The sequence below is a fragment of the Furipterus horrens genome, unplaced genomic scaffold (assembly GCF_987537825.1).
Source record: "Furipterus horrens unplaced genomic scaffold, mFurHor1.1.pri manual_scaffold_1, whole genome shotgun sequence".
Taxonomy (NCBI): Eukaryota; Metazoa; Chordata; class Mammalia; order Chiroptera; family Furipteridae; genus Furipterus; species Furipterus horrens.
In genome coordinates this window covers 170,530,668-170,674,846 of record NW_028327171.1, presented here as the reverse complement: position 1 = coordinate 170,674,846, position 144,179 = coordinate 170,530,668, and the positions used below count along the sequence as shown (strand labels likewise).

Here is a 144,179-nt window from a genome sequence, read left to right as displayed (position 1 = left end):
AAAAATAGCACCTTGGATAGCTCAGAAGCCCTCCTTGCGCAGTGATCCACTTTTACAGGTGGGGAAACTGAGGTTCTAAAGAGGTTATGGAACTAGCCAGGATTATTCTTAGTAGACCTAGGACTGCAACCCACACTCCCAGAACCCAGACCTAACCAGGGCTTTCTGCCCAACTACGGCTGCCTCCTGTCAGCCCCTAACATCTCTGCTAAGTTTTGAATGGATGTTGCAGTGGGTGGAGGTCACAGAAAGATAACATCCTACTCATCAGTTTTCCCAACTCAAGCAGACCAGGTGGCCACTACCTGCCTCTGCACAAGGCTGGTTTGAATTGTATGATCCTAACCTGACTACTCAGAATGTAATTACTTTTCTGTTTTTGAAAAACTATAACGTATTTCATGCAAAGCTGAGCGCGGGGTACTAGGTTCAAGACAGTTACAATCCTGAATATCATATGGTAGAGTTGGAGGCTCTGTGAAGACAGTATGTATCTTTATGTAAATTTCACTGCATCCAAGTCCAACCAAAGGGCTGCACCATGACTCTCCTGGAGGTAACTCCCTGGGGTACCTCTTGGCACTTTGGGGTGAGACAGGGCCCTGAAGGAAACTCAGAGTTACGTGATGTTTTCTGAGACATGGAGTCAAACCCAGAAGCTAAATCCTCTATATACCAGCACGATTCTTGGCAGCTGAATTCATGCATGAAAGGGTTTTCTCTGGGCTGACAGAATTCCTGTAGTTCACACAGTCACAGGGCATGTTTTCTGCCGGCACACGCCATGAGCCTGCAGAGCCCTGGGAGGTGTCACAAAGCCAGGTGGCAGCAGGGCTCAGCAGATCGTGGGAGCTCTAGTGAGTTCCGGTTTGCCTGAGTGCCAGCTGAAATAGTGGTCCTCCTTGCTGGGGTTTCAGCTGCCCAGCTGTCTACAAGGGAACCAGAAGCACCTGCCCCACTTCCCAGCTGTCCCAGGAAGCCATCATGTGCAATAATTTTTAGTAATGGCTGAGCACAGCTGCCTTTGAACTAATGGCTTGGTAATCTGCACTAGAAAGGTCCGGATCTCCTTACAAATCCCCCAAGCCTCACCATTTGTTTGACTTGTTGCTCTTAAAGTTTCACGTAATTTTCAACATATTAAGCCACCACTTCAAGTGCACTATTGAGTCTGAGGGAGAAGGCAGCCCCTGAGCATGTTTCCTTTGCCACTTTGCTCTCTTCCTTTTCTTTCACTGCTTACCCACTAGAGCAAGCTGGCCTATCACTAGTTTTGAGATTCAATGCTGCTTTGCTTGTGTGAAGGACCCATCTGCTGAGTATCTGCAGAGAAACAGCACTTGAAGAAATGCTTTAGAGAACACCTGCATGCCAATGCAGACAAAGTCTTCATGAAAACAGTGACAGAGCCTCTGACAAGATCTCACAAATATACAGATGGCTGCTCCAGGATAATCAAGCATTTGTCAGGAATGTTAGACAAAGAAAGTTTTATGTCCACAACACTATCACTGCTGCCAGCAACACTAATACAGAACTGGCAAACAGAAAAAAAAAATCATCTTACTTTTGCTTCATGAGTGATATTACACTCAGTGCATGCTCCCGAAAATTGATACAAGAAAGAACCCCTGCCCCTCCCCGCCAAAAAAATTGTCTTCTGAAGGGCGGGCCCCTTGTAGTAAAGGCTTCCCCCACTAGGTGAGTGTTCTAGGAACCCAGTTGTATCAGTGTACCAGTTGGTGTTGTTGTGAGAGGCTGCATTCAGCTTCAGTGATTTTTTTTTTAAGACTTTCAACATGGCTGCCCATTTCACCACAGGTGACTTACCAGTGCACCTGCCCACACCACGCTGAGTGTTCAGCAGTTTTTGATTAAAGCAAAACAAAACATGGCCCCCATGTTTGTTTGTTTCCCTGGATGAAAAGCATCCCTAAGGGAAACATTTTGGTGATGTGAAAGAAGTGAAACAAACAAACAAAACAAAACAAGAATGTCAGAAGCACTAAAAGGTATCAAAATTGACAACTTCAAAAACTGATTTCAGCAGTGGAAAAAAAAAATCTCTATAGGTACATTGCATCAAATGTACTTTGAAGGTGACTGAAGTTTAAACATGTAAAAGTAAATAGAATGGAAAGGCAGATAAAGAGCTTCCCAGACAAGAAAAACTAAAGTTAATCACCACCAAACCATTATTATATGAAATGGTAAAGGGACTTATTTGAGAAAAAGAAGAAGATCAAAAGTACGAACAATAAAATGGCAAAATACATATTGTCAACAATTGAATCTAAAAAAACAAACTAAAGAAAACAAGAAGAACAGAGACAGAATCATGGATACGGAGAGCATTTTGATGGTTGCCTGATGGAAAAAGGGGTGTGGGGGAATGGGTAAAGAGATGAGGGGATTAAGAAATACAAATAGGTAGTTACAGAATAGCCATGGGGATGTAAAGAACGGTACAGGAAATGGAGTAGCCAAAGAACTTATACGCATGACCCATGGACATGATCAATGGTGGGGTATTGCCTGAGGGAGTGAGGGGTGCTGGGTGGAGGGGGGCAGAGGGGGAAAAACTGGGATAACTGTAATAGCATAATCAAAAAATAATTAAAAATAAAAACAACAAAACATCTAAAATCTGATGCAATTAAAAACATGTGGAATATGACAGAATTGTAGGGGGATTTTTTTTAATGGTTATATTTTTGGCACTTCCTGGGCTTTATGGTCTAAAGCATTAAAATCTTTTATATTCTATCAAAACTGACAACTCACTTTGTGCCTCAGTATAACTCTGCTTGAGGAATTCTCTGGTGGCGAGTATTTGGCAGCATTGTTTTTTACCTTATGTGCTGATATTTATGACAAGACTGAGAAATGTGCAGGGTATCCAAACTCCTTCCTTAGTCCATACACACATTTTACTCCTAAAGAAAAGTGATGTTTTTGCTCATGCTGTTTTGCAAAAGACCTAAAATAAGAAACATGCAAGATGTCTTCATATTCCTTTGAGTTTTGGGGAAGAGGTATAAGGGCTGTAATAAATAGCTTTCAACTAAACTATTAAATAATATGTGCTTTCTAGTAGCATCTTAAATTTGAAAGTTCCAGATTGAAAGATAATCCTCCAAAGCATCTTTTTCCCAAAAAAACACTTGTCATGGTCCCTCCCTGTGGGATCCTGGGAGAAATGAGACAATTTCCCTGATCCCCTTATAATTCCTAGAGCTTGCTTTCCAAAGCCCATGTTCTAAAAGTATATTTGTCTTTTTCTGTTTTAATTTATCGCACCAGATATTGAAAAACAGAAATTTTCCTCCAAGTAGACCACATTAAACTAAAATGGCTTAACTGCTGACCATGCCACAGGCCAGCTGGTAAGCCAGAACTCCCTGCCCTTTTTACCGTGCCATTAGGACTCCATCCAGAACCCTGTCTAAAGGCACAGAAAGTCAGGAGGATGGTCAGATTTACTTTAATTACTGTATTTGTCCTGGTGATTGAAAGCATAAGCAAAAATGAGGAAATATTTCTGGACCCCTTAGCAGAGAAATTCAGATTGAACTTCCTGTGAAGGGAAACATGTTATACAAAGGACGCACTACATCCTGAACTGGACAACCCCTTTTGCTAATGGCTTTATGCTAAACAAATATTTGGTAAAGAATCCTTTACTGACCAAAGAGATTTTTCAAGTATCAGTATTCTCAGAACTCACACTTATGCTGTATGAACCAGCTCGGGCTGCCATAACAAAATATCACAGACTGGGGGCCTAAAATAACAGATACTTATATTTGCCCAGTTATGGGGACTGTAAGTCCAAGATCAAGGTCTCCCCAGGTTTGATCTCCTCTGAGGCCTCTTTCCTTGACTTGCTGATGACTACCTTCTCCTGTGCCTTGCACAGTTGTCCCTCTGTCTGTGTTCCTTGTGTCTTAATCTCTTCTTCTTATAAGGACACAGTCATATTGAATTACAGCCTGCCAATATGATCTTGTTTTACCTTAATTACTCCTCTGAAGTCCCTCTCTCCAAATATGGTCACATTCTGATGTGCTGGGGGCTAGGACTTCAGCATATGAACTTGAGGAAGTTACACAATTCATTCCATAACATACGCTTATGAGAAAAAATAAGGTAATTCTTTTTTTAAAAAGTTTATTTATTGAATTTAGAGAGAGAAGAAGGGTGAGACAGTAAGAGGGAGGGAGGGAGGGACAGAAAGAGAGAGAAAGACATTTGTTGTTCCACTTAGTTATGCATTCGTTCTTTGCTTCTCATATGTGCCCTGACTGGAGATCAAACCTGCAACCTTGGTGTATCCAGACGACCCTCTAACCAACTGACCTACCCAACCAGGGCATAAGGTAACTCTTAAGTGGCAATGTTTGTTTGGGCTATTCATATTGTTCTTACATTTTCATTAATGTAATAACAACACTAAATTATTTATCTGCCCATGTGGTGCTGAAAGATGGAGACTTAAAATATAGGAAAACTTCAGAAGATTTTCCTGAGGCTATTAGAAGTACTTACTTTCCTATAGCTATGAGGTGAAACATACTCCTACTGATAACAGTAAGGGGTCCAAAAGAAATTGCAATTTATCTGACATGTTTATATGTAGCCTGGTGAGGTAGAAAGAATATTGTGATAGAAATCAAGAGAGCTGATTTTTACCCTTACTGGAGAGAAGTGACTTGCCTCAGGGCACTTGTGGCTTATTTCCCCAGTAAAGGGTAGATTTGAGAATAGACTCCTTAGGTCAGACTACCTAGGCTCAAATCTATCCCCTAATAGCTGTGTGATCTCAACTTCTCTGTCATTCTGGTTCCTTATCAATAATAGCAACAATAATAATAACCTATCTAAAAAGCAGTGAGATTAAATGAGGCTGTAACTTCAAAGCACTGTAACAGTGTCTGTCATGATATAATAGCTTGGGTATTTACCATTTTTATTGTCTATAAAATGCAAGGATTAAATGAGATACTTCCTAAAGTCTCTTAGACTCTAGAGCTAAGGTAGTAATGTCATTTTGATTATAAAATTGCTGTTTGGCACTTGCATTTCAACATGTATAGACATTGTAGCACCTAAGGAGTCAATTTCCTTTGTACTCTTTGAATAAGTTATATACTCTAGAGAATCAAATGCCCTGTCCATCACATTACCAAAAGTTCCTGAAATTATTCTGTATAAATTCTTCAGCATAACACAATTTGCCCTAAAACACAAATAAGGTGGTATTATATTGCTTTCTGCTGTATTTCTCTCTTATACTGTAATTTCCTTTCTTTTGCTCTCATAATATTCAATATTTTATTCTGGGTAGGAGAAAGGAATAGCACTTTTTTGGTGCTCATATTGAGGACACTAAAGCATTCTATGATTAATAAATATACCAGACCACTACAAAGGTCTCTTTCATCTAGAAAGTCAAGTATTCAGAAACACTTTACTCTCAGTTACAAATCTTTTATGGATGTAGTTGGCAACTTAATTGATAATTAAGTAACATGAAAAGTGAACCATGGGTTTCAGAGATAAGAAATTGTAACTAGTAGAAGGCAATAACCTGACCATTGAAATCATATGGAATGCTTGTTAAAAATATAGATTCCCAGGTCTTTCTTTGGAGCTCTTGGATGGGGCTAAGGACTCTGTACTTTAATGAGTGATCCAGGCTATCATTATGGTGTTACTTGGAATGATCAGAATGACAAATATAATTTCAACAGATATAAATCTGGATGGAGGACATCTTAGGTAGAGACAAAATGCATGAAGAAAACCCAGAGGAAGAAAGACAGAGTGTGGGCAAAATATTAAAGGGTTCTATGACCCAATTCCAGCCTGGCGGAGGGGTTCCCATGTCACCAAATAATTCTTGAACACCAGCATGGTGACTGCAATTCAACTCACTTCTGATACTATTTACTTGGGGATATTGCCAGATCCTACAAGTTAAGGGCTCAGTCCCCAAGACTGCACTCTCCCCACTTCAGATGCCACAGCTGGGCTTCTGACCCAACAGCTATAGATCGAAGATTCTAACAATCCCCTCTTTGGGTTCCATTAATTTGCTAGAGTAGTTCACAGAACTCAGAGAAACATGTTACTCATGAGACCACCAGTTTATTGTAATAAAATATAAGGCAGGAACAGCCAGAGGGAAGAGGCGCATAGAACAAGGTATGAGCAAGTGTATGGAGCTCCACTCTCCCCACATCTCCACAGGAAGCTCTCTGGACCCTCTCCTTTTTGGGTTTTCACACAGGCTTTCATACTTATGCATGATTGATTAAATCATTGGCCATTAGTAATTTAATCAACTCCAGCCCTTCTTCCCTCCCTGAAGATCAAGCTGATAGAACTGAAACTTCCAACCCTCCAATCACATGGTTGGTAAATTGGGTTACTGGTTTGAGACCTTTCACTTCTCTGACCTAAACATGTTTACCTCTCAGTATTGCCCCAAGAAACTAGAAAAAAAAAAATCAAAGTAAATCCAAAGCAAGAAGAAGAAAATAAATAATAAAGAAAAGGAAAAAAATCAGTGAAATCGACATAATGAAAACAATAGAGAAAGTCAATAAAGAACAAGTTCTTTTTTAAATCAAAGCAATAAAGTTAATAAACTAGTAAGGCTGATGAAGACAAAAAGAAAGAAGACACAAATTACTAATATTGGGAATGAAATAGATTTCAATGCAGAGGCTACAGTCATAAAATGACAATAAGTGGTACTACAAATAATTTTACTCTCATGAATTTGATAACATGGAAGTAATGGACCAATCACATTATAAAATCACAAATTACCAAATCTTAAGTAAGATAGATCATCTGAATAGTCCTATAACCATTTAAGAAATTAAAATCATAATTTAGAAATTCTCCCCCACCCAAAAACTTCCTGGATCTACATAGTTTCATTGGAGAATTCAACCGGACAGTTGAAGAAGAATTAACACTAATTTTTCACACTCTTTTTCAGAGAAAAGAACAGGAGGGAAAAATTCTTTTTATGAGGCCAGTATTACCCAAATAACAAAATCAGACAAATAGCACAAAAAAAGGAACCTACAAACAAATCTCTCTCATGAACTTACACACAAAAATCCCCCAACAAATTGTTAGCAAAGTGAATCCAGTTATATATATATAAAGAATTATATTCCACACCCACATGAGATTTATCCCAGGTATTTAAAGCTGATCCATTATTCAAAAAGCAAACAATGTTATCTAACAAATCAACAGGCTAAAGAAGAAAGATTGTATGATCATATCAATTGCTGAAGAAAACACACTTGACAAAATGCAACACTCATTCATGATTTTTTTTAAAAAACACAGCAAACTAGAAATAGAGGGGAACTTTCTCAACTTGACAAGAGTAACTACAAAAAAATCTATAGCTAACATTATTCTTAATGGTGAAAGATTGAATGCCTTTTCCCCCAAGACTGGGAACAAGATAAAGATGTCTCATGTCACTGCTCTTATTCAACATAGTTAACACAAAAAGATCACAGTCTTAGATGGAAAAATCATAAAACTTTTAGAAAAAAAATGAAGAGGAAGTTTTTGGGAACTAGAGCTAGGAGAAGAGTTCCTAAACTTGGTACCAAAAGCACAATTCATAAAAAGAGAATATGGTAAATTGCACTTTACCATAATTTTACATTTTTGCTGCAAAAGGCCCTGTTAAGAGGATAAAAAGATAAGCTACGGACTGGGTGAAAATATTTACAAATCCTATATCTGAAGGACTCTTAAAACCCAACCATAAAAATCAAACAATCCAATAGAAAATAGGCAAAAGATATGAACTAACATTTCACCAGGAAGAATATACAGATGATATATAGGCACATAAAAAGATGTCCAAAGTCACTTACTATTAGGAAGATTCAGAATAAAACTATAGTAAGATATCACTACACCCCTATCAGAATAGATGGCTAAATGAAAACAGGGGCCAAAAACTGGATTACTCAGACATTGCTGGCATGAATATAAAATGACACAAACATTCTGAAAATAGTTTGGAGTCTAAAAAAAACTAAATATGCAACTACAAATGACCCAGTAATTGTATTTTTGGGTGCTTATCCCAGAGAAATAAAAACTTGTGTTCACATAGAAACCTGTACAAGAATGTTTATAACAATATTATTCATAATTGTCAGAACTTGGTAGCTATGAAATGTCCTTCCATGAGTGAATGGTTAGACCAACTGTGGGACATCCTTCCCATGGAATGCTACTTAGCCGTAAAAAGGAACAAACTATTGATTCATGCAATAACCTGGGTGAATCTCAGAGAACCATACCAAGTTTTTTTTTTAAAGCAATCCCAAAAGGTTATACACTGTATGGTTTTATTTTTATAACAAATGAACTTATTACTAAGAATAAAATGAAAATAAAGTTATAGGGATGAAAAACAGATTAGTGGTTGCTAGTGGTTAAAAATGGGGAGTAGAGGAAGAAGGGCGGATGTAGCTAAAGAGATAACACAAGGGAGCTGTGTGGCGATGGAATCAGTTCTGTGTCCTGATTATTATGGTGATTACACAAATCTATGCATGTAATGACGTCACACAGAGCTACTCACACACACACATACACACACACACACACACACACAACTGAGTGTGAGTAAAACTGGTGAAACCTGAATAAGCTTTGTGGATTGTGCCAATGTCCGTTCCCTGGGTTCGACATTGTATTCTAGTTTTACAAGAGTTTAGCATTTGGAGAAACTGAGTGAAGGGTACCTAGTACCTCCCTGTATGCAACTTCCTGTGGATCTATGATTATTTCAAAATAAAAAAATTAAAGAAAATAAACCCAACTATTTTTATAAAAGGTGAGGCACTCGGGAGAGTTAGGCTGGGGTCGGGGTAAGGTGGGGTGGGGCCTTTCACTTCTTACTTTATAAACTTTTGTAATTGGTTGTAGTGAATATGTAAAAAAAGATGCAGACCTCAGTGGGGGTTGGGATTGAATAAGTCTGGAGGAGAACTGAAGAATTTGCATTTCTAATCAGTTCCAAGGTGAACTGATGCTGCTGGTCTGCAGCCGACCCTTTGAGAACCACATATTAAAGGAACTGCTAAACCAATTCAGTCCTTGCCTGCTTAGTCTGATCTAGAAGGGCTCCACAATCAAATGGTTAGATCATTGCAAAAGCTAACCTGAGCTAATTTCACAGAGACCATTTCTCTCAAATATGCAAATACAGACAAACAATTCATACAAAATGTCTTTCCACTCAAACAAATGGCTAGTCATCCTGGTCCTGGAAAATTAATTAATTAATTAATTTAAATTTAAATTAAATATAAACCGTTTGTAAAGGAAGATATCCCCACCAAATCTGTATCATAAAATGAATCAATCCTCTGAAACTCTAGACAAAGCAGCCTTAGTGAAAATCTCCTGCTGGCCTCGAGCTCGGTAATCCAGAGCCTGATATTTTTATATCTACTACCCAAAGGAAGGACACCCCCCCATCTCACAGAGAGAGAAGCCTAGTGTGGCTCAATAAGTACAATGTTACTCTCTTCTTCAGTTCCTTTCTTAGTCACATTTCAGGCCCTTTTCTCAGAATGTTTATCACTACCAAGAGTCATATTTCTGTTTGAGTACCTGGCAAGTGACTCCCTGCTGACCAGGCAGGTGAGAAGCCCCACTCATCAGAGTCCTGCAATCCACATGCTGTCTTCCCAGCCAGTAGGAAACCCTCGAGTATTCTTCAAAGCTAAGTACTTCAGAGCAGCACTCTGGAAAATAAAGATCCAATTACTCAGAGCTGGATGGCATTAGAAATACCCCCAATTCCCAAGTTAGAGGAACCCTGAGTGGCTGTGAATAGTTCTTTTGGCTTTCAAGAGCCCTGATCAGCGCTGACCCCGTGACTTTAAGGAAAACATACCTGTCTGTGATGCTGGTCTTCCCAGACGTAAGAACAAGGTACCCACTGGGACACCAGGAGATGCAAATAAATGACAAAATCATGGGTTTGTAATTATCAGTAAGAGATCATGACAATTCAACATAAGAAAGTTCAGCATGGAGGAAAAGGAAGGCACTCTTACTCTTAAAAATAACACAACTTGGAGCATGAACAAAGTCTTATGAATATTCCTACCTTCTTACAACTCAAAGTGTGTTCCTCAGAGGAGCAGCATTGGCATCAGCTGGGAGCTTCTGCAAACGGAGACTATCGGGCCTTGACCCACCCAATCAGAATCTGCATGGTAACAAAATCCCTGCTGATTCGTGGGCACATTGAAGTTTGAGCAGCTCTGAGGCCCAGCACACTCCTGTTAATAACAGTGGGGAAGCTGCTGGGGAAGTGGGACAGGGATACAGAGGCAGGGATCTCAGGATGGATTGGGTCACCAGCACAAACACTGCAAGACCGCGCTGGAGAATTAAGCAGCGTGGAGTCCAAGCCTAAAGAATCGGGAACATCACTGTAACCCGTGACACCCCACCCTCCTAAAGTGCCCAAGAAGTCTAGAAAACTCTGAGGCTCAGGCTTAAATTCAAACCTCATATATCCCCAGGAAAGCACTATTTCAATCCCACTTAGCATTTCCTAACTGAACTGCTTATTTCCCAAATAACTGGGAACTTGATAGTTTGCAGAGGTTTATCATTGGGGAAATTTTGGAATAACTGAATTGAAATGCCAGGTGAAGTATTCTGGAGAAGTGGTAAAATTCATCAGAGAGTCGCTATGATTGTTGCTTTTTCTTTCTTTGCTTTCAAACCTCTTGTATTATTGATGAAATCAGAGGTGTTCACCAGGAAGAGGGGCTGATTTCAAAGCTCATAGTCATAAAATTTCAGAGCTCTGGAAACAATGAGGAAATCCTGGAAATTTCATGTAAGGCCACATACAAAGGATGGCATAGAAAATCTTAAGGGCAAAATTGGACCTAAAAGACAGTTGGAACACTGCTTTCAAAACACTGAGGGAAAATTATTTGCATACTAGAATTCTATCTTCAGCCAAACTATTGGTCAAATGTAAGTATAGAACAAAAAACATTTTTGGAAATGCAAAGACAAAAATGATCTCCTCTGCATTTTTTTTTACTAGGGAGCTAATACAGTAGACACTTCCCAAAGGGGTGATAAAACAAGAAAGCACAAGATTTGGGGTCCAGGAAACAAGGAATCCAGCACAGAGAAAGGCAAAGAGACTCTACAAGATGATGACAAAGGGAGCTCCTAGGGCAGCAGCCATGAGCCAGTCTGGACTGCAGCCAGGGGAAAAGGGGACTCTGGAGAGATGTGTCTAAGAAAAAAGCTATCTGATTTGTTTGATTGTCATCAGAGAAAATCCACCCCTTTGTCCAAGATTTGGGACTAAACTAGAACAGAAATAGAAAACGAAGCAAACAAAAAAGACAAAGGGTTATTAATTTCAGGGGAAATAATGAAGAAGACAATAAAGGAAATGCTATCGTATCATATGGCTCAGCTGTGAAAGAGATGTACTAAGTCATAAAGTTTGAATATTGATCTAACCAAAGTGAGTGGAGGTGTCAAGAGAGAGGAAAGGTGTAAAAGCCAAATCTCGTCATTAAAGCTAGGAAACTAATAGGTAATACATAAAGTTGGGAAAAAAATTAATGACAGTATAAGGATGTGATTCAGAAACACGGTCACAAATACTAGAAGAAGAAGTTAGGAGACTGAAAAGTGGTTGCACTCAAGAGGACTCAAGAGGGAAAGCTTGAGTCAGGGCCTGCTGTTTTTAATTTTAAGACTTGAAAAGAATTTGTCTTTTAAAACTGTATCTATGTACACCTTTATAAAAGTTTAAGAAATAAAGGAACAAAAATAAGTAGAATCTAGATATCAAAATAAATCCATAGTTTAGAATCAGATGCATTTGATAGTGAATGCATATTTCATTCAACCTTAATGGCAAAACTTCTTAAACAATCAAGTTTTACAATTTCAAGTTAATAAACTTTTTAAGGAAGAAAAATGAGAGAACCATAAGTGAATTATATTGCCACAGTATTAAAAAGTGCTTCTTAAGACATTTTCATTCATTAGGTCAATTTTAAAATCTTAATTATTTTGTGTTTTTTAATAACATATATCAGTCACTCTCTCCCAAGTGTGTAGTCACTGAGAAACAATTCTGGGTAGATAATGTAGCACAAACTCTCCAGTACTCAGAGGTTTAAAATTTTTATTTCCCATGTTTTCCAGATGTCTATGTGGTAGAATTCTCCATTGATTTTTTTTTTTCAATTCACTATTTGAATAGCTGTCCCATTTGTAACTACAAGTATCCAAACAGTGGCTCACAACACATTTCAACTTACACACATAAACATTTTGGCGGGACAGAAAACCACACTTTATTCAAACAATAGATTAAGGATGAAATAGTGGTTTCGAGGTTGCTTCTGACATTTAAAAAGGGCTGAAGTATTTTTATCCCTTTGCTGCCTGTTGTATCTCCAGATACCTAATAACTTCGAAGAGAAGATCCCAGCATGTTATATACACTGAAAGCCCTTCCAATGCAAAGTGATATTTTCCTTTCTATTTTTCATTTCTGGATGCTGGCTGCAGTGAACAATATAATCGTGTTCTCTTATTGATTTTCTTATAAAAATGTATCCTTGTTAGATTCATTGATGACTATACATTACTGAGGCACCTGATAAAATTTCATTGTGTTACTACCACCACACAGGAAATGCTCTTGGTTGAATGAAAATAACTTCTCTCAAGGTGAAGATGAAACTGGGTTTAATGCAGAATTCCAGAGAGTGGCATCCTTATTTGAAAACTAATCATTAAGAACTCCCACCCTCAAATCAATTCAGCATTATTCTCTGTTGAGACGATACACTGTATCAATTCTAACTGGACCTCAGTTTTCCAATTTTAAAAAAGATTAATTTCCCACTTTAAACGCTTAACAATTTAAAGCTTTAGCTCTTCAAAAGAATTCTGATTTTCTCAGAACTGCCCTTGCAATGCACCTCCTAAATCACTCTAGATGGTTTTTGGTCGCCTGTGTCTGATTAACTCAAATTGATTTGGGTTAGACGACTTGTTAGAACAACTCAAGTCAAATAGTGACTTTGTATTTGCAGGGCTGTATAAATGAATAACTCATAGTTATTTTTCCTTTTTTATTTGAAGGATTATAATAATAAGTCCTCCTTTTTACTACGAAATACTAAAATATTCTTCCATGTTACCAGAATTATAGGCTTCTTGAAATTCCTAAAAAGCCACACTGACAAAGATAACAGAGAATACATTCTTTAAAATTTATTCAAAGGTTATGAATTATTCCTAGAGAGTCCAACTAAAAAGAAAAGAGAATGTTAACACTGTCACTTAAAAAAAATTTTTAAGATTTTATTCATTTTTAGAGAGAGGAGAAGGAAGAGAGAAAAGAGAGGGAGAGAAACATCAATGTGTGGTTTCCTCTCACACACCCCCAGCTGGGGACCAGGCCCACAACCCAGCCATGTGCCCTGACTGGGAATCTAACCAGTGACACTTTGGTTCGCAGGCCAGCCCTCAATCCACTGAGCCACATCAGCCAGGGCTATCACTTAAAAATTTGATATGACATACTCCTACAAAATCATTTACTTTTCAGTTAAATTCCTTCTCAGCTTGTGTTGTTCCTAATGGAGTGGATTGTGGAGATACAGCTTAAAAAAAAACAAAGTTAAATTTTCTTCTTGTTGAAAAAGTAATTTTATAAAAAGCAACTTTTCGTTTAAAATTAGAGTAATTGTTAATTTTAAATAATAACATTATTTAGAATTCCACATAGATGACAGCAAATTTAACAATAAACTTAATTTTAAAAATAAGACACAAATATTGTAACAATATAATCAATAAAATACATTTAAAAAAATGATGATATAGATGCCAGGAAGTGGCACGGGAGGCAGTGAAGAAAGACCAGTGTATTCATTATTCAAATTTATTCTTGTTTAACCTCAGAAGTAATAAAAAGAAATTCAATATTTCTGGAAAAAAAAATAGGACACAAAGCTAGTGCTTTGCTATATAAAAGATACCATAAGATACCGTAACACTTCCTAGTTCAGTCTAATCTGAATTAGAGACTATTTTAAATCAATCTTTTTATTTCTTTAAATCACACATGATAACTCATACAGCTCACAAAACACTGCCAAGAAGAGATTATTTAGGGAACTGATTAACAAATAAAGATATAATTCATAATTAGCATGCCAATTGCACATGACTGGCTGTTTCCCCAGACTTAAAATAACATGTACACTAAACTATGCATTGTAGATTATTAATTTGTTTAGCAAGTCATTTCTTCATTCGAGAAGTAAGAGCCCAATTCTTGTCTTGATCATCAGAGCTCTTCTGACTAAAGAGGTTTCCTCATAGCTTATAGGCAGCATATTGGCTAGGTTTACAGATAACCTGACTTGGCTCCTGATTACCCCACGTCTGGCTCAAACTGGAGTAAGTTATTTGTATATCTGCAAGCCTTAAGTGTCCCCACTTGAAAAATGGGGACAAGGGTCTGCGCGTGTTCAAGTGAATCAAGAGTTCAAATCAAATTTTGCTGAAAAAGATGACAAGCAGATAGTAATTTTCTCTGTAGGGAGTTCTGACCATAGTAACATCCACTTGGCCATTGTATTAAATGTGTGTAAAAAAGCTACTCTTTTAGGCTAGTCATAAAACATATTCACTGAGAAGCTTATAAACAGCGTATTTTTATTCATTAAATTATTTTTAAAATAGGCTGTGAATGAGAACTTAAAAGTGCCTAAGAAAATATTACTCATTCTGCAGAAGTTATTATGGCCTAGGATGCAAACTAGTCACTTGGGACTGTTTTAAAACTACAAGCAGAAGGAGGCAGAGGTCATTGCCCGCCTCCCCAAACCTCCTCAGACTTGGCCTGTCCACTCCGGAGTCAAGTGGGGCCACCCACTGGGGATTTTGCAGCCTGAACATGACCGAGATACTTGGCTTGAACAAGACAGAAAATTACAAAACTAAAAACAAATTTGCTATAAAGAGAAAAAAATGTGCTTTGCTTTCCAGATTTTATTTTAAAACATTTATTCAGGCTTCTCTATGATTTCAAGCCCCACAGCCCAAAGGCATTAAACAGTATTGAAGCTTAATGGCCTGAAAAGTTGCCTTTTGAATTAAAGCACACCGAGTTACAAAGGGGGGAGGGGAGGGCATCTGCAACTAATCTGAAAATTCCATCTGATCCTGGACTTTGAGGACACACAAATAGCCAGCAGAATACAGTGCTTTCAAATCACATAGGGGTGCATGTGATTTCTGAAAGCTGGGTTTCTATACCAATGCCTAGATAAGGGAATTTTCCAGTAGTGAAAAATAACCTATAATATAGAAAGGTTTAGACAGACATCAAGAAGAAAAAAATAAGCGTGTCCAGATTCTTTTCTCACCAAGTTATTCCCTTATTGTAGAGACAAATTTTACACCCTTTCATTTTATACGTAAATGCAGCATTTTTCCCAGACCAGTGGGCTCCAAAATAGGAATGATAGACTGGGTACAGGTAGAAAATTTAAAATTTTAATTTACGTGTACGACTTTGATCATCTTTTTAAATTTTATATTTGGTATATGTAAAATACATGTGACATCTCCTAAATAAATAAAGGTACTTATATTGGGGTACTTAATTAAGTAAATCCAGAGACAATGTTTCTAAACACTGTACCTGAGGCACAATGAAGTTGTTCTAAATCTTAGTCCATAAAGAATTCCCTTGAATGATGCAGGTGCGGCCCCCACAGTTCAAAGACCTGATTAACAAGAGCTCCACCAATTGGATTTTCTGTTATTTCATCCTGCTCTTTTTCCTTTTGTTTAAAATAAATAAATAAATAAATGGTGCTATTGTGCATTGTTTAACAATGGAACTGTAACAGAAGTACAAATAGTTGAGTCCTGTGCAAACCTTTATTATCAACTGTCACTGTAAAATATGTATACGTGTGTTAGTGCAAAAAAGAGCAACTCTGACATAATTGCGTTCCACTGGATATCCTAGTTACTACAGTAGCAGAGATTATCTCAGGAATAGAGGGAGATATGCTCACTATCAAAGTGGACATTTTCAATATCAACTTCAATCTGCTATTTTTAAAGAGCTATTTTTGTCTCTGTATAAACAGGATATCAAGTACAACTTTCTTTTGTTGATTAAGTGTCAGTATTTCCTTTTTTGAGCATAAGTTGCTTGAATGGTTATTTAGAGGTAAGAGAAACAATGCAGGGAAAAGAAAACTTCTAAAAAACTACAATTAAAATCCTCCATGGGAAAAGAGAAAATATTGCCTCCAAGAAATAAGAAGAAGCTACAAAAACAGAATAAGTAATAAGGATGAGTTTTTAGGGGAAAAAAATATGACAGCTTAAAGAAAAAGTCCAGTAAGTGGACTGGAAGATAAAGTTAATAAAATCCCCTACAGAAATAGACAAAGAAAAATATAAGAAAATCCAAACATTAGTGTAGAATATTGAACACCTGATAAATGAAGATGACAAAAAGAAAATGGTTGGGAGAAAATTCTCAAGTAAATAATATAAGAAACATTCCCAGAACTAAAGTTTATAAGTCTGAGAAATGAAAGATCCTCTGAGGATCAAGTATAATCAATGAAAGATGTCCACATCAGGAAATTTTAGACCACTCAGGATAAAGAGAAAATCCTAATAGTTTCCAAATGGGAAGCTGGTTGCCCCTGTACATACAAAGGATCAGGAATAAGAATGGCATCAGACTTCTCAAAAGCTACATTGGAACCTAGAGGACAATGAAACAATGAAGATCATATTCAATTAGAACTGCTTAGCCAAACTATCATTCCAATATGAAAGGAAAATAAAGATATTTGAAGAGATGCAACATATAAAAATAATTACCTCTCCTACTCTTTTTTGAGCAAAACAAGGAAGAATAAGCACTTAAAATATATATATATAGGGAATCCAATGTAGAAAAAAGTCATGGAAAATCCCAAGACCACAGCTTTCCACAGCGACTGGCTCAGATTAGAGCAAGCAGACCCAGGATTCAAGGGAGATGTTCCCAGGAAGAAAAAAAAAAATCAAGAGGGAAGGTTTAGGGGGAACCTGATAGAGTATCAGATAGTTTAAACTTGAGGGAAATTGGACTGACAGACTTAAGAGAGTATGGAAAAACATATTATTGGGTACAAAGAAAATAAATCCAATGAAAATCAAGAAAGTAACTCCAGGGAAAGTGAAGACTTGTTTGAGAGAAAAAGAAATGTAATCATGGTACACTCTTTGGCTCAGACAACAATATTACTAGTCATAATTTTATAAACTCTGAAATACTAATTTAACCAAAACCAGTGGGGAAAGAGTGGAGGGTTGTGTCAGAGAACTAAGCCCCCTCTGCCAGGTGGTGAGTAAAACTGATGGCTCAGAAGAGAGCAGCACAAACTTACTTAGAAATTGTGGAAGTCATACCAAAAGAAACCACTAAAGGAGCTAAAAGCAGCCAAAGGGCGGGTTACATATATAGTATATATGGCTCAGTGGATTGAGCGTCGGCCTACGAGCTAAGTGTCGCTGGTTCGATCTTCCAGTCAGGGCACATCAGAAAAGGAAAACTCTGATTCCAAAAAACCTCCGCTGCCTTGCGGCATACCCCTTCAGGGGAAGGCTAAGGGAGTAAACCCCGACAGAAAATCCGGAGCCGGAGTCCCTAAGGCGGTTTGACGTTGTAGTCAACACCGGCAACTCCTGCGGCGCACCTGAAGCCAAGCTGTATTGACTCCGTCTTTCCCTTGGATCCTTCAGCTGCGAAGAGAGGGGGGGTCTGCTGCATGGGCAACAGCAGACCCTCCATATCACCCTGCCCAGGCTCTGTAGCTTCATCGCAAGATGTCGATTCAACACGGGAGGAGACAGATACCGTGTCACTCCCGAGTCGGACTGCACAGCCATTCTCGGCGGTGCAGATAGACTCTTAAGAAGCTACACCATCGTCTCTCGAGACAGACGGCTGCCGACGACGACATGTTAATACTGAGAAAGTAAGTAAAGTCTCAAAATTCGCTCCAAAAAGCAATATTTTCCTACTGTTTCTTGATCGTTCCTCTTTTGAGCATATTCTTTTCCACAGTGTCTCTCTAATTCTCTTGAGTTGCTTACTTTCATTCTAAAAATGTCTCTAGATGCCTCGAATACAAAACAGGTTTTAGCCCAGAAAGATTTGATCTAAACCATACTCTCCACACCTCACATATCACACACACTCATCCCACATATACCTGACAGTTCTGTAGTCCTGAGACCTGAAGTTCATGGTCATACATTAGAGCCAAGGCTTAATATGGGCTCATTCAGAGAAAAATATACTAACCCTACAGTTATAACTTTGCCAGGGGCTGGGACTGCAGGCAGGTGATAGGTAACTGATTCCTGGTCCCCAAACACACAAACCCATCCCCCAGAATAGCAATGTTATAGAAAAAGGCAAAGAAGTTAGAGGGAAGGTCGAAGAGGAAACATTTCTTATTATTTGAGAAACACTTAGATAGCACTTACTCTTTGTCAGATCTATTCTAAGTTCTTTACAAATATTAACCTGTGAGTTATTTACTATTATTCACATTGAAAGATGAAAAGATAGAGAACAGAGAGGTTAAGTAACTTGTCTAGATCACACAGCTACAAAATGATGAATTTGATCCAAGCTGTCTGACTCCAGTCTGAGCTCTTAATTATGACTCTCTGCAACTTCCTTGAGCCAGAAATACAAAGCCTACCCTCTACCTTTCTAATTTCTGGAATAATTAATAAGCTGTTTTCATTATCAGAAGGAAGAGGGAGCGTAGGTGGAGAAAGCGCTTGGAATAAGCCCAGAGGCTCCCTTTCCAGGCAACCAGAGGGTCAGAAGCTACAACAAGGAAGTCAGGAAAGGAGGGTCTGGGGCCTAGATCTTTAGACAGTGAGAATTTGTGCTCCTTGGCCAGAACATGCTTGGGATGGATAGTGCTGGTAGCCAATGTAGGGGGAGATAGCTCCAGGCCTGGAGGCCATGCATAAGAAGGAAATAAGCCAGCACTAGAGGTTAAAGTCTGCCTGAACTGGTAAGAGGATTCTCTGGCTACCTGTGGATGTAGCACAATTGAAAATGAACCAAATCACTCTCATCAGAGAAGCATATAAATAGTATTTACAGACCTTGGCCTCCTTTCTCATTCAACTCAGTTATGTTCATAAAAGACCTGCTATGAGGAAAGGATCACATTCAACAGAATAAAATGAGGAATATGGCCCAGATTTTTCTCATGTCAATGGAGTCTTTACATTGAACTTGACTGCGGGCTTAGCACGCTGAGATGTTTGGTGGGGTCCTCAGCCACCAAGGGCCTGAGAGCGCCTGACAGCACCATCTGCAAAACAGAGCAGCGGGGCTTCTCCGAAGTTCCACCAGTTGGAGGGAAAAATAAATGGGAGCGGGGAGTGGGGGGCGTGGGGAGCAGAGGAGCCAACATTATTCAAGAAAAAAAGAAATCCACAATAGGAAGGTCAGCCACTCTAAGAATAACTGTCCTGCAAAAGCAAAACCAGGCCAAATATAACGTCTCTTACCTCAGCCAAAATCATCTGCTTTTTGAAGTCAGTGTTATGTTCCGGTTTTTTGTTTTTTTTTGGGGGGGGGGGTGTCTTTTTTTCTCATTTATTCCCTATAGGTTTTTCTCAGGTAGGCCATTCTCTGTGAGAAGATGTATGTGAACAAGGTTTCATTTGACAACTGTTTTCCAACTATTAAATTTACAGTGGTTATTTTTAGAACAAAAGATTGTTTAAGAAATAATTAGGTGCTTATATATGATACAGACTGGATGTTTTTAAATGTTGTTAGGATTATGTCTAAAAAATTCAAACTGATTGGAAAGTAGGGGGAAATAATGTGGATTTGAAGTTTATTAAAATGACCAAATATTTAAAATTCAGCCATCTAATGTATCCTGTGTACCTCAATTTCCCTATTTGCATACTGCACTGGTGTTAGCAGAAATGACTCCCTTGACCCTCCCAGCCCGCAGCCTGTGAGGCCAACATGATCAGCTGGGTTTCGGGTAGTGGTGATGGATTTGCTGCGATCCACCCTCACCCTTTCTCCCGTTTCCACCCATGATGAATGGGCACCGTTACAAGATGGCGACTGGGGTTAGCAGCACGACCTGGGAGAGCTCCCTCCCCGGGGAGAAAGGAGCGCTGGACCTTGGCCTCTTTTGTGTGGTGTTTTAACCTACTGAACCAATCGGCCACAGAAAAATAAGGACGCTTATCACTGACTTGCCAAATGGAAGTGCTGTGAGAATTTTTTTTTTTTTTTAAGATGAAGAAGGACAAAGGAAGATGCTAGAAGTTTTGCTTTCACATGAAACAGCTATTTAAATACTAATATTATTATAAATCAGGAACTGAGGCAGTAGTAATAAATGTTGTTTCTTTAAGTCAACAACTGGCTAGAGACTACATGTGTCTACAAAGAAAGGTTTCTTAAGATCATGCTTATTTTAGAAACATCAATACTAAAACAGCAGTAACAGACAGTGTTTTTCCCCTTAGTTTAAGCACTGCTTGAATATGCATTATATCCAGCCAAGCAATAACTGAACAAATTCCTCTCTTAAATTTCCCCAAGTTCAAGTATATGGCTTTGAGCACACCACAAGCTTTATAAAACAGCCTAGCTTTAAGTGTGCAATAATCACTCATTTCCTGGCCATTAATTCAGACATCATGCAATCACTCAAAGGCATCCATTTTCCTCTGCTGCTATTTTGGGGACTGCTGCCCTATTGTCATCCCTCTCTTAGACCCCTGACTTAGTGGTCTTTTAATTAGAGCCACGGAGAATGACAGCCAGAGTCAGCCTGCTGAGGGTGATCCATCACATGGATCCGTCTGCTCCCTGGCCTCCTAGATGACAGTGTATAAACAGGACATCTTGGGTATCAAGAAAGCTGCTTAAGGAAACAGAAGAACAAATGGTGACCACCTTGTAAGCTGCTTCCCTGAGATTAGAAATTCTAGTCTAGGGCTGTATTTACTGATACTGTATTTTGATTAAACATCCAAATAAACTCTACTAATGATGATTCTGTGAAAGATGTTCTCCCTGAGCTTGCCCTCAAACAAACTGATGTCATAACCTAACAGTTGTCCAAGGCGTTAATTCATATACTTACAACTGAGCAATTGGGCCTATTTTTAATGGATCTGCTTTTTAGCTAAATCTTTTCACATGGGTCAACAGCTATAGTCCCAGTCCTGGAAAAGAAAAAAAAAAATCAACTCAATACTGATAGGCTCTTTCATTGTCATTACAGAAAGCACTACATATTCGCCTACAGAATGTTACTATTCAATCCTACTTTTCAGGTAAAAATAAAGAAGTTATTTACGCCTGACCAAATATAACCCTATTATTCCACAGAGAAGACATATAAGACCCAAAGTCATATTATGCTGGAAGGCAACTCTCCAACTATGTGGTGAGCTGGTGCATGTGCTAGGTGCTGAGTTACAGACACTCATCCCTGAACTGGAGAAGCTCATGATTAGAGGGAATGGTGCTGGGCAGGCTGAGGAAGGCAGCGTGACACATGCAAAACCAGAGTGTATGCCACAGAAGATGCTAGCGCTAGAGCTCCTCTTCCTAGACTTGACTCTCAGCTCCATCATTTAGTGTAGAGTGCAATCTTGGGGAGTTTGCTTAAACCGGCTGTATCTCAGGTTCATTATTATTTTGATATGTTTCCTTCTACTCCTCCTCTGAATGTGTCTGTTTGTGGCATACACACACCACAACAACAAAGTTGAAATTATATTTTTGCATATTTATATTGTTTTTCATACACTTAAGAGTACATCAGAAGCACTTTCCATGTCAATATTATTTCTTAAGACTTTATAGGAATACAACATATAAACATTAACTTATTAAGCAAGTCCTTATTGTCAGATACTTACATTGCTTCCATTTTCACTATAAAATATTGTGATGAATATTTATCCCTATCTTCTAAAAGAGCTTAATAACTTTTCATTAAATATTACATGAAAGATTTTTAAATCTCAATAAAATTATCTAAAATCCAGTGGTTTAAGAGGTAATTATTCCATAACTCCTATTCTTCTTTTTTAAGTCGTTTATTTATTTATTTGTTTGTTTATTTGTTTATTTTATTTATTTATTTTTAGAGAGAGGGGAAAAGAGAAAGAGAAGGAGAGAAACATCACTGTGTGGTTGCCTCTCACTCGCGCCCCCAACAGGGGACATGACATGCAACCTAGTCAGTGCCCTGACTGGGAATATGAACCAGCGACACTTGGCTCACAGGCTAACGCTCAATCCACTGAGCCACAGCAGCCAGGGCTCATAACTCTTATTCTTGTTTGGATATGTCCTATTCTGTTTCTGGTTTTGTTGTGTTTTTTTTTTTTTTTTTTTTTTAATAATGCAGACTTTACAAATAGTCTACAATAGAAACTAAATTCAATATTGAACAATGAATATCAACTGACTTCCTAGTCTATTGCCAGGAACTGATCTAGGTACCAAGGACGAGCTGAACAAGACAGACCAACCTCAGCTTTCATGGAGTTTACCATCTAGAGAGGGAGACAGAAAAACAAATGCACAAATCCATGTGTAACACATCAGAAAGTGATGAAATCTCTAGAAGCAAAGGTTGAGAGGGAGACAGGTAATGCCTGAGAGGGTGGGGGAGATGCCATTTTTCACAGTGTAACCATGGAAGAACTCACTAAGAAGGTGACATTTGAGCAGAGATTGAAGGAAAAGAGGTGGGAAAGTGGCCCAGGCTGAGTGAACACAAAAGAGCACAGAGGCCCATTTGGCTAGAGCCAAGTGGGTGAAGAGAATGTGGTAAGAGATGCCTTCAGAGAAGAAGCAAGCGCCAGATCATGCCAGGCCTAATAGGCATTTGTAAGGACTTTGAATTGAGTTGGTATATGTGAGTTAAAAATGGATGCTTGTATACACATTCTGAAAGTATCCACTTCTTTCTAAAGTATGGTTCCCAAAATAACATTTGGTATGAGTTCTATTCATACCAAATGTATTTTTATAGACCCTCTTACTATTCTAAGCCCCCAGTACATGTCCTATTGGAATTATTCTTATCCAAATGGCTATTCATAAATTTCAGAGCTCTGTTCTTAGAAGCCTCACTGTTTTGTCAAGGAGAAAGGAGTATAAAGGCTAAAAACAAAAGGCTAGTAGAAGTAAACATTTTTCCAGGTTAAAAAAAATGAGCTTCCATAGAGATTAGAATTGGGACCACCTGATGTATTATAAATGTCTTCTAAGAGAACATAAGAGAAAGTTCCCAGATTATAGATGATATTAAGAGAGCTAAAATATGAAATGCCATTAGAAACAAAATACTAGAAGAATCTCTCAAAACTCTGTGATTTCATATAAAATTGAGAGATGAGTGTTTACCCTTTAGGAGAAGTCACGCAAATGTACCTATGAAACTCCAGAATCTGGGCTTTCAGTTCTGTACAGAGTTCAACGGCTTTCTCTACAGACACTACTCCTCTGTCATTGAAGTGAGAAGTTTTAAAAAGTGAATAAATATAGGATGGCATCACAAAATCTAACAAATAAATATTCTTTCTTTCAATAACTATATACTGAACACAGATTATGTGCCAAGTGCTATGCTTTTTGTTGGAAACACAAAGCTGTGGTCTTACAGGGTCACAAATTGATGGAATATGGTGAGTTCTTTTTTAGACAACACAGCATGGTGCTATCTAAAAAGAGAACACATAGCCTAGTTGGCCAGGGTCAAGTAAGGTAAAAGAAGTAGGAGGTAGCTGGATGGAAACGGGCTGGAGTTATTCGTGGGTAACACAACTGACCCCACAAGTCACCAGCTTCATCAGTTTATGGAGACCATACAGGTCCAAGCAACAATATTTGACTGTGACTAGCTCAATATTCCAAGCACTTATGCAAAATGTTAGCCTTCTTCAAAATGTTACCTGTGGTTTCCCCAAGGAGTCTCAGGGAAACATGTTCATTCAAAGACTTCCTCTCAGGAATCATCATGGAAGCTTTCAATCCAGAGGCTACTCAAGGGAGTCACCCTCACCACATGGCAGCTGCAGCTCCTGGAGGCCTCCTGTGGCCTCCTCCAAATACTCTTCTCTAAAGCACTATTCCCTCCGTCAGATTTTCAGGACCATAATGGCTGCAGGGAGAGACTGGGGCTTGTGCTACATTCCCACCCCTGGCTTAACTTTTCCAGGACTGTGCTGCTCAAGGCAATCACCTACAAAGGCTTGATTTTTACCAGCTTGTCAAATATGGATTTTCATATCCATGACTCTCACTTTAGGTAGTATTCCCAACCACATAAAAGAGAGATTTTTAATTATTTTTATTTTTCAATTATAGTTAACATTCAATATTATTTTATGTTAGTTTTAGGTGTACAACATAGTGGTTAGACAATTATATCATTTACAAAGTGTTCCCCCTGATAATTTTGGTACCCATCTGGCACTATAAATAGTTATTACAATATTACTGACGATATCCCCTATGCTGCATTCTATACCCCCATGACTATTTTGTAACAGCCAATTTGTACTTCTTAATCCTTTCACCTTTTCACCCAGCCTCCTAACCTCCTGCCATCTGGCAACCCTCAGTTTGTTCTCTGTATCTATGAGTCAGTTTTGTTTGTTCATTTATTTTGTTATAAGAGAGAATTTAAAAAAAACGTATCTAGAGTAGAAATTGTTTTGTCAAATTTCAACTTGATGGCATTTGAAATATGGACTCCATAAAATGGTGGCACTTCTGCATCCTCTGAACCACTGGGAAAAGAGCACGCCTTTCCTGGTTTTTGCATAAACAGACAGCAAGTGGAAGACACGCACAGCTTAATGAATACAGTAAGGAGAGGCCTCTAAAACCTACTGGCATTTCAATAGTTTGTAATAAGTGAATATGTTCTAAAAGCTCAATTAACTAGAATCATAAACACAACTGCTTCACAAACCAAATCCAAAACTTGAAAGGTTTAGGATAAGCGTAAGATCTTCATTAGCTGAGTCAAATTTGACACCTTGTTTTTTGGTCATTTCACTGCTTGCTAACTCCTTCAACAAATGGCAGAGGAATGATCTCAAATCCATCAATGACAGATGATAATATACTGTATAGAGACGCCTCCAGTCTGAAAAGTCTGAAAGGGCCCCTTCCTGGATAATGTAAAAGACTAAAAGAAGTTTTTGCTGGGCAAAATTTTTCAACTGTATAAAGTTTACCAGTCAAGATCAGGATCAGCCTACTACAGCCAACTGACTTCTCAAGAGAATTATGTGAATTTCATGAAGGGAAGAGAAACCCTCACCAAACAGAGGCACTCCCATACTCAACCCATTATCTTAAAACACATATTGCCCTCACTTGACGAGTGTGTACGTCTTTGATAATGATAATTCTCCTTCTCAGATGCTTGCCAGGAATGTAATGCGCTCACTCTATCACTTCTGTTTCTCCATATAATTAGAGCCTGGCCACTTGTGATGTGGATCCTTATTTAGAAAAGGCAATAGTTCTCTAAAGATTTCAGCCCTGGTCAATAGGTACCTATCAATATCAACCCCTTTTCATTATTTAATATTTTGTACTATAAGACCCTTTTCAAAATAAACTATGAGACAATATATTTGTTCATCTGGTGTGTTTTGGGCCCTAGACACATCGATGTTATTCTCTTATTTCCCCTTCAATTCACTGGATAATAGATCTTAGTGCTGAAATGTTTCTTTCAATTAAACTTGCAGTAGATCTAAAGATTTAGGATTGTAAACTCATTACAATGGGAAAACAATACCATTGCTGGTGGCCCTGGATACCCAGATGTAAGAGGGGAATTCCTTATAACAAGTTTCAAATTTAATCTTTGTGTGAGAGGATACAATTCCAATGAAGAATACAGAGTCAGACATCAAAATCCAATAAAAGTCACTCTGGGTATGTAAAATCAGTAGTTGTGAAGTATTTAACAAAAGCCAAATAGTGAACTTAGACTTGGGAGAGAAAATTTTGTTCCTACTGTGACCTGTTGGAGGTGAAATGGAAACCCCAGTCTCGCAGGATCCAGACTACAGAAAGTGGCCACATAATCCAGCTCAGAGAGACTTTTAACTCCCTGTGGATCAGGGTGAGAGAAAGGCAAGCATGGCAGCAGGGGTGGAGGTGGAGGGACAGGGGATGGTCATTTCTAGAATATGCTACCTGATTATTTAAACACTCTAAAGATTCTAAATGCTCAAGAGGTAAGTTTTACCAGAGCTCCTGGCAGCATTTACATACAGATGTCTGTGAGAATGAACACACAAGTTTGGGCTTATTTTAGATGTGCTTCTGTGCTAAACATAGACCCATAAATATGAATAGTATAAGAATGTTTTTTTCAACTATGGTTGCCCTATTTAGTAAATAAAAATACTGAATACAAGTTACATTTAAATTTCAGATAAAACCTTATTTTAAGTGTAAGTGTGGCCCATACAATACTTGAGATATACTAAAAATATATTCCTTCTTTATCTGAAATTCAAATTTTCCTGGGCATCCTACATATTATCTGTTAACTCCACCAGCTCACTGCTGCAAAAGGAGACCACACTTGTGTCTACAAATAGAAAAGGAATTTGAATTAATTCACCTGGTTCAATATTACCTGAAGACCAGGAGTCCTAAGGCAGAAAGCAGAAATTTGGTACAAAGAAAAACCTCTTCTTCTTGCCTAAGAAGGACATTGCATGTTGTGATGATGCTCTTATTTTTGTTAAATTCCCTTGAGTTAATATAATACAAAATCATGATACTTTGCATTTTGTAGCTGCCTGTGAAAACAGGAATAATATCATCTCTACAGGAGTTTATGAGACAAGGGACTAAGTATACACCACAGTTGTATTTAACATAGGGAAAGAAAGGATTGTCGATGTGGCCCTTATGATTAGTGATGGGCAAACTTGAGGTGGGTTTATTTGTTGTCTGGGGTTTAAGGAATGGTGTGCCTGTGTAAATATGGGTGTTTGAGGGTCTCCCTCTTATATTAGGACAAATCTCAGAAAGGCATTGAATATTGCACTGATAAAAACAAACTATTTTTAAAGTCCATAATAAAAAATAATATATATTTTGGGCAATCAAAAAAGTATCTCTTTTTTTATAAATAGCTACCTGAAAAGGGCACAGAACATCTCTGATTAAGCATTAATTTAAATTAAAAAATTAACTTGTACTAAAAATACCAAGGTGACTCAAGATCAAAGATTATCATATATAATTCATTCCCAAATACATTGACTATCTCTGAGATGAAGGGAATTATTTAGCCATCTGCTATACTTCTTGGGTAGTCTGATGTTTCTTAGTACACATAAAATTCAATTATTTCTAATTAGGTATCAGGAAATTAGAAACTGATTCCAAAATAAAAGTGAGATTGAACTTCTTTATTACACACATGAGTCACCCTCTATTTAGCTAGAAACCTCTTAAGCACAAGAACGTCACTGTTTTTTATGTCCCTACAACCTGGCCATGCCTGACTCACCATAGATGCTCAAGAAGTAGTATTAAATGGATGAGTCAATGATTCAAACAAAATTTGTTTGGAAAATAATTCAGATACAACATGCAGTACTAAAAAGTGTTGACTGCTTTTTAGTGTAGGTTTTATTGGGTAAGATTTGAAATGAGATACTTTTTTTTTTTTAATCTCTATATATAGTTGGAATCTAAGAACAGTGGTGGCAAGCCCTAACTTGGCTTTACATTTTAGCTCTAATATCTCCAAAATGGCTCACTGGATTTCTCTGCATCCAGGGAGGATTTCATTTGCTTCTGTCAGAGAAAAGCAACAGAGATCTCTGGATTTATTCGTGTCTCCAAGGAAACTGCCTGTGAACATAGGAGCCAGTACTTTGCCAGTTTGTGTTACAAATACCGTTCTATCAAAAAAACAAATACATTATTTTCATTCTATAATAGTTTAACTCCAAATAAAATGAAATATAAGTTAAATGTGAATTTCTTCAACAACACAGTAGTAATATAGCCAAGATCACAACTTTAACTCCTGGATGTGACGATGGCACACTACGGAGGGGGAGCTCTCTACTCACACCTGCATTAATGATGCCATAGTAAATAAAAGACAAGGGAGAAGAAGAGAGTATTAGGCACTTTACATTTAATCAGCTCAGCCCCATATTGGAAAACATTATATGCTCATTTTACAAATGAAGAAATGGACTTCCCAAGTTCACAAAACTAGGAAGCAGCAGTGCTAAAATTTGAACCCAGGTCTGATTGATTCTAAAGGCCGTGCTTTTGCTAAGGCATCATGATGTCCTCCCTACACCAAGGGCAGATGGCTTGCAACAGGCCATCACTACTAGTGGCTGGTCAATTCAGTACACATATCTGACTATGAATGGATAAGGGGTGTCTTTTTCTATTAGAAAGGGCAGCAGACAAATTCTGTTCTTTTCTGGGATGAGAAGTGCCAAAGTTCAGACGAATCAGTTCTCACAAAACACTGCAATGGGTCACACAAGATCAGATTAGTACAAAAAGAATAAAATACATAATTTCTTTCATTGTTATTTTTAGTTTTTTGTTCTCTACATTTTTCATACTAACTTGTTAAAACATCAAGGTTAATGCCTCAGTTAGGTTCCAACTTCCCAGTTGACCTTTATCCTAATTATCCTTTCATGCAATGCCTGCTTCAGAAAATTAACCTTTGAAATGCTCCTGAAATGAAAATCCCGAAGATCTGTACTTCCTGAAAAATAAGTACCTCCCACTCATCTTCCACACACTTCTAGAGTTAAAAACATAAAACAGCTCAAGTCCATCACAGGTGAATGGATAAACTGTAGTACGTACATACAATTTATAAAATGGATTTCAAAACATGAACAAGTGATATATGTGACTTCACATAGATGAAATTCATATAGTGTTAATTGAAAGAAATCAGACACAGAAGGGAACATACATGGTTCCATTTATATGCAATTCTAGAATAGGAAAGATTAATCTATAGTGATAGAAAGCAAATTAATTATTACCTGGGACCAGGCATTGTGTAGGGAGTGAGAATTGACTACAAGGGTCACAAAAAAACCTTTGGGGGGACGATGGAACTGTTCTATATATTGCTTTTGGTGGTAGTCACACAGATGTACACATTTTTCTAAATTTGAATACTGTACACCTAAAGTTCACATTTACTATACAGTAGTCTTCCCTTATTCATGATTCTCCTTTCTGCAGTTCCAGTGAGGTCTGAATATATTAAATGGAGAATTCCATAAATAAACAATTCATATGTTTTCAATTGGACACCGGTCTGAGTAGTGTGATACGATCACTCACCATACCGCTCCATCCTGCCTGGGACATGAATCATCCTTTCGTCCAGCGTATCCTCACTGTATATGCTGCCTGCCTATTAAGTCATTTAGCAGCTGTCTTGGTTATCTGATTTACTGTTACAGTATCAGAGCGCTTGAGTTCAAGTAACTCTTATTTACTTAATAATGGTCCTAAAGTGTGAAGAAGTGATTCTGGCAATTCCAATATGCCAAAGAGAAGCTGTAAATTGCTTCCTGTAAGGGAAAAGGTAAGTACAATATAGTGAGATATTTTTAGGAAGAGAGAGAGACCACAATCATATAACTTTTATAACAGTATATTGTTACAATTTTCCATTTTATTACTGTTTATTGTTAATTTTTTCTGTGTCTAATTTATAAATTAAACTTTGTCATGGGTATACATGTTTGGGAAAAAACATGGGTTTGGTTGTTTCAGGCGTCCACTGGGGGGTCTTGGAATATATACCCCATGGATAAGAAGGGGCTGCTGTATGTAAATTATATCTCAATAAAGTTGATTTTTAAAATGAGACTGAAATACGTTTCTTATCAGATTAGTAAAATCAGAGTTAGAAAACAGACTTTGTTCATGAGGCTGTGAAGAGAACAGGGACTCTCATACATTCCTAGAAACAACGCAAAACTGGATCATCCATAGGAAATTTCCCTATAGCTACCAAAAGACCTATGCAGTTACTTTCGACCCATATATGTCACTTCTAGCAATCTATTCCAAAGATATATGAGCAAAAATATGAAAAAATATACACAGCTTTTCATTAAAACTTTGTTTATTCTTCAATAAGATGCAGAACAATGGAAAAACACCTAAGTACCTAGGGAATATGGTAATTTCAGGACAGATATACAAGCCAGACTTCTTTGAATATGCCTGTGTTTCATTTCTATGTATATGAATATTCTTATATTTACTAGTTCTTCTCACTGAAAATGCCTAAAACAAAGATCAACCACAGTAACAATGAGCATCTTGATTGTATTCTCTAAATACCATTTTCCATACAGCCTACCCCCACCCACCCCCCAAAAAAGCCAGAGTTTTTAAGCAAGATAGCTGATCCCAGGCCTGGGAAAGGAAATGTATAAATGGGTCACAATAAAAGCTAAGGAAGCTACCAAATACTACCCCAGTTAAAAGGTCTCAGAAACCAAAAGGGAAAACCTCCCACTGGCCAAAGATGGCACAATTTGATCATCACTAAAGGTGGTAAATGCATGAATTGAAAAAGCCGATTTTTAAAAATACATTTGTTCATAATGATACTAAAAAACCAAATACACTCATTGTACCAATTCATTAATTTTCAAACTGGTAAATAAAAAGAAAGAAAATACCATCAGCAAATCCAGACTGCAGAAAAGACTATAGGACAAGTATCTAGTTTCTTCAACAACAAATGCCAAGAAAAGATAAAGACATGGAGGAGTTCCCTAAAGATAATACAAGATTAAGTGACTCATTAACCTGATAGCAATATGTAGACCTTATTTAGATCTTTATTTGAACAAACATAATTTTAAAAATACATTTATGAGACAACCAAGGGGTAAAAACATTGACTGTATATTAGACAATAGTATGGTGTTATCGTTGATTTTGCTGAGTGTTATAATGATATTTAAAAAGGGTTCAAGAGAGCGCTTATCATTAAAAAATACATAACATTTTTCTTTTTTATATTTTGTTGAGTTTGTTGGGGTGACGTTGTTAATAAAATTATGTAGGTTTCAGGTGTACAATTCTATAATACATCATCTGTATATTATATTGTATTTACCACCTAAAGTCAAGTCTCCTACCATCACCATTTACTTCCTCTTCCCTTTACAATCTTCTTCCTCATGACTCTCCCTTCCCTCTGGTAATCACCATACTGTTGTCTGTGTCTATGAGTTTTTTGTTGGTGTCGGTGTTGGTCTTGGTGTTGTTTAATTCCTTCACCTTTTCACCCAGACCCCTAAACTCGCTCCCCTCTGACAGCTATCAGTGTGTTCTCTGTATCTATGAGTCTGTTTCTAGTTTGTTCATTAGTTTATTTTGTTCATTAGATTCCACATATAACTGAAGTCATATGGTATTTGTCTTTTCCTCTGACTGGTTTATTTCACTTAGCATAATCCTCTCCAGGTCCATCCATGTTATCTGCAAAAGTAAGCTATCCTTCTTTTTATGGCCAAGTACTATTCCATTGTGTAAATGCATCACATCTTTTATATCCACTCATCTACTGATGGGTATTTGGGCTACTTTCAAATCTTGGCTATTGTAAATAATGGTGCAATAAACATAGCACTGCATATATTTAAAGCTGATACAAGTCATCTAGAATCTGATTCAACTCAATGGCACACAGAAACAATGAGAATATATGTATACAAGGCCTGACTGAAAAAAGATCCAACCATTGTTAATATAAGGAGAACCGTTTGCACGACATCAGTGTAACCTGGCAGCCAAAGAGAGTGGAGTGGAATGAGCATGTGTGAACAATGACAACTTCATTGTACTAGTCAGTGGGGGCAGTAGACACTGCTGAGCGAGCATGTATACTGTGTGGCCATCACACTCAAAATGACTAAGCAAGTAGAATAATGAATCTGCAGCCAATTTTGCATTTTGCTTGCACATTCCTCCATGGAAACTGTTCGAATGGTTCAGAAGGCCACAGTTATGGGCAACTGGTGATTGGCATCTTCATTATGACAATGTGTCCATTCATCCATCACGTCTCGTGCAGAGATTTTGGCAAAACATCAAATCACCCAAGTGACTCACACTCCCTATAGCCCAGATTTGGTGCTCTGTGACTTTGGCTTTTCCCAAAATTAAAATCACCTTTGAAAGGGAAGTGATTTCAGACCGCCAATGAGATTCAGGAAAATACAACAGGGCAGCTGATGGTGATTGGGAGAACTGTGTGAGGTCCCAAGGTGCCTACTTTGAAGGGGACTGGGGGGGGGGGGGGTCACTGTCCTATATACAATGTTTCTTGTATCTTCTTCAATAAATGTCTCTAGCTTTCATATAGTGTGGCTGTATACTTTCTGGACAAATGTCATAGGTAAGATTGTTCATAAGTTCATTACTGTTTAAGCTGGGCAATGGATACAGGGAGTTCATTATATTATTCTTTCTAGATTTTTGTATGTTTAAAATTTGGCATAATAAGTTTTAAGTACCATATGTAAATAATTGAAAGTAAAAGAGAAATCAAGATCTGTCTGTGTGAGCTAAAAATAGATGTCACGTTCAAGAGTGAGCAGACTTGGTAAAAGCTAAACTCAGCATAAAGGACAAAGTTAGTAATAAAACAATATTTGATAAGTCATGTTTGATCAAACATAAATAACATAAACATCAAGCAATCAATCATATAATAATGCCATGAACTCCCTGAAAGAAGAAGAAAGCAGTACATGGAAGGAAAACTAGAGAAGAGGCAGAAACTGGAGACCTCAGTCTTGAGGGAATAGGTAGCAAAAAATAATAGAAGAACAACAAGAATCTGAAACCAGAAAACAGACAGTGGGATGAGATGATGGAATAAATTCTAGGGATAATTCATAAGAATAGTTGACAGTACTTGATGTTGAGATGAGAAAGAAAGAGGAACCAAGATGATTTAATTCAACTCAACAAATATTTACCAAGTAGGTGTGAGCCTGACTTGGTCTCAAAGACCTGGCAGTCTAATTGAAGAGATAATTAATTAAAATAATTAATTATACTATATACAAATGTTTTATAACAGACATTAGCATGAAAGTTGCAGGAGATCACAGATGAAGGAGCAACTCAATAGATGCTGATATTAACTGAGATGGGGAAAGTACTGGAAGAACAGCAGTTTAGAAAGGACTGTAGAATTTGAGATGCTTATGGGACATCCAGTGAATAGGTTCATTAGGAGGTTAGACATAGAGTTCATATATCAACATACAGGCAACAACTTCTAAAATAAATGGGTTAGTTAAGTTTGTTGGAAGACAATTTTTAAAATGCTATCTTTACAATTTGGTCCTATAAATATAATTTGATTTTATCAATACCTTCATCAAGTTTATTTTTTATTTAAATCTTTCCTGAATGCTAAGGAAAGAAAATTCTAATTTAATGTTACTATAAAGGCTTGCTGAAATCATCTGAACCTAGTGTCAAATTCCCTCATGCACCATTTTAGTGCATCATTTAAGATAAATTAAAACATTTCTTTGTAAGTGCTCGCCTCACTGCACTTATCAGTGTAGATATAAAAGAGCATAGTGATAATGGCTACCTTCAATGAGAAAAAAATGTTACTTCAAAAATGGAAATGTAATAAATCTTTGTTTTAAGGGCTATATAATGAGAGAAGACAGGTGCAGCTCTACTGATATACCTGAGTGGAAGTAAGTTTTCCAAATAAAAACAAATAATATTTCTCTTTAAGAATGTTTATACTCAATTTCTGAATACCGTTTTAGAATTTATTGTTTTCTTGGAAACTAGAAAATTGAGAAATAGTTTCTAAAGTTCTTTTATCAATTGGTCCAAATGTATACAATGGGGCAATGACTCCAAAGTGTCTACAACATTTGCTATGTACGGTTAACCTGTAACACACAGTTTTCAACATGAGTTGACATCAGGAACTCAGTAAGTAAAAAGTGCCATATAGCATTAAATTCATACTGTAGGAACAGGGAAAACACTGTCAATGACTTAATCACCATTTTTGGTCATTTTCTTAGGTTAAGAAAAAAATCTAATATTACCAATATACTCATACAGTATACAAAATTTAAGGTAGCTATGTGATATCTTGAATATTTGCATATTAACTTCTTAAATTTATTAGAAAACGTAAGAAAAAATCTTGGGACATGCCATTTTCATCTTATACCTGTCTATAGATCCTTATAGTGAGAAATGAAAGTTTATATTCTCAAAAATAACCTTAGCAATTTGAACAATGAACTAAAGTTGAGTAATGGTATAGATGGAAAGGTTTATTTAACCTCACAAAGATGTGGCATGGAAGACTGCCTCAAGATCCCCATCCCCTAGAATGCACGTTCTTATTTTTATCTAAGCAACGTGCATGATACAGTACATGCCTAAACATAATCTAATTTGATTTGTGTTGCCGTGGTTGTCCAAAGAACAAATCTGTAAAATGACAGCATATGAAAGCTTAACACAATGATGTAAAATGGCAGTGGCACGGTTCATATCTTAAACTGACAGACTGATGGTGATTATTGCAAGGACAATGCCCTGCATATGTCAAACGATTTGCAAATAATTTATGTCACCTTCGCCTCCATTATTGTTTTTGCAGAGGACATAAACTGTGTCACTGATATTAAACTGTCTGCAAAAAGAGCCGAGCTCAGCTTTCTCCTCTCTGAGAATGCAGAGCCATCTGCACCCAGACAAACATGCATATGGCCATCATTTGTCCAACATCTTACACAGTGTGAAGGTTTTTTACTTGAAATGCCAACCTGGGTGGCAGATGATGTATGTGTTTCCTCAGTCCTGTGATTACCAGGCCCGCGCCGCTGTGCCGCGCTCTCACCTCATCAGTTCCACAAGCTGCGCTCCAAGGTGTGTGAGGCATTTGCAGCAATATGGCTTCTGACACGCATGGAGGTGGAGGCGTCCTGGTGTGAATATCTGACTCCAGATTTTGCTCCAATCAGGGTCAAAGTCTGACCCGCAGAAATTGGTGTGGGTAGAGATTTAGGACTAAAAAACGGCAATTTGAAAACTGGAATGAATATATTTTGATAAAGGGGAAAGCAAAGGGCATTCCCAACCCCCAGCTGAACTGCTGTGCCAAATGCCTTAGAAACAGCCTGCATATTGTGCCTTTGGACAAGCATGCCAAGCAGGGCATGCTTGTTAGCATCAGTTGTAAATAGAAAAGGTTACACCTGCAACTAGAAGGTGTCATTAGTTTTAGAGACTTGCCTTAACTATAGACGAGAGTAGAGGGAATTGTCACCCTGCACAATGACATGACAAGGCAGCTCTCCTACAGACCTATATGAAGTTTCAGGAACCCTTAAATAGGATTTTCTTTTATGTGTATATGTATGGACACACACATACAGGATAAGACGGAGTTCTTAAAATATAATTTCTAAACTATTAAGATGTTTTTCTTTTCCTTTAAGAGCTCTCCAGAATTCAGACATGTGATTCAAGACAGAATACAGTATTTTTGTCTTAGTGTGATTCTCTGTTTTTATCAGGAAGGGAGAGGGAGCAATAGAGGAGAACTAAGTTTAAAGATTGTCCCAAAGGGATCTGTTTAGACCTCAAATAGCTTTTACAAAACCACACATTTTGATGAGTTACATGTAAATTCATCAGAAACATATGGATTTATTTTTCTATAAGATTTACATGGACATAAAATATCTCCCCAACCTCCCTTTTTCAATGATGGACAGGTGGTTAAGAAGACTAAAAGAAGACATGATATTTAGTTCCTGTGCTCTATCATTACCATATTTGGACATAATCAGAAGTTTTCAAACATGGACTTTGAAATTCAACCTTACTTCATCCAAAAATACCTGATTTCAATTAAAAGAAATCATTGCTCAAAATCAAGTTATTAAAAAAAAAAGTCTATGTACTTACCAAATGAAAACATATCCCACCTAGGACCGGTTATGCTTATGGGAATAAGTCAAATAGAAGTCATCAAGACCATCTTCTTAGTGACTCAATATGATATGATTTCCAGAAATTGAATTCTCTCAACTGAAAATAACAGGAGTTAACAGTGTTTCCATCAATATTTGCCATTTCTGATACCTGGAATTCTTTTGATTAATGACAAGAGAGAAGAAAATGGAAACATACATATATTAATAATAAAATTATAGAAAAATAAGCATGATGGATTTTGTAAATTTACATCTGGGGGCATTGTAAGATGTGGCCAACAGCCCCTCAGGAGTTTATCCTGATGAGGTTAATGTACAGGTATTTAAGTGAGCATTGTCAAGGTTGACAGAGCTAAATTGCACCCAGTTTACCCTCTCCTCCAGGCTTTTTGTTCTCCTACACCTTAAATATACAAAGGATGTAGTTATTAAACCTTTCTCTTATGTACAGAAGATGTTTGGAGAAATTAATTAAATTAGAATTGTGAAAATTTAATGACTTTTTAAACTTCCTACTGGATATTTCCATTTGGATGTCCAAGTCAGCATGTTCATACTGGCCTTCAACTTTTCAATGTCTCATGAATTTGCTTTTCTATCAACTGTTCCTTTTCTGTCAATGAGACTCAAACTACTTGATGCTACCTTTTTTTACCACATCTGATTAGCTATCAGCCCTGTAAGCTTTACCTTCAAGTTTTTGTGGATTTTTTTTTTTAAATAAATCAGGTCTGCCCTTCTATTTCCTTTTTCTTGGCAGCTTCCTAATCTAAGTCCTCATTACCTCAACTTAAATTAATGAAATGGCCTTTCATTTTTGTTTCCTAGTTACAGGAGGAAATTGTGCTCAGTGGCCAATTTAATTATATCTTATTCTTCTCTCCAATAAAAATAATATTTTGGAATTGTGGAATATTTCAAAAGCCATATTAACACACTTGTTTGACCTTCACACCAAGCTTGTGAGATGGGCAGAACAGGTGTTGACATTTCTGTCTTGTAGATGAGGAAGCTAAAACTTGGGAGAGAGGGACTTGTCTGAGGCCATACACAGCTACCAACAGAAGCAGGAGTCCAGCTGAAGGCTTGGACTCCAATCCCAGGGAAATTTCCATTACATAGTTCTGTCTAGGGTAACTGCACATAGCCTAAATATGGAAATTGCTAAAGTGCACTCAAGGCCTTTTGTAATCAAGTCCAAATTTATACTTATAAGTTTATTTTTCATGGCTACCATACAGAAATCTTCTGTATTGATTTATCTACTCTCCATTAACTTTCTGGGCACTCTTTACTCATACTATGACCTTTTGATAAAAAGTCTTCCCCTATTCAAAATCTACTTACCTACCCTTTAAAATCCAATTTAGTTTACCTTCTCCAACCACTCCATTCCATTCTGCAAGCATTCCATTAGCTGTCAACTTTTTTTAGATGTTTAAACTCAATGTAATTATTTTGAATACTAATTTAAGCCTAATGCCTTTCTGAGGACTCCATTTGATGCCCACATGTATCAGTTGATCTTTACACTCTAACTGGTGGGAACATAAATGATTTTCAGCCCTTTGTGAACTCTTAAGATTGTTCTGTTTGTTCTTTTCCAATTGCAGTTCTTCTCCCCATCCTACAGCCCCTCCCCTTCCCTCACCCTCTTCTTCTCCTCCCCCTCCCTCTTCCCTTTCCATCCTCCTCCCCTTTTTTCTTCTTCTTGTATTTAAAAGTCATTCTTTTTGTTTATGTGATGAATCACATTTATTGATTTGCAAATGTTGTACTAGCCTTGCATTCCCGGAATAAGTCCCACTTGATCATGGTGTATGATATGTTTGATGCATTGCTGTATTTAGTTGCCTAATATTTTGTTGAGGATTTTAACATCTATGTTCATTAGGAATATTGGCCTATAATTTTCTTTCTTTGTAGTGTTTTTATCTGGTTTTTGAATTAGAATGATGCTGGCCTTATAAAATAAGTTAGGGATTCTTTCCTCCTCTTGAATTTTATGAAACAGCTTGAGAAGGAGAGGTGTTAGTTCTTCTCAGAAAGTTTGGTACAATTCACCTGTGAAGCCATCTGATCCAGGACTTTTGTTTGTTGGGAGTTCTTTGATTACTGCTTCAATTACACTAGGTATAATCTGTCTACTTGATCATACCAATAGATGCAGAAAAAGCAATTAATAAAATCCAGCACCCATTTATGATAAAAGTTCTCAGCCAAGTGGGAATAGAAGGAATATACCTGAACACAATATGGGCCACTTATGACAAACTCACTGCCAGCATCATACTCAATGGGCAAAAACTACAAGTTTTTCCCTTAAGATTGGAAACGAACAGGGATGTCCACTTTCATCTCTCTTATTCAACATAGCACTGGAAGTCCTAGCCACAGTAATCAGACAAGAAGAAATAAAAGGTATCCAAATTGGAAAGGAAGAAATTAAATTATCATTATTTGCAGATGACATGATACTGTTCATAGAGAAGCCCAAAGGTTCCACCAAGAAGCTACTAGAACTGATAGGTAAATTCAGCAAAGTAGCAGGATACAAAATTAATATCCAAAAACCAATTGCATTTTATATGCAAATAATGAACTAACAGAAAGGGAAATTAAGAAAACAATCCTATTCACAATTGCTACAAAAAACATAAAATAGTTAAGAAAAAACCTAACCAAGGATGTAAAAGACTTGTACTCAGAGAATTATAAGACACTTAAGAAAGAAATTGAAGAAGATATAAATAAGTGGAAACACATATTGTGTTCATAAATAGGAAGAATTAATGTCATTGAAGTGTCCATACTACCCAAAGCAATCTATAGATTCAATGCAATTCCTACCAAGATTCTAATGACATATTTCAAAGAACTAAAACAAATATTTCAAAAATTTATATGGAACCACAAAAGGCCCCATATAGCAACAGCAATCCTGAGGAAGAAGAACAAAGTTGGGGGATTTATATTACCTAATATCAAACTATACTACAGGGCCATAGTAACCAAAACAGCATGGTACTTGCATAAAAAGAGACACATAGATGAATGGAACAGAATACAGAGTCCAGAAATAAACCCTCACTTTTATAGTCAATTAATATTTGACAGAGGAAGCAAACACATACAATGGACTAAAGATAATTTATTCAATAAAAGGTGTTTGGAGAATTGGATGGATACATGCAGAAAAAAATGAAACTAGGCCACCTTCTTACACCACACAAAAAATAAATAAATAAATTCAAAATGGATCAAAGACTTAAATGTTAGACCTAAAACCATAAAAATCCTAGAAGAAAACATGGGCAGTGAAATCTCAGGCTTTGCTCATAGCAATATTTTATCGGATATATCTCCCCAGGTAAGAGAAACAAAAGAAAAAATAAGCAAATGGGACTACATCAAACTAAAAAGGTTTTGCACAGCAAAGGAAATCATCAACAAAATAGAAAGACAACCCACATAATGGGAGCAAATATTTGCCAATACATCTGATAAAAGGGTGACTATCCAAAATTTATAAAGAACTTACAAAACTCAACACCAAAAAAGCAAACAACTCAATTAAAAAATGGGCAAAGGATCTGAATAAACACTTCTCCAAAGAAGACACACAGATGACCAATAGACATGTGAAAAGATGTTTGACACCATTAATCATCAGAAAAATGCAAATTAAAACCACAATGAGTATACCATCTCACACCTGTCAGAATGGCTATCATCAATAAATCAACGAACAATAATTACTGGTAAGGATATGGAGAAAGGGAAGCCCTTCTGCACTGTTGATGGGAATGCAAATTGGTACAGCCACTGTGGAAAGCGATATGGAAATACCTCAAAAAATTTAAAATGGATCTGCCTTTTGACCCAGTGATCCCACTTCTAGGAATATATCCAAAGGAACCCAAAACACTAATTTGAAAGAACATAAGCACCCCTATGTTCATTGCAGTGTTATTTACAATTATCAAGATATGGAAGCAGCCCAAGTATCTGTCAGTAGATGAATGGAAAAAACAACTAGGAGACATTTATACAATGGAATACTACTCAGTCATATAAAAGAAGAAAACTTTACCCTTGCAACAATGTTGATGGATCTGGAGAACATTATACTAAGTGAAATAAACCAGTCAGAAACAAATACCATATGATTTCACTCATATGTGGAATCTAATGAACAAATTCAACTAAGAAGGAAAATGGGGACAGACTCATAGATGGAGAGCAGGATGACAGCTAGTAGTGGGGAGGTAAGCAGGTGGAGAGATCAGGCAAAAAGGAAAAAGGACTCATGGACATGGGCAACGGTGTGGTGATTGCTGAGGGGATGGGAACAAAAGGGGACTAAATGGTAATAGCAAAAATACAATAAAGATTAAATCAAAAAATTAATAAATAAATAAAAGGCATTCTTTATTCTCTTCTGGAGTGAGAACAACTCCACCAATAGTTGTTTCCTAAGTCTTGGTAGTTTTCTATGTATGTGATGATCAATATTAAGTTGAAATCTAGTAGTGGAGCCCTTTCCAGCTCTCTAGAGTGTTCTATGCAGTTATCTTACCTCCAGTGCTCTCTACTTGGTGAGTTCCAGCCACTGTGGCCTTCCTGAACTCTGAACTCCTGTCTGGTCAACTCAGGGAATCTTCTGGGCTCTGTTTGGTTCCCCCCTCCTGCGATAGAGCCTAGAAATGCTAAGGCGAAGTTGGAAGAATTGAAGGGCTCATTTTGTTTCTCTCCATGTCCTGAACTGACTACTGTCTCATATTAAAAAACCATTGTTTCATATATTTTGTCTGTTTTCTTTAGTTGTTTAAGGCAGAAAAATAAATCCAGTCCATTACTCTCATCATGACAGGAAATGGACATTCTTAGCATTCTGAATTGTAAAAGATAAGCTGTTCTTATTTGGAATTGTCAAAAAACTAAACAAAAAACAACAGAAATGAAAATTTACTCTTTCTAAAATAAGCCCTTAGCAACAGTATTTAGTTCAAAGTAGAAAAAATAACATGCATTGACTCTTTAGAGTGAAATCTTCAATTTATACACATATGAGAAGCTAATTCGACATTTTAAAGGTAATTTATGTGTCTAACCTCTTTCAAATTCATTTTAATTTCTTAAAGATTACAAAAAACATTGTTTCAAAAGCCAGAAATATTTTCTGATGTACTATGAAATAAAAAGGTATTTCTCCATTTGTGTTGTTTGGTCACAAAAGAAAAAACAAAACAAAACTGTGATTGGCAATACATTTGTTCCTAGCCAGAGAGAGAGACAGAGGGAGAACAGAAAAACTGGTCTGAGCAAGCTAGTACTTTTTCTTCCTTACATGCTCCACTTTGTATTGGTAAGACCAGATAATGAGTAGCACTTTTTCTTTGTAACAATTCATTAATCAGAGAAATGATCCTTGCTAGTGTTTAGATGTTTTACTTAATTTGGTACCTCTGGCCTGCTGCCCCACTAGTGCCAAAATTATTATTTCTCACCCAGCAGGTGATAAATAACAACTTCAGTCATGATTAATACTATGAATCCTTCAACCTGACTAATGCAAAACAAAAAACAAAAAATACTTGAGACCTACAGAACAAGTGGGTGATAATTGTTGTGAGAACTGTTGAAGCTCTGCTCAGTTTGTGAGGAAAGAAATCCACAGGAAATGGAGCGTTTGCTAGCAGTCCAGCTGATCCTAAGAGGCTTCATTAAGGCCATCTCAGCGACATTCGCCATTTGAATACCAGTGTTAGATTTTCTACCCCTGACCCCAGCACTAAGTTTTAAGTATCTCTAGAGAAAAGAAACCACTAACTCAGTTTTGCATACATTTAAATATTTATTGACTGGATGAATGAATAATAAATGAGAAAATAGAATTCTTGCCCAAGTACTTGTCATTGTTAATATGGGTCATTTGAGAGCTACGTATGGTTATCTCTTGGCATTTCTCTAATAATGCAATTGTGCACAAACGTAGTTTTGCTAAAGCCCCTAGCAAAATTAGCATTCTCTGATGGCAAAAAGAAAACTTTTAGAAATGGCCAGTAACTAAGGCCACATGGTGTCATCATCTTGATTTTATCATTTAGCAACAGATACTATGGTAGTATACTAGCAGTGATCAATTAGGCAGATGGTAAGAGGAATAAGTATTGTTGGAAAAGCTTCCCAGGATCTTCTTTGCCTCTTGAGAAACTTCTTTAAATGCACAATAGATTTTAAGTTACAAGTCAACGAATGGGGGTCAACCAGTTGAATATGGCTTACAGACATATTTCTTTGGCAAGAAAGTTGTTTTTTGTTGTTTTAATGCTTTAGGTGGAGGGATGTATTCTCCAGTTTGGCCCAGACCCACTATTCCCGTTGTCATAATATCAGAGTCTGTCTCACATATTCATCACATGCCTGGCTTCTGAATTGAGTTTGTGATCCCTGGCTAAATGGGAAGGTGTTAAATAATAACAGTCAAGGTGAGGGAACCAGGGAGACCAAGAAAATAGCTTGTATTGAGATATGTGGATAAATACAGGATGTGGCAAAAATAAGTTTACAGTTGTTGATGTAAACCTACTTTTGGACCGCCCTGGATATCCAGAGATGTTCAAGAATCACAAAGTAAGTATCGATTACTTCAGTTAAAAAATATTTTACTTCTGCCCTTCATCTAAACAAGCAATGCCTGGAATGAGATCAAAGTCAGTTGAAAATTGCAGTTATAAGTGATATGGAAAAAACAAAAGAGGGAAATGTAACACAGCCTAGATCTCAGGATAACTCTCAAGAATAGTCTTAACCAGGATTTGTAGTAGGTGGAGAAAGAAACAGAACTTCTTCCTTCATTAACCAAATATCTCAAAATTCTTAATACCAAGTGAAGAAAAGTTTCTTTTGTTTTGTTTTGCTTTTTTTTCTTTTAAATCCTCATCCAACGATATGTTTACTGATTTTAGAGAGAGAGTGAGAAACACTGATGGAAGAAGCATTGATTGGTTACTTCCGAACGTGCCCCACCCTGAGAGCAAACCCACAACCTAGCTATGGTCCTGATTCGGGATTGAATCCACAACACTTTGGTGTACAGGATGCCACTCCAGTCAACTGAGCCACCCAGGCAGGGCTGAAGGAAAGTTCTTAAATTGAAACTCTAGACTAGTGATTTAGAACTGATTCTCTCTTTAAGTTAAGAAGAAACAGAAATCATAAATAAATTAATGACAAAAATATATATTGAATTGGTAGTCAAAAATCTACTTTTCCCCAAAATCCAGTAAACTTTGAAGAATAATAATCCTAATCTTAGAGATTTCAGAGAACAGAAAGTGTCACCCAATTCATTTCTTCAAATCAAATTTATTAAAGTATAACTTTCATAGAATAAAATGCAGTTGGATGAGTTTTGACAAATGTATACATCTTATAAGTAAAACCAAAATAAAAACATAAACTTTTTCCATTCTCCAAAAAAAATTCACTTGTGCTCCTCTGCACTCAATTTTTTTTTTAATTCCCAAAACAATAGACCTCTTCTCTGGCAACCATTGATCTGCTGTCACCATAGATTAACTTTGCCTACTAGAATTTCATATACATGTACATATATATTTCACTTCTGGCCTCTTACCCTCAACATATGGAATAATGCAGGTTATTACCAGTAACAATAGTTTGTCCCTTATTATTATTTAGTATTCCATTGTTTGATTATACCATAGTTTATCTATTCATCTGTAAATGGACTTTTGGATTTTTTTCAAATTTCAGAGTAATACTAACTAAGCCGTTCCTAATATTCGTGTACAAATCTTTATATGGACATGGTTTCATCCCTCTAGAGAAAAATACTTAAGTGGATTTGCTCAGTCATTAGTAAACGTATGTTTCAGAAACTGCCAGTTTTCCAAGTGCTTGCACTAATTCATGCTCATACTAGCAATGCATGAGAATTTTAATCATTCCATATCTTTGCTAACACTTGGTAATGTCAAATTTCAATTTTATCCATTCTAATGATGTGTAGTGGTATCTCGTTGTGGTTTAATTACATTTACTTGATGACTAATGACAGTAAGCTTGTTTTCATGTATTTATCAGCCATTTATGTATTATTTTCTACAATATCCATGTGAATCTTTTGCTCACATTTTAGGCTGGTATGTCTGTCTTTTTAAGTTCTAAGAGTTCTATATCTGTTCTGGATACATAATTTTATCAGATATATTATTGCAAATATATTTCTCCCATTGTGTGGAAAGACTTTTTTATAAATTGTTTTGGGGAGAGCAGAAGTTTTGAATTTTCATGAAGTCCAAACATTATTTTGGAACATTGGCTTTGTTCATATGTGCTTTCTGTGTCATATCTATAAAATCTTTGCCTACCTTTAAGGTCACAAAGTTTTTCTCTAGTGTTTTATTCTAGAAGTTTTAGTTTTAACTTTTACACCAGATCAATAATACATTTTGAGTGCGTTTTGTGTATCTTCGAGGTTAAGATTTGTTTCTTCTCCATTTGACATTGAATTGTTTCAAAACCATCTGTCTAAAAAACCAGCCATTCCCTTCATTGAATTATTTAGGATTTTATTGGTCTTCTCTGTCTCTGTTGTCTGTCATTTTATTTTCTCTATTGTTTCTATAATTCCTATTTTGTTTATTACCATTCTTTATTATTTCCTTCATAGTATTTATCTAGGAGTTAATTGCTCTTCTCTTTCTGGATTCTAAAGGTGGAAGCTGAGATAATTGATTGTAAGCTTTTTTTTCCTTTTCTTTTCTAATATTAACATCTACAGCTACAGTTTTTCCCCTTAGGCCCTGCTTAAGTTAAATCCCACAAATTTGGGCATATTTTCATTACTCCTATATTCAAAATATTTTCTAATTTCTTTTGTGATTTCTTCTTTGACCCTGGGTCACTTTGAAGTGTGCCGTTAATTTCCAAATATTAGGGGATTATCCATAACCTAAATTCACTCAATAACTGTGTATTGAGCACCTACCACATGCTCAACAAGTAAGCTCCTGGAGATAAGGGGCTGAAAACTAGTCAGCAGATTTTTATCCAGACTATTTACCTTGCACAGTCCCTAGCAAACTAAAGGTGTTTATTGAACGACTGAAAATAAACACTTGGGGGATGTAAACATAAAATTTTATTAGAAATTGACCCTCAAGAATATTAATCTAGTGATGAAATAAGAATATGATACCAAGAGATAAAGACTGCATGAGTATTCAGAAACTTGACAAAATAATGCTTCTTGTTCTGTCCAATGAGAAATTCAACACTTCTAAATTCTCCAATGGAACAGATAACCTATGCCTAATCTATTTGTGTCTTTGGTCAGGAAACACCTTTAACATCATCTAATCAAATGACTGCCAGTAAATGATACACTGGGTTTCCTTATATGAACAATGTGTTAAAACAGTTTACATAATTATGGCCTTATATGTAGGAATATTATATCATAGATTAACAAATTTTTCAGTCTATTTAAAATGTCAACTATTTAGCATGATAAGACAATAATCTTTCCTATTTAAAAGCCTGAACATTTAAAATAACTATTAATTGCTTTAATTTCATTTTTAGTTTTGTATTTTCACTTTTAGACTCCATGTATGGTCAATCATGAGGCTCTCATGTGTTTTTCTTCATGACATTTTCATTTCATCTTTCAGTTTTTTTCTTTATAGTATACCTGAAATTAATATAATACTGTATGTCAATGACAACACTTAAATAATTTTTTTAAAAAACCAAGTTCTCAATAATATCCTTAAGTATATACCTTGCTTCTTTCTACAGAAAAAAAGTAAATGGAACCTGAAATAAAACTAAATGTGTACAACAAAAAAACTAGAAACTGCAATATCCTTATCGTTTTATTTTTAACTCTTTCTGGTTTTATAGGCATGAAACATTACACTGATGAGAGAATTATGTTAAGCTTGGTAAGCCAACATTTCTGATTTAAAGAAAAAAATCACCATAAAATTAGTCATCATTTTTACATTATTATTATTTTGTGGGGTTTTTATATATTATTATTTTTAAAACAACTTTGAATTAGTTTTAAAACCTAGCTAATCCCCAGGAACAACTTTATGCTTATGAAGGATCTTTCTTTTGAATGTATGATTAAGCTAAAATAAAATAATTACATATTCAAAATTAACAAAATACATGTTATATGGGAGCAGAGAGATTTAAGTATGCCCTCCCCTCAGGAACACAATATCAACTTAATAACTACTGAAAGTACTTATATTAAATATTTGGATGTGAAATTCATGAATGTACTAATACACCAAACTTAGGACATTGAGCTAATATTCATTGTAAATTAACTTAATCCATCACCTAAGATATTCACCTAGGTCATATTTGTAATATGACATATTTGATAAAGTTTTCAAAATACTTAGTACATGCAAAGTTTGTTTTTAAGATTTAGCCTTCTACTGTCTCTCACAATGGAAGATGGTAGGAGTCAGGAGGGAGAAATATTGTTTTTAAAATTTGTATCAACAATACGTTTTTACTTAATACAATCTGATCAATGAGTAAGTGAGGATAAAATGAATACTATACTTCTTTAGTGTTTAAATAGGATGTGAGTAAATTGAATAAACTTTCAGGACTTTATAAAAATTAATAATTATGACATAAACATATGTATTTAGGACTCTAGCAAATAAGTATAGCAATTAATTGGCACTGGAATTCTTCATTCTAATTATATCTGCTTTTAATAAAAATAACCCTGAAGTATTATAATATTCTAGAATACCTTCTAGTTCATTCTGAGAAATTAAAATTATGCCTGATGCAATTTCACTGTTAATTACATTCTACTGCATTTTAATTATTTAAAAACTCATAACCCGTGTAATAAGAAATACTGTAACTTACTATAATAAAGTTACTATAACATTTATGAAAATATTTTCAAATTGGAATTTAGTATGATAGATACAGCATTTTTAATCAGTGAATTTTCTGTCACTTATGTATTTCTTGATTTTGATAATTTTTAAAAGTATATATTGTCAAATTATCCTTCTAAAAATTGTGTTTATATTTGTTCAAACCTATAGAACGTGCAATACCAAGAGTGAACCATATGTAAACTATGGATGCTGATGTATAAAGATTGGGAAGGATGTTCTAAAGAAGGCACCAAAAACTCAAAACATAAAGGAAAAGGCTGATTATCACTTTGCCTATATAAACACAAATAGGACTCCTCTCAATCACTAAGAACAGGCAAACACCCTGTTTGCCACTATTAATAGTCATTTCACAAAAACAGGAAAAAAGGAAGAAGGAAATGGCCAATACACACACACACACACACACACACACATATATATTTCAGCTCACTAGTAATCTGGAAAACACAAATTAAAACCACACTGGAAAAAAATTTGTCTAATAATTTCAAATGTTGTCAAAGAGGTGGGTAAATATAAGTGCATAAACTGGTACATACATTTAGAAAACCAATTTGGAATTACCTAATAAAGTTAAATATACACATACCTGAAAACCCAGCAACTACACTCCCACATTTACAGCCTGGAAAAATTTTTGCATATTTATAACAGGAGATATAAACAAGACTGTTCATAAGCAGCACTTTCTATAACAGCGAAACTCCAGACACAACCGAAAATGTTCAGTGACAAGAGAACAGAGAAATAGTGTTGTATTTGCATATAAAAGAATATTATGTAGCCCTGGCTGGTGTAACTCAGTGGACTGAGCACTGGCCTGTGAACTGAAGGGTTGATGGTTTGATTCCTAGTCAGGGCATATGCCGGGTTGTGGGCCAGGTCACTGTTTGGGGGCTTGTAAGAGGCAACCAATCTCACACAACAATGTTTCTCTCCTTCTCTGTCTTCCTCCCTTCCCCTCTCTCTAAAAATAAATAAAATCTTAAATTAAAAAAATATATACGCTCTGTAATAGTAAAATTAACCACTGCTAGATACAACAAAAAGAATAGATAAAATTCAAAAATGTAATACTGTGTGAAAGAAGCAAAACAGAAAACTGCAAATGGTATGATACCATTTACATAAATATCAAAAACAAAAACAATAAATCATGGGAATGACTAACACAAAATTCAGAACAGGGCAACCTCCAGTGGTGGGGTATGGAGCTGGGATTAGATGAAAATGGTGAAGTGTCACATAGAGGTCTTCAAGATACTAGTAATATTCTATCTACTTCTTTAACCTAGGTATGGATATGACCTACATAACAAAATATTTCAAAAAAGAAAACGTTTGTATATTACATCTTAAAAAGCAGACTTATATGAACTTATTGCAACATGTATTAAGTAAACAAATTATATTTTTAAAAAATGGAAGTATAGACTGCCCTGAATTGATAACTGTGGAAGCCAAGTAGTGTGGTTCACAGGTACATGTTCTTTTTATTTTTTTCCTTTTATGTTTGAAACTTTTCATAATAAAACCTGTTTAAAAATTCAGCACCTTTAATTCTAAATGGACATTTATCTCAAAAATAAAAAGCAACCTCAATTTATAGATTTTCCACTTTCAAAATGTAGAAAGCTGACTTGCCAGTGAGAGATTCGAGGCCTGCTACATGAAGGAGATCATCCATTTTGACATCGATGGAATCACATAGCAGGACTGTGGGCATTCTCTAAGAACTTGGAGCCATGTCCAGCTGACAGCCAGCAAGGTAATAGAACCTCACGCCTACAGATGCAAGGAACTCAATTATGCCAGGAACCTACATGATCCTGGAAGCAGATTCTTTTCTCCAGACAAGAACTCAGTATAGTTGGCACTTAGATTTCAACCTTAGAAGACCCTGAAAAAAGGAATCAACTATGCCATGCCTGGCTTCTTACCTACAGAACTAAGAGATAATAAATGGGTGTTGTTTCAAATCACCAAATAATAACAATAATAATAATGTACAAAGCTGAAAATAATATTGCTTTCACTCTTAAAATAATAATGAACACTAGACAATCTGCAAATTCACCCAGTTTTTGAACCCAGGGGTTATAAAACCAACTAACCCGAAGTCTGAGAGAAAGAACATGAGCACTTGTTTACTGAAAATAGATACTAATTGACAATGGTAAGAAAAACATGGCTGAAATTTTTAATTATTAAAAGCTCAGTGTGGATTAGCAAAAAACTAATAAAACCCTGGGGCCACAGACAAAAGACGAATTTACACTCATTCATAGGTTCTTCTCCAAGGACAGGAAGTTCACCAAAAAATAAAATAAAACAAAGCAAAACTGGAGATGAGGGAATCTGAGAAGGTGTCTTCTGTGGTCTCTTGGAGAACAGCATTGGCCTGATTCCTCTTGATTCCTTCTCCCTTCTCTCTCACATGGAACATAATGTACCAAAGAACTTCAACTCTTACCTCAAGCCATACACTAAAATTAACTCAATATGGATCATATACTTTAATGGTATGAGAGCTAAAGCAATAACATTTCTAAAAGTAAAATTGAAAATCTTTAGAATTTTGGATTACACAAAGATTTTTTAGATATGACAACAAAATCATAATAAATAAAAGAAAGACTTGATAAACTGGACTTCAAAATTAAAACTTTCTGCTCTTCCAAAGACACCACTGAGAAAATGGAAAGACAAGCCATAAATTAGGAGTAAAACAGTATCAATTACTTGAACATAGGCTCTGATTAAATATATATATATATTATAAACTCTGGGTAACCACTATAAAAAATTTTCAAGGCATAAATAATAAACCAATAGTAGAGATAAAGTGGCCTCATTTAAAAACCTCAATTAATCCAAAAAAAAGGAAGAAAGAACAAGTAGTCCTGGCCAAGCAGTTCAGTTGGCTAGAGCATTGTCCTGTGCACAAAAAGGTAGCAGGTTTGATTCCTAGTCAGGGCACGTACCTAGGCTGCAGGTTCAATCCCCAGTCAGGGCACATATGCAATGCAACCAGTCAATGTTTCTCACTTTGATGTTTCTTTTTCTCTCTTTCTCCCCCTTTCCTCTCTCTATAAAATCAATTTTAAAAAACATTCTTGGGTGAGGACAGAAAAAAAAACAAACTAGAACAAGTGGAATAGAAAATACCTGGAAAAATATTTCAATCCAACTCTACCAATATTATATCAAATGTAAACATATTAAACACACTGATTAAAAGACAGAAATTGTAAGATAATCCAAGATCCAACTCTAAGTTGTTTATAAGAAAAATATTTTAAATAAAAGGATATAAGTAAGCTAAAAGTAAAATGATTAAAATACACAGACCTTGCAAACATTAATCTAAAGAAAGCTGAATAGTTATATCAGATAAATAAGTTAACTGAAATAACTAAATTAACATAGCTTCAGAGCAAGAAACATTACCAAAGATAAAGAAGGATACTTATCAATAAAGAAATCAATTTTCCAAGAAGAAATTATATTCCTAAGTATCTATATACCTAACAAGATCTTCAAACTGCATGAATCAAATTGTTAGAACGGGGGGAAAAAAAAAAAACCACAATTTTAACACTCCTTTCTCAGCAATGCAGAACACTTCTTTCTCAGTAATGAAGAAAAAGTAAGCAGAAAATTGGTAAGAATATAAAAGACTTGAACAACACTATTAACCAATTAAAACAACCTAACATTCATAGAATACTCCACCCAATAATAGGAAAATACAAACTCTTTTCCATTGCACATGGACTATCCATCAAGATAAACCATATTCTGGACCATAATGCAAACTTTAACAAACTTAAAAGAACTGAAATATAAAATATGTTCTAGAAATAAAAACAAACTAGAAATCATTAATAGAGTGGTATCTCAGAAACCCTCAAATATTTTCAAATTTAAAAATACTTATAAATAAGTATGGGACAAAGAAGAAATAACAAGGGAATTAGATAATATTTTGAACCAAATGAAAATAAAAGCATAACATCTCAAAATTCCCTCCAAAGCAGTGCTTAGAGGGCAATTTACAGTATTAAATCTTGTATTAGAAAAGAAAAAGTTTCAAATCAGTCTAAGCTCCCACATCAAGTAACTATAAATTGATGAGCAAGTTAAACCCAGAGCAAGTAGAAGGAGGGAGATAATGATAGGAGCAAAGGAGAATCTGAGAACAACAAAACTGCAAAGACATATCAATGAAACTAAAAGTTAGATTTTTGGAAAAATAATAAAATTGATAAACTTCTAACTAGACTGGCCAAGAAAAAGAGAAGACAAAAGGAAAGGGACATTACCAACAAAACACCTCCAGGCCCAGAGAGCTGCAGTGGTAAATTGTACCAAACACTCAAGGAAGAAACAATACCAAATCTAAACTTTTCCAGAATACAGAGGAGGAAGGAGTACTTCCTGACTCCTTTAGTGAGGACAGCATTCACCTAATAACAAAACCAAATAAAAGCATTACAAGAAAACTGGAGATCAATATCCATACAGCAATCCTTAACAAAATACTAGGAAATGAAATTTAACAATATATTTAAAAGATCATGACCATAAGGCATTTATCCCAGAATACTAAAAGCGATTCAATGTTTCAAAATCAATTAAAGTAATTCCCCATTTCTACAAACTAAAGAAAAAAAATATAATCATTTAAATAGATACAGAAAAACCTTTCATAAAGTACACCATCCATTCATAAATTAAACACACACATACATGCACACACTTAGCAAACCAGAAATAGAAAAGAACTATACGTAATGGTGAAAAACTGAATACTTTCCCCCTAAGATCACAAATAAGGCTAAGATGTCTATTCTCACTACTACTTCAACACTATACAGGAAGTCCTTATCAGTACAATAAAGTGAACCAAACAAACAAACAAAAACCATAAGCAAAAGGTGTACCAATTAGATTTTATTTTTTAAACTTTCTGTTCACAGAAAACAGGATTGCCCAAGAAAATGTCAGAGAATCTACTATAGAGTCTTACCACAAATTCAATTACCATAATTTGATAAAATGTTTTTAAAAATCAAAAATAGATATCTGATACATTTTTAGGAACTTAAAAATGAATTAGGAAAATATTTCTAGTATATCAGTCTAGATATAATCAACTTCTTAATTTTTTTAATTTAAAATATAAAATTTACAAATTATAAGAAGCAACCAGTTGTAATGCTTTTAAAAATTAAGATAAGTTCAGTTATTATATCATCTTAAATTTTACTTTAGAAATGTAGTGTCTCATTGTACAGCTACATATTACCCATTTTACTCATTAATAAAAATTATACAGTTAGAAAAATACTACTCCTTATCTGTTCATCAAAAAGTATCAAGACATATTATTCGTAAATCTCTCAAATTGACATCTCATAATTTCTAGTTTTCCTGGATTGATAGTACCAAATGAATTAATACAATATCTACTTGTTCAATATATAAACCAATTAAAAAGTAAGAAGTTGGACTTCTGAAGGACTTTATAGCAGGCAGTTATATTAAACTCAATAATGCACATCATTCAAAAGTTGTCAAATGACTCTGTAGACTGTACCTGTCTTGTTTTAAAGTTTCTCAGTACTTAAGACTGAAGCTTTCAGAAGATGGTGGAGGAGTGAGAGGAAGCTGCATTTTCTTGCTCCTGAGACCTGTCTGTAATTTAGGCTAACTGTAGAAAGAGCATCTCGGTTAACATCTGGATATTGGCAGGAGTTGAGCCTTGGCACTGCTGGATCAGAGAAGATGGTCTGGGAGTGACCTGTTTGGTGAGGATAGAGGAGGAGAAAGGGACAAGATGGGATTTCTGGCTGGCTTGGCTCCCTGAGCTGCAGCTGGCAGTGCACAAAGATTTTTTAGTGTCCCTAGGTTTGCCCTGAGAGGAGTCAGAGGTGAAGAGCAAAGCTCTGCCCACTAGCAGAGCCAGGAGTGGGCCAGGTGGCATCTGGCTCTGAGAGGCAAGGAGGAGTGTGTTTTTGTTTGTTTGTTTGTTTGTTTGTTTTGGTGTGTGTGTACTTTTTTTCCTTTTGGTTGTCCTTTGCAAACCAGTGAGGAAAGGCTAGTGGTGGGGCGAGATTCTTAAGGAGCTAAGGCACAGGAGTGCAGGAGTGCACTCACCCACTCCTCACGCCCACCCCGGGTTGCACACAAGCCCCGGGTCCACCTGCCCTGGCGCACAACCAGCCCACCCTGTCCGGTGTGCAGAAGCACCTGAGGTCCCCACACCCCCAGCCTGCACAAGGGAACATACTTGCCCCTGGCTGAGGCCAAAGGAGGGTGAAATGAACTAGAGGTGCCATTTAAAAGTTCTGAGCACTGGCTCTGGAGAAATAGCTGGGGGAGCAGTGGACTAGATCCCTGGGCAGAAACATTCCCAGTGCTACAGGAAAAATCTCTTAAGCAGACTACTACCCACCAAGTGGCATCAGCGGGAGATAGCAGCTCAACAACTGTATAACAGAAGGCCACACCACAAAGGCAGGAAATAAATGCAAGTCAATCTAAGAACAGAAACAAACAAGAAGAGCTACCTAAAATGGGGAGCAGAAACAACACCCCATCAAAAGGAAAAGAGGAATTCCCAAAAGGGGGGATAGATGAAATAGAGGCAAGCAAACTATCGGACATGGAATTCAAAACAATGGTAATGAGGAACCTCAGTGAACTCAAAAAACTCAGATAAAACTACAACAAACTGCAAGGGAACTACAAAGAACTCCAGGGAAACTACAAAGAACTCCAGGGAAACTACAAGGAACTTAATGAGAACTACACTTGCATGAAAAAGGGCATAGAAACTATCAATAAGAGCCAGGAAGAAATGAAGAATACAATTTCTGAACTGAAGAACACAGTAGAAGCAATCAAAAGCAGGATAAACGAAGCAGAGGATTGGATCAGTGAGCTAGAGGACACCGTAGAAAAAAGTTCCCAGACAGTGTAACAAAATGAAAAAAGACTAAAAAAGAATGAAGAAGATTTAAGATAGCTGCAGGACAACATAAAGCATAATAATATCGGTATCACATGGATACCATTAGGAGAAGAGGAGCAATGGATAGAAAACCTTATTTAAAAAGTAATGACAGAAAACTTCCCAAACATGAGAGGGAAAAAGTCTCACAAGTCCAGGAAGCACAGAGGGTCCCAATGAAGATGAACCCAAGGAACCTACCTCAAGACACATCATACTTAAAATGGCAATATTCAAAGACAAAGAGAGAATCCTAAAGGCAGCAAGAGAAAAACAGCAAATAACATACAAGGGAGCTCCAATAAGGCTATCAGGTGATTTCTCAACAGAAACACTACAAGCCAAAAGGGAATGACAAAAAATACTTCAGGCAATGAGAAACAAAAGCCTACAAACAAGACTACCCAGCAGCGCTCTCATTCAAAATGGAAGGTGAAATAAGGAGTTTCCAAGGCAAAGGAAGACTAAAAAAATACATCTCCACCAAACCAGCATTGCAATAGATGCTAAAGGGCCTGCTTTAAGATGAAGAAAAAGAGAGAGGGAGAGGAACACAGGTACAAAAGGAAATGAATTAATACCTGTCAATAATAACCTTAAATGTAAATGGATTAAGTTTCAATCAAAAGACATAGAGTAGCAGAATGGATATGAAAACATGACCCATATATATGCTGTCTACAAGAGATCCACTTCAAAACAAAAGATCTACACAGACTGAAAGTGAAGGGATGGAAAAAAGTATTCCAAGCAAATGGACATGAGAAAAAAGCTGGGGTAGCAATACTTATATCAGACAAAATGGATTTCACAGCAAAAGCCATACAAAGAGACAAAGGACATTTCATAATAATTAAGGGAACAATCCATCAAGAAGATATAACCCTGGTAAACATATACTCACCCAACATAGGAGAATCCAAATATATAAGGAAAATATTGGGAGACTACAAGAAGGATATCAACAGCAACACACTCATAACAGGGGACTTTAACACCCCATTGTCAACAATGGACAGATCTTCAAAATAAAGAAACACCAGGGATATTGAGACATTTAACAACACTCTAGATCAAATGGATTTAGTTGATATATATAGAACTTTTCACCCCAAAGAAGCAAAATATACATTCTTTTCGAGTGCACATGAACATTTTCAAAGATAGACCACATGATAGGACACAAAACAAGCCTCAACAAATTCAAGAAAATTGAAATTATATCAAGCATCTTCTCAGACCACAGTGGCTTGAAACTGGAAATTATCCTCAAGGAAAAAACTTAAAGACATTCAAACTCATGGAGAATGAATAACATGACATTAAATAATGAATGCATTAACAATGACATTAAGGAAGAAATCAAAAAGTTTCTGAAAACAAGTGATAATGAACACACAACAGTCCAAAACCTATGGAACACAGCGAAAGCAGTCCTGAGAGGAAAGTTCATAGCAATACAGGACTACCAAAAAAGGATAAAAGAATCTCAAATAAAAAAAACTTAACCCCACAGCTACAAGAACTAGAGGAACAACAATAAACAAAGCCCAGAGCTAGTAGAAGGAAGGAAATCATCAAGATCAGAGCAGAATTAAATGACATAGAGACTAAACAAACAATTCAAAAGATCAACAAAAGTAGGAACTGGTTCATTGAAAAGATAAACAAAATCGACAATCCTCCAGCCAGGCTCATCAAGAAAAAAAGAGAAGACCCAAATAAACAAAATCAGAAATAAAAGAGGAGAAATCACAACCGATACCACAGAAATACAAAGAATTGTAAGAAATTACTACAAACAACTGTATGGCAAGAAATTTGACAACCTAGATGAAATGGAAAAATTTCTGGAAACATATAATCTTCCAAAAACTGAATCAAGAAGAAGCAGAAAGCCTGAACAGACCATTAACAAAGAGTGAAATTGAAACAGTAATAAAAAAAACTCCTGGCACACAAAAGCCCTTGGACCAGAAGGCTTCACAGGAGAATTTTACAAAACACTGAGGGAAGAACTAATGCCTGCCCTTCTCAAACTATTCCAAAAAATCCAAGAAGAGGGAAGACTTTCAAACTCTTTCTATGAAGCCAGTATTACCTTAATTCCAAAACCAGGTCAAGACACAACAAAGAAGGAAAACTGCAGGCCAATATCGCTGATGAACACAGATGCTAAAATCCTCAACAAAATATTGGCGAACTGGATCCAGCAACACATTAAAAAAGATCATGCACCATGATCAAGTGGGATTCATCCTAGGGATGCAAGGATGGTTTAATATTTGCAAATTAATAAATGTAATACACCACATAAAATTAAAGACAAAAATCACATGGTCATATCAATAGATGCTGAAAAAGCATATGATAAAGTACAACACCCATTTATGATGAAAACATTCAGCAAAATGGGAATAGAGGAAGCATACCTCAATGTAATAATGGCCATATATGAGAAACCTGCAGCCAACCAACATTATACACAATGGGCAAAAACTAAAAACATTCCCCCTGAGATCAAGAACAAGACAAGGATGTCCACTCTCTCCACTCTTATTCAACATAGTCTTGGAAGTTCTAACCACAGCACTCAGACAAGAAAAAAGAAATAAAAGGCATCTAAATTGGAAAAGAGGACGTAAAACTGTCATTATTTGCAGATGACGTGATAGCGCACATAGAAAACCCTATAGACTCCACGAAATAAATGCTTAACCTAATAAAGAGAATTTGGCAAAATAGCAGGGTATAAAGTCAATACTCAGAAATCAAAGGCATTTCTGTGCACCAACAATAAAATATCAAAGATAGAAACTAGAAAAAATCCCATTTACTATAGCAACAAGAAGACTTCCAGCCAAGGTGGAAGCCTAGACAGACACACTGCATTTCCCTCCATAACTAAGAAGGAATACAACTACCTCAAAACTAGAGACAATCAGAAGTTCCAGAAAATCAAGCTGCATGGAAGTCAAACAAACAAAAATATAAAGAAGAAATACTCATCCAGAGAAGTAGGAGGGCGGAGCCAGGACAGAAAGAAAGCGGTGTGGTGGCGGCAGCAGTGGCAGCAGTGGTGGCAGCAGCAGGCCGGCAGAAAGTGCAAACATTTTAAAAAGTTGAAATGGACACCTGGGGAAGGCTCCCAGCACCAGACCAGACCACACAGCTCATGGTCACAGCGTCGGGGACAATAAAGCCTCATTGCTTCTGACTGTGCAAACCAGTGGGGGTTGGAGCAAAGGAAGAAACTGCCAGTCTCTCAGCAGAGTCTTCTTGTTTAAAGGGCCCCCGCAGTCCTAGAACATCCGCAGATCCACCCACTCTGGGAACCATGGCAGGGCAACAGCTAGAGAGGTGCCAGTTTCATACGGAAGTGGGAGAAGTGCCTGGAAAAGAGGTGAGTGCTGGGCAAGTGGCATTGTTCCCTCTCAGACCCCTCCCCCACATACAGTGCCACAAAGTAGTGAAACAGGTCACCCTGTACTGATAAATATCTAAGGCTCCACCCCTTACGACGTAACAGGTGCTATAGTTCTACCTAAGACACAGAGGCAAACAAACACAGGAGCCTATCAAGATGAGGAGACTGAGAAGTCGTCGGCAGCCGTCCGTCTCGAGAGACGATGGTGTAGCTTCTCAAGTGTCTATCTGCACCGCCGAGAATGGCTGTGCAGTCCGACACGGGAGTGACACGGCATCTGTCTCCTCCCGTGTTGAATTGACATCTTGCGATGACGCTGGAGTGTCCTCTCCAGTGGAGCTGAAGCTACAGAGCCTGGGCAGGGTGATATGGAGGGTCTGCTGTTGCCCGTGCAGCAGACCCCCCCTCTCTTCGCAGCTGAAGGGTCCAAGGGAAAGACGGAGTCGATACAGCTTGGCTTCAGGTGCGCCGCAGGAGTTGCCGGTGTTGACTACAACGTCAAACCGCCTTAGGGACTCCGGCTCCGGATTTTCTGTCGGGGTTTACTCCCTTAGCCTTTCCCCAGAAGAGGTATGCCGCAAGGCAGCGGAGGTTTTTTGGAGTCAGAGTTTTCCTTCTCTGATGTACCCTGACTGGAAGATCGAACCAGCGACACTTAGCTCGCAGGCCGACGCTCAATCCACTGAGCTAAACCAGCCAGGGCAAAGACTGAGAAGTATGGCCCAAAATAACCAATGGATTAACATTCCAGTGGGAGAGCTAAGTGATAGAGGAGATAGCCAACCTAACAAACAAGGAGATAGCCAACCGAACGGATTCAGAGTTCAAAACACTGGTAATAAAGATGCTCACAGACTTGACAGATATGCTTGAGTATGGCAAACGCATAAGGTAAAAAGTGAAGGCTATGCTAATTGAAACAAAGGAAAATCCACACAAAACCAATAGTGAAGAGAAGGAAACTGGGGTTCAAATCAATGATTTGGAACATAAGGAAGAAAAAAGCAGTCAACCAGTACAGAATGAGGAAACAAGAATTGAAATAAATGAGGAGAGGCTTAGGAACCTCTGGGACCACTTTAAACATGCCAACATCTGAATCATAGGCATGCCAGAAGGACAAGAAGTAGAGCAAGAAATTAAAAGCTTATGTGAAAAAATAGTGAAGGAAAACTTCCCAAATTTGGTGAAGGAAATAGACATACAAGTCGGGAAAGCACAGAAAATCCCAAACAAGCTAGATCCAAGGAAGACCACACCAAGACACATCATAATTAAAATGCCAAAGGTGAAAGATAAAGAGAGAATCTTAAATTCAACAAGAGAAAAGCAGAGTTACCTACAGAGCAGTGCCTATAAGACTATCAGCTGATTTCTCAAAAGAAACTTTGCAGGCAAGAAGGGACTGGCAAGAAGTATTCAATCCAATGAAAAGCAAGGACCTACAACCAAGACTACTCTATGCAGCAAAGCTATCATTTAGAATGGAAGGGCAGATAAAGTGCTTCCCAGACAAGGTAAAGCTAAAGGAGTTCATCATCACCAAGTCATTATTATATGAAATGTTAAAGGGACTTATTTAAGAAAAAGAAGATCAAAACTGTGAACATTAAAATGACAACAACCTCACAACTATCAACAACTAAATCTAAAAAATAAAAACAAAAACAAACTAAACAAACAACCAGAACAGGAACAGAATCATAGGTGTGGGGATCATTTGCAGGGTTATCAACTGGGGGGGGAAACGGGAGAAATGGGGAAATGGTACAGGGACTAAGAAGCATAACTGATTGGTACAAAATAGACAGGGGGAAGTTAAGAATAATATAGGAAAGGGTGGAGCCAAAGAACTTATATGCATGACCCATGGACATGAACCAAGAGGGGGTGGGATTGCTGGAGAGAAGGGGAGTACTGGGAAGAGGGGAGCAATGGGAAAAGGAATTGGGACAACTGTAACAACATAATCAATAAAATATACATACAAATAAAGAAGAATAAAGTACCGAGGAATAAACTCAACCAATGAGGTAAAAGACCTGTACTTGGAAAACTATATAACACTGAAGAAAGAAATTAAGGAAGACACAAATAAATGAAAGCACATACCATGTTCATGGATGATAAGAATCAACATCATTAAAATGTCCATACTACCCAAAGCAATTTATAGATTCAACACAATCCCTATTAAAATACCAGTGCTATTTCACAGACTTAGAACAAGTACTTCAAAAATTTATATGGAACCAAAAAAGACCCCGGATAGCCACAGCAATCTTGAGGAAGAACACAGTAGGAGGAATCACAATACCTAATGTCAAACTATACCACAGATCCACTGTAATCAAAACAATCTGGTACTGGCATACGAAGAAACATATAGATCAATGGAACAGAATAGAGAGCCCAGAAATAAACCCAGGTCTATATGGTCAATTAATATTTGACAAAGGGGGAAAGAACATAAAATGGAGTTAAAAGAGCCTCTTCAACAAATGGTGCTGGGAGAACTGGACAGGGACATGCAAAAAAATGAAACTAGACCACCAACTTACACCCTATACCAGAATAAATTCAAGATGGATCAAAGATTTAAATGTAAGCTGTGACACCATAGAAGTCCTAGAGGAAAACATAAACAGGAAAATTTCAGATATCCCACGTAGCAATATTTTTGCTGATCCATCTCCTAAGGCAAGGGAAATAAAGGAAAGAATAAACAAATGGTACTACATCAAACTAAAGAGTTTCTGCTCAGCAAAAGAAAACATCAGCAAGATGAAAAGGGAACCAACCATATGGGGAAAACATATTTGCCAACGATACCTCAGACAAGGGATTGATCTCCAAAATATATAAAGAACTTATATGACTCAACACCAAGACAGACAACCCAATTAAAAAATGGGCAAAGGAACTGAACAAACACTTCTTCAAAGAGGACATACAGAGGATCCATGGGCATATGAAGGAATGCTCAACATCAGTAGCCATCAGAGAGATGCAAATAAAAACCACAATGAGATACCATTTCACACCAGTCAAAATGGCCATCATCAACAAATCAGCAAACAACAAGTGCTGGCGAGGATGCAGAGAAAAGGGAACCCTAGTGCACTGTTGGTGGGAATGCAGACTGGTACAGCCACTGTGGAAAAGAGTATGGAGTTTCCTCAAAAAACTAAAAATGGAACGACCTTTAGACCCAGGAATTCCATTGCTAGGATTCTACCCGAAGAATTTTGAAACACCAGTTCAAAAAAACCTATGCACTCCTATGTTCATAGCAGCACTATTTACAATAGCCAAGTGCTGGAAACAGCCTAAGTACCCATCTGTAGATGAGTGGATTAAAAAACTGGTACGTTTATACAATGGAATACTACGCAGCAGAACAAAAGAAGGAACTCCTACTATTTGTGACAACATGGATGAAACTAGAGAGAATTATGCTTAGCAAAATAAGCCAGACAACAAAAAACAAATATCATATGATATCACCTAATACAGGAGACTAATGAACAACACAAACAAAAGAGAAAACTTGAACCAGAGGCATGTAAACAAGGAACAGACTAACAGTGACAAGGAGGGAGGGGGGCGGAGAGAAGGAGGGTAAGTAAGGGAAGAGTCTAGTCAAGGAACTAGTATAAATAACCCATGGACATGGAAAATGGGGTGGGGATTGACGGTGGAAGAAGGGGTGGGCTGGGGGGGAGCAATGAGGGGAAAAAATGTAATAGAAAAACAATAAATAAATAAAAAGAAAGAAAGACTAATAGTAAGAGCTGAGCTTGCCACGGCAAGACTACTTGTATCCCTTTTTGCTATTGGTGAAGTTAATAGCTTTGATTAAACCCGACCATTTTTGCAGATCTCAAGGCTTTCATAAGTTCAGCTCCTTGCTCGCAAGGAGTCAGGGAGAGAATGGCACTAGTCATTTGGTATATTTCCTGCAAGGACTGGAGGCCGATATAATATTGTTTGATCTAATAGGGGAGGTCCCTGTTGGAAACAAGGACATGGTGACTCCCAAACCAGTAAAAAGTCAGTAGTAACAAAGGGCAAATGTAATTAGAGGGTCTCTGAGAAGGGAGCTGACAGCACTGGCATATCTACAAACCACAGAAGAGGCATTTAGATAACCGTGTTAGATTGTAACTCTGGAGTAACCAGTAATGGAGTAACCAGTAATGGAGAAACGGGGAAGGAGAGGAGAGGGGGAGCTAATTGCGTTAGGATGGGGAAGCTAATCACTCTCACTTTAGGGCAAGGAAGATAATCACTTTAGGGTGGCAATTTTAGGGTGGAAAAGATAATCACTTTAGGGTGGCAATTTTAGGGTGGAGAAGATAATCACTTTAGGGTGGCAATTTTAGGGTGGAAAAGATAATCACTTTAGGGTGGCAATTTCAGGGTGGGGAAGCTAAGACTATAAAACCAGTTTCCTTTGTCTACTTGGCGCGCACATTCTCCTGGCTGTGAGGGTGCACCCGGCTCTGCAGACTCGTGAATAAAGGCCTCGCTTTACTGCTCAAGTCCTGTGTCCCAGTTTTTATTGTGAGCGTTTCTCACATCCCTACTACAGCAAAATAGTTGCCACCTATGTGGCTCTGGGTCACTCTGGTGTTGGTTTTGGGGGTCGTTTGGATTAAAACACAGAAAGTGCCTAAAGAGGAGAGACAAAGCCTATCTCTGTAAAAAATACCAGCAGGGAGAAATGAGCTTGGAAGTAGGCTGGCCTGCCCCAGAATGGCCTCCACCACTCCTGCGCTGCTCTCTCTGGGCAGGGGCTAGAGAGAAACGGCTGAGATGACAGGCTCAGGCAGCAGCTGAAAAACGGCTGCAATTTAAACGTGACACTTTTTTTTCTCTCTATGTTGGAGAGGCAGGTACCCTGCTGTTTTCTGCAAGAGTTTGAGTAGGGAGTTAACTGCCCTATTGTTCCTAGATTTTAGTAGTTTCTAGGTTTAGAAGTTACAGTGTTTCAAAGACTTATTTCCCCACTAGAATTATAAATGAAAGTATATTAGAACTTTGTAGCCTTTTGGAGATTCTTACAAAATTTCTTTATTTGAGAAAGCTTTCCAAGTATCTTAAAGTATTAAATAAGCCTGATTAGTCTAAAATTTCTTTTTTTTCTTCTTAAGAAAAAGAATAAATCCTTGAGGTATTTCAAGGGCCCTCTGAAATACCTCAAAGCCAAAGGAAAAAGTCTTTTCAATTTTAAATCCTGGAAATCTTGTCAACCAGGGAATATTTATATTATGAAATGATATTTGACTATTTAAAGTGATAATAAAAGGTATGTGACATCAATATAGGCTGATAAAACTTCAGTTCTTAGCTTTGAAAGACATGAATTTTTTTGTTTGAAAGTTAGTTGAGTATTTAAATAATACACCATGACACATAATTATTTTACTAAACAGAATCTCAGCTTTTAAACAAAATAGGAAAAACTTTTTTACAGCTTTTCTGTAATATAGGCAGTCCCTCTTTGCTTTCTTTTGTGCATTGAAGGAGGAGTGAGATTTTTCTTTGTACCCTTGTTCCTGGTTAACACGGCACATTGGAGCTAGACCGAATTTGAAGCTGTGAATGCAAGGCTCAGATCAGGCAGGCAAGAAATAGCGTCACCTCCTGCTAGGTGATTAGATGGCTGCTTGGCTGGAAAACAAACACAGCAATTACTTTGTAAAGCAGATAGGAATGGGTGTCGCAGATATGTAAATGGAGCAAAGAAAAGGGAAAAAGACTTATGAGCGAGGCTATTTGAAAGAGAAGTCCTATTTAGGAGATCAGGACCTGGAAAAGCCAGGACTTTTCATTGCAGGCTAAAATCTTGCTCTCTCCTCTTGAGAACAAAATCTAAGTGGAGAATTGAGCCACAGGGTTGTTTGGAACTGTGACTGCTTTACTGTGTGACTAACATTGCATGGAATTTTTCTTCTGACTGTTGGGAAAATCTAGTGTTGATCCATGTCCCAACTTATCCTTTCATAGGAGTCTTTCTTGCAGTGAGTGCCCTAGTGGCTTTTAAATGCTCAACCCGTGCCAGCGGGGTGTGGCAGCTTCTGGAGGAGAGAATTCAAGACCTCTACTGGCAAAGTTAACATTGCCCCTCCTTACTGCTCTGGCACTAAGAGACTGAGACTCAGAAAGTGAGAGCTGCACAAGCCACGGGTTCCAACCCCCTAAAGAACTGAGATCCCCTGAAATGGAGGGTGTTGCCCAGGCTCAGGTTTGGAAGCTGTGCTCCCCCACCAGCGCTCAGGTCAATGTGTCCAGTTTCTCTGTCTGTGACAAGGGCAGTTTGCAAGGCCAGCTCTAAAGCTGGCACTCACCTGAGAGCCATGGGCTCCTTTGCCCACTGCCCTGGCTATGACTACCGTTGAGTTCTGGAGAATAGCTGTGCGGCCTTCTACAAGTTACATAATTTCTTAGGTCTTAATACTGCAAGCAGCCCTGGCTGGTTTGGCTCAGCGGATTGAGTGTCGGCCTGCGAGCTAAGTGTCGCTGGTTCGATCTTCCAGTCAGGGCACATCAGAGAAGGAAAACTCTGACTCCAAAAAACCTCCGCTGCCTTGCGGCATACCTCTTCAGGGGAAAGGCTAAGGGAGTAAACCCCGACAGAAAATCCGGAGCCGGAGTCCCTAAGGCGGTTTGACGTTGTAGTCAACACCGGCAACTCCTGCGGCGCACCTGAAGCCAAGCTGTATTGACTCCGTCTTTCCCTTGGACCCTTCAGCTGCGAAGAGAGGGGGGGTCTGCTGCATGGGCAACAGCAGACCCTCCATATCACCCTGCCCAGGCTCTGTAGCTTCAGCTTCACTGGAGAGGACACTCCAGCGTCATCACAAGATGTCGATTCAACACGGGAGGAGACAGATACTGTGTCACTCCCGAATTGGACTGCACAGCCATTCTTGGCGGTGCAGATAGACTCTTAAGAAGCTACACCATCGTCTCTCGAGACGGACAGCTGCCGATGACTGCTCTGGCAAGGAGTATTCAGATGCAAATTGAGTTTCTAAAAGTCACCTGGGATGAAGAAAAATGCTATAAATTTACAACAGACCAATAATTTAAACTGATTTTCTTTTGGCCAGATTCAGAGGCAGAAATGACTAAGGAATCCGTGTAGTGGATCAAAGTGTGCTGATTATGAGTAAGGCTCCCAAAAACCATTACCCCTTTGGTCATCCCTCTCTTTCATGTCTCAGTTTGTCCCCTAAAACAACCAGGAGGGCTTGGAGTGTTGGGTGACCAGCCTGTATTTGCACGTCCCCAGACGAGCCAAAGTTCCATTACAGTGATGGGAGTTCCCTATGAGGCCCCTGCACATCTTAAGGATTTACCCTCGACATCTCCGCAAAGCCCCCACTCACATTGGGGCACTCGAGCACTTGAGCCAGTGGGAGGAAGTGTCTCTTTTGTCTTCAGAGCCTGGGTGGAACCTGAGCAGTCATCTCATTGTTTCTACCTCCAAACAAGGCCAAGTATGTTTGAATTCCTCACCCTCACAGCATAGCATCTCCTCTACCCCAAAGGTGAGAAAGGCAGGAAATCCTTGCCAGTGAGACCATACTCACTGTGTTCCAAACGGCTGAAGACAAAGAGTGGGATCCGAGGCAGGTTCACAGGTCAGACTCACAGGTCAAGAATCCCGGGTCAGGAATACGGGTCAGGGTTCCCAGGTTTCAGCACTAAATCTGTTATCAGAGGAACCCTGGTTCCTCTCACCAATTCAGTAAAGAATTATAGATCAGTGAGTCAATTAGTGTGCACACCAAGTTTATTAATGAGTGGGAGAGCCAAAGAAAGGGTGGCCAAAGGCCGGGTAACAAGCTCATCCTAGGGTGGCCAGAGGCCCTGCAGCCAGAAGGCCAAGAGTGCTATGAGGGCCAAGAGTCAAGAGAGTGAGTCCTTTGTTCTGAGCACATATATAGTTGGTGGGATGGGGGTGAAGAAGATACATTTTGATTGGTGGATAAAGGTGGAGCCAGGTTTTCTTGGGGGTGGGGAGGCATGACTACCCAAACTTAGGCATGTGTTGGGGTCTTTTAGCCTGAATCCTTATCTTGCTGCAGACTCTATTTGTTCATCTTGTAAAACAAGTAAGTGAAGGGAGGCAATACATTAAATTTGAGGGGCTTAGCCAAAATTATCATATTTATGGGCTCTTCCCTTTGGGCACCGTGGACCCTCTCCCACCTCTCTGGCCTTGGGATGAAAGCACAATTTCAAAGGCTTTCTTTCCCACAGTGGGAAGGATACATAGAATTTCAAGGACTTTCCTCCTCCCATGCTAACATAAGTGTTTCTTGTGATGTTGGAACACCTGACAATATTACCAGACCAGGCCCAGGACTGCTGAGTTAGCGGGTGAGACAAGTCTCCCTTTGCTTTTAGCCTTCTGTATTATTTGTTAGATTGCACTGGTGAGGGCCCTACCTTTGTTCCCCCCTGGTACTCATTCAACTGTGACAGTGTCAGAAATCAACATCTGGGTGCTAGGTATGCTCATTGCTACTAAGCGACATTGCTTCTAGCCTCATCTGACAGAGCAGGAACATATACGTATGTACACTAACCTGTGTATGTATACGTATCTATCAAGAGTAACAGTATACGTATAAATACCATAAAAATAGTGTAACTACCCATTTCTATATTAAGCTAAATATGAATTCATACTAGTGTCTCTAATCTGTTAAGGCATGGATTGTTCTAGATTTTCCCTTGCTTATCTGTAAAATTCCTCTCCAACAGTGAGAAAACTTTCTGCCATTCATTTACTTAATTGCTCAATTCCATGTGCATGTACAGCAAATTCAGAATTGTTAACCTGTATCCTGTGGGACACAACTTTACCAACCACGGAACAGCGCTTATGCAGTTTCTTGTTTTCAGTCTTACAGACTCCGTTCATCTCCTTAGTTACTTAGCTCAGCACCTTTTCCCTCCATCCTCTTCAGTGAGGTTTTTTCTCCATGCATTTGTAATAATGATTGGATTGTTTTTGTTCTTCTCTATTTTTAAAATAATCCTTTTGTTTAGTCATGTTTATTCTGGATACTTTTTTTCAGACCTATATTCCAGTTCATTAACTCTCTCTTTAACTGGGTTTACAGTACTATTAAAAAACCTTGGGGTTCTTCATTTTATTATATTTTTCAGTTACGTATTTTTCAATTTAGTTCTTTTTAATAGTTTCCAGCTCCCTGTCCAACTTTTCAATTATGCCCACTATCTCTTTAAATATATTAAACATTCTGTGTCTCTTGACTTTATTATCTGCATCCCATGTGAGTTTGTTTACATTGCATTTGTTTTTCTGTTTGTGGTCCCTTTGTATTATTTCTCCTTCTGCTTGGCTGAATTCTTATTGAATTCCAGAAACATCTGAAAAATTATGTCAGGTAAAGTGAGATCTAAGATGGTCTTCCTCCATAGATGATTTATTTTTGCTTCTAGCAGGAAGCTAGGGCCACTAGAAATCCTGGATAACCTTAACCTAAATTTGAAGATGGGATAGTTTGAAGCAGGACTTTGCCATTGTAAAGATTTATTTATGTATGGTGTATTGATCTTTTTCGGGTACGCAAACCAAAGCATGGGGACTTTCCAGTGTTCCCCTTTCTTGGAGTCCTCAGGACTCCAATTTCTGTCTAACTCAGCTCTCTCGAAATCTCTGTCCAGCTTCTCAGTCATCTTTTCTGAGGCTGACTGGTGCCCAGTGAATTCTGTTAAAAAGAGGTGGTGGTTGAAGTGATCCTTAAGACTGTAAGTACAGGGCATTGAGTTGTTCTAAGACATAGTTCCTATCTATTTCTATTTTAGTCTTGAGACTAAATGTCTACCTAGGAAACTGTGAGAGCCACTAAATAGTGTGCTAAATTGTGCTATAAACAAATAGAGAATAGGAGAGTCTATGTTATGTTGGTGCTTATATGGTATAATGGATAAGCACAAAACAGATAAATAAGCACAAAACAGATAAAGAAGAAATTGGTAAAGGTTGCTGTCTAAGCCATGAATTGGAATGATTGAGTTTTTACACTTTCATACCAGATATATTCCCTGGTTAGATAGAAATGTGGCCCAATCTCACTCAATTTTAATAAAATAATCCCTTTAATAAATTAAATCTTTGTTTGAAGTTGGAGAGATACCTCTATTTTTAGATATATTTTCCCCTGGGCCTTTGGAATTGGACCCGATTTGCAGTTCCTCACCTTTCATTCACGCAACACAAGAGAGAAACTAGAGCTCTCTGAGAGCCACAGACAGTCTTAAATAAGAGTAAATATCTCAACTTGGAATACACAACTATTGTCTCCCAATGTTCCTCATATTAAAGTAAGAATATAGCCTGTTTTAATAATTAAGATTAAAATATCACAGCCCATGTTGTAATACCTTTAGATCTAAAACAGTCAAAGGAAAGAAGTCTAGATTTTACTTGTTCAATTAAATGAAAATTATGGTAAAGTGTTTTTTAAAAGGCATCATTAAGTACAAAACAAGTACAAAAATATATACCCCTGTCCCCCCTCCCCCCAAAAAACCCTGTCATAAAAATTGTGCAAAAACACGGGTAATTGGGGATTTTTTTACTTTAATAATAATACACATTATAAAATTAGCTCAGGAACACTACAATAAATAACAACTGTAGTCCAAAGAGAGTAGCCAAAGTTTATATAGGACCTAGAGTAAAAAGAATAACATATGCTTCTTATATGGTATAAATTTATAATCTTAAAAAAAAAAAAGTATAGTGTTCCTTAAAAGCCAAACAGATGCCAGACTGCCTGAGTTTGAATTCCAACTCTACCACTTACAACTCTGTGACCTTGGGCAAAGTATTACCCTTTTTGTCTCCATTTTCTCTTCTGTAAACTGGGGATAAAAATCTTTCCATTGTTTTGTAAGGATTAACTTAGTTAATGCTTGCTACCTAAAAAGAAAATATAAAAGTACTATAATTCTAGAAATTGTCACAAAATGATTTTTACATCTGACTCTTAATAGGATCCCTTATTTTATATAAAATATTAGAAAATTTGAAAGGGACACAACATATAATCCTTAGTGTTTACATATAAACTTACTGATACTTCCGTGAAAACTATCCTCCCTTCCCCACAAAAGGAATAAAACAGCATTATTAAAATATTCTTGTCTCAAAATAAAAAGTGCCAAAAAACAAGGTCCTTGAAACTATTCCTTTTTCAAATGTAAATTATAGGTGCTCTGATGAAATGTTTTTAAATTCTATCAAGTTTAGATATGAAGAATGCTCTTAAGTGGTAATCTGTTCTATGATTTAATTGCCTTGTAATCATTCACATTTTCCAAGAACATACTTGTTAAGAACCTTTTTCCTGTGACCAGGTAAACCATGTATCTAACAAAGTAACCTTAGAAAAGACACTATTTATTCCATGTATTAAACTCAGAGAGTGGCTTTCAGAAAGATCAAGCAAATACACCAGCCATACAGCTGTTAAAGGTTTATTTTTACATGCATACAAGTTTCATGAAAACACAAGTTTCACGATAGAGTATAACATCAAATGAAGTCATTCAGAATTATTTCGTTGTATACATAAACAACAGTATAAAGTATATGTATAATATACATTATATAATTTGTTTTGAGGTTTTGAAAAGCAGGGTTTTGGTTTCAAAATTCTGATATCATTACCATGTCATTCAAGTAACACATATTTCAAAAGTTAAATTTTTTATAACAACAACTAAATTAACACATAACTCTAAGACAATCTGATAGATGAGCTGCCTTTACCACAATCTTCGAAAAAGTGCTGTTCAATTCTTCTACAAAAAGCAAGAAGGTTGCTATAGGTTTTCACCTTCTCAGAAAGTTCATCACTGGTCAACTGTGTGGTGAGAATGGTGTACAGATGGCCAAATACCAGTGCATCTAGCTCAGTAGGCCTAAAACAAAAGCAGAAATGGAAGGAACATAAACAACGTTAGACTTGTATGGCAGGATATATACTATTTTTAAAAACATTTTATTCATCTATTTAAAAGAACAAAGTCACAGAAAAATAAATCCTGTCCCAACTTGACAGAATTTATTGTTTTAACTTGAGTTTTTATAAGATATGAAAAAAATATTTTAAATTACTATTTGTTAGTTGTGTGACTTGCTTTTTTGAAGTAGTAGTATTATTTAAATGTCTTAAAATAATATTGGTGTAATTGATCATATTTATTTTTTTCATTAACTTTCTCACTAAATAAATACTGCAGGTCTCCAATGTGCCAGAAACTGTGCCAGATGCTTGAGATATTAAAACAAGATATTCTAACACATTGACACAAAACATAAATTAATACAACACAATTTAGCAAGTGCTTTAATTGATGCATAAACAAAATGTCAAAGCACAGAGGACTTTATTGTGGTTCTGGGACAACAAAATTATACCTGATTACCCAGTCACATATTAACAATAAGATTTCATTTTAATTTGACCACTTTTAAAGGAACTTAGCTTTCTAAAAGAGACATAATCATGAAGATGGCTTCAACAAAAATTTTTCTAGAATTTTCCCCTTTAATTATATATTACTAACAAAAAATGAAATTTATCTACCTCACTATTAATGATCTATAAATGGGGCATCACCGATCTACAGTACAGTAGTCCCTCTCTATATCGTGGTTCACTTATCGCGGCCTCACTGTATCGCAGAATTTTTAAAAATATTACATTTAATTATTTATCGTGGATTTTTCACTATATCGCAGGATTTTGTGGTACTGTATATGTATGCTGTTAAAGTTACATAGGTTTAAGAGTGTAGAATATGTTTAAGAACATAAGTAGTGTTTATAAAAGTGTGGAAAAGGTTGATAAGGGAGTGGGAAAGGTTAATAAGGGGCTTGGAATGGTTTATAAGTGTGTGGGAAGGGTTTATAAAGCCTTAAAATATATATAAATACTAAAATAAATGTAAGGTTCCTACTTCGTGGATTTTCACCTGTCGTGGGGGGGTCTGAACGTAATACCCATGATAAGTGAGGGAATACTGTATATTAAAATAATTGCTAGCACAACATTACAAAAAAAGAGAAAATACCATCATAATTATGAACTAATTACCGCTGTTAGATCCATGGTGATAAAAGCTTTTGAGAAAACATGTGTAGCCCACCTGAATGAAAATATGTTGCAGTAATCTTGTTTGGCAGAACAGACCTGGGGTCCATCAAATCTAAGTTTGAATCCTAATGCTGCCACTAACTTTCTAGCTGTGTGGCCTTGATCACTATTGGTGAATGAACTCATGCAGTTCCGCTTTAAATACCTCTTCATGCCACCAATTCCCAAATATTTATCTCTAGTACTAGTCTTTCCCCTAAACTCCAGAATCATACAATAAACAAATCAATAAAAAAGGTGATACACTTCTCATACTACACTGTAACTGTGCTTATTTAACTATCCCCACCCCCATTATACTGCAAGGTGTTTAAAGGAACACTGCACATATCTTTATATCCCTAGTTCTAGGCAAAATATCTAAGGAACTGAATCTGTATTTGCTGAATGAATAAATAAAATAGAAAAGAAAGCATCCTGCCTACAGTATGTAGAATACTTAATTTTTCAAAAGTACTTACTCACATTTTTTCTTTTGACCCATTCATGAAGTTTTAATCAAAGTCAGATATATGGTCTACAGCCATGTTTAACAGAGCAGACAAGAGGACAGTTTTAAAAAAATCACGAGTGTCCTTGGACTTAATAGCACTGTGATACTATCACTACAAATGAACTATCAATAACAAATGGATCCCTGAAAAGAACCAAGGATGCAGAAGGTGGATAAATATTGAGCAGAGGCATTCTGTGAGAAGTAATATAAACACCAACTCTTCCATATCCATAAACATATTCCTTAAAAGATAAATTTTATCTCACCAATGCAGAATTTATTTTCCTAATCTTCTTTTTAGGGTTAATTGCCCTTGCTTCTTATACCAGAGCTTTACAAAGCTGAATATATTCCCTGATGCAATTTCCAATAGTGTAGATGGGCATTCTTTATCAATAAATGAAGGCTCTGAATGAGCTCAAATATATGTAAATGTACCTTTTACCTAGAGTGGTCTAGAAGTGCCCCTGAAGTGGTCATAATGTTATTAGCTGCAAATATACATCACATAACTCAAAAGGTGCTGAATTGCATACAGATAACAAGCATACAAAAACTGATCTGAAGTGACATAAAGGTATCAGCTTTGAGGCCAGTTACTTTAGAACATCTAACAGGAAGCAGAATACAATATACAAAGTCAAAACACACACACAAATCTTAATGCATATTTGTTTTCATCCTTACAAATTTCAGCACTACTTGTATTTATTGACTGACATATATAAGTTACCAACTACATCAAGTCTTTTTTTTTAAAAAAGTACACTTATGGTAGTGGTTAACACAACTACATACTATTGCTAAAACTCATAGACCTATACACATTAAAGTACCAATTTTACTAGATGTAAATTAGATCACAATAAACCGGACTTTAAAAAAAGTGATAAACTCAGAAAGATATTTGTAACGCATATGCAAGACAAGCACAAAATATTACATTTGACCCAATATTTCTACTGAATTGGTTAATCAAGCCAAGAGCTTTAAGTACTTCCGGTTTTAATTACCTCTCCTAGACCACAGGGAGAGAAAATGTAACATTTCCACACTTCTGCTTACTAAGTAGCTGGTGGATTGTAATTTGGATATAGATAGCAACTCTCGCCCTTAAGACTTGTAACATCTTTCATATATATTATTGTATTTATCTTTATAGACTTAAAAAATTTTTTTTTCTTTTATTAAGCCTAGAGTGAGGTAGGGAAAGGAAGAGAGGGAAAGAAACACTGACGTGAGAGAGAAACATTGGCTGCCTCTTGCATGAGCTCCAATCGGGGACTGAACCCAAAACCCAGGCACGTGCCCTGACTGGGAATAGAACCAGTGACCTTTCATTTTGCAGGATGATGCCTAACCAACTAAGCCACACCAGCCAGGGTTCTTTATAGACTTTTTATTAGAAAAATGTTCCAGGGTGACAAATATATTTTTAAAGTCCAAAGCAAATTATTGCTTTCTTATCTTACATCATCATTCTTTGCACATTTGTTGGTTATCTAGTATTCTTCCATGTGAATATTAAAATAAAAACAGCACTGTTAAATGTGAATGTGTTCCTAACCTTTCCCATTTAAAATCTTTTTACACTCATCTTTTTTGCTTTATTTATTATGAGCCCATATTTTTTTTCTTTCTTTCTGATAACTTTCACAGTCTAGTTTCAAAAACATTAATTCTGTCCAAGTGTTCCCTAATCCTTTTTTCCAATTATACTACTAACTTGTGTCTTCATACTACTAGAAATAATCTACATATCCTTTATTTATATACTGGCCACTAATCTTTAGGAATGTCATTCAAGTTTATAAATCAAGCCCCTTGCCATCAACCTTTTTCCATATTTTGCCTTTGGGTATTTTTTAGTTATTTCCCCTTAGTTTTCTTAACTGGTGATTTCTTAATTGAATAAATCTCAATAAAATCCTATTCCTCCCTGAAATTTTTCACCTTCAGTATACTTTTACATCTATATATAAAGGTAGCTTTTCAAATTTTACCATTTACTTAATGGTTACTACCAGTATTTTTTTCTTTCAAAAATCTAACACCTTTTCCAATTTCTCATTCAACTTAACCTAGTTTTAACCAACATTTATTGAGCTTCTTCTAGCTAACAGGTTTTGTTTGGAAAACACAGACCTGCAAGGAGCTCATAAATGCTTTAGAATACTATAACCCTTTCTATCCAAATTACATTTAAAAAAATTTTTTTTTCTATTCTTTCTTCTCCTTTATTAAAAAGGTCAAAGAGAAATAACACTTTAAGAAAAGTTTTGTTTTTTCATTCCAACTTTATACTTGAAGGGAACAGATGACCTAGTAGTCTTTGGCAGGTAGTCTTAATAGATATCACATACCAGCAAGATAGCATTGTATAGATTTTATTTTTGTTGCATCAGAAATATGATTGAATACTTAAAAGCTACCAATACTATATATTTTGATGGACAAAAAAGCCACATATTTCAGTATCTACCTTGTATTATTTCTAATATTTTTCAAATTCATTTTCCTTTTACCTTTCCTCCATTTAGCTTTATCCTCTTTTCCCAGTTACTATTCTTGCTGCAAGATCTCTCTCAACTACCCTTTCCCCTTCTCTCATCAAGTAAAGCTGTTGGGTTTCTTTCATGAGCCCTCTCAATATCCCCAGTAGGTAAGCTAGGAGAAAAATTGATTCTAATCTAAGATGGCAAAGGGAGGACACACAGAAAAATAAAGTAACCTGCCAAACTTTGGTATATGTTAGATCCAAGGAGAGAATTCAGGGCCTCTGACTTGCAATTCAATACTACTATCTGTCTTGACTTAAGACAGTGTTCTTTTCACTAATGTATAATGTCTCACAAAGTAAATATTCTTGTGACAGATAACGGAATGAGAAAAATTTTGCCATAACAAAGTGAAAATACCAGATATTTTGTCCTAAATGAAGTTTACTTGCATGTTAATATTCATTAACAATGGGGTAAGATTAAAATTAAAAACTAAATCTATTCTTTAGTCATAACTGTTTAGGAAAAATGTTTACCTAAGTTTCATATAAGGTAAAATTATTTCAAAAACCTACACCTTAATTAAATGGTTCCTTAATAAGAAATTTTAGTTTTGCAACTGTTCTAGATTTTTAATTTTTCATTACAAATTTAAATATAATTGTACCCTTATAAAGAAATTTTTTTTTAGTATTTCCACTAAATTACATGTCAAATCTTACTCTGACATTGAGTTTAAATAAGAAAAATAAGTTAGATCTCTTCTCCTGGCTTCCCATGAAGATAGTGTGTATAAGAAAACTAACTCCTAACACAGAATGATGCACTTCAAAAATAAAACGCAACCCTTCTGAGCTTTACAACTCCTGGAGTTTTTGAACTCTATGACCTTTCTTCAGAGAACAACAAACTCCAATTTTATTTTAATATCAGTTTTATATATAGTATACATTAATATAACCTATCAAAGTCATTTTTGCTATAAATATTAATCTCTATAAAATTATGTTGGATATGACTGTAGAAGATGAAGGCCTATGAAGATATAATAAATAATAGCAAGTAAAATATAATAATAATAATAGCAAGTAAAGTTTTATAAAAATTATCAATTTAAAAAACAAGAAAATTTTATTAAAAAGCAAAGAAAAGGTTAGAATTTCTAAGCAAACCATTAAATTAAAATGCTAATGTAAGCCCATCTTAAACTGGATCACAGGATAGCTGATTCTGATACATTAGAATTATAATTTTAAAATTAAAAAAAGAAAATTCATGCCCTGGCTGGTGTGGCTCAGTGGAGTGAGCGCCAGCCTGTGAACCAAAGGATCGCCAGTTTGATTCCCAGTCAGGGCACATGCCTGGGTTGTGGGCCAAGTCCCTGGTTGGGGGCATGTAGGAGGCAACCACACATGGATGTTTCTCTCCACCTCTCTCCAAAAATAAATAAATAAAAAATTTTAAAAAAATTCATTTTTTGCCTACATTAGATATTCTTTTCCAAATTACCAAAACAAATGAAACATGAATTAACCTATATACATAAATAATCTACATCCTTTGTTTTCCTTTCTGTGCTCTACAAATATTTTCAGTAACTTTTAAAAGATAAGTTCATAATCATGCTTGTCTATCCAACAATATTCTTTATTATTTAGTTTGATTCACTTTTCTAGTGCACAGGGTATCACACTATATAGAAAAGTGTGATTACACTTCATATTTTAATAGTACTTTGCAATTTCATAATTCTGTTAATTAAGATGTCATATTTCCATACATAGCACCTTGAACTATTTCTTGGATAACCTCTATCATGAGGTACACTAACGACTGGTTTACATATTTGCCCTTAAAAGAAATTCTTAACGGCAAAAATCACATTTTAGAAATCTCAGTCTCCCAGGGCCTAGTGCTAGGCTTGGTACAAATAAGTCTGTAACCTAACAACACAGAAAAGAAAATAATTTTAAAAGATAAAGTTTCTTACTGCTTATTGAAGAAATATGGTTGTGTTCCCAGTCTTTGAGAAAGAGCTTGACAGCACTGGTCAACATCTTCTAGGACCTAATATAACAATGGATTCCAAAGAAAAATATTTAAATTAGCAAGACAATAAAATGTGTCTAATCTAAAAATATATATATTATAATTCATAACAAAAATATAAATTTAGGTAATCTTTAAAATAAATTTAAAGACTATAAGTCACATATAATATAAATAATACTTTCTATATAAAAAATACAAAGAAAATTTGAGAGCTAATTTCCTTTAAATGCAAGTACAATTAAGTTATTTATAAAGATTATCAAGAAAGTTTTTACCTCAAAATTCCACTCTCTACAAAAACTGTTTTCCTGAACCCATATATTCAAACGACTTTACATATATATTTTTTAAAAACCTGTCTAATAAAGATGATACTGCTGACCTACCATGAGCTAAGCATTCAGTTGTTTTTCTACTAGTGGAGATGGATTTTATTCACTCCATCCCTATTCATTTACCCAATCCCCCTTGTGGCCAATGGCACACATGAGTGAGTCAGCTGGCCAGGACTAGGGACAGCTTTGGAAGAGAGACAATGAGTAATCTCATGATGTACAAACTCATGACCTTGACAAGGTTTATATTTTTTAATCTTGCTACTCCAGTAAATTCAAGACCCAAAAAAAGATATATTAACCAAGTATTTAACAGAGTTTTTTGTTTGTTTTTGTTAAGTCCTAATGCTGCAGATCAATATTTATCGGCATACAAGATACCTACAATGTACTGTTGAATGAAAAAACATCAGGTTATAGAGTGGCAGGTATAATATGATCCCATTTAAGGAAAATGTTTTAAGAAACATCTAGAAAAATGTTCTCCAAATAGTTAACAGTGGCAATTTCTAAGTGGAAGGATTTGGGGCAATTTTTATTTCCTTTGTGGACTTTTCTGTATTATATAACTTGTCTTACAATAAGCACGTGATTTCTATAAAACTACTTCAAGTCAAAGAAAATAAAAGCAACTATTTTGTTAGTTTTTTATTATGTTGCTATTTTTTAAAGGACTACCAATATAAAAAATGAATTCCTAATGCTTTGAAGGTTTATCTTAAAGGCATTAAGGGTTTTGAGAATTTCAATCTGAACTGACCTGGTCCAGAGTCTTGTTACCCCATCCAATAGCTTTCATTTTACGTTTGACTTCCCACCGTTTCTGATAGGCCAAAATATGATTCAGGGGCCAAGGGTAAGGAGATCCATACCTAGCATGTGTGATCTAAAGCAAAAAGGTTTTGTTAAAAACATCATTCTTTCTAAAAACAAAGACTCTTTTTATAAATAGAATTCTAAGGGAAATATAGTCAGATACCACGAAGAGAGCAATCTGAAAAAAATACAGAGCTCACAAGCTAAAAAAATTAAAATTTTAAAACAATCCCTTTAAAATATATAAACTTTTATGTACTTTGCAACCATTTATATCAAACAATGACATATAGCTTCCCTAAAATGTATGTGCAAGCAAAATTAAAGTAAGTGAAAAACTATATCACTAATGGTATAAACCCACAATGTTTCATTTATGAGCAGGGACTTACAATTCTGAGCAAAAGTGTTTTCTCATTAAATTTTAATTAAGATAAATGCTGCAGAACCACTCACCTCCCCTACTGTAGCTTCATCACACCACTGAAGATACAACTAGGAACAAAAGAAACTGTCACTAAAACTTTAGAATACCAAAAAGGAAATGGATAAAAAGAAAGGTATTTCTTGCCATGGTAATTTTTTATAAGACAACTTTATAAAAGACATATATATGAGGGGTTTTTTCCTTCACTAGTGTTGCTATACATAATTATTAAATCTAATAGTGGTACTTAATAAAAATATTTTGTATTCATATAGTACATCTCTAAATAACATTATTTTATAGTTATTATTTAAGTAAACTTCACAAGGCCAAAGTAAAATAATAAGTAGGCAAGAATCACTCCTTTTTACAAACAGAAAAATTAGAACTGAAAATGTCAAGCAATTTGTTCAAAGATAATGATCAAATAATTTGGGTAAGCATCCTAGCCCAAGAATAGCTTGACTATTTACCCATTTGTCAATAACTTTAAAATAACCATAAGAAAATATTATCTTTTATGAAAGAAAAAGCTTATTTTCAAGACCTATTGTTTTCTATTATACCTCTGCAGTCAACAACATATTGTTGACTAACTCCATGTAGGCTTTCATCTCTGCTTTTTGGACTTCATCCAGCCCATCACTAAGACAATGGCCCTAAAGGGAATTTAAAAAAATTTAAGAGCATAATATTAAACATACAAAAACTTTCAGTTATATTACTACCAAGGAATATAATATCAATCTTTTTACTGCAAATGTTCAATGGGTTAATTTCCAAACTGCCTCCAAAAAGAAAATAATTTTGTATGAAAAAAGTTAATAATTGCTACAAAACATTAATAAGTAGCATTTGCAATTATAAAAATAATTCTTTCAATGGATCAAATTACATTATCAATTATTTCACAAAAGAAGAAAACAAGAAAGGTCAGTAAACTTTCTTATTTTAAGAGACTAACCTTACTACTAATAAATGCAAAAAGATTGACATGTTTTGCTTACAAAGCGGTCAAAAATAAATAAAGGTATAGGGAAATATACTAATTTTTAAATTCTAATACACCATAGTAATGAGTAAATGCATAAAATGATATAACCTTTAGGTCAATCTGGCCATCTGTTTTAAGATTATAAAAATGCATATCCTGTAACATTACAATATCACTCTTAAGAATTTATCCTAAGGAAATAATCTAACAAGTGTACAAAGGTGCATGTGCAAGAATATTTTAGCAGTCAATAATAAAAAATTGTCAACAACTTGTAACAACTTAAGTGTCTATCAGTAAAGGCTTAATAAATTATAATACATCCATAAAATAGAATACTACACAATTTAAAAGGGTAATATATATATATATATGTATATATATATATATATATGTATAAGTATGTGTGTGTAGTCATTAACATGGAAGAATTTCCAAAAATATTGATGATTTTAAAAGGCAGGTTGCAAAATAACTAATAATAGTATGATCTATGCTTCTCTATGTATACAGAGAGAAAAGAAAGTCTGGAAGAATTTTCACCAAAATGTTAATGGAAGCTGTTCTTTAATAACTATTAAAATCTAAACTGAATAATTCAAATGGACAAATTAATACATTTGACTTCTAAACAGATCCTGTGTCTCCCTTCTCAAAGGTTAACTTGACATTTTTAACAACCTAACAGTTTTCATTTATGACTGAAATTCTCATAAGTTAGAAAATTATATACCATTTTATAAAGATCAAATCACCTCTTTTGCCATTGATTTGCATTATTATTTTTTAAATTACATTTTGGAAATATTTCTCCAGTAGTTTATATTGGCATTTTATAAAACTAGGTTAAAATCAATATAAATGTTAAGTCATGCTAAAGAATGACAAATGACTTGACTTAAGAGTGGCTGTGATCAAATACATTTAATATCTTTTTTTATTACCTTGGCTTTAACAAATTGGACTATTGGACCAAGTTCTGATACTACTTGATTTCCTACATGAATAAATGGTACTTTACCTGTTGAGGAAAAAGAAATGTGTGAAAACACTTTCAGTAAATTAAAGGTTGTACTAATAAACATAGGAAATTAACACAAAATGAGGATATGTTTCATTAACACAGAATTTTATAAAACTCTAACTTGAAAACTACAGTTAAATGTGTATGTTAAATTCTATAAATTTTTAAATACTGATATTGACTAACTTTTAAATAAAAGAAAAAAGAACAATTTGAATTATTCATTTCTAGAGTTCTCACTTATATATAACAGACCACAGTATTCCCTTTTCAGAGCTAACACTAACAAATCACTCTATAGCTATATATATTATTTATTCAAATTATATGAACCAAGCCCAGACACTGGTTCATGACCACTGATAGATTTCAAAGAAATTCAACTGGGCCTTCTCTTCAGAGTACAATGAATCAATCCATATCTTAAACTACATTTAAGAATACTTCTTTTTACATCTTCTACTTCCAAGTCTCAGATACTCATTAAGGTCAATGTTTTGAGCACATAATGGTGTATTAATAAATATCTTTGAATCAGAAACATCAGGAAGTAAGAAAACTAACAATCCTTGAAGGTATGTTAGTTTATGAATTATAATACAAAGTATGTTCCCAAAACAAAAAACAAGTAGGATGCTTATAAAAACTGGCTCCTCTAAATATTGATAAATGCCATGTTAAAAAAATTATTTCATTCTTATAAATACCAATAGTTGATGAAATTATCAGAGATGATGAGAACAAAATAGTCTCCAATTAGAAATAAAGTTTACCCCCAAAACTAGATAATAAACCTTGCTGTCAGGCCTAGTTCAAATAGAGTTCACATCAACAGCAGGCTTCTTCATGGTCCTTTTCAATAGATTCACTCCTCTCTGGCCCAGTCAGCCTGAGGGTAATGGATGAGGTGCACAGCACCAACAAAAGCGTCATCTGCATCCACAGGGTAACGCATTACAAAGGAAAGCCAGGCCTTTTGGAACACAGCTCAATAGATGTATTTAGAAGACATATCCATGTTAGCAATACAGAAACACTGAATTCCACATTCTTTTCATCTACTGCTTTATAAATCTTGCAAATAAATTTTTAAAAATTCTTATCTGTGTAAACATTAGGTCACACTGGTTTTTAACTTAGGATAAAATCTTTGTAACTACCATACTGCTAGAAATAATGTAGGTCATCCTCTGAGATAAAATAATCCTGAAAATGAAAATTATTAATGAATGCCTAGATTGAAGGGTATTTCTGGGGTGTAACATTTTGAAAGCAAAGTTGTTTTTCATTTTCGATAACCAGTTTGCAGTTCTTGGAAGAAAGAGATTTCATTTTACTTCTTTTCTCAAAAATACTTTCAGCACTGTACATTCAGTATGGGTAATCAATTGAGGAACTATATATCTCTGAATTTAAAAATATATAAAAAAGGCAACAAATTAGAAGTAAATAACGTTTTCTGTTACCTTCCTAACTGAAAGCAGAATCAATGTTACATCTTTATTATCAGGGAAAAGCACAATAACACTGTTATTCCCTGGCACCAATCAAAGGTTATAAAAGAAAACTAAGGACACTGTTTCTCACCTTAAGACAGAATAATCATTTTTAGAACTTTTATTTCTAAAGAAAGCAAGAAGATGTTACCAAGCAAGTATTTAGATTTATAGAATATTAGAAAAAGAAAACACCTTGGGTGTCACCTAATCCAACCATCTCCTATTACAGATGAAGTCACCGGTGCTCAAAAAAAGAGAAGTCAAATTTCCAAAAAAACTGTTAATATGTGACAAAGTCACAGACGGATTAGAGTAAAAATTTCCTAAAACTTAGCAAAGCAGTCTTCTGACTATTACATGATGCTCTCTGCCTTAAAAATTTTCCACAACGAGGTCAAATAAGCAAATAAAATGAAACACATTCCCCTGATCACTCCAACTCATATGATGAAAGAGAATAATACTAGAGATACAAGACTTAAATATCTTAATAGAAAGTGCTGTTTTCATCTATCTAGAAGACTCCTCCTACGAATGAATGTATGTATGTACAGTCTCTACAATATTTATCTGTCTTTTATAGTCTATAAAATAAGATTTCTCCTAAGTGATACTTAAGTATAGTACAGTCATTCTAGGAAACAGGTAGCAATAGATTCTCCTTATTTGCCAAAGACATCAACTTCAGTATTAGATTACTAACCATTTTATATGTATGTCTACACTCTTTGTATGACTACAGAGGAAAAAAACAGATGGAACCCAACATAATTAATTTCTCCAGAATTCAGTAAAGTTTATATAACTATATATAAAATTAACACAAAGTGAATCAATTAATGGACTTCAAGAATCTAAAATGTGTCTATGTTTATAACCCTAGAAATTATTTTATGTAAATGTTTTAAAATGTACATTCACAAACCTATAAATACAGGGTAGGGCAAAAGTAGGTTTACAGTCATGAGTACATGAAACACAGAGTTTATTCTTGTATTTTTTTAATGTACTAAAATTTAATCATTCACAAAAGCTGTAATTATTATTGTATTATTTTCCTTATAAACTACTGTAAACCTACTTTTGCCCCACCCAGTATAGATGTATTCCCATAGAATTTTCAGTGTGTATGGAGAGGGCATCTTCACAGCCTTTGACAATTATTACTACCCTTAATAACTTAAGATGGAAAACATTTAACATAAGTTATCATTACAATGAAGAGATAGATAAATGTTTCCATAAAAAGCAATGTACTTGAAGTGTTGCTGGTTTGATTCCCAGTCAGGGCACATTACTAGGTTGCACGTCAGGTCCCCAGTTGGGGGCATGAGTGAGAGGCAACCACATAGTGATGTTTCTCTCCCTCTCTTTCTCCTTTCCCCGCTTTCTAAAAAATTAGATAAGTAAACAAATAAATAAATTTTTTTTAAAAAAGCAATGTAACACACTTATGCCCATCAGTTATATTCGAAAAGATTTATTCATAAAAAATAATTCTATGTGTTACTATTGTTCCAGCAAAACCAGTTAATAATAATCCATATAAATTATATTTAACACTTATTTATCAGCTTTGTGGCATTATATTTTATATTAAAAAATTATCTGAATTGTATTTATTTTAAACTGTACTAATACATGACACACAGAAAAGCAACAATGATTATGAAAAATTGCGGAAAGGCTAAAGTCTTAATAAAAAGTATCTTACAGCCTGTTAAAAAGAATTAGAAATCTAAAACACTCGGAGATGACATTAAGATCTATAGCAGGTTAATTAAATTATTTTTACGATCGCTCTTCTTCCATCATAATAATGGGAGAGCATGATTTAAAGAATATAATTTAGACAATAATTGGATTCATTAATATTAAAATTTGTTTTGTGAAATAGTCCTATGTAAATAAGAATGGCAAAGTCTGACTGAGATTTTGTATTTTTTTTATAGCTACTATTTAAAACAATTCCTTAAATGTTCAGTAGCCATCCATCTCTGCCTACAGAGCTGAAATGCACAGACATGGTCACCACAATATTGTCAGTTTGCAATTGTTACTTTATATGGGGAAATTCCTCAGAGGGTAAACAAAAAGTATAGATATTTTAAATATCTAGTTACAGCCCTGGCTGGTGTGGTTCAGTGGATTGAGTGCTGGCCTGAGAATCAAAGGGTTGCTGGTTTGATTCCCAGTCAGGGCATGTGCCTGGATTACAGGCCAGGTCCCCAACTGGGGGAGCACAAGAGGCAATCACACAGTGATGCTTCTCTCTCCCTTCCCCTCTCTCTAAAAATAAATAAATAAAATCTTTTCAAAAATTAAATAAATAAAATAAAATCTAGTTACAAACAGGATTAGCTCTGCAATCCTATCAGTGCATAATAATAGAGAAGAAAAAATCTTACCAGATGGAGACATATATTCTGCATTTGCCCTACAAACCACTTTGATAGGCAGATTACACATTTGCAAAAAGGCCTGTAAATCAAGAGAAATAGAATAAGCATAATGAAAAATATATGCATATTTGAACACAACTTTTTAAAAATTTCTTTTCTAAATTTAAGTAATGACTAATACAATACCACTTTATTGGAAAATAATAAATCTATTGAAAGTGAAAGATCTGTATGCCAAATGAAAATAAAGTGTTATTTCACTACTAAAAAAATCAACATGACGTAGACACTAGTAAATGTAAAGCTTAAGCACTTTTACATTTAAGGAAGAAAATGTAAATTATCCACATTTATTTTACTGTATTAGTTTATGTAAGCTAACAATACTGTATCTTGCTTTAATTTTCTTAAGCAGGTGACAAAAGTTCAACTTTTACAAGGCACTACTTAATTCCACTATTCTTTATTGTCTTAGGAAAAAACTCTCAAAATGTTATTTCTGCTACTTCGAAGTTCTCTCCAATAATACTAAATATCCTAACATGTAGTTTTTATGCTCACTAGTCACTTACTAAAAATATAATTTACTTTCACTTCATTTAGAGTACAAAATTTTTATAAGCAACTTAAATATCTAACAATAGGGAACAGGACCACATGGAATATTATACAATTTTTTAAACCATACTTTTAAATAAAGAATTTTTATGACAATATTAAGTGAAAAAATACAAAATTCTTTTGACTATATATACTAATTTATTTTTCAATGTTTTTAAGGTCAGTAAACTCTTTGCCAAATCTATATGCCTTCTTATTGGTTCTCTCCACTATTCTTTGCAACGCTCAAAGCTTACTCTCCTTGTTCTCTCTTCTATTATATCTAGGTTTGTTTTTCTCTACTCACTAAATTTACCTATCCTCTTTCTATACAATAATTTAATTGGGGAAGGTATAGCTTACAATGGCTTTAATCACCACATACAAATTAGAATACAAACATTTTAGCTATTTCAAAACTGAAAGAACTACTATAAATAGCAGTCAAACATCAATTGATATAAACTAATTATAACAAGGCTATTACTTATATTAAGATCATGAATAGACCAGCCTATCCTACCCGATAAAGATTTCTCATAGGGGTTGCTATTACAAGTCATTCCTCAGTTCTACATCGGAAATCAGTCTTAAGACTCTTGCAAAGTAGTCAATGTTCAACTGTGCTCTATTTATCTAAAAGTATGTCAATTCTGTTCTTCAAATTTGTCTTCCCAAAACTCCAGTCCTCTAGAATGCTCCTCTCTAAAAATAAACTCCACATGAATCTGATCCCCCTCTATTTACACACTGATTCCAGCATTGCTCTAAATCTTATGTCTGCATATCTGATGTCAGCAAGTAAATGTAATATCTCAGGGAGCCAAGGAATAGATTTGAATAATTCTGTAATTCTGCCCCTCTCTCCAATCTCCCTCATTTTCCTACAGCCACCATAAGATAGTGGACTACTTAAAATTAGCATTCAATGTTCAGTGACTGAGCTAACCCAAGCTCCCAGAGTTTATTGTGGCAGAGGCTCTGACTTATCCCCCCATATATGTTTTCCCCTTTCTCTACAGTGGTAGAACCCACAAATTATATCTTCACATATGGCTGCCTGAAAAAAAGAATTTTATTTCCCTGGCTCCCTTATAACTGGGTGTGGCCAATGCCTAAATTATGGCCAATGAGATTTATCTGGGCAACTGCTGAGAAGTTTCTTAAATAGAAACCTTTTTTTCCTTCCTGTTGACTAGAATGTGCAAAGGATGACTATAGTCAAAGTAAACCATGAAGTACAAGTTCAGTGTTGGAGATGGTAGAGCAACAAGAGTAAAGAAGCCTAGGTAGGTATTTGATAGCCATGCAGTCCGAACCAAACCTGGATTACCTGTGTTTATAAGGAAAAGAAAAGCAAACTAACAATTTATATTTGGGTTTTTTGTCACTCACAAACTTAATCCTGACAAATTGACCAACAATTAGTTTCTGAGTTTAAGCACCACCTCCCCCCAAAAGCTGATTCCTCTGTGTCTGTGTAAGTGTATACTAACAGTCCTCTGTAACCTGCACTCCCAATTTATAGTATTAATAGTGAGCTTCCTGGTTGACCTGTAAGTATAGACTAGGGAAGTGGTTCTTCAACTTCAGTTCTGCATGCATCAAAATCATGTGGAAAGCTTTTTAAAACACACTTTGCTAGTTCCTAATTAGAGAGAATAAATGAAACAGCTCTTTCAAGAAGACTGGATGAGAAGAAAGGAGGGATTAGGAAGGTCAGCTCCCTTCTATTACATACATATGTGTCTGTACTGATGAAGAAAGGCTGAATTCATCCAAACATAAATGGGAAAAATAGTGAAAATAGGCTGAAATGACAAGAAAGAGGTAGAAACACTGACCCGCAAGATCCTTGAGGAGGTAAAAAGGGATGGAGTAAAAGCACAGGTAGAGGGATGTGTTTTTTGTCATCACAAAACAGGACACATTTTCTGTTGTAATGTAAGGTGTGTTCGGAGTCAGTGATGATGACTGCAGTATAGTAAGGGAGAAGATTAAGAAAATGAGGATATGCTTATATTCTGTGAGAAATGAAAGGAGAAATCATCTGCTAAGAGTAAGGGACTAACAGGAAATTGAAGCCCTAAGAAGAACAAAAAGAATTTGAAAGAACTGTTTAATACATCTTCCCCACTGTCTGAATAATATTCAGTTGTTAGTTAACAATCATAACACTATAAAAAAATAGTAAATATGGTATACTACATTTTGCTAAACTACATGCATAGTGGCAACTGTACTAATCGATATTCAAAAAAGCTGTACTTCAGTAAAGACATTAAGCAAAATTATAATGTTCCGTAACCAAAGCCATACCTCCAATCCTGTAAAGTTTTCACTCCTTTACTATAAATAAGTGACTTAATTTGTCCAATTTAACAACACTAAACTTACCACAGACCTCAACTGATGGCATAACTCTGGTTAGACAAAGATTAATTTACATCCCTGATTCAAAAGAAATTTTCTGAATTAATCTGTATTTCACGAAGTCTGACATCACAAACACAGGACTTTGAGGCAAACTTTAACAATGCAAAACAGAACTGTCTTCAAGAATATAAAAACTCTAAAACCAAACTAGGCTTCAATTCAAACAGTATTTCTCCTTTCTCTCGTAGGATGGAAGAAAATCCCCAAAAGTTTCCAAAGTAATAACAATATTTTCACCTTTCATTTTCTTTTTCAATCTCTTATCAGCACCCCAAATACTCCAAAAAAACAAGCATGATATAACAACCTAAAACACAGTTTACTTTCATTTCAGAAATTGCAATCTGCATGATTTTATTCTTATGTAAATACAAAGTAAAATGTAGTTCTACAATAATTATAATAATAAAACTTAGGATGACTCACCTAAGTCCTATTCCTCAGTTGGGTATTTTATTCCAAACTAATTCAAGTGCTTGACAATATAAAACATTTAAATCAGAAACTTGGCACCATTCTATCAGAATAATGATCTATAAACTGTGTTGTCCAATATGATAGCCACTAGTCATCCATGGCTATTTAACTTAAATTTAAATGAACTGAAGTTGAATAAAATTTAAATTCAGTTCCCTAGTCACATTAGCCACATTTCAAGGACTCAAAAGTCACTTGAGGCTAGTGGATACCCTATTTATTGGATAGCACAATAACAGAACATTTACGTTATTGCAGAAAGTTCTACTGGACAGAGTGTGTCTATAACAGTGGTAATCAGTGCATAAAAGACATCTTAACAAGAAAGGCTGACACCATCTGTAAGTGATTAGACTAAATATTATAAAAATAACCTGCATCAACAGTACAGTGTCCACAAACCCTGCAAGTGATCAACCAGCTATTGTTAACAGTGACACGTTAAACACCATAATATTTTTAATTTCAGAAAGAATATAGGATTTACTTATTTGCTGAGCAACTCCAGCCTATATATATGTTCATTCTTTGAATATAAATTTACTGAATGCCTAAGTACATGACATGGTAGGTAGTTTTTTAAAACACACACACATGCACACACAGAACATAATACCCAGTACCTGACTTCTAAGACTCTGAAATTTAATAAGCTTGATGTTTCAAAACATTAAATAAATTAATTAAATTCTTAACATTACAAAAATCACTGAAGAGGTAGAGTGTCAATATATTTCTTGTTTGTTTTCTAAATAAGTAAATAAAGAGAAAAAAGTAACACCAGATCACTGGTAATTGATTAAACATGAAGGATCAATCTTACATATTTACCTTCACAACTCTTCAAAAAATAAGTGAAGAAATAGAAAACGTATAAACCAGGAAAGACACAAATAATGGGAAAGGAGACCAAAGCAGACCAGAGATGTTGATCCATTTTTGTGCAATGGAAAGCAGACACAGCAAGGCAGAGGAAACTGAAACCTAACAACATACAGAGGAAAAAATCAGTACATTTACATCACAGAAATAAGAAGATTCCAAAACTGGAGAAATAAAGTACCACAGAAGGCAGAGGTGAGGGAAAGGAATAAAAACAGGAGGATTGGATGAAAGTCTGTAGAAGTGTCAGACAACTAGCTCACCCCCAATCTGGTAAGACAGAGAGTTTCAGTCTCTGGGAAAAAAACAGAGAGACTCCTGGACTCCAGACCCAAGCACAACAGAGTGAGAAGGGGAGGGGGAGGGGCAAGGGGGAGGCATTACACTGAAAAGGTTAAGTGAAAATAAGTATACACTAACTTAAGAGACCCACAGCACCCCTGGTAGCCAAGTCAAGTTCTTTCTGAATATCTCTGTAGAAAAGACCTACAAATATCGATGGTTTTATTGGGGGTGGAGGTGGGGTGGCCAACAAAATGGCAGTTCACTGTGCAATCAGTCTACAGTGAAGCTCACATCAAAAAGCCCCTCTGCGCCCCGTCAGCTTTGTAGCGCCTCACTCTTAAATATAAACTATTAGCAGAAATCAATAGATGTTTGAGGATAGCCTCAACCATAGAGAACCAAAATAAACCACAAAAAATAAATTGAGAGAAAACAGAAAATGCAGAGTACAGAAGAAATCAAAGAAAAATAATGCTTAATATTTACTGAGCACTTACTATATGCCAAGTACTTGCATAAGAGCTTCACCCTATGAGGTAGGTGTAACAAATATCCTCATTTTAAGATAAGAAAATGGGTACAGAGAGGTTAAGAAATCTGATCAAGGCATATAGGAAGAAAGGAAGGGACAAAAGAGAGGCAAGAACAAACAAAAAAGCAGCAGCAGCAAAGCACACAAAGAACTGAGCAAATAGGTGACACTGAATGATCAACAGCAACTCTAAAACCTAGACAATAACACAAAGCTTTCAAAATTCTAAGGAAAAATACTGTCAACCTAAAATTCTACAGGTGGCCAAGGTATCAGTCAAGTGTGAAGACAGAATAAAGAGTATCATACGAGCAAGGTCTTTAAATTTTTATTTCCCATGTACCCTTTCTCAGGAGATTGGCTAATGAAGAACATGCTACACAAAATAAAAATAACAAACCAAGAAGAACATGGGACCCAGAAAATATATGGTTTCCAATATAAAAGCAAAAAGAGCCCTGGCAGGATGGCTCAGTTGGTGAGAGCGTCATCCCCACATGCCAATGTTGCAGGTTCAATCCCAGGTCAGGAAACCTACAAGAATCAACCAAAGAATGCATGTATGAGTGGAACAACAATTCAATGTCTCTCTCTCTCAAATCAATAAATAAAAATTTTAAAAAAGCAAAAAACAATTCCCTGGGTAATGATGGATAGCAGTCATAAAAAAAAAAAAAACAAAACAGCTTTGAAGCCAGCCAGAAAGGAAGTGCTCCAATTAAAGTAGGGACCAAGGTTTTAAAGGTAGTATTTCCAAGAGGAAAGGGGGGGCGGGGGGGGGGGGAAGACCTGATATGTTTGACCTTTGTGAAGGGCAGCGTTACAGTTCAGCCAAAGAGTTCAGGGGAGAAAACTACGCAAATAAATTAAAGCAATTATTTACCCAAGGGAGAGAAATCATATAGAAAGAATATATTCATAGTACACTAAATATTTAATATTGAAAAATGAAATAGTAACACAGGCATCTTACCTAGAAATATAGAGATAAATACCTGGGAAAATAACACAGCTGAAAGGATTGCAAATGGTTGTCTCTGGGTATCAGCATTGGGATGGGGTAAGGGTGGAATGTGAGGCTCGTTTTTTGAGGATAAGCCTCTCATACATTGCTGGTGGGAAGGTAAATCAATCCAACCACTTGAAACTGTTTGTAATATCTACTATTAAGAATGTGCCTACCCTATCAGCCAACAATTCCATTCCCAGATGTACTCGTATACCATAATGAAATGAGGCAGATAACCACTAACATACATATACAAGAATGTTCATAGCAGTTTAATCCATGATAATCAAATATTGGAAATAACTCAATGTCCATTAACATGAGTAGCAAATTTGACTCCAAAATTCCTAGCACAAGCCAAAAAGGACATACAATATGAGAAAGGAAAAAGTAAACATAAAAGGACTATACATTTTGACTCTAAACTCTAGGAATAACATTCACTGAGAACTTTTAAAACAAATAAGTTCTAGAAGCAGTCCCAGAAGATGACACCTGCAATACTCCATGAAGATTCTAAATTCTATTTTTTCAGTAATCATTTCTGAATCCTATCTTCTCAAAACTATGGCTCAGTGTTTTGTTTTGTTTTTTTGTAAAAACTGGTTTTGAGAAATAAAAAATATTTTATTTATACATAACTGAAAATAAGGCTAGAAACCTAAAGTCCTTACAAATATCTTAAATCCTAGATTCAAAAGTTGTTATTATAAGTAACAATGTCACTGCCTTCATTAGAGTATAAAACTAGCAGCTTCTATGTTGAAAGAATCCTTTCAAATGTTGCAGCTAACAGAATATCAGGAATAGAGACAGGGATCCTATCACAGCAATCCTTCAGTAACATGGTGGCAAGGCTTCCTCCTGCTTCTCATTTCAGATCCCTCTATCTTCTGAAGCTAGCTTTCCTGTTGAAATTCCCATTTATGTGCATGGTACATAACGGGCAAATAATCATTATTAGCTCAATGAACAAATAAACAAAATAAAAACTTGAGCAATACATCAAATCACAAAATAAACAAAGAGTAGAGAACTCTAAAACTCAGTAAATCTAGTTCTAGTCGTGATATTTTTAAGAAGCAACAGAAACTTCTGATAATAAAAATATTACTAAAAATACTGCTTAGTAAGAGATTAAAACACAAAACTTATACTCAACCACTGGCTGAGTAACAAATCAATGCATTCTTTTTGAAAGGTACTTTGGTAACATCTACCAAAATTTTAAATGTACATATCCTTTGATCCAGCAATTGTATTGTGAGAAGTACATAATATGGACACGTTTGCATAAAATTATACAAGATAAATGTAAAGATATTTCACACCTAAGCCCAATTTATAGTAGCAAAATAATAACAATAGCCTATTACTCCATTAATAAGAGACTGGTTCAATAAACTGTCGTGAATCTATCAATGGAATATTCAAAGCCTTCAAAAAAGAATGAGGTCACTGCTCAACTGAATTTTTCACACTAAATTCCAAAAGACATTTCTCATTTGGAATCTCCTCTAAGGGCAACTGAATGACATGAGACAATATACACCAAATGCAGAAATGCTTTTGGTGTGATTTTTATTCTCAAAGCCTACAGCAAAACATAGCCCTTGAGACCTGCAAAAGACTACTTTATGTGGTTCAAGGCATAGCTTCCTGGGAACTAAACTCATAGGAGGATACAAGTTTGAACATCTAGAATAAATGTAAAGCAATTATTCATTCATTCATTCATTCATACACTTAATACATATTTACTGAGCACCTACTATGTATGAGGGACTGTTCCAGATAATGGAGATAGATGATAAGCAAATAAACCAGAAAATATGCACGGTAATTCCTGCTACTATATGTACTGCTATTAATGTAGGGTGGTCAGGTAAGGGCTCACCAATAAGGAAATATTTAATCATAAAACTGAAGAGAGTTAGGGAGCAAGTCATGTAGATATCTAAGAGAACAGCTCAAGTTCAAAGTTGTGAAGCAATCTTGTGCTTAAACAGGCATATTTGAGGAATAGCATTAAGACCAGTGTGACAACTGGGAAGTAAAAAAGTGAGTGGTTCAAGATAAGATCAGAGAGACAACAGGAGATCATGTAGGATTTACAGATAAATTTTAAGAACTTCAGCTTTTACTTTGAGTAAAATGGACAATTACTAGAAGGTGCTGAGCTGAGGACTGCTGGAATCTAACATTTTAAAGGATTACAAAAAGCCATACAGAGATTAGATTATGGAGAGTAGAAGGGTGGAAAAAAAGAGAACTAGTTAGAATTTTGCAATAATCCAGGCAAGAAGTAATAAGGCGAAAGTGGGAGTGACAGAAGTGGTAAGAATTCAGATTCTGGCTTTCAAGGTAGGGCTTAAAAATTTGCTGATAACTGGGTGTGAAAATAAGAAAAAGAGAGAACTCCAATGATGACTCAAAGTTTGACATCAAGAACCAGAATGATGGAACAGCCATTTACCAAAATAGAAAAAAAAAAATGGGATGAGCAGAGTTTGGTGGGAGGAGGGGGACTCAGGAGTCTAAGATGCTCTTCTCCAGTTATTACTTCTCTGCCAGACTTCTGACAGGAATGACAACTCTGCTCTCTTTTCAAAGGCCTGGAGTTGCTAATGTACAACTATATTCTTTGAACCCGGACAAGCAGGTTCTATTGAAACACTGGGAAGCCCAGTCTTAAAGGCCACCACCTCTTTTGTGGACACAGGTGACAGATCAATATTATCTTTGTCGTTACTTTCCTGCAGGTTTGTAATATCAAGGGGTTAAAAAACTGGTAGAACTAGATATTATACAGAACAAAAACACAAGGACAGTTTTTATATTCGGTCATTTCTGTCCCCTGCCATCCAGTTAAGAGCAAAAATCTTCTGAAAATTTACTGAGAAGTGAGTGACACATGAAAAAGCTACTGTCAACAGGAGTCCTTAAAATCTCAGCAACTATGGCTCAATCTTCAGAAGATTAAAAATACACATAAGCATGCAGGTCTCACAATTAATATAAGTAGGAAAGTAGAATAACATTAATGAGCAAATCAAACAAAAACAAAGCATCTCAAATATTAGGCGTATCTAGTTGCTTCAAGTCTTTATTCATGGAGAAATATACTAATAATACTCTAAAAAGAAATCTGGGGAGGAAATCAGTGAAATTAAATTTAAAGCCAAAGTCATTCATTTCTTTTACAGAAAACAATAAATATGATAGCAAGGAAACAGAATCTACAACATTAAAAACCTTAAAATATCAAATATCTTTTGTTTTAACTGCATTGTTTTTTTAAAGGTAACTAAAAACACTCAGGTCAGAAAATGGTGAAAAGGGCTCAACCCCAGTTCAATGGAAACAGCCAGCCAACAACAGGCCTGCCATGGTCCCTACATTTGCACAGGGAGGATGCTGCCTCATTGAGATGCTATCCTTACCATCATTTAGAGCAACTGACTTTCTGTTACTGACTCGTAAGTCATACCACTCTTATGACTAGACAAACCATTAGCACATTCCCACTCCTTAATTGTCACTGGTTAAGTGCCCTAGCAGAACTTAATGGATCCTAACAGAATAGATTTAAGAAGCAAGTTGTTCAAATGGAAGACTACAGTATCTTTTGAAAAATGGGAATCTTCTGCATGTCTTAAGAGTTAGTATAGAACAGAATGGAGTTAATAGAGCAGAAGCCTCTCAGTGAGACATCTCTCAGTGAAATCTTGGCCACTGACTGTATTAGCTTGAGAAAGTTCCTTTTCTTCATAAGCTTTCTGATTTCTAAAATGAAAACAATTCATTAAGCAGATTAATTGAGGTGCTATATGTAAAACTACTACTTACAATCAAAATAACAAAACTGTACACTTTGATAAATGTCTCTAAATAGATATGAGGATAAATAAAGAATATATCCAAAAGTACTTTTTAAAAGGATAATTAAAGGGTAAATATATGGTTTATGTTTTCAATATGGACCTCATATAATATAAAATCTTTTCTAACAAGGCAAAAACAAGATATTAACTAACTTTTATGAATTATTTTTCAAAATAATACACACTGATAAAACTGACAAATGAACTGATAAAAGGCCTCCACCTCCAGAATACAATCTCCGTTAGTACATACTGACCATATCTATCTTATCCATTACTTTATCCTTGGCATACAATAGATTCTCAATAAACATTTGTTTAATGAATAAGATATTGATATTCATAATAATAATTACAAACATAAGTTCATAGAAAACTAGTCATCTAAACAAAGCTCATTACTTTAAAAAATTAGATGTAACTGCTGTTAAATTCAGAGGTATTTTTAAAAGTCAATAAAATTACAAAAATCAATAAGCAGATAGTTTTTAGAAAACCGTAACAGGAATTCAACTTAAAAAATAAACAGCTGTGCAGAAATCATCAGAAACCACAATTTAATAAGCATAAATCAACTTTAAAATAGAGCAAATTCGTTACCAAAAACATGAAATGCTATTGAGAGCACATACAAACACATATCACATCAGAGGACCTTCCTTAACACAACTCTCACCTGAAAACTACTCCTGGAATATTTGACTCAGTTTTAGATACATCAACATCTGACAGCTGTAGAAAAAAAATCAAGTTCAGAAAGAAAGCAACAAAAATGATAAGCAGAACAGGAAAAGATACAAGCTTTCCCTGTTAGAAATATAAATAAAAATAAGTTGTAGGGTTGAAATTAAGCAAAAGAGTTATAAAGTAGGCAAAGGAACAGAAAGAATAATTATTGTAACCCAAGAATCTAATGCAATACCAATTGCCTGGCTAGTGCTCAATGGACAATTTCGGTGTAAAGAAAAGAAACTACCTTTGTTCTGAGTCCTATAATGAATGTCTTAAAAGTTTTCTTATTTACAGATAAAATAAATATTCCCAAGTGAGAAAAATAACAATAACAGAAAAAAGAACTACAAAATCTAAAATTCTTAGGATAAGCTAAATAGCAAATGGCAAGGATATAAAATATATTCCTTTCATTTCAATAAAATAATGGAAATGCAGCATTGAATCATTTACCAATGAGCAGTAACAGTATCTTCTTTCCTCCTCTTTATTACAAAACAAAATGAACATTGGTCTTATAAGAAAAATACATAACAATACTCCTTAATTGCACTTAAACAAGAAAGTCAGTATTGCTTCCCAATAGATATAAAAATAATATAAAATTTCAAAGAACTGCCTTTGGTTAAGTCTTTAAAAGATTAGGTGCTTTATACTAATTAATATTGTGGAATTTAAGGAATTATAAACAGAGCTTCTAAAATGTATATAAACCATATTAACAAAGTTATCCACATTCTAGATATGAACGATCAATCCATTTTCAGTCCAACTAGGTAAACTATCCTTAGACAGCAGGTTTTCTTCTTTAGGACAAAGTTTCCATTCTTTTCATAATTAAATTTGAAATATTTTATATAAAGATCCTTCAAAGACTATTTTAAAGCATACAATGCCATTTTCAGGACACAGAATGAAAACAGGTCTGAATTTTAATTCATATCTTGTTTTACTAGGACACAAAGGAAAATCTGAAATGACAACTTAAGAATTATTTTCCACCTTACTGAAAAGGCATGTTTTAAAATTAAAACCCATGAACAAATATATCTACAAAACAATTCATTTTTATATCAAACAGCTGCAGACCCTATAATTGAAATAATGTATCTAAGGTTACAAATTAAAAGTGTTAGGTATCATTCTTGAAGTGACAAATTAAGTATCTAATCCATTTAAAGTAATAGCCATATTTGTAGTTTAACATAAATTAAGACCTTAATTATATTTGTGACTATTTTAAACAAAATAACAAACTCCTTTGTACCTGGGAATGTAATTTATAGCAAAGCCAGGTTCATTTTCCAAACCAATCTATTTCACACTGCAGAAGTACTCTGGTATAATGTAATTCTTGGTGTAGAATGTTGAAAGAGTAGATTCACTAAAAGCACAGAAGAGGTTTGAAGATAAATGAAGATGCTATTCATTCAAGGGTAATTTCATCTTAGAACTATATGAAAGATGTTTCACTCACACGGGATAGTGTATGGCCTCAAATTTAAGTGTATTTTCAGCTCAAATATAATGCTGCTAGATCAATTATGTTGATATACTGTATATCTAATAATGAAGAATTCTAGCCTTTTTCTATTGAAAAAAAAAGTAATTTTTTTCATCTTAACTGCTATGCCTTTACTGCTCCATTTAACAGCAACAAATTTTAAAATCCTGCTTGCTATTTATTTTTTAAACAGAAAAGTATACAGTTGATATTCTATTGTAACTTGCAATCTCTCATAACTACAGAAATATGAATTTTTGCTAAGTTAAATAATATTTATATTAGCAAACCATTACCCTATATGACCAAGTTCCAATATTTCACTAATAAGTAAAAATAACTACTCTAATAGCCACCTAGTTCAATTTAAAATATTCTTCATTTTCACAAATCCAGTAAAACTAATTTAAATATTTTATATAACCATACCATTTATGTATTGACAGGTTAATCTTAATAACGAGCATTGTTTTAATCTGTTAAATTGTCTGCAATTTAAGTTTTATATATTTAAATCATCCCACATATTTACTATAAGCACAAGTCACAAAAATGCTTCTATATTTCTGGTATATAAAAGGTGATAAGGATAAGATATTCAATCTAAAAAACTGAAACTCAGTGGTATCAAGGAAACATCTGCAGCCTCCATTTTGCTCATTTTACAATACTGAAAAGGATTTTACAAATCCCCTTATGTAATAAATGTTCACTAAATTCTCTCTATCCCTTAGCTTCCTTTTCCTTTTCCTAATCCTGAAAGTGAATACAGAAGCCTCATTTTGTGGATGAGCAAAGCGGGAGAAATGAACAAATGTTAAGAAACTAAAATTTTATACTTTATGAAATTTTTTAAGATATCAATTTTTAAATGTTTTCCATAAAATAGTATCCTATTAATTCTATATTAAAATATATTCAGTGGTATCATCCTACTTGTATTTACAACAGGTTGAAATTAAACTGAGACAAAAAATTGCATACAACCATAAACAACTTGTTTAAAGTGAAAAGGTATCCAATTAAACTGAAAATTCAAAATCATTTCCTCCACAATTTTGTAGGTAAGCTGTACACTGTGGCCATCTGCTATACAGCATTTTCATAATCACAGATGTTTCTCCAATGCAACAACTGACATATAGTTAGGAGAGAGAAATACTCCTCCCTCTGTTCTTCTCCAATCACTACATTAGGATATCACTATTTAACCACTAATTAATATGTCCACCTAAAAAGCATCATTTGCTAAAAGGAAAAAGCAAGGGTCAGCTAACTATCGACAGATCTGATATGTTAGTGTTCATGGCCCAGCATTAATGGAGCCTATAAAAATGCTGACTTTTTATGATATAACATATTCAATAGAAAGGATATTGTTTCTTTTTCTGTTGCCTTCCCTTTCATTTTTAGACATAAAGTATTCACAAAGGGAAGGGAAGAACGAGAATATAAAATGAAATAGGGGTTTCCTTTAATCTAAGCTTAATTCTTATTCTTACTTGAAGTAAAAAACTGAGTAAGGAAAAACTAAGATTACTCTTTCATGCAACATTCTAGTAATAATCATCAGCTTGAATCACTCTCTAAAAATAAATTTAAACTTTTACAATATTTAGATTAACCCATACCAAAAAAAATGAAAAGGTCTCTTTTTAAATTAGCTTCATATATACTAAACAAAATCATCTCTAAAACTGAATAGAAATATATTTTATAGACATTAAAATATATGTATATATAAAAAAGAAAAAAAAGAATAAAATATATATATATATGTATGTAAATCTTTGAAGTCAAAATAGGCACTAATTCAGCATTTAACATCATCTTATGTTTCTACTGCTTTTACTTTTTCAAAAGAACTTCCCATTTATTACCAAACTTCAACTTCATAGTAATTCATGATATCGTTAAAACTGTGTTTATCACATTTCAAAGATCCAGAAACTGAGGCATGTTTATCTTTCACATCTTATTGTAATCTATAAATTATAAGATATAATTTGCTAGGAAATGTCAGAAATAATTTTTGAATTAAATATCCACTTATTTTTGGATAAAAATTCAAAGATTTGTATCACTGGACTGAACTGATATGCAGCACAGTGTCATGCGTATGGATTCTCCACTCAGCCTTTCTGGGCCTTCATTCTAGCTCTCCAAGTACTACTTATATAACTTTGAGCCAATTGCTTAACCTCTCTGCCTCAGCTCCTAATCCGTAAAATGGGTATAATAATACTACCTACCTCACAGTGATGCTGTGTGTTAGGATTGTCTATGATACCTAAAGTACATATAACAAGACATGGCACACAGAGTAAGTGTGTATATTCTAGCTACATTATTATTAGTGTTATTACTAACTTAATCTGTAGAATAGGAATTATAATAGTACCTACGTCATACAGCTGTTATAAAGATTAAATGAGTTAATAAGAATTAAGCACTCACCACAGTGATGAGCAAATGGCAGGCACTCACAATTTCTGGGCTCTATGACCTTCAGCAGAACTTTTCTAAGGTTCAGTGTACTCATCTTTAAGATGAGGTTACCTTACTGCAGTGTTATGCTAAGGACTGATGAGATACTTTACATAAAAACTCTTAATAGAGTGCCTTTCACAATAAAAGCATTCAATAAATATTCAATTTTAAAACAAATCTTACTCAATATTATTAAAATATTATTTTGTTTCATTTAAAGCATTCAATATTAACATTTTTAGGGTATAGAATGAAAGCATGATTACAAAAATTATGAATGCTCAAATTCAAATATGTCCTAACACTTATTTTAACAACTTCAGTGTTTTTAAGCATTGTAAAGCCTGCAAGTTTCCATTCCTGCTGCTGACATTAACTATGTGTACTTCTGTCAAAGAATCAGAAGAAGAAAATAACTAACAAGCAGTGCACATTTTACAATATGCCAGGTACTTTTTCTAAGTGCTTTATATGCATTCAACTCTCACAACACCCAAGAGAATGGCTATCATATTTCCATCATCTATATTATATCTTAGGATGAGAAAACTTGAAACAAAGAATACTGTTTAAGGTTTGCTGTATTTGAGACAGAAACCAACTGCCAATTTCTTTTGTGGAATCTACTGTAAAAGACAGCATTTGAAAAAAATCAAAACATTTTTTTGCAGAAAACTTGTAGAGTTCATATGTGTTTGTTCACACTGTATTTCTAGACATGTCAATACAAGAGCCACCAGCTATTATGTAGCTATTGAGCACTTGAATATCACAAATTGCAATGTGCTGTAAGTGTAAAATACACATCAGATTTTGAACTTAATATAAAAAACATAAAACATCTCATTAATAAATTTTGTATTAATTACATGTTAAAATGATAATATCTGGATACACTGGGTAAAGTAATAAAATATATTTTTAATTTAATTTCACCTGTTTCTTTTTACTTTTTTTAATGGGACTACTATAAAATTTTAAACTATATATATTGCCAACATTATATACATTACATATCTATTAGATACTTGGTTTAGGTTTAGGGGTGAGAGTAACAGCAGAAAATTATTACCTAAGTTCTTTTACCCAATCAATACAAGCTCAAGTCCTTCGAAGTATTATGAAATGGAAGGTTTCACTCTCACTGTGTGTGTGTGTATGTGTTGTGACCGGGGGGGGGGGGGGGAGGGAGGAATATGTATGAGGTCTGTCTGGAAAAAGTCCAGCCATTGCTAACATAATGAGAACAGTTTACACAACACTGGCATAACCTGGCAGCCAAGGAGAGTAGGCTGGGATGTGCGTGCATGAACAATGATGACATAACTATACTAGTCAGTGGCGGTGGTAGATGCCACTGAGTGAGCATGTGTACTATGTGGCCATCACATCCAAAATGACTGAGCAAGTAGAGCAACAAACCTGCATCAGATTTTGCTTTAAACTTGAACATTCTTCCACAGAAGCTACTGGAATGATTCAGAAGGCCACAGCTTTGGGCAACTGGTGATTGGCATTTTCATCATGACAATGTGCCCACTCATGCATCACATCTCCTGCAGAGTTTTTTGGCAAAACATCAAGTCACCCAGGTGACTCAGCTCCCCTACAGCCCAGATTTGGCGCCCTATGACTTCTGGCTTTTCCACAAACTAAAATCACCTTAGAAAGGGAAGAGATTTCAGATTGTAGATAAGATTCAGGAAACTACAATGGGGCAACTGATGGCAATTAGAACTATGTGAGGTTCCAAGGTGACTACTCTGAAGGGGACTGAGATGTCATTGTCCTATGTACAATGTCTATTATATCTTAAATAAATGTCTCTATTTTTCATATCATGTGGCTGGATATTTTCTGGACAGACCCCATATGTAGTTAGCTATATGTGGTTGTGTGTCTCTATTTTTCATATTGCACAGTGGATACTTTCTAGACAGATCCTGTATGTATATATAGTTAGCTATATGCAGGTGTGTATATATATACATACATAGATATATACACACATATATATTATGAAAATCAGAGGAGCACACACTACACTAATACTTCACTATATTCACGACACAAGGTATTTTACCAGGCAAACACTTGAGGTAATACCAATACTTTGTGGATGAGGAAAGGAAAGCAAATCCAAGAGGAAATACAGCCATAAGAAAAATATTTATTTTCTTTTAAACTGAAATCATAAAGGTCTCTTTAATCAAAAACGATCTAACCACTTAGTTTCAAGGGGTATAATAAATACCAAGTCTATGTGGTAAGTAAAATTTAAATTTCCTGATGGCTTAACTAGAAGACTATTAAAATACCTGATGTTTGAAATCTGGTATCTTCTAGAAAATATCCAGTTTATGTATACCTGTCACGTTGTTTTAATCAATTTTATACATTTAGCTGATTCTTCTAAACAGATACTGGTCCGCTATATAGATGAAAATTGCTCCATGAAGTTTACATCAGATATCTGGAAAAGTCACATTTATAGTCATGGCTACTATCAGCTGTCAAGCCAAAGAATATTGAAGAAAACCAAGAATTTTTAATATATGCTGGTTAATTTATCATCTAAGTGACATATGTAGGATAACAAAAAATTGAAAATGGTTAAGCAAAATTCTGCCTTTTGAAAGGTTTTTTTTTCTGGTTTTATTTTTAGTTGCAACTATGATTTGAGAAGCAATGTTGAGAAAGCAAATTAGCAGGAACCATAAAAATAGAATTGCTAAATAAAGTTCACACAAAGATTTCTTTTCCCCTTCTGCAGGTTATTTAAAGCATTAATTTTTTTTATCAGTAATATACCAATATTTTAGTTTGTAATGAAAACGAGTTAAACCATCTATTCCAGGGTTTCTCAACACTGACTCTATTTACATTTGGGGCTGGATAATTCTTAATTTGGAGAGACTGTCCAATGCATTTAAAGATGTTTAACAGCATTCTCCCCAATAGATGCCAATAGCACGCTCCCCAACAGTTGTGATAACCAAAAATGTCCAAACATGGTCAAATGTCCTCTATAAGATAGAAATCTCCCCTAGTTAAGAACCACAATTTTCTTTTACTACCCAAGATACATTCCTACTTTGTGAAAATTACTTCAGTGCTTCCTAAACTCTGTTCTTTAGTTTTAAGAGCTCTTCACAGGGGATTCCCAGACAGCTTCAGCGGAGAGATCAGTAAACATACTAAAACCATATGCAGAATAGTCTGGGTATGTCTTTATTTGTTTGTGTGCACTGGAATGTGCTTCATCAGATCCTGAAAGAGTTATCCCAAAAATGGCAATTAAAAAGGGTTAAGAATTAGTGCTTCAACTAAAATATTCACTGTGCCTTGAGCCACCTTTTCAAAGCTACAGATTGAAAATACTAGTTTATACACAGCAAATAATTTGTGGATGCTAACAATTATTAGGCAAGACTGCTTTTGCTACACTTCTAAACCCTTCATTCAACATTTACTGACTACATTATATATTATAGGCACTATATTATTAGTATTTGAAAGCTAAACTTAAATTCCAGCTCCCTTGCCAAAAATAAATAAATTTTTTAATTGAAAAAAATTTTAAATAGTATAAAATCCATATTTATTTCCTATAACCAACTATAATTTCTCCTTGGAAATTAACATAAGAAAATACACTAGTTATAATATTAGTGCCTAAAGTAAAATAAAGGTAAATAAATAAAATAAACAATTTACATTATTGATAAGATATAAATCTTCTAAAAAATTCTTAGATACTCAAACTCAAATAAGTAAATTATTGTCCACATTTCTTTTCCCTTTCCTTCTTTTCCTACCTTAAACAAAACACAAATGTACCAAACGACATACTATGTATCAGACATAATTATTAAGCCCAGAGGTCATCAAGTTGAATAAAAAATATAATGAGATAATGAAGCGCCCAGCATCTTGTCCAGAAACAGGAAAAGTTCAGTTCCTTTTCTTCCTTTTCTATCCTCAAGATGCTCATAATCACATCTCCAATATAAATATGACATGTCTTAGATTTCTTTTTTAAGTTATCTTTTAGATGCTAGAAAAAAAAATCCTTTTTGATTCAAATTATGTAAGTTAACTAAAGAAACAGCAGCTAAATAAGTTCAAATGTTTGAATAATTATAATCCTATAATCTATATAAATATTTCTCTTTTTTTTTTAAGCAAACAATAGCCAAGTATCCTATTCTCCCTATAGTGCAGACTAAAATTTACAGGGCCACTAATCTTTTTGGATTAAACAACTGTGATAAACAACTTAAAGAGCTATTGCATTCAATAAGCAGTTTGGGGATAACAGACACTAATGTAATCAATAAGTATATAAAAAATGACTAAAGAAGAATATGTCTGTTTCAAGATTACCAAATGGATTAATGCTAGAATGAGTACAATGAGAAAAAGATGCTTTAAAATTGTAGTGAATAAATCTTTACAAATAAGTTAGAAAATAATTGTGTCCGTAAATGAACATACCAATACCATCATACCTAGCTAAAAGCAAAACTACTAAGAAGCACAAGTGCCTTTTTACAAAAAAGAATAAATAATGAAGATTTTTACATTTATATTATATACTGACAACAACTGAATAATATTACATAATAAAATTACCCTTCAGAGAAAAGATGTTATATTGATAATTGTAAATCACAGATGGTCTGGGGGGGGTGGACTGCAACTCAAAGTGAAAAATATTGCATTATTTATATATTTACCTGCACAGCAAGAGAAGCTGCATTGTCAGAAAGCAAAATTTGCTCCCCTGAAGAAATACAATAAAACGTTTCAGTCAAAATGATTGCTAAACAAGATATATTTTCATTTCTAAAAAATATTCCTATTTTTAAAAAAATATAGCCTTTCACCATTAATTATGAAGTTCTATATCAATGTTATTGTGTAATTAATTTTGATTATATTATCATTGTATGTAAATGATAAAACATGACTATTTCCTTTAAAATTGAAAATTTATCAGCAATATGTAATTAAAATCACTCATTTAAAAACAAATTCATTTTTCAAGTTTTCAAGATATAGTCCTCTTCTTTTCATCAAAATTAAGTCTATTTAAAAATTAAGTACTATCTATATCTACTCAAACCTCCCTAGTTAAAAGTAAAGCCATTCATAATCATATAAAACCAGCTTGTAGTTAATATCGCACAGTGTGTCTAGGTCTGTCATACAGAAGAAAGATGACAAGTTCGCTGCAATAAAAATTCCGTGCTTAGAAGACTAAGGCTGCTGCCTATTAGTCTTCATTACTTTGCAGTCTTCTGACAATTGCAGCAGGCTGCTGAGCCCCAAATGGGGTCCATAATGTGATCTGATGATATATGAAGAGCTGCTAAAGGGAGCCTGAACCATCCTAGCCTATACATTTTAACAGTTCCTTTTTACTGAGAGCCCACTTTACCACAGGACTTCAAAAATCTGCTGTGTCAGCTACTGGTGCAGTAAATCTGCCAACTGCTCCTGCAACCACATTTTACACTGCCTACAGCAGCCAATATAATGAGTCAATAATAAAGTAAGGACCTTATAAGCCATGAATAAGTTGGTTTACACTGGCAGATACAAGTTAGGGCAAAATCTCCTAGACAAATCACACAAGGGAATCCCTTTCTTTATGTTTTATGTTCTCCTTGCAGTAAATTATATTATTGAGGAACTTTTTTTTGGTAATAAATACATTTTGATGCAAAGCCATTTTTAATTGTGAACAAGTTCCTACCTTTCAGTTGCTGATATAATGTAGCATTTTCAGGCCAAGGTTCTGCAGCTGTGGAAACGAGATCGTGATAATTAGGTACATAGGGCAAAAACACATAAATAACCTACCAAATTAATAAAAACATACATTGACCTAGAGCACTTAAAGTCAATTGCCAAGGTTACCCTAACTGTGGCAACTAATCATACTACCTTAGATTCTATGGTAACCTGTATAAGTAGGTTAGATAATGTCTTAAATGAATGTTTGGTTTATTATTTGGTGGTAATTTTTGTTTTTTATGGGGAGGAGGTGGAAGACAACTTACCCAACCGAAAGTAAGAATAGAAAAAATGAAACAGCCTTTATGCTACTATTCCTTTAGCATTCCTTCAAACACAGACATCCAAAATACACTCATACACATAAAAAATACTGAATTTTGATTCACTATAAGAAAGTGAAAAAACTGTAAATGTTTAACAAAACAAATTTTCAAACAGATAACACTACCTGAATGAATCAAATGTATCTGTATGATGCTGTGCACATTGCCTTATAAACTGGTAGCATTTAAACATACAGAGGAATCCTGTTGTATTTTAGAACACTTCATTGCCTTGACCTATCACCACCACCCCACAAAATCAAAGGAGAGTAGCATGATGAAACAGTAAGTACCTATAATGTCAAAGTTGGTAAAGCTAATTTTAGGCCTAAAGCTATGCCTGACCTTGACTCTTAACTGTTCACCTACAGAAGGCTCTAGCTAGCTAGCTACAAAGAGAATAGCAACCTACCAGTGCTTGGAAAAAAACACTACATTTAAATTTTGTCTAATCAATGCACTAAGTAGCAATGTCTCCACTGATAGATTACACAGGATATCATTTGTTGAATTCTTCTTTGTAAAAGCCATAAAACATCAGAATCACCAATTCCAAAACAGTAACTACATTCATTCTCAGGAAAAAAGTAAATTAAGCATATGAAATCTGATATTAATTATTATTTTCTTATTATGTTTTAACTAAACTAGTTTCTGTGACATAGCAATGAGTTATTTTTTAATATATTACTGTAGCTGATTTTTAAAAGAAATTTATGTATATGCCCTCACCGGTGTGGCTCAGTTGGTTAGAATGTCGTCCTTTAACTGAAAGGTTGTGGGTTTGATTCTTGGTCAGGACACATATCCAGGTTTCAGGTTTGATACTGGTCCAGGTGCATAGATACAATCCTGGTCCAGGTGCATATGGGAAGCAACCAATCAATGTTTCTCTCTCACATCATTTCTCTCTTTCCCTTCCTCTCTCTCTAAAATCAATGAAAATATGTCCTTAGGTAAGCTTTTTTTTTTTTTTTAATTATGTATATGAAGCCTTTTTTTTTTTCCTTAGGATCACTTAAAATGCACTAAAACAGTCTCAGAGATAAAGGGGACCCCTTAATTTGCTTTTATTTACCCTTTAGAATGAAAAGGAAAACATACTAGTAGTATTATAAATTACAAATGCTGTTGTTGCTTTTGTTTAAGCTACACAAAATTAAACTCATCTGTAAAAGTAATACCATGAAATCATCACATAAATAATAAACCATACATAGTTTTGTATGCTGTTAGCCAAAATATTATACACATATGTAAAGGCTACTGAGTTTCAACTCACATACCAAAAAGGCTGTGAAACTAAATATTTATTATAATACTGTAAACTTTTTAACAAAATAAAATTTTAGTAAGAACTCAATTAACCTGTGAAACATAGTTTTAGAAAAGTCAGGAAAACAAAAACTGGCATCAGCAAATTACTCAGAAACAGCCTTTTAGGATAAATTGTATGGTCAGCACACCTACACTGTTTACATCTGTATGAGAAACAATACAACGAGGTTCATTCCTTATAAGGTCCTACATCACCAAAGATTCAATTATATGCATTATATTAATATTATTAAAGCAATAAAGCATAGAAATAAAATTTGCAAAAACTGCAAAGATATTGAAGCTAAGTTCCGAGGACATATGTGTTGTAGGCATCTTGTGTATGCTACACTGTACCATGCTGTGCATATAGCTGGTGTTCATTAATTGTGCATGGAAAGAAAAGAGATATTTTAGTTAAACCTACCACTCTAGTCCCTAAATATTCTGGCTAATCAAAATTTTGCTGAACTTAATATTACCAACTATGTTAAAGAAATGAGGTGTTCTAATAAATATTCTGGTAATTTAAACTGTCAGCTGTTTTGTATACATACTAGACATAGATTAAAATTTTTTAAATCAATGGAATAATATATCCTTAACATTAAGTACATGCTGAGTATAATTTAAGTGTTCTTTGATACATCAAAAACTACCACACTACTCTGCAATACAGAGTTCTCATATAGACAGTAATTTATGTGTTCAGTAATTCCAGTTAAAAGTTAATTTATCACCCTGGCTGCCATGGCTCAGTAGGTTGAGTGCCAGCCTGAGAACTGAAAGGTCACCAGTTTGATTCCTAGTCGGGGCACATGCCTGGGTTGTGGGCCAGGTCCCTGACTGAGGGCATATGAGAGGCAGCCAATCAATGTTTCTCTCACACATCAATGTTCCTCTCACTCTTTCTCCCTCCCTTCCCCTCGCTCTAAAAAATAAATATATATTTTTTAAAAGTGAATTTATCATCATCCCCATGGATTCTCCAGATCTACTACATGATACATATGTGAAAGTAAAAGAAATCTTGCAACATATTACCTGACTGAAAATAAGAATAAAGAAGTTACCTACAAATACTAAAAGCTTTGTTATTAAGAACCTAAAGCTGAAAATGGGGGTGAAAGTGTTATGCTTTTCTTGATCCAAGGTGCAAACTATGTTCCATCTCAGAAATTATTACTGAAAATAAATTCTCAGAAAGTAACTGCCAAAACATCTGATGTTATCTTCACAAATAGAACTTACCATTTAAAAAAAGAAGGCAAGAAGACTGAGAGAAACCTATATAATCATGTTATTTTAACAGTCTAAAATTCCAGTGCATCCATAGACCAGGAGGCAAGAAATGGTAAAGGAGGCAGAGAATGAGCCTCTGCCTATCTCACCCATGAGCAGCACAGAGTATACAAGTATTGCTGATTTAAATGTGTCACCTACATAAACCAGTCAAATAATTACATTTTAAGCATGACATGGGACAAGAAATGGCTAAGAAATTGGGACAACTGTAAAGCATAATCAATAAAGCATATTTAAAAAAAAAAATGGCTAGCATGCTATTCAACAGAGCGCCCAAAGTGAAAATCTTAAGTTGTATGGATCTACAAATCAATTATCCAGGTTTCTATATAGGAAACGAGCTCTACAACTACCTTCGTAAATCAGTCCATGAATAAAGAGATTATCCATGCATAAAGCCTATTTCCTTGTTTGGATAATATTAACTAAAACCTTTATATTGAGAAAGCTTATAATGTGAAAAAAAAAAAAAAGTCCAAAAATACAACCTCCTCACCCCTCTTTCCCAAGTTTAGGCAAGTCAATACCTACCCCTTGGTTCTGACCACATGAGAGGTTAAGAACTTAAAATTACAGTACTGACAACAAACCTTAAAAATCTGTAGTATTTGAAAAGAAAAATCTTCTTAAAACAATAAGACATTTTCATCATGTATGAGTTTTACTTTATTCAACCTAAAATGTTTTAGATCACAGACTAATTCAACAGTAAATAAAATTTCATAATGCAGCCATCCTATTCTCAATTTCTATCATCAAAAGCACTCCCTGACATGAAGTACCTTTTTAAGCCTGCCTTAGGGAAGGGCCAGCCTTAGAATAAATACAGAAGGTGAAGCTCAAAGTTTCTGAAAAGAAGGCTGGTAAGAAATGGGGATTCAAAGAGAACGTTGTCTAATGCTGTCAAGGTGCAAGTTACTGATATTATTAGTATGTCAGAAGTAAACTTCATGCTTAAAGTTTGTGTGGCTCTTGGAATAAAGATCAGAATCATCACCTTGGCCTTACACATCACCCTCTCTGCCTCTCTGGCTTCATCATGCCTCCATCCCACTCACTCTGTACTCCAGCCACACTGGCCTTCCAGTTCCTGAATGCACCACATTCCTTCCTGCACTAGAGATTTATTTGGGATGTTTTTTCTGTCTTGGGGCAATCTTCCCATTCTACTGGGTCCTCACATGTCTGCTCAAACATCCCTTCCTGAGGCTGCACCAATTTCATGCACAGGCAACCTGAGCAGTTTGCACAGGGCCTACACTTAGGCTCCACCCTTGGTTTAATGTTCTGCTATCCCAGTCCTGAAATATTTTGAAACGGGGGCCTCTTGTTTTCATTTTGCACTGGGTCCTACAGCCCATCTTGTCCTCAGGGAAACCTTCTTTGACCTCTCTCAATAGTTCAAACACTTTCTTTACAAGCTTGAATAGCATGCACACTCCATTGTACCACCTATCAGAGTCAAAATTCTTACATGGAAGTGAGAACTATTTGATTATCTTCCTAAGTAGAATATAAAAACACCATAAATCCAGTGTTCATGTCTGATTTTTGTTACCACTTTACCGCTAGAACCCAGCACCTAACAGGCAATCAGTCAGTAGATGTTGGCTGAATAAATGTTTCTTTTTATTATTACCACTATCAGTATTATTATTATGCTGTACCAGTTATGCTAAGATTGCAGCCAGGAAGATAGGGAAACTACACAACATGCTCCAAAAAAGAAAACTTTACCCAGAGAACATCAACACTATAACAAATAACACAACTGTAAGAATATTAAACAGCTGCCTGAAACAGTTGGCAGAATGTAATTCTATAAACTTACTTATGTACTGACCCTAACACTGGAAATCTGTTTCTAAATTTTATATAAAATATGCAATTTTCATGAGATATTACTGTTGTAACACTCCTAAAACTAACATAAGGCCTTTAACCAACTGTTAAGTAATCTCATTAATACCCTTTTCAGTCTATAACTAACCCAGAGATCACCACTTTTTAAATTTCATGTCCCCATCAATAAAATATTGGAGCATGGCGGCCCAAACAGATTTAGAAATCATATGGTTAGTATTCCTGAGCTAATAAATCACATATATTATAAAACATACACTAAAAAAGAAAGTGGAGTTAAAAAAATTGAAATCCAAGTTCCAATATTTTTATGACCATACTTCAAAGAACTGTCTTGCATAACACAGGATGTATATGCCCCACCCCACTTTGGAAAACACTGACTACTTTTCTGAAATTTTAGCAGGGAACCCAGCCATTCATGTACCCTTGAACAAAGAAGAGTCCTCCTCTATTTTAGTAAAATCCTTTTTTGACTACAGAAAAAGCTTGGAAAGAACACACAGAAATTAATGGGAAGAAGGAGGGATATCTGCCTACCTTATTCTACCTACAATAGGACCCTCACAGCCTACGAAAGCAACTAAAATTTCCCCCATACATTTCATACTCTCTCATATTCATGGCTTTGCTCAAACCACTCCCCTCTCTCCAGAATACTCCAGCAGCACAAACTTAAATCCTATACCTGTCTCACGACCAACTTAAAATGCTACCTCCATCAAGAAAGCTTTTGTACCTAAACAAATCTAATTTATCCTTTATCTATACTGTCTATAGCAGTTTGTCCTTGTCTTAGATCCTGTATTACTTTCTACTCTATTCTATTATCATGTCAATATCTTATCTCCCTTTCCAGGCAGTAAGTTCCTAGAATGTGAAAAATTCCTATGCTCCTAAGATTATTTATTAAAGACAGCTTCTCAAACACTTCAAAATGAACATGGTATAATGTATGCCAAAATATGAAATTAAAATTAAGCAAGATTTAAATTTTTGGGTCAAAGTTTAAAGTTAATATCTTTATTACAAGAATTCCAAAGTAAAACAACCCACCTTTCAGAAGTTTATTCTTTCACAGTAAGAAACTACTATAACATTTTCACACCAAAGCAGTAAGTTACTCTAAGGTACTCTTTAGTGACCTATCTTAACTCAGTCTTTAAAATTATAATGACTTCTTATTCTCTAGCAAAAGACCCATGAAATTTTTTTATCATTTTATTATAAAGAAGAAACATATTCCTATCTTACAGATATAAAGAACATCTAGAAATAAGGCAAATATCAGAGCACCACATAACAAAGTTTCTATCAAATTAACATTTTATTAAAAGTCTTTTACCCACTCAGTCCTTTACCTACTTTCCAATTTTGCCCAGACAAAAATGATTATTTTATATTTAGTGTCTCTTTTACCAGGAGCAAAGAATTTGCCTCTTAAGGTTTCAGTCTTCAGTGGAATAGAAAGTTGTTGATTTTTTATCCAAACAGGTGTTTTTAAATTTTTTAAAGAAACTTTCTCCATCTCTAACAGTATTTAGGTTGAACAGCAAAGTTTTAAAAGAAGAGAGCAGGGATTTATATCCTTGGACTTTTGAAAGCCATAAAATAAAATCCATAAGTAAGTAAATTCGTATTAGAAATGCACACATGGTAAAGTAACACCCACAGCCCCCCAAAATACATATTTGCTTCTCATTTAATTATCTTTAAGGTTCCTATTACTTATAATCTTTATCAAAAAAATACAATCTAACAAAACAATCAATATTCTTCACTGATCCATCATAATTCTTAGAGAAATGACTACTGGCAAATAAATTCTAGGGGTATATACATACCTAGATCTCTTAAAGACTCTACAATTTTTACCTGCAGTATTCAGTCAATTACCATGTTGGGTGATAAGTCATTGTGGTAGCAGATGATCTACCTATTCTATTCAATTCAGGGTAAGTCACAGTATAAAAGTGCTATGACCTAATAAATAAGTATAATTCCAAAATCCATCTCTTGATGATCTAATCTAAGAGGACAAGAGAAAGGTCATGAAAAGAAGTACCCTGTGTTGTTGTTGGTGGTTTTTAAGTTCTGCATTCTTAATGCACAACATGACTCCTCTGGCATATGAACGTAGGTGAAGACATAATTTGTAGAATAATAGGCACCAATATTGCACACTGCTTCAGTGCTGTCATATTTCCAATCTATCAAATTGATTAATGTTATAATAACCCTACACAAACCTATCATTTGTGCACTAATGAAGTCAAACCCAGTTTATCCTTAAGCAATTGGATTTCAAAAGCTCATTGATGTCATCTCTTCAGCTTTCCAAGATAATGTAGACAGTGTCATACAAAAGGAGTAAGAAACATGTGCAGCCTATCCTCCAAATTTGAATGGCTTCCTGCCAAAGGTGTGTAAATACAAATACTACTAATATAACAAAATGCTCAAGGAGCATTTGACAGCTCTTAAACATGGACAGGTTACTGCAAAACACGTGGAAGAAGGAAGGAAATAAATTTACTAGTTTGACCTAAATACTATTCTGATGATTTCAGTGATGTCAACAGACATTAATTTCAAAGCCTATCAAGTTTTAGGCAGTTATGATATAAAGGCCTCATTTAAAGTAGATCTTAAAGATGTTTAGACTTAAAATATGATGACACGTAACTTTATCAAAACTATAATTTTAAGAGCTATGAGCTATGTATTAGATTCAACAGCAATTCAACCTACAAACTACAGTACAGCTCAAGATAACACCATATTTCAGATAACACTGATAATGAAATGATTAAATAGTGATGCCCTCGAGCTACTGTTTCATAGGGGATATTTAATGATATTACACAAGGTATGTAAGCAGGAAGTGACTCTTCCCATAAAAAGTTTAAAACCAACCTCGCATCACCCCAACAGTCGAGATCAATGTTCATTGTCAGAAAGTGGCTCATGATGAAAACTGGAGAAGCACAGTGTCGTCGTCGGCAGCCGTCCGTCTCGAGAGACGATGGTGTAGCTTCTTAAGAGTCTATCTGCACTGCTGAGAATGGTTGTGCAGTCTGACTCGGGAGTGACACGGTATCTGTCTCCTCCCGTGTTGAATCGACATCTTGCGATGACGCTGGAGTGTCCTCTCCAGTGAAGCTGAAGCTACAGAGCCTGGGCAGGGTGATATGGAGGGTCTGCTGTTGCCCATGCAGCAGACCCCCCCCTCTCTTCGCATCTGAAGGATCCAAGGGAAAGACGGAGTCAATACAGCTTGGCTTCAGGTGCGCCGCAGGAGTTGCCGGTGTTGACTACAACGTCAAACCGCCTTAGGGACTCCGGCTCCGGATTTTCTGTCGGGGTTTACTCCCTTAGCCTTTCCCCTGAAGAGGTATGCCGCAAGGCAGCGGAGGTTTTTTGGAGTCAGAGTTTTCCTTCTCTGATGTGCCCTGACTGGAAGATCGAACCAGCGACACTTAGCTCGCAGGCCGACGCTCAATCCACTGAGCCAAACCAGCCAGGGCTTAGAAGCACAGTGTAACGCTGTCATTTCCATAAACCTAAAAAACTGGCAGGTAGCATTTTGCATCCTTAGCAGTAAGGCTACTTAGTATACATCAGAATATGTGAAAAACTTTTATAATTCAATAATAAAAAAAGACAAATATCCCCCAAAGTTTTTATGGGCATAAGATTTGAATAGATATTTCAGGAGATGATGGCCAAGATACTCAATATCATTAGTCATTAGGGAAATACAAATCAAAATCACAACATACCATTTCACACCCACTAGAATGGCTATATCAACGAGAAAAAATAACAAATGTTTAGAGGATGTAAAAAATTTGGAATTTTCACACATAGCTCATGGAAATATAAAAATTTTGGTAACTTCTCAAATGTTAAACACAGAATTACCATATGACCCAGCAATTCTATTCCTAGGTGTTCACTCTGGAGAAATGAAAAAACATATACCCACACAAAGACCTGTAAGTGAATGTTCACAGCAGCATTATTCACAATAATAAAAAAGTGGAAACAACCCAAGTAACCATCAAGTAGTGAATGGATAAATAAAATGTGGGATATCCATAAAATACAATACTATTCTTCAATAAAAAGGAACCAAGTATTAATACATGCTACAATAGAAATGAGCTCAAAAGCATTATGCTCAATGAAAAAAGCCAGACACTAAAGAAAACATTGTATGAAGTGATTGTAAGTAGGCAAGGGATTTCTTTTCTAGAGTGATGAAAAGGTTCTACAATTAAAATGTAGTAATAATCACAATTCTGTAAATATGCTAAAAATCCTTAAATTATACATTTAAAAGGATATTTAAATTATATCTCAATAAAGCTGAGGTAAACAGAAAGTTTTAAGACTCTTACTGCATTTATTATGCACATAAGTCTTGACATATTAACTATCTCACAATTTTATGAGACAGACACATTATTATCCCTATTTTACAATAAGAAAATTGAGACACAAGCATAAGTAATTTGTCCCAAGTCACATTGCTAGTAAGTGACAAGTAGTCTGACTCGAGTAAGTGAACACAGAAATATGTTAGCTAACATTTTCTGGATCCCACAATAAACATTCTTGGGTAATAATTAATTTGAGAATTAAGGCAATTATAATCATTCCACAACAGTTGTTTTCAACTCTTATTGTATAAGAATCACCTGAGGAACTTCATAAAACTGTGTAGTTCCACCAAACCCAAAACTCAGAGATTCTAATACTGCAGACATGAGGACCAAGAATCCAGTCATGGCCACAAGCACTCCCAGGAAATAAGATGTATATAATATATGAACACCACAAAAAAATAGATTTTACCCAGGACACAGAATGCACTTGAAATAATATTGAGTTCTTTTCACTTCTTTCATTCATTTGCCTCAAAGAATGTGGTATTGAGGATCTGTGTACATTAATTTTATTCAAGAGTATTTCTGTCCGTCTTATTCTACTTAAGTATTTGCGGATATGGCTTAAAGCCATGCTTTTACAAGATGACTTTGTAATGTGTTGCAATTTTATAGTGTTCCAGAATAAGTCTTTAAGATTAATGAACTGAGACCTTACTCATTTTGGAACCAAAGTGGCTAAATGATACTTTTTCCATTAGATGCAATCAATAAGGAAAGTAAAATTAAGTTAGTAATTATGAGACCTGAACATAAGCCATCTAAATCTATATATGTGAAACTAGAGATCAATTTCAAAATGTTATTCAAGGATCAATTTCATAAAACTGACAAATTTCTGGAGGTTAACAAGGGTCAAGAAAACAAATTCACATCATCAACAAGCCAATAACTCAAGCTAAAGTGAACACAAGTTAAATTTAAAACCTTCCATTCCTTCTTCATAGGTATCCATGTGTCTTCTCAAATGGTATGCTTAGACTCTGTACCATTATAAAAATGAACAACCACTTTTCATTAGTTTTCAATAAAAAGCAGGCCAATTACATGTGATTATAAAAAGATATGACCCTTGTAGCTAGGACTCAAAATTGGAATTATTTTTAAAGGTTACCTGAAATTCATAAAAGAAATACTAACACCATGTCTGAGCTTTTCTCAGAAACAAAGATGAATATGAGATCAATAGCAGAACTATACAAAAACAGCTGGTTAAGATTAGAAGTGTAATTTCTGGCCAAAAAATAGAAGACAAACAGCCCCACACAGGTATCAGACCTCAACAATGTTAACAATGTTAACCTTCAAGGTTTAATGGTTCTCTAAATCTAATCCTAGAACATAGAAAATAGATTTCCGTCAAACTAAGGAGCAATTCCCCCTACTACTCTAAGCCAAACACAATCATTGCAGTACCTTTTTTTTTTTTTTACTTATTTTATTAAATTTATTGGGGTGACATTGGTTTAAACGGTCATTTAGGTTTCAGGTGTATACTTTTACAATACATGATCTGTATATTGCATTGTGTGCCCACCACCCAAAGTCAAATCACCCTCTGTCACCACATATTTAGCCCCCTTTACCCTTTAGTACCACCACCTCACTCCCTCTGGTAACCACAAAGCTGTTGTCTGTGTCTCTGTGTTTCAGCCACATATGAGTGAAATCATATGGTTCTTAGCTTTTTCTGACTGACTTAATTTGCTTAGCATATTTTCAAGATCCATCCACGTTGTCACAAATGGCTGAGTAGTAGTATTCCATTGTACATATGTACCATATCTTCTTTATACAATCCTCTGTCAAAGGACACTTTGGTTGTCTCCATGTCTTGACCACTGCAAATAAAGCAGCAATGAACATAGGGGTGCATATATCTTTGCAAATAAATGTTTTCAAATTTTTGGGGTAGATACCCAGAAGAGGGACTGCTGAGTCATATGGTAACTCTATTCTTAATTTTCTGAGGAAATGCCATACTGTTTTCCATAGTGGCTGTTCCAGTCTACATTCCCACCAGCAGTGAATAAGAGTTCCTTTTTCTACACAACCTCACCAACACTTGTTATTACCTGTCTTGATGATAATAGTCATTCTAACAGCTGTAAGGTAGTATATCATTGTAGTTTTGATTTACATTTCCCTAATAGCACGTATTTTTTTAAGTATCTGCTATTTGCCAACTATTTTAAGTACTGTACTTGCATATACTAACTCTCTCACATCAAGCTAGGTAACCAAAGAACTTTCTATTCCTCCTTCCTCACTCTTCCCAAATAGCCATGAAACACATGATCCCCTACAGAGGGTTCGATCTGTCATTACATCTCCTGAAATCCTGGCAGAACTGAAAGACTCCCCCAGAGCAAACAAACAAAAAACATGGTAACACAGCCTAATCATCACAGAATTTCTTTATGAATAGGAGTTCAGAAGTGGGAAATCCTCAGAAACATAGAAAAATATATATACTTAATGCATTTAACTGAAAAAACAAGTTATTAAACTTCTAAAATATACCAGAGACTGTAATAAAAAAAAATAAAGATGAATATAAAATTGTCATTGCTCTCTAGAACCTAATCTTGCTGCGCAAGTTGGGGGCCCAGTGGTGGGTGGCTGAAAAGAATAGGACTGAGATATACATAACCATTTATAACACAGTAAATGAATGCAGGTGGTATAGGGAAAAAACATAGGTCTTGAAATCAGACATATCTGGGCTCCTCTCCCAGCTCTACAACTTATTGTCTGAGTCACCTTAGCCAAGTTGCTTAACCTCTTCTTGCCTCAATTACCTCATCAGTAAAAAGGAGAAGGAAAACTCTGACTCCAAAAAACCTCCGCTACCTTGCGGCATACCTCTTCAGGGGAAAGGCTAAGGGAGTAAACCCCGACAGAAAATCCGGAGCCGGAGTCCCTAAGGCGGTTTGACGTTGTAGTCAACACCGGCAACTCCTGCGGCGCACCTGAAGCCAAGCTGTATTGACTCCGTCTTTCCCTTGGACCCTTCAGCTGCGAAGAGAGGGGGGGTCTGCTGCATGGGCAACAGCAGACCCTCCATATCACCCTGCCCAGGCTCTGTAGCTTCAGCTTCACTGGAGAGGACACTCCAGTGTCATCGCAAGATGTCGATTCAACACGGGAGGAGACAGATACCGTGTCACTCCTGAGTCGGACTGCACAGCCATTCTCGGCGGTGCAGATAGACTCTTAAGAAGCTACACCATCGTCTCTCGAGACGGACGGCTGCCAACGAAAAAGGAGAAATATTACTTACCTTACAAGGTTGGAAGAATAAAATTAGATAAGTTATACAAGTGCCATATACAGTCTCTAGCTCACAGAATGTACTCAATCAAAAATTATTAATATAAGCATCAGACAGGAAGTATGTTTAAAGCACTATAGGAATCTTCTTGAAGAAATAACTAAATCTACCTGATGAAGACAGGAAAGAATTCACAAGAGGAGATGAAATCTGAACTGGGTCCAAAAAATAATCACAAGTGTGACAGACGAAAGGTGGAGGGGCAGGGAGAGGAGTTGAGATGTTCACTAAAAATCTAACACCCCTAATTCAGTTTGAAAGAAGGAAGGTAAAACGCTTAGTAAAGGCACCCTAAATTAGCATTTCTATTATTTTATTTTTTTAAATGTTTATTAATTTTAGAGAGAGCGAGAGAGAGAGAAACATCGATAGGTTGCCTCCCATAAGCAACCTAACTGGGAATTGAATCCACAACCTAAGTTATGTGCCCTGACCTAGAACTGAACTCCCAACCTTTTGGTGTACAGGATCACACTCCAACCGAGCCACACCAGCCAGGGTAAAATTACATATTTCAATGAATGTGTCCCATGAAAGATATAAGTTTATCAAAGGCAAGAAATGTGTTATCAATTTTTATACCCTAGCACCTAGCAGAGCACATAAATTAGACACTCATCTTAACAAATATATTCTGTAGAAAATATAAGCAAATCTAAAGATATCTGACAGCAAAAAATTTCTGTAACTCTGGAAATAAAACTATCAAACCAATTTAAGGTAGAATAATATTTCAATAACGTATACTAAATTCAACAGTATGAACTCATGAACTCACTTTCTCTCTGTTCAATGTTCCTAGCCAGAGGTACACAGCCCAATCATCTACAAAATGTTTAAAAAATAAACTTGCTGCCCTGGCCAGGTAGCCCAGTTGGTTAGAACTTCTCCCCATGTGCAATGATTGTGGGTTCAATCCCAGGTCAGGGCATATACAAGGAGCAACCAATGAACGCATAAATAAACAGAACAAATCGATTTCTTTCCCTCGAATCAATCAATAAATATTTTTTTAAATACACACACACACACACACATACACTTGTCTTAGAGCTACCCTCAACCTTCACATATACTAGGCCTTTGGTGAAAAAAAAAAAGAAAGTGTGTGCTAGTGCATGCATGTGGGTAGGAAGTGCAATACAAGGCAAGCATGGCTCGTTTCAGAGCTCCACAGATAACTGACTGCAATGTGCAATACCACCCCGTAACAGCCTTAAACGCTATTCTACCCACCCCAACCTCCCATCTACCCCTGTCCCATTTTACAATAGAAATTCTATTAGGTCATGAATGGGACTAGTCAATTCCCAGCTCTAATAAAGACTCAGTTGAACCTTTTACACCAGTATATCACCATCTTGGTTACTGCGGCAGATTATATTTCCTAAAAATGACCACAACAATACCTCCTGCTGCACAGGCTCCTCTAGAACCCCCAAACTCCCCCACCTCCATTAAGAATGAAGTCTAATTCCCCTCCCTCTTGAATCCCCTTGTAACCCTCTTGTGACCAACAGAACACTGTAGAAGTGATGTTTCCAGACTTCCAAGGCAAGGTTATTAAAAGGTGTTGCAGCTTCTCCTTTGTTAGCTTGGACACATGCCTTTGGAGAACTGAGTAAAAAGTCTCACTACCTTGAGGCCTGAGGAAGCCCAGGCCACATGGAGAGGCCATGTGTAAGAATTCCAGACCACCCCAGCTGAGTTCCTAGCTAGCATCAATTATCAGATATGTGAGTGAAGATGCTTCCAGATGTTTCCAGCCCTCAACTATTGAATTGTCTCTAGCCTTTAAGTCTCTCCAGCTGGGGACCCAGACATTGTGAGGTAGATGCAAGCTACCCCTCTTGTGGCTTATCTGACTTACCAACACCCAGGATCCATGAAGGTACTACACTGGATGTATTACAGCCATAATTTGTGTTGTACTTATAGTACAATAGTAACTGAACAGTTACTATTAGTCATAGATTGAGCATTAAAGAGAGAATTAAATGCTGATTGATCTGAAGCCTGAGAATTCCCTCTGCTCATCTAAATCAGTTATCAAAACTGATTCTTAACCATGTTATATTTATAAATTCTACTTTACTGTTTCAGGTATAGATTTTGACACCTTCACCTACCAACCAACCAGTTCCATTCCATTAACCCATTACCCTGAAACTATCTTCCTGAAATTTCACTTTTCAGCTTCCTGACCACATAACAACTCCCTGACCTCTAGTTCCCAGAATTTGGAACCCAGTGGCCACGATGGTTTACCTTCATTATAAACTCTGGTCTGATGGCAGTTGCTACATTATTCAGGAAATGGGGAAAAAAAGAGAATCCAAAAGAAAAATGACTTAATTATGCTAGCTAAATTCAAATCTTACCCTAATCTTTTTTTAAAAGATTAGTAGTCATTTACCTGATACAAAGATAATCCAAAACAGTAAATAATAAAACATACTTAATATGTCTTTAACTACAATCCATGATTTCTAAAACATAATTCCCTTTCTAAATATTTATTTTAATATTAAAATTATTTTACCCTCTCCAAACACCCACCAAATGTTACACTGTGGGAAAATCAGTACAAGTATATGTCAAGAAGGAGAAATCTGTTTTAGGAGGAAATACAACAAGAATAATTCACAATCTCAGCTAAAGAACAAATATCAATTACCATTTAGTTAACATTACATAACTAGTTCTCATCCACTAGCCAAACCAGAATGTTAAATTGATGAATAGTAAAAATACAATGATAATATCTAAGGAAAAAATATAGTAACTTTTATTTTTATACTACTTCTCATTGATGTATCTTTTTAATTTATAAGGAAATGAGGAATATTACTTACAATTCATGATGCCAAAATATTTTCCTATATTTAACATAAAGACTAACAAGCAAAAGAAAAGGAGGTCAATAAAAGGCCAGATCACTAAAGCATCATCTGTTAATATTACCTTACAGAATAAATGCTGGAGTAATGAGGGCCTCTTCATGGCTAACAAATTATACAGTTATCTGTATGAAGGTCTAGTCAGTGCTCTAGTTAGACCAGGTAATGAAATATGACATGAAATGGAAATCCCATTATATTATTAATAGGATAAATATACACAGCTATATAAACAAAAGACTTTTTTTAAGAATCCAAAGGCAGGTTAGGTCATGAAGAAGCTTCTTTGGTTTATAAGAGTTTTTAGAAATAAAAATACATAACCAGCACAAAAACATAGCTAAGTGTGTAGCACAATGAAATGCCTTTCATGGTTTCTATTTTGCTAACACAGTTAAAGTTAATTGGAACTGCCATGACAAAATGATTGTTTTTATGAAAAGAACCTTCTTTATTATTAACCAATCAAATTTCATTTTTATTACTGATGTAGAAAAGTTCAAAACCATGATTCATTTACAGAGTACAAAAATAACAAAAGTGTTCAAAAATAGCGGATCATTTACAAAACAATAAAAAATTAAAACATGTATTTCTCTTGCTAGCAAGGCAAATACTTCTATACAAATGTCTGTAGCTGAATTTGCAAAATATTATAACTTGTCTTTGAACAAAAAAAGGAAGCTTGAATTTAATAGCTCATCTCCATTTGATATCCAGTTCATCTGACAACTGCTTATGAAGAAATTTGAAAAATGTTGGAAAAATGTTAAGAAGTTTGATGATGTTTTCTTTCAATTTTCACTCAAATATGAAAGGACTGAGCTAACAATAACTCAAATGTCTTCACAGAAATAAGAGTGACAGAGTTCATGGGATATCCGACACCAAAATCTTTTAAGTTAAAAACTAAAAGTCATTTAATTTCAGAGTATAAAATGTTACTAAAGCATACAAAAAATTAAAATTCACATTATGTTTCAAGATCAGAAACAAGCCTTTCATGTGATCACATCATATTAAAATTTTCCAAATGACAATAAAACACTGCCTATAAGAATCTGGCTTCCAACTTACTCATAAATACAATATGATATATTAAAATAGGCCACACTGCTGTCAATAAACGGTACTTTGCCTCTTATCTGAAGTATAACCCTTTTTGTCTTTGTTTTGCTTCTCCATCTGCCCCTTCAATATCTACTTCAAAAGTGCCAAGGTGATAAGAACTGCAATATGAAACTATTCATATAACTAATGTGAATCAAAGAAGATTCTCTGAAATGTGACAGCCAGTTCAGTAACTTCTCAATAATTCCTCAGTGCCTTCCTCAATACTGGAGAATCCTCAGAATGCTGAGTACAAATAACTAACAAAATATCTTTATTTCCAAGAACAAATGAATTAAAGAAATTGTATTTCTTCAACTATCTGTTGCAATTATCACCCTCAGACATGCAGATATAAAAGCCTTGATTATCTTTTTCAATAAACCTTGTGAACAACAGCATCCTTCTATTTTTAAAGACTTCTAAGCTATGTTTTCCACTTTGCACCTGTAGAACCCTTTCCAAGTCCAAATTTCCCAGTACCCACATGGAAGTAGGATAAAATAGAAACACTTTACTTGCATAAAAATAAAGAAGTTTAGACCTGCCTGTTTTTATTATACTTACTTTCAAGATGCTTACATATGGGTTCCATGGAACCTGTAAAACTACTTTCCAAAATCATACTATAAATTAGTGCTCCTGCTAAAATGAAGTTATTAATAAATTTAAATAATTAAGCACCCACATGCCCGCAATGAGATAAATGAAATATTTGAAGTCTTCTTTTTTCATCCTTTATATAGTTTTGAGCTTCTAAATAAAGAACAGACAGATATTGTCCTGATTTCAAAAGATTAATAATTACAGTATGACAAAATTAACTGATATGCTTAAAATACAGCAAGGCCCTGGGAAAGTAATATGATCATTCAGAAAAGATGGTATATGAGTTAATAAAAATAAAGACACTTTGGACATTTTCTGCTGTCCAAAATGGTAATGGGATAGCATAGCATCCTCAAGGGTTCTTAGGTAATAAAAATGTAATAGAAACTACCATATGTTGAACATTCATCATGTACCACCCTGTACTAAGTGTTTAATATATATTATAAAATATATTATCCCTCTTTTACCAATAAGGAAACTGTGGCCCAGAAGGGTCTACCCAAGATCATAAAACAAGGAAGAGGCAGAGCTGCGCTTAGAACTCAGTTCTATCTTACTTCAATGGCCTTGTTTCTAACCTTTACACTTTCTTACTAAGGGAGCCTCAATTTCTTCATCTATAAAACAAAAATACCACGATTGTTAATATTAGCAATTATGTATATAAATTACCTAGCACAGTGGCTCAAAAATGGATGCTTACTCTTAATATCAGTAATCAGATTATTATCAGCTAAGTTAAGGCCAAAACTTTTTGGCCATGCCTAATAAACAGGCCACTACTGAAAAAAACTCAGAATATATGCCTATACTTATGATCCATACCAAAAATTCTATTTTATCAGAAAGATACACATGGCTGGAGCTTATAAATTTATAATCTTCAAACAAATATCTTAGAATAATTTGTTATAGGAGTGATTTTAATAATTGTAATAACTGCAGATATTTTACATTATTGAAATAAATTTTGTATTCTATTTATAAATAACTTTTAAAAGCTTGACCAAACAAATCTTCACATAGAAAGTTAAGAGGCAAAACCCAGAAGAAAAAATGATAGGTAAATAGCTAAAAATAATATTAATGAACAACTATTGAGTGCTTACAATGCTAAGCATTTTATATCTTGTCTCATTATCTTTAAATAACCTACAATTATTTTCACCACTTTTCAAGTAAGAAATCTAAGGCTTAAAAAGGACGAGGTCACATATTTAGTAAGTAGCAGCTAAATAAGAGCCCAGGTCTGACTCACTCCAAAATCCACAGGCAGTGTAAAAGCAAGGAGAAATTATCAACACTACACATTTCGCCTATTTATGCTCAGCACCTCTCTCTCCTTCTTTTGTACATATCTGTTGGCACTATGGAGCATTAAGTCTGGAGCCACTCTAGACACAAGAATGGGCAAGTGAGTCAGGCTTGTCCATCCGTGATATAGTACACCACCCTTTTGACAACAGTGACTGTTTCAAATGTGGTCATCACACAACTCAAATAGGGCGCTACTCAACTGAAGATGAAAAAAATTCTTAAAAAACAGGAACTCAAGTAATGTAGTAGAGTATCTTGTCATTAAAAGAAAAAAAAGCAAGTCAAAATGTAAAATACACAGGCTGTTATAAAAGATTTTGAAAACTACTGAATATCCAGGACTATTTTAATCCTTTTAAAGTTCTAAATCTACCATAGCATCATCTAGAGAGCCAAGCTACTAATTCAAAATCGTAATTTACCATTCCTTTCCATATTACTGAATTAAAGAACAATTCAAATTCCTCTTCCACTTTAAGAAATTTATCCAAAGAAACTATTCAGTAGATATAAATATGTCTATGCAAACACTATTTACATAGAGGAAAATCCTATATATTTGTGGTGGCTCTAAGATGTATCAGCTTGGCTAGACTGAACTTCCATCTGCCACAGTTCCCTTTCTACTATATTTCTGATTAGGGTGAGCTACAAGGAATACTCTCCAGTAGACTTTGGGAAGATAGAGGGAGGCAACAGCATACTAAACACATCCCAGGTATTCAAATGCACTGCTGTGAAGGGATTTTATTGATATAATTGAAGTCCCTCATCAGCTGACTTTACATTAATCAAAAGGAAGATTATCCTGCGTGGACCCTATTTAATCAGCTGGAAACCCTTTAACAAAGGCCCTAAGTCCTCCCTGAGATAAGACACTGCAAACAGTACCTGCTTGCTACCTGTGGTCTCTTCCTCCTGGATCTCCCGTTCCTGCCAGTCTGCCTTGTGAACTTGGTACTTGGTTGGTCAAGCCATACAACAACAAAAGCCAATTCTGTGTGTGCATGTGCAGAGATGGAGAGAAAGAGATGGCACTACTCCTACTTCTTCTGCTTTTTTGATTGAACCCACTAATACACACGCTAAATACCCAACAGATAAGTAAATTATGATTTTATTACAATGAAATACTATGCAACCATTTAAAAATGATGATGCATAAGTCCATTCATAGACATGATATATGACAAAGCAGGTTACAAAAAAAGTATGCATATTTTATATTTATGTCATTTTTTTTTTCCAGTTTTGGGGAGGAAAATCTCTGATCACCTAAATTTTAATGATGAGGATGGGATTTTGAAGTCTTAATCTGGGTGTTATGATTTTAGTTGATTCTTAATTTATTCTTTCTTTCTTTCTTTCAGATTGATTTCATTTTCTACAATGGTCACGTATCATTATTTTTCAAAAAAGAAAAAATTAAGCCTTTCTCACTAAAGAGGACATATATCAGGTAGACCTACAGGTTAAAATGTGCCAAGAGCCTCAAAGGACAAACAGAAGTTATCCAAGCAAAGTAGATTTTTCAGGCAGACGGCAATATGTGCCAAAGGCAAACACTAGTAGTTTAGAAACGAGAGTGTTCAAGGAACAGAGTAGTGACAAGGGATGAGGTTAGAGAGACAGACTTGAACTAACTTACTGAGCATCTTACATGCCTCTCTTCACTTACTGACAATGGGGGGGAAATAATGAAGGTGTTAAAACAAAAGGAGCCACATTTGCATTTTAGCAAAATTAAAATAAAACAACACGAACAAAACCCCGCTGAGGCTTGCAGTGTGGAGACTCTATTGGAAGGAGACCAGACTGGAAGCAGGGAAACCAATTCAGAGACAACCACAGTAACCCAAGCAAGGAAAGCAGTGGAGATGGAGAGAATGAGCCATCGAGTCACAATAAGAAATAAGGACTGAGAGAACTTGGTGGGGGATACACTGGTAGTACAGAGACAAAACTGGTTCCCTTAAATTGGGGAGTTCAGAGGAGGCATCCAAAAAAGTGTCCTTATGAATGAGGCTCTGAATATATCACAGACAGCCTTAAAGGCAAGACACTTTTAAATACTTCCAAAAGAAATATCAGTGTGTTAACTCATGCCCACTGAAAGGAAGAATAATAAGCAAAGTGTTAAATATATTAAAAATTAGAGCTCTCAACTACAAAAACAGATTCACAATTATTTATTAAGTTATAATAGGACTATATATGTGTATATTTCAAATCTCCTGAGGCTGAGCTTTTCCAACAAAATCATATTACTGGCAAAAATAGACTATTCTGAATAGTTGTTGGAAGTCACTTCAAGTCAAAAGCAGGATTTCATATAAATTATTTTTCATCTGTCCTTCTTTCACTGCTTGCCAAAATAAAATCTTTTAAATCTTTAAAATTAGACTCACTTAAATTACAAAAGTAAAATATTCTCACTATAAGAATTCAAACAATTCAGATATGTAGTTCCTCTACCCTCCACCAATGCCCTAACCTGGTTACCCTTAAACTACTACTGGAAATTAGTTGAATATTCTTCTATGTCTTCTTACTTACATAAACATTTACATGTTTATATAGGATTTATTTATTTAACAATAATGGGTTGATATAATATGTATTATTCTATAACTTATTTTTACTTAAGATAACCATAACTTTTAAGCCAATATATTTAACAGGTATACTTCTGCATTTTTAGTATCTGTTAATAATGTGAGCATATATTTGATATATAATTAGGACATCTCTGGTGTTTTGCTATTACAAATAATGCTACTGTTAATATCATTTATATCTATTTTCCTTTTCTGTGTATTTCTTTAAATACTCATCCTTACATTTCTATCAGATAAATCCCCTAAAGAAGAAATTCTAGGTCAAAGGACTATATATTTTTTAAATATTGCTATATTAAGTTCCCCCCAAAGAGCAATAATTTACAGACTTACCAATAGTTTGAAGGTGACCATTTTCCCTATGCCTTTTATCAGTACTAGAAATTATCATATTCATTTTTGCCTACAGGACTAGGTGGGAAAAGTTATCTACTTTTAGTGATGAAGAGCGTCTTTTCATATGTTCATTGTTTGTTTGCATTTCCTCTTTTGTGATTGCCTGTTCCAGTCTTTTACCCTTGATTCTGTTGGGTGTCTTTTTATTAATTGATAATACAAAGCTTTTTAAATTCTTCTGCAATCAAATCTGCCAATTTTTTCTCCCATGAATTCTGGATTCTGTGTTTTATTTATGCCTCCTCCAACCAAGATTGTTAAAATAATCTCCTATATTTTCTCCTAATTATTTTATTACAGTTTGGCTATGTTCTTATTTTACATTTAGATCTTCAATTCATTCTTTCGGTGTTGAGTTAGGAGTTGTCCCAACACCATTTATTGAATTACTCATCTTTAAATGCCTCCTCCTAGAGTAACAGATCAGAATTCCTAGAAATTCTTGAACTTCGTTAAATGAAGCAAAATTCCAAACTTATTACAAGTTTATTAAAAGGCATTCATCACTTTTTCTTTAAAGAAAGCACATGTTGAAACACATTCATACGGTATACCAATATCAGCATACATTGAAATGTTTTTAACATAGCAGCATCTAAATTAACAATAGAACTTTTTTTAACATAACTGGTAAAAATAGAAATATCATTTGAAATCTCAAGATTATTCATTGATTCAGGTCACAAATATTTGAGCACCACCTGACAAGTGCTCAGGATGCAATGGGGGACAAGACAAGAATGATTCCTGCTTTCATAAAGCTTGCAATCTAGTGGGAGCTTCCCTCTCTCCCAAGAAACAATGTATTTATTTTAAATGAAAAAGGAAGAAATGCAATGAAAAACATTTTGGCAAACTTTATGACACATTCAGCATTTTCCACTTCCAAAATACTACGTAAACACTCTAGTGACTGTCTCCTTACTATATTCATACTGAAAATACTGCTAGGAAGGTTAAGATTAACTCCATTTAAAGATTAACTATTACCCATCAACATATACCTACAGTGCCGTAAGTCTAGTTTCCTTCCTCAACAAAATTTAATTCCTTTAACAACAGTAAACAGAAACCTCAATAACAGAAAACATAGGTCTATTTATATCAGTTATGTTCAGCCCATCAAATCAATGTTTCTAAAATATGTGTAGATTTAAAGATGTTTCAGTGAATCTAGAGACCTAGCAAATGGCTGTATTGTGTCGCTTGGAGATGAAACAAGAATTTCGGTGGCACCTCAATGAGAAAGGTCACAAGAACGACTCCTCGGTGACAAACAGCTTAAACTTCAGGTCTCACTCCCGAGATTGCTCCCACTCTTACATTGAAGCCTTGAGGCTCCAGCTACTGGGGCCACACACACACACACACACACACACCCCACCTCAATCGCAACCCACCGCCTCCTCCACACACCCCTGCTCCTCCCGACCTACAGGGGACAAAGCACCGCCCAAAAGAAGCAGGCGGGACTCCTGTAACTCAGAGGTGACATTGGCCAAGTGTCTGCCCCTCAGTTTTCTCATCTGTGATACGAGGCTGGTGCTCCGCGCCCGCCTCCATCCTCAGGCCTGGGTTCAGCGTCTAACGCCGCAAGGCCCGGGGAAAGCTGTAGGCCTAATCCCACGCTGCTCCGCTGCTCCCCGCAATTGTCCCGCGCCGACCCCCGCCGGCGCCCAGGGTCTGCGGCTACGCGCGCTACCTGCGATCTGCGAGACGAAGGCTTCCGCCACTAGAGTCATGTCGGCTGGGCGGCCCTGAGCCCGTGGTCCCTGCTCCCCGCGGCCCTCAGCGTCGTCCTCCGCAACCTCGGCGGCTCCCGGCAGTTGACAGGCCTGGCCCGGGCTGAGACTCGGACTTGCAAAGCCCACCACGACAGCGGTTGCAGCGGCGAGGACCCCAAGGTTACCGCCAGGCCAGGCCAGGAACTTCCGGCGCAGCTGACAGCGGCGCGCTAGTGCTTCCGCCGGCCCCGCCCCCGCCCTCGTCCTCTCCCTCCCTCCTGAGTGCGCGAAGCCTGCAAGTCCCAGGCTCCCGGCTGCTGCCTGGGATATGGAGAGGGCAGTTGGGGTGCGTGGTTCCAGGTGACTCTAGACTCCAACCTAGGACCTGATCAGGGGGACCCAGGAGGTTTTTAGTATCCTTTCTGTAAGCGAGACTCTTGTAAGCACGTAACAATTTTAAGGGCATACTACAGACGCCAGGCACTTTAAAAACTATTTACAGCGTTCTATTTCATCCTCTCAACAACCCAATAAAATGATACTGTTATCTCCACTTTACTGATAAGAAAACAGGCTTAGAGAGTTTACACTTGCTCAGGGAGTCTTGCTCTGGCCCAGATTCAAATCCACATTAATTTCCTCCGTTCTACTAGGTTCTGCTAGGTTGATTAGCCTGTGGACAGACATTAGTGTTTATTCCTTTATTCAAACATGTTTGCCAGAGAGAAGGAGACCTGAGCAGCACCTAAATTGAGAGATATTTTGCCCTTCAACTCCATACACCCCAAATGAAGCTCATCTTGGAGAATATAAAGAGTACTGTAGTTCACACACTTCTCCCCTTTTCGGGGTGAGAGGGGCAGGAAGAGAAGACAGTAAGCCCATAAGTTATTTTTTAACCCCTTAACTTAATAACTTCTTAAGTTATACATATACAAATAAAATCCAGAATATGATTTAGAGGCATAAAACATTATAAGTGCAACACTTCAGAGATCATCTGGTGGGCCAAAGCCCACTCTCAGTGATGAAAAACAGGTTCAAAGAGGTGAAATGACTCATTTTAAATCACACAGTAAATAAAAAAGATAGCTTACTAAGTTTTTGCAAAGGAAACCTGGTGTTCTAAGAATAACTGTCTGTGACATGACATTTAGAAAGTATGTTGCCTTTCTGTGTGTTTCCGTAACTCTCTAAACCTGTTACAGTTTATTGTTCATATTCCTGCCTAGTTCACTAGTGTATTAGCTTCATAATAGATTACCACAAACTAAGTGGCTTAGGACAACAGAAACGTCTTGTCCCACAGTTCTGGAGGCTAGAAGTCCAAAGTCAGTATGTCCACAGGGCCATGCTTTCTCTCAAAACCCTGGGGAGAAGCCTTCCCTGCCTCTTTGTAGCTTCTGAGGGTTGCCAGAAATGTTTGGCCTTCCTAGGCTTTAGGCATATCACTCAAATCTCCGTCTCCATTATCACATGATGTCCTCCTGTGTGTTTGTGTCCAAATTTCCCTTTTCTCATAAGGGTATCAGTCATTGAACTAGGGCCCACCCTATTACAATATGACTTCATCTTAACTTCATGTGCAAAGACCATTTCCAAATAAGGTCATATTCACAGGTACCGGGGGTTAGGAACTTGAACATATCTTTTTTTTTTTTTTTTTTTTTATAGGGGTTGGGGAGAATTCACACTCGCTAGATTAATTTTTGTAATGTCTTATCACTTTCTACATCACCCTCTATGAGTAGGAAACTGGTTAAATTAAATTTAAATTTACCCCAAAACTTACATGAACATAAACACACCAGTTTTTTAAGAAGAGTCTTCTCACTGACTGAGATTCAGAGTTTATAAGAGGCTTGTTACAGAAACAGGGGAGTCCAAAACCAAACCCCAGAGTTTGCGGCTGGGAGATAGGGAGCAGGAAGCAGCTTTCAGGATGCCCTTGCATGCCTAGAGCTAGTGGCTGGAAACATTGTTGCAAAGATCCGCTTTACTTCTAAGACTCAGGATGATGGGAGGGATCTTGGACTGTGGGCTGGTACGGAAGAAGCAGACAGAGCCTACGTAGGGTTCTGTGAATGGTCAGGACTGTTTGCAACACCCACTGCGTGAGAGGACGCAGGGACAGAGAGGAGGCAGGGAGAAAGAGGGAAGGAGCTGTGGACATTTTGGGCTGGCTCTGGCTCTAGGAGGCTCTCTCTCTCAGGCTCTCTCTGGCCCTCACACCCTCACTCTCTGGCTCTTGTGGGCTCCCTCCATCTGGCTTGGAGAAGGGGTCTCCAGGCTGCTTTGAGAAGGAGAGGAGATCCATGCGGTTTGCAGGAAGAAGGCAGTTTACAAGGAGGCTGAGAATCCAGGAGGTTCTGCATTGAGAGCTGGAGGGCACCACAGCACAGAAAGGACCTCCCCAATCAGAACTGAGTGATTGGTAGCTGCTGGTAAAGCTGAACCGTGCCTAGGAAGTAGGGAAATGGTGTTTCCGACTTTCCTAAGACTGGCCAGGTCTGGGAGGGGGAGGCAGAACTATGTGCAAATAAACAATTCTTTTTCTTTTCACCAAACTCTGGTATTCAGAGTTATGATTCTGGCGGCGGGCAATCGGGCCCCTAACTAAACAGCCCGTGGGTTCTGTTTCAATCGGAGCAGCCCAGGGGTTCTGTTACAGGCTGAGATAATAAGCTTTTTTTGTTTATGCTGAGGGAGGTAACACTGATAGTAAAGAGTAAGCTATGCCCAGTTTCCTCCTCCTCATCCTACGGGTGACAATCACCAAGAGAAATTAAATGTACATGGTATTTCAGTGTCAATTGAAAGAAAAGCTTTCAGTTCCTGTCTGTTCTGTGCACAGTGGTGAATTATGTATAACCTGCAAAAATGAATATCCATCAGCTATTCAAGTTCTATCACCAAGCTTTATTAGTCACCATTAAAAAGCTGAAGAGAAAATATTTTGACTACTTGTTGACACATGCAAGATTTTTTAGATTTCTCAATATCATAGAGCCTGAACCAAAGTCCTAAAAGAGTACTTAGAATTGGACTAGGAAAACCAAAACCCAACAAGTCCAAAGGGCAGAGGTGAGCTCCGAAGTGGAAGAGAATGGCAAGACCCGGGGACTGGGCATTCAGGCAAGAACAAGATGAGAAGCAAAGGAGAATGTGTCCTTGAAATGTGAGTAAGCATCTATGGCTGAGCATGGATGGACTGGGCTGGCTCAAAGGTACTGGGCTGGGACTGACACCAACCCTGTTCCAGCAAACTTTTGAGAAAGAAACAGGGATCTGCTCAGGCACTGTCTATACTCAAACTTTTCTTCGTTACAGCCAGTGAAACAGAATCATCAGCGCCATATGGATTCACTTTTTCTCTCTGACCGACGGTTCTTTTGCTTCCCACACAGGCTAATTTAGGCTGGAAAGAATCTATAATGTGGGAGGTCTTTATTACTAAAAATTAAATCCAATAAAATGCAGATGTCCTGATGGTACCCGCAGACAAGCTGTCTTTGTAATAAATAGCCAACTGGAGAAAATATATTTATGCATCTGTATTAGAACAACTGGCAATTTTAAAACTGAAGATCTGTTTAAAATCACTGCAATTAAGGAAAATGCAAGAAAACAAGCCACTGGAATTTTTAAGAATGAGGCTATAAGACAAAAATATTAGGGAATCCATATGTTACTGAAAGGATAATCACACAATTATTTAAAATAAAGTATCAATGCATGGCATCAACAACCTTATTGTTAACCCTAATGAAACTTTTCTTGCAAAACTGTTTTGTCATAAGAATATTTTCATGTCTGTAATCTAGATTTTATATTACTATATTAAATAGAAAATATACAGCTATCAGAATAAATATATACTTTAGTAAGATTAAAATACTATAAAATACTAAGGCATTTTATCTGCATTTCATTTTTCCTCTGACAGAAATGTTAATATTTTAAATGTAAATTTTTTTTAATGCCTGCAAGAAAAAAAGTTGAACTGAGATTCTTTCAAAATTATACTGTTTCTTTAACAATGATATAATAAATTCAGGCCTTTGTATGAAATTAGTCCACCCCTTCCCAGCCCTCATCAACAGAATTATGGTTAATTCAGTCAAAGTAAAATGTTAACACTGTTAAAAACACCATGTCATGCCCCAGAACTTTTCTATTCATTTGTTAATAGATTTTACCTCTTTAAAAACAATGAAACTATAGACACCTACAAGCATTCTAATATATGGGGTTTACAAAGATTTTTTAAAGGGTACACAAATGTGGTAGCCATTCGCCCTTCTATCTCTCAAGTTCTCTTTTCTCCATTTTGTTTAATTCCTAAGAAATCAGGACCAACTCAGAGCTAAGTTCTTACCTTCTTCTCACTTTCTGATCCTACACTCTTGTGTTTTAGGCTAGCACATCCTCACATGAACTATAGGTATGTTAGACTACACTAGGGGAAATATCTACATTATTAACTATAGTGGACCTAGATTCTTCAAATACTAACTTGTTTTCAAAAGAAATTAAAATGCTGAATGTCCAAATTATTCCGCCAGACTGAGCGGAATGTATATGTTGCCTCACTTTTATCGCTTTATGTTATTGGGAGCTGAATCTTTTAACTATATCTACTAAGGGTGGTCTTCACTGGTGGTTAATAAATATCTTACAGGAACTAAATTAGGATTTTCCTGGTTGCAAGTTATAAAAACACAATTAAACCTAGCTTAAGCATATTTAAATTTATTCCTTCATTGTGACAGAAGACACCACGGTAATTCACAGAACTGAATGGAGAGCTCAAGGAACCAGGGCTTTACTGCTTCAGCTCCCAGTTCCTCAGTCCACCTCTTGTCTCCATTCAGCTTCATTCTTTTTAACTGAAGACACACTTTAATGGCGGCAGGAAAAATAGCTGCCAACAGCACCAACCTGGCGTCTTCTTAGCTTTGGCTGCCTCACCTTCCATATATTAATCCCAGGGAAGAATTATAATTGTTTGGATGTTCTCACCTCTGGATTAAATACTTTGTCCAAGTGAATGGGTTCAGTGATTGACCAGGCCAGAGAGGAATGAAACCTGTTACAAGAAGAAAAAATGGAAGAAAAGGTGCTAGGCAGCCAAACTGTAGTACCACAGTCTACAATAAGAATCAGGAGTGCTATACTATCCTGGCCAGATAGCTCAGTTGGTTAGGGCATCATCCAGATATGCCAAGGTTGGGAGGTTCGATCCCTGGTCAGAGAACATACAAGAAACAACCAATGAATGCGTAAATAAGAAGTACAACATATCAGTGTTTCTCCCTCTCTCTCCCTTCCTCTCTCTCTCTAAAAAATCAATTAATAAAATAAAATAAAGGAGTTCTATACTGTGGCTACTACTTGTCTTAAAACTAGAAAAGTAATTTAAGTTCTTTAATATTTTTCACTTCACTTTGTAAAGGGAGTAATAAAACAGCCCCTGAATGGAGGAGGGGGAGATTCAGATGATTGTGTTAACTAAAAGGAAGAGCTGAAGATGCCTTCAACAGAATTATTATATTTATTATTTATATATTTATTACATTAATGTGAAAGTAACTACTGATACTTCACATAAATGTAATGAGCTAACTTAACTCTAAATTACTATAGAAGAAAATGTACAGGTTTTCAAAACAAAACAAAAACCCACACACAACTGTCTCTTGGGGTATATATTACTTTTCTAGAGCTGACTAACAAGTATATACATTCTCTGAATCTGTAAATAATACGTGTGAATATAAAAACATGGAAAGCATGAATGATACAATGTTAAATAAAAAACAGTGGAATACAAAATGTATTTTATTGTGACTACAACTATGTAAAAGCATGTATAAAAATACTGGGCTGGTTTCTCAAAAGCGTTATATCAACGAGGTGGGATTTTGATTTTTTTTTTTCTTTATGCTGTCCTCTAAACTTTCTGTAATTTTTTTTTATTAAATGTGGTTTTTTAAGATTATATTTATTTTTAGAGAGAGTGGAAGAGAAGAGAAGAAGAGAAACATAGAAGTGTGAGAGAAACATCGATTGGTTGCCTCTCACATGCCCCTGACCGGGAACCTGGCCCACAAGCCAGGCATGTGCCCTGACCAGGAATCAAACTGGTGACATTTTGTTTGGTTCACAGGTCGGCACTCAATACACTGAGCCACAGCAGCCTGGGCAACTTCCTGTAAAATGTTTATGATACTTAAATTATTTTTTTAAGTGTTTTCTATCATACTGAGGAAAAATTTTTAAAGGTGACTGTTATGAGAAGTGTTCTGTCCTGTCTATATCCAAGCCTTGTATAATATTGGTCTCATTAACCCTTAATTATATTGCTGAGAACCTATCTTAAATCAGCTTCACGGTCCATAGCAGAGAGTCATTCCTAAAGTAATAATGAAAGAACATGTGCAGATAGAACAACATCTAAAATATTAATTGTTTGATTGTATGTCCTTATTTAAGACTGTATACATACATGAGTGACTTCTGTTTAATACAGAATGATGTGTTGAGCAGGGAGACTTGGTAGACCAGTTGTAGATACTCTTGCTTTTGATAATGATTTGGCATTGGTTTTAACCTTTATTGGAGCTCTAATATTTTACCTCATAACCCCTTAAACAAAGCTGAAGAGTTGGTGATGGTGATTAAGGAGCCTGAAGCAAGAGTGTCTACAACATGTGTCACACAAACAACTGAAAAAGATATGGGCCTAAGCAGAAATTTGGAAGGGCTCCTGAGGACTAGGAGCCATTCTGAGAAAAAGGTCCCCATGGTGGGGAAATAGGCCACCTCTGATGTAAAGTGGCATATAAAAGGTTATGCCAAATGACATGGCCACCACTATTTTCCTTTGCCTTTTTTCCAAATTAGAATCTATATTAGAGCATGAGATTTATTCATTCAGTCAGTCAGTCATCAGGTACTGGTAATTACTGAACTCCAAGTTGTAATGCTGAGCCCTCAACTGCTGTGAATTACAATCCATCTAATAAAATGGATCCATTGAGAAGATGGACAAGCAAACAAGCCCTTTCAACACAAGGTAATAAGGGCTATGAGTGTCCAAATCTATTTAGGCAATCTTCCCTAAGAAATGTTTTAAGTTTCTATGTTGTCATAATTACCACAACCCTTAAGTATAAATGAAATACCCTTGCCAGAACACCAAATGCCTTTATGAAATTTATTTCTGTTTTATTTTTTAAGTATATTTTAATGATCATACTGTTACAGTTGTCCCAATTTCTTTCTCTTTGCCCACATCTGCCCAGTACCCCCTTCCCTCCAGTACCACCCCCCTTAGTTCATGTTCATGGGTTGAGCATGTAAGTTCTTTGGCTTCTCCACTTCTTATACTATTCTTAACATCTCCCTGTCTATTTTGTTCCTAACAATTATGCTTCTTAATCCCTGCACCATTCCCCCTTTTCTCCCCTTTACTCCTCCCAGCTGATCCCCCTCCAAATGATCCCCATAACTATGATTCTGTCCTTATTCTGGTTGTTTGCTTAGTTTGTTTTTGTTTTCAGTTTTTAGATTCATTTGTTGATAATTGTGAGTTTTTTGTCATTTTAATATTCATAGTTTTTATCTTATTCTTATTCTTAAATAAGACCCTTTAACATTTTGTGTAATAATGGCTTCGTGATGATGAATTCCTTTAGCTTTACCTTGTCTGGGAAGCACTTTATCTGCCCTTCCCTTCTAAATGATAGCTTTGCTGGATAGAGTAATCTTGGTTGTAGACCCTTGCTTTTCCTCATTTTGAATATTTCTTGCCAGTCTCTTCTTGCCTGAAAAGTTTCTTTTGAGAAATCAGCTGATAGTCTTATGAGAACTTTTTTGTAAGTAACTCTCTTCATTTCTCTTGCTGCTTTTAAGATTCTCTCTTTAGCTCTGGATGGTGTGGCTCAGTAGATTGAGCGCCAGTCTGCGAAACAAATGGTTACTGGTTCAATTCCCAGTCAGGGCACAGGCCTGGGTTGCAGGCCAGGTTCCTAGTTGGAGGCGTGTGAGAGACAACCACACATTGATATTTCTCTCCCTCTCTTTCTCCCTCCCTTCCCCTCTCTCTAAAAATTAATAAATAAAAATCTTTTCTTAAAAATTCTCTTTATCTTTAGTCTTAGACATTTTAATCATGATGTGTTGGTGTGGTCCTCTTTGGGTATAACTTGTTTGGGACTCTGTGCTTCCTGGACATCTATGTCCATTTCCTTCAAAAAATTAGGGAAGTTTTCTTTCAGTTTTTTTTCAAATAAGTCTTCAATTTCTTGACCTTCCTCTTCTCCTTCTGTTACCCCTGTGATTCAGATGTTGGTACATTTAAAGTTGTCCTAGAGGTTCCTAATCTTCTCCTCATGTTTTTCAATTCTTTTTTCTTCTTTCTCTTCCAGGTGAATGTTTATTTCTTCTTTTTGTTCCAAATCGTTGATTTGAATCCTGGCTTCCTTCCCAACACCATTGGTTTTCTGTATATTTTTCTTTATTTCACTTTATATAACCTTCACTTCTTCCTTTATTTTATGGCTGTACTCAATCATTTCTCTGAGCATCCTGATTACCAGTGTTTTGAATTCTGCTTCTCTCTTTTGTTTTGTTCTTTCTCTGGGGTTTTGTCCTGTTCTTTCATTTGGGCCATATTTCTTTGTCTCTTCACTTTGGCATCCACCCTGTGTTTGTTTCTGTGTATTAGGTAGAGCTGCTTTGACTCTGTGTCTTGGTAGTGTGGCCTAATGTAGTAGATGTCCTTTAGGGTTCAATGGTACAGCCTCCCCTATCACCCAAGATGGGTACTCAAGGTACACCCTTCGTGTGGGCTGAGTACACTCTCCTCTTGTAGTTGAGACTTGGTTGCTGTTGGCAGATCAATGGAAGGGATTTACACTAGCCGGTCTGCTGCAAGGACTGGCTGTGACCACTGACCACCAACCCCTGCCCTCCATGGAAGATCAACTATGCAGGAGCAGGGTAGTGGTACTACAATGTGGTCTATAGCTGTCCACTGAGTGAGCTGGCCCTGGGGTTTCCCAGGTGGTACAGGCCAAGGTCATCCCCCACCTGCGTTTCACCTGGGGCACCCTGCCGGAGCTATGAAGGAACTTTCTGCTGGACTTTGAGATTCTGAGGCAAAGCCAAGCTGTGAATCTAGGCTGGCTGCAGCTAGTGCTGGGCCTGAGGCTCACTGAAGCCAACTGCTGTTTGTTTGATAGAATTTAGGGAGTTGTGAAGCATGAGCCAAGACCAGTCATTCATATGGAAAATCAGCTTGGGTGGACCCATAAGTTGGGTAGGGCAGAGTCTCTGGGGATCTCCAAGGCTGGTCAAACAGTGTTAGCCAGGTCGATGGAGTCTCAGATATGGCGCCAACTTGCCAGATCCCTCTCGATGGATATGGTTTCTTTAATTCTGTAGTTGTCAGACTTTCATTCAACTCAATTTCTGACAGTTCTGGCTGATGGTTGTTCTATATTTTAGTTAGGATTTTGATGTGGTTGGATGAAGAGGTGAGCCATGTCTGCCTATGCTGCTGTCTTGACTGGATCCCTCTGATACTTAGATACATGGAAAATAACTCCTTGGGCTGGTGTAAAGTACACCTTTGGTAACCCAACAGCTCATCAAATATGTTAACATTCAAAGGGGTAATGAACAACCTTATTTTGTCACATTTGAACCTTGCAACTTCTCAGAGGCACAACATGCTTCTGTTCATGACAATTTCTTTTTTTTTTCCCCCTTTCTAGATAAAATTTAAAAATCTCACTATGGAACTCTTCAAAACTAAAAACAGCCATCTTAAGCTGTTTCTCAGTTCAAATTTCAGTGTGAATTATTTGCTATCTTACCAACTTCATTTTTAAAAAATAGTACTCCAGAAATAAAACACAGGTATTCAACAGGAATAGCAACAACTAATATTAGGTAATATTGGCACCTCTTGCCAGTCATAGCAATGGCTTCCATTTTCTCTCTAGAAAGTTTTTAATAAGTGACTGAATATTCCTCCCTTCACCGGGTTCACTCATGCAAACCCACATGAGTTTTATCTAGATCATCTATGTAGTTTTCTCTGTATTTTACTGTCAGTAAGGAATCTAATTCCGAATATAAAAATGACCAAAAAAAATCTGCCTTTGTTTGTTTCAAATTGTATTTATAATACTAGTAGTGCCATCAGGCTATTACTTCAGTTCAGGAAAAGAAGATATTGTACATGAAGCTCTCAAAGCACATTAGTTCCATCTAAACTGCAATCTAAGGCTGAAGTATTAAAAACTCAAATATGAAGAACTTTCATTAGATTAAGAAGGGATGAAAGAATTCAATTTCTCCACATAGGACTCCCTCTCCAAAAGGATTCTTAGCTAACCTCCCCCACACCTGAGAAAAAAGAACCTGCATATATAATGCACCATGTAAGTATAGTTGCACAGATACATAAAAACAAATATGAAAAACAAAGAATCTCAGTATCTTAAAATGAGATGAAGACAAAGTGAACAAAGATGATACCTAAAAGAATAAATCTTAATAATAATAATCTACTTTGATATCTAATAACAGTTTAAATGTAATGTAAGTTGCTTATATATTTTTTATAATAACCTAAAAATATATCTTTTAGCTTTCTTATGCTCATTATGATGTTGAAGTGTATGTTTATAGCAAGACATAAAGCTTTTAGAAAAAGAATGGCATACTGGAAAACACTTTAAGCTTACCAGACCTGAAACCATAAAAATCCTAGAAGAAAACATAGGCAGTAAAATCTCGGACATTGCTCGTAGCAATATTTTATCAAATATATCTCCTCAGGCAAAGGAAACAAATAATAATAATAAGCAAATGGGACTACATCAAACTAAAAAGTTTTTGCACAGCAAAGGAAACCATCAACAAAATGAAAAGACAATCCATGGAATGGGAGAACATATTCGCTGATACATCTGATAAGGGGTTAATATTTTAAAACTTACAAAAAACTTATAAAACTCACACCAAAATAAACAAACAATCCAATTAAAAAATAGTCAAAGAACCTGAATAGACACTTCCCCAAAGAGGACACACAGATGGCCAATAGACATATGAAAAGATGCTCAATGTCACTAATCATCAGAGAAATGCAAATTAAAACCACAATGTCAAACAAGAAAGCATATTAAGGAAAGTGTATGTTGGATTAAAAGGCGCTATAACAGGCTTAAAATTAAAATTAATATCACAGCTTCCCCAGTATTTTTTAAATTTAAGTTCTTGAGTATTAAAGTATACACCCCTGATAGTTGAAGTTGTGTCCTATTTTATTTGTTTTTAATTCTTGTTCTGAATGTTAGACTTATAGAAAAGTGGCAAAAATTATAGTTTCCACATACCCTTCATTCAGTTTTATCTAATGTTAATAACTAATAGTAAAATATAATTTTGTGTTTATTTAAGTACAATGGTATTTGCAAATGTAATGAATTTGTGTTTGTAAAATGTATATTTGTAAATGAAAATATAAAATTACTAAAACCAAGAAATTACCATTGATGTAGTACAATTAACTTATCTACCGAACTTATCCTCATTTCTCCAGTTTTCCCCTCACTTCCTTTTTCTTGTCCAGGCTCCCACATTGCATTTAGTTGTCCTGTCTCCAGTCTCCTCCATATGTGACAGTTTCTCAGTTTTTCTTTTCTTTGACTTCCATTGACATTTTTGAAAAATACTGATCAGTTAGTTTGTAGAATGTTTCCCAATTTGAGTTTCTCTGATATATTCATGATAAATTGAGGTTATGTGTTTTTGGCAAGAGTACCACAGAAGTCATATTACTTGTACATCATATTGGCTTACAAGTAATATATCTTATAACAGGTCACTTATAACTGTAGAGTGGAGTAACCTCACAGACACTACCTTGACTTAGTAAATTTGTTTCTCATAGGGATATGGGTTTGCAATTTTGAGGCTACTTTATGCATATACTATTGTAACAGAACCCTTGGGCTGCTTCGATTGAAACAGAACCCACAGGCTGTTTAGTTAGGGGCCCGATTGCCTGCCGCCAGAATTATAACTCTGAATACCAGAGTTTGGTGAAAAGAAAAAGAATTGTTTATTTACACATAGTCCTGCCTCCCCCTCCCAGACCTGGCCAGTCTTAGGAAAGTCAGAGACACCGTTTCCGTACTTCCTAGGCACAGTTCAGCTTTACCAACAGCTACCAATCACTCAGTTCTGATTGGGGAGGTCCTTTCTGTGCTGTGGGGCCCTCCAGCTCTCAATGCAGAACCTCCTGGATTCTCAGCCTCCTTGTAAACTGCCTTCTTCCTGCAAACCGCATGGATCTCCTCTCCTTCTCAAAGCAGCCTGGAGACCCCTTCTCCAAGCCAGATGGAGGGAGCCCACAAGAGCCAGAGAGTGAGGGTGTGAGGGCCAGAGAGAGCCTAAGAGAGAGAGCCTCCTAGAGCCAGAGCCAGCCCAAAATGTCCACAGCTCCTTCCCTCTTTCTCCCTGCCTCCTCTCTCCCCCTGCGTCCTCTCACGCAGTGGGTGTTGCAAACAGTTCTGACCATTCACAGAACCCTACGTAGGCTCTGTCTGCTTCTTCCGTACCAGCCCACAGTCCAAGATCCCTCCCATCTTCCTGAGTCTTGGAAGTAAAGCGGATCTTTGCAACAATGTTTTCAGCCACTAGCCCCAGGCATGCAAGGGCATCCTGAAAGCTGCTTCCTGCTCCCTATCTCCCAGCCGCAAACTCTGGGGTTTGTTTTTGGACTCCCCTGTTTCTGTAACACTATGACTAAAATAATAAGGAAATATATTGTGGATAATGAAAGCCAGGTTTCTCATTGTCAGAGAAAGAAGTTACAAATAAAAAAAGGCGGGGAAAGCTAGAATGAATTCTGTGGTGTTGGTTTAAAATTTTACAGTTATAACTTTTTTTCTTTGTAATTAATAAGTATATTGTGGGAGATACATTGAGACTATGCAAAATCCTCTTCCGAATCATACTTTGTCCACTAATTTTAGTATCCATTGATGGCTCTTGCCTGCAACAATTATTACTTTGGTATTTACCTAAAGGTGACTTTCTGTTTCATCGTGCCTTTTACATTTATTAATTAGAATCCTACTGTAAGGAAAAGCTGTGCCTTCTCTCTTTTATTTACTTATTTATTCAATTATTTGTTTATATTAGTATGGATTCAAGGATATTTATTTGATTTGATTGATTGGTTATAATACAAAACTATTATTAATCAAATGTCTCCTGATCTTGCTATTGGTACATTTTCCAAGTGGATTCCTGTGTCTTTTCAAATGCCTCTAATCACTGTTTGAGTATTTCCTTATTTTCTGGCATTAGAAGATGTTCCAGGCTCATTTGGTATTTTCCCCACCCCAGTCATGGAATCAACTATATTCCAGGGAAACTTGGTTTCCTTTAGTGAAGCATGATATTTAGAAATCAAGATTGGGTTGCTAGGTATGGCCAGTGCTACTGATGTCCTTGCTTCCAGGCCACTCTAGACCAAGGTAGGGAGTATATGTATGTATAGTAGCACATGCACATACAATCTATACTTATTTTGAAAACCATTCATCTGTGTATATGTGTGTATGTATATATGTGTGTCTATATGGTTATATAAAACTATGAATTCATATTGATACCTTCAATTTTAACCCAACATCACAGAATTTATTTTAGCCTTCTACCTTTCCTTATTTGTAACTTTTCTCCCTGACAAGAAACCTGGCTTTCATTATCCACAATATATTTTCTTATTTGCTCAGTCATAGTATATAGCATAAAGTAGTTTCAAAATTGCAAACCCATATCTCCATGAGAAACAAATTTACTAAGTAGAGTACAATATTTCTGTGCAGGATTTTTGGCTGTAGCTTTATAGTTTATAGTCAAAAAATCATTTTTCAAATTTAGTTAGGTTAGTTCTTTTCTTCACTACTCACTTCATGTGGTTATGTTATTCATTTAATACCCTAAGGTTCATGTATTACTCTTCATGTTCCATTTGAGGTTCGCTCCAAGTCCTGGATGATTTTAATTATTTATTTGGGGGATGGGGAAGATATGAAACATCATCATGGTATCCAGAGTCGAAGCAAGTAAAAAGAGACATACACAGAGAAATGTCACTCCTCCCTCATTTCTATTACACATTCTTTCTACTCATTCCCATCCACTCCTCGTCAGTAACCCATCTCATTATTTCTGGTTTATCCTTCCTGCGTTTCCTTCGCACGTAAGAGCAAATAAACATTAATTTTCTTAAGTTCCCTTTCCTTTTTTACATGAAGTAGTTTATCTTCTTGAATGTGTTTCCTTTCTCATAATTTTGAATGTTATCCTGGATATTTTTGCATGTTTACTTTTCCACATAAACTTCAATATCAACTTGTACAGCTCCATTAAAAAAGCTTGCTGGTATTTTTATAGGATCTGCATTAAATCTATAAATTACTTTAAGGAAAACTGATGTCTTTATAATGTTGACTCATCCTATCCAAGAATAGAGGATGTCTTTCCATTTGTTCAAGTCTCAATATTTGGCTTTCAGGAGTGTTTTAAGTTTTTCACATCAAGGCTTTACACATTTCTTAAGTTTATTCCTTAGTATTTAATCATCTTTATTGCTGTTAGAATGGAATTTTCTCTTACTTCATGGACTATAACTGGTTATTGTTTGTGTATATACACAGGAAGGGGTACATTTTGTGGGAAGAGAAGTGTAGACATGATGAGTTTCAGGTGGCAGCAGAACATACAAGTGAAAGTGTTCTGGAGGCATTTGGAGATGCAGGCCCAAAGTTAGGAGGGATATTAAGGACTGGTTTTTTTCTTTTTAATCCACATATGGGTGATAATTGAAATCAGGAGATAGCATGTGATCCCAAAGGAATAGAGTTATTTAAAATAAAATTTAAAAAGAAGAAGATGAAGAACATTGAGCTGAGGCCTGAACCTTGGAGAAGACCCAGGTTTGGGAAACCAAAAGGAGGTAGAAGAAGCATCAGGACAAGGGAAGTCACAGAGACCATGAAAGAAGAAAGGTCCAGAAAGCAAATGTGGGCCACTGTGGCAGAAGCAGAAAAGACAATGAGGCCTGAGCAAATGCCATTAGATGCAGGTAATTCTAGTGTTTTCCAAAGCTTGGTCCCAGCATTCTAGTACCTTCAGGATGATAATATGTATTGTTCAAAAGGTGTTACGGGGTCAGATGGTTTGAAAAACACGAGGTCAATCAAAATTAAACATGTTTCTTTACTGTAGGACTTCTCAGAGCTATTAACATGTTCCTATGAATTACGAATTTTCATAAAAGAGAATAGTATGCAGATTTCTACACATTTTTTTAACAACTAACCTTAAGTTTTCTGCACCAGTCTTTTTTTCCAGAAGGATTTCTTGGTACACACTTTGGAAATTTTAGAGAACAAAATTTTCCTTAGCCTCTCCTCTGCCCTCAAAGTCAAACACAGAATCCAGGAATTTCATTTTTATTTTACAAGAAACAGAACTTTCTAACTCTAGAAGATTGCCACAAAGTCCTCCTAGTGTTGTCACACCACTGCTCCAGCTGAACAGCATGCTGAAAATTACTCGTAAGCAGGCATCTGAGAGCCGAAGACAGCGAGAGGGGGCTCTGAGGGAGAGAGGGGACTCTGTTGAGTGGAGAACAAAGAGCCATTTGAGTCAAAAGGCCCAGGAGAATTTGATAACTCACATGCAGTCTGGCAGCACAGGTCCCAAGGGGTCTAACCCAGAGGGTCAGAAAGACTCTCTGGTTCTTAGAAGCAGGCACTCAACCTTGGCCATCTTGACGCTGCAGGCTCTTTCCAGAAGGAAGCAGGCCCTGCCCAGGCCCATCCAGCCCGAGCCTGCAGATGAGCAACAACACAGCAGGTGGTCAGGGCGGGGCAGGGCTAACTGGACTTCCATCTCTTAAACATTCCAAACTCAAATTTTTTAAATTTCATTTTTAATTTTCTGAAATTAAAAAAAAAAATCACTCCCAAGGAAAAAAAAGAAAAAACTTCATCAGCAAAGGAGTAAATGGTTCTCTTAATAAACACCTTAAAAGAAATTATTGTGACACTGGAAGCCAATAGGAAAGAACTGAATAAATTTATCATAAATCTGTTCATTGCGATGTCATATTAATTTAAATAGAAGTTATATTGTATGCAAAAATAAATACTTCACATGATATTTTGTAGTAAATTAAAGGGAATGACAATTGCTTTATTACCAGATACTGATGTAAGACTTTTCCTTTTTTAAATTCTAAAGGCATTTCACAGTCTAGACATAAATAGATATATCAATACAGTTAGATAAATTGGCTAAAGTTCTGAGCAAGTCCTAACCAGGCCTGACAGCATATTAAAAACCTCAATCCCATCAGTATTGTAAGGTCTGGAATTAGTCTTGTTATTCTAGGTCTGGTGTCCAGGGCACTCCTAGTTCAAACACCAAACTATGTCTTCCCTGCTCCATAAATCTGTACATGTCTGATCTGCATTACAAGACTTATTTTCCAATTTGTTTTATGACTCATTTCTTTACTAAGATATACATTTGCCCTAAACTCAAGTTCTCTTGACTACTCCTTGTCAATAGCTGTCCTCCACCCCCACCAACAACACCACCACCACTACCCAACATTCTACCTGATGGCTGTGTCTTGCTCCAAATGGACAGATATCCCACAATCATTATTCTGTCATCATTTGACTTAATTACTACCTCTTAATGGAGATCCCTGCCATTGTGC

The 144,179-nt window shown here is 35.8% G+C and overlaps 1 protein-coding gene across 3 annotated transcripts; it reads right to left on the bottom strand.

Moving 5' to 3' along the window:
- Positions 1-69,198: 69,198 nt before the first annotated feature.
- Positions 69,199-127,589, bottom strand: MTX2 (metaxin 2). 3 transcript variants are annotated; one of them, XM_090268027.1, is made up of 10 exons: positions 127,330-127,588; positions 104,038-104,085; positions 103,016-103,062; positions 83,452-83,524; positions 79,465-79,541; positions 78,093-78,185; positions 77,556-77,594; positions 77,044-77,169; positions 75,887-75,963; positions 69,199-69,661 (listed from the first exon to the last, which is right to left on the bottom strand). In XM_090268027.1, the coding sequence occupies exons 1-10, from the start codon at positions 127,367-127,369 to the stop codon at positions 69,478-69,480; spliced, it is 804 nt and encodes a 267-aa protein (XP_090124153.1). In that variant the 5' UTR covers positions 127,370-127,588; the 3' UTR covers positions 69,199-69,477. The 3 variants fall into 3 exon arrangements, with proteins under 3 accessions (XP_090124153.1, XP_090124156.1, XP_090124160.1); XM_090268030.1 differs by lacking the exon at positions 77,044-77,169 and having other exon boundaries at positions 127,330-127,589; XM_090268034.1 differs by lacking the exons at positions 103,016-103,062; positions 104,038-104,085; positions 127,330-127,588 and adding an exon at positions 94,227-94,263.
- Positions 127,590-144,179: the final 16,590 nt, after the last annotated feature.

Excerpts from the sequence above, each read along its gene's own strand:
- MTX2 (XM_090268027.1), bottom strand. The coding sequence starts at position 127,369 with ATGACTCTAGTGGCGGAAGCCTTCGTCTCGCAGATCGCAG. Across the intron at positions 103,063-104,037 it reads ATTATATCAGCAACTGAAAG|GGGAGCAAATTTTGCTTTCT; the intron begins GTAGGAACTTGT and ends GTATTTCTTCAG. Across the intron at positions 78,186-79,464 it reads TCCAATTTGTTAAAGCCAAG|GGCCATTGTCTTAGTGATGG; the intron begins GTAATAAAAAAA and ends AATTCCCTTTAG.